The sequence below is a fragment of the Chamaea fasciata genome, unplaced genomic scaffold, assembly GCF_029207755.1.
Source record: "Chamaea fasciata isolate MVZ Bird 193981 ecotype frontalis unplaced genomic scaffold, bChaFas1.0.hap1 SCAF_19, whole genome shotgun sequence".
NCBI lineage: Eukaryota > Metazoa > Chordata > Aves > Passeriformes > Sylviidae > Chamaea > Chamaea fasciata.
This window is the reverse complement of record NW_027094104.1, coordinates 7,984,173-8,090,717: the sequence shown is the minus strand read 5'-3', so window position 1 is coordinate 8,090,717 and position 106,545 is coordinate 7,984,173. Positions and strand designations below refer to the sequence as shown.

The 106,545-nt window shown below is 49.1% G+C and overlaps 5 protein-coding genes across 11 annotated transcripts; 3 read left to right on the top strand and 2 right to left on the bottom strand.

Moving 5' to 3' along the window:
* Positions 1–24,275: 24,275 nt before the first annotated feature.
* MFSD11 (major facilitator superfamily domain containing 11) lies at positions 24,276–39,000 on the bottom strand. The gene is made up of 14 exons (XM_066200389.1): positions 38,812–39,000; positions 38,431–38,606; positions 36,914–36,969; positions 35,826–35,933; positions 35,331–35,410; positions 35,136–35,232; positions 33,376–33,434; positions 31,205–31,346; positions 30,348–30,388; positions 29,523–29,588; positions 27,491–27,616; positions 26,453–26,627; positions 25,323–25,458; positions 24,276–24,823 (listed from the first exon to the last, which is right to left on the bottom strand). Exons 2-14 carry the CDS (start codon positions 38,524–38,526, stop codon positions 24,656–24,658), a joined length of 1,350 nt encoding a protein of 449 aa, XP_066056486.1. The 5' UTR covers positions 38,527–38,606; positions 38,812–39,000; the 3' UTR covers positions 24,276–24,655.
* A 2,910-nt stretch (positions 39,001–41,910) lies between these two features.
* Positions 41,911–45,643, top strand: SRSF2 (serine and arginine rich splicing factor 2). Of its 4 annotated transcripts, none has more exons than XM_066200733.1 (4): positions 41,911–42,050; positions 42,186–42,594; positions 43,141–43,451; positions 43,805–45,643. In XM_066200733.1, the coding sequence occupies exons 2-3, from the start codon at positions 42,233–42,235 to the stop codon at positions 43,442–43,444; spliced, it is 666 nt and encodes a 221-aa protein (XP_066056830.1). In that variant the 5' UTR covers positions 41,911–42,050; positions 42,186–42,232; the 3' UTR covers positions 43,445–43,451; positions 43,805–45,643. The 4 variants fall into 4 exon arrangements, 2 of the variants coding, with proteins under 2 accessions (XP_066056830.1, XP_066056831.1); XR_010723473.1 differs by having other exon boundaries at positions 41,912–42,050; positions 43,141–43,908; positions 44,564–45,643; XR_010723474.1 differs by having other exon boundaries at positions 41,912–42,050; positions 43,141–44,673; positions 45,203–45,643.
* A 922-nt stretch (positions 45,644–46,565) lies between these two features.
* On the bottom strand, positions 46,566–48,403 carry METTL23 (methyltransferase 23, arginine). Of its 2 annotated transcripts, none has more exons than XM_066200732.1 (5): positions 47,977–48,403; positions 47,875–47,897; positions 47,480–47,717; positions 47,059–47,143; positions 46,566–46,767 (listed from the first exon to the last, which is right to left on the bottom strand). In XM_066200732.1, the coding sequence occupies exons 3-5, from the start codon at positions 47,598–47,600 to the stop codon at positions 46,566–46,568; spliced, it is 408 nt and encodes a 135-aa protein (XP_066056829.1). In that variant the 5' UTR covers positions 47,601–47,717; positions 47,875–47,897; positions 47,977–48,403. The 2 variants fall into 2 exon arrangements, with proteins under 2 accessions (XP_066056829.1, XP_066056828.1); XM_066200731.1 differs by having other exon boundaries at positions 47,793–47,897; positions 47,977–48,129.
* Positions 48,404–48,489: 86 nt separating this feature from the next.
* Positions 48,490–62,789, top strand: JMJD6 (jumonji domain containing 6, arginine demethylase and lysine hydroxylase). The gene is made up of 7 exons (XM_066200730.1): positions 48,490–48,821; positions 49,573–49,961; positions 52,818–53,104; positions 54,348–54,483; positions 54,601–54,739; positions 55,379–55,506; positions 57,134–62,789. The coding sequence occupies exons 1-7, from the start codon at positions 48,693–48,695 to the stop codon at positions 57,168–57,170; spliced, it is 1,245 nt and encodes a 414-aa protein (XP_066056827.1). The 5' UTR covers positions 48,490–48,692; the 3' UTR covers positions 57,171–62,789.
* A 6,276-nt stretch (positions 62,790–69,065) lies between these two features.
* On the top strand, positions 69,066–97,315 carry MXRA7 (matrix remodeling associated 7). 3 transcript variants are annotated; one of them, XM_066200261.1, is made up of 6 exons: positions 69,066–69,680; positions 76,495–76,590; positions 78,663–78,723; positions 82,493–82,592; positions 84,677–84,757; positions 91,524–93,218. In XM_066200261.1, the coding sequence occupies exons 1-5, from the start codon at positions 69,183–69,185 to the stop codon at positions 84,708–84,710; spliced, it is 789 nt and encodes a 262-aa protein (XP_066056358.1). In that variant the 5' UTR covers positions 69,066–69,182; the 3' UTR covers positions 84,711–84,757; positions 91,524–93,218. The 3 variants fall into 3 exon arrangements, with proteins under 3 accessions (XP_066056358.1, XP_066056356.1, XP_066056357.1); XM_066200259.1 differs by lacking the exons at positions 84,677–84,757; positions 91,524–93,218 and adding an exon at positions 96,235–97,315 and having other exon boundaries at positions 69,067–69,680; XM_066200260.1 differs by lacking the exon at positions 84,677–84,757 and having other exon boundaries at positions 69,071–69,680.
* Positions 97,316–106,545: the final 9,230 nt, after the last annotated feature.

Below are 106,545 nucleotides of genomic sequence, written 5' to 3'. Positions count from 1 at the left end.
GCGGCTCCCAATTCCCACCAGAATCAGCTGTGAAGGATCCATCCCCCCAGGGATGGGAATGTGGCATTCCCCACCCCCCCAGGGCCCTCATCCCTGAGGAGAAGTGCTGCAGCAGCCAGTCCTTTCCCTGTGCTGCTGCTGCTTGAAACAAAAGCTTAATTAACTACCAGCTCGCTGTCTGTTTAGAGGGATAAATCTAAAATCCAAGGATGGTAATAAAGCAGTGAATTATCTTCTTCGGCAGCTGAGAAGCCATAGCCCCAAAAATCAATATGCTGAAGTTATACTGCACACACACACACAGATTTGTTTGTTATTCTGAATTCTGCAGCAACAGGGAATGGAGAGAACCAACTCAGCAGCCAGCTGGCCCCAAAGAAACCAGTTTTGCACCAGTTAGAGCCCCTGCCCACCCAAAGGTAGACATGGAGCATCTCCAGGGCAGGCTTCAGGCTGCCCCTCCACAGCTCTGCCTGTAGCTGGGGCTGGGCCAAAGTTCCAACTCTGACGCCAGAGCAACCTCTGGGAGATGGGACTCACCCTGCACCACTGGCCCAGTGTCCTGGTTTAGGGCAAATTTGGGAGGAGACCTCTGAATGGGGTCCCTGTAGAAAGCAAATTCAAGCAGCCCCTCTCTCGACCTGTTTGGGAGACATAAACCTCCTTCGAGAGAAGTGGAAAAAACTGTTTATTTAACAAGCAAAGTACTCACAAACATGGAAAATTATTAATATGAAACAATAAAACCTCTCGCTGTTCTGAAGAGACGGCAAATTCAGAAAGTCCTCATCGTGGGTGTGGCTGGGCTGGCTCAGTCTCTTATCAGTCCCTCCTGTGCTGGAAAACGCTGTCCTGGGCCCTGGTGGGCCACAGGTGTGAGCTCCTGGTCTTTTTCTGGGTTTTCCCAGAGCAGGGACAATCAGTTCCAAGAAAAAGAAAAGCCGCAGCCTGTGGAACTTCTCTGCCTCCGCCAGCTAAAAACTAACTGAAAGCACAGGAGATCTCTGTCCCGCTGTCTGTCCGTGCTGCAGACAGCACAGTCCACGAGGAGGAATGTGGAGGACTGAGTGCAGTTTCTGCAAACAAACCCCAACCAGTCCTAAACATGCAGAACTTAATACCCAGCATGAACAGAGCAGACAACTGGGGATACAGGCATCATAAAGTCACCCTATAGGACACCCAGCAAAAGACCTTGGGAATTTTCAACTGATCCCTGGTAACTGTGCAACCCCGAGTCCCAGAGCTCCCTAACCAGCCATGGCTGCACAGAACATCATGGTTCGGGTCACCACAACTGCAGGAAAGGCGTTATAAATGCAGGGGGGCTGTAACCCACCAGAAATAAAGCTTAAAATACTTTTCCTGCAAAGGTCACAGACACACACTCATCACTGCTCAGCTGGGGCCACCTCCAGAGAGGCCACAGTGACAGGATTTATCGGGGCTTTTGGTGAGCGGTGCCCATCTGCTGGGGCTCCAAAAGCATGCCAGGACCCTCCAGAGACTCCCCACTCCAGCCCAGGACCCTCCTTCAGTGCTTTCCAAAGCCTGGGGGTTGGATCTGCCCGTGTTTCATCTTGGAGCCTCCTCTCCAGCCTCAAGCTACCGGGTCTTCATGGAAAAATAATGATCCCAGAGGGGAAGAATCACAGCAAACTGTGGAGCTGTAATGTGCTATGACAAGCCACTTCCTTAAGTTCTCCCGGCGCACAGTCTTGCCCTTGAGATAAGAGCGATAATTTGATTGCAGGAGCTGCAATGCCCAAATGCTTTGGGCATAAGGATCACTTAGTCACCGTCACTTCTCTGCTCCCCCCGCCCCAGGCGACATTGCTGGGGACAGGGAGCTCCTTTATTGACATGAAACAACTCTGCTTCACCACTGGCTCAGCCCCAATTGCTGCATTCACACCTCTGCCCATCTCTGTACCAACAAGGCAGAAAGGCTCTGACCTCCTGTGCCACTGAGCATCACCAGCCAGGGGCAGCAAAACCCCCAAATTTGCCCCTCTGTTGGTGTTTGGAGAGAACGCTGGGCAAAGAGCAGGGAGGGGATGGCAGTGTCCTAAAGCCACCTTGGGCATCCCCACGCATGGGATGCTCAGGAGCTCCCCGAGACTGCTGAAAGGGACCAAGAGGAACCAGCAAAGATCCAGGGGACAGGTGGCCTTGCTGCTGCCAGAGCAGTAAATGCGGGTGCTGAAGATTCATGCACCAGCTTAAAGCCCCTTCGACTGTAGCCAGCAGGAAAATGCAACATTTCCCTTCAACACTTGAAATCCAGAAACACTGCTCGGGTAACAGGCAGCAGTGGGAGGGCACCTGGCACTGCCCTGGGGGGATTTACCAATCACGAGGGTCCCAGAATTTGTTTTCTGGTCCATGAGGCTGCTCTCTGTTCCCCAGGGCTGTTCTCTGGGGCAGTTCTCCAGTTCACAGGGCTGTTCTCTGACCCCTGGGACTGTTCTCTGGTCCCTGGAGCTGTTCTCGATGTTTTCTGGTCCCCGGGGATGTTCTCTGGTCCCCAGAGCTGTTCTCTGGAGCTGCTCTCTGGTCTCTGACTCTGTTTTCGGTCCCTGGAGCTGTTCACTGGGGCTGTTCTCCGTTCCCTGGAGCTATCTGTACGGCTGAGGTCTCAGTGGGGTGCAAGGTACCACCAGGCAGACACTGATCTCTGTCCCCTCCTTCCCTGGGACAGCAGCTGGGATCCCAACGGTGACGTTCAGCACTTCTGCACTGCCTGAAGGCAGAGCCAGCAGCACCCCCAAGGGCAGACCCGGCTCCCTCAGCCCACTGGGGAGCAGGAGGAGCATCCCAGCCCTTGGATCCCCGGGGATGCTGCAGCCCCCAGCGCTGGCAGCACAGCCCAGGACACGTCCCGTGTCCCGCCTGGCTCAGGCACCTGCTGGAGGTGCACAGCCAGGTCAGGTGTAAAACGCAGGATTCTCCAGCTCCCGTCAGCACAGGGCTGTCAGCACTGCCTTGCACAGGGAATTTGGGAAGCTCCTGCTCCTCCAGCCTGTCAGCACTGTGAATCCTTCACTTCCATTAGCTGCTAATTCACTAATTCAGAAGAGGAAAATAATCGAAGCACCGATCACTCCTCAGCTCCCAACAGGATTATCTGTTCTGAGAGCAGCGGGGAAGCTGAATTTCCCTTTCTCTTCCTGCTTAAATAAACTCACGCATTTTTTCTCACTATGTTAATTAAACCCAGCAACGACCCCGGCTTCACCGAGAAGCAAACACAAAAGGCGAAAGGAAAACCTGAACCAGCTTTATCGGTCAGGAAGGGCTCCTGGCTCCCCGGCTGCAAAGGGAGATGCTCAGAGGAAACACGAGCAGCAATTAAAAATTAAAGAGAGAGGAAGATGTGTGCGGCAGAGAAGGGAGGTGCATTTGGATCGCTGCAGTGCATTAAGGGGCAGCTCCTGACCCCCCCGGGAACACAATTCCCTCCCTGGGCGGCTCTGCCCAGCTCCATCCAGGCAGGGAAGAGGCAACAAAGAAGGGACCGAGCCCAGGGTGAAGGAGAGCAGCAGGGCAGGGTGGGAAATGCTGAACCACTGCTCCCGAAGGGGAGAGAGCGTCCTTCCTCCCTTTGGGTGAGGTTATTTGAGGCTAAACGCCCCAGAGAGCCCTCACCGGGAAGAGGACCAGCAAAAAAAGTCAGGGAAAGAGTCAGCCCCGAGGGCTGGATGTGTCCCTTTGCCGGGAAGACTTCTCAGAGCTGCCAGTTCAGGTTTGCCTCCCCCCGTGCCTGTCACACTCAGCTGAGCACATTTCCCAGCCCGGTGCGGTCCCAGGAGGACGATACATTGCTCAGCCATTGGATTAGCATCGAAAGGACAAGGAAAATCCTCTGGAGGAGCCTCCCAGGCTTGTTAGCACGTTATCCTGAGCTCCTGCAGCAAGTGCTGCCTCCCTGGCCCGGGAGAGTCCGTAAGCCCCAGCCATCCTAGAGGACGAGGATGGATTGTATCCCCTGCGGGACAAGCCCTCTGACCCGGCGGCACCACCATGCACAGTGTGGAGACGAGTTGGAGCTCAAGGTGAAAAGTGCTTCACGCAGGGCTGGGAAGAACAGAGGATTTAAACCACCCCCAACAGGCTCCTGCATCCACAAGGACTGACCCAGCCACCCAGGGCTCACATCAACACCCCAAAATGAGCCCTGCAAGGGGCTGGGGAGTGCCAGAGCTGGGAGTCACTGCAGGGAGCAGCGGGGTGCTGGAGCAGGAGGAAGGTTTAGCCAAATTAACAGGGACAAGATGTATCAAGCTTCGGCTGTAATTAAAATCAAGTCAGGGGTGAGAAGAGCAAGAGCTCTCCAGCCTTTTAATGACTGTGGGAGGGTCGAGGCTGCTGCACAGCACTCACAGCCCTCCCTGGCAGGGTCTGTGAGCAGTTTGTGTCTCTGCCCCGCGGGCAGGGTGTCCCTGAGCCCGGCAGCCACAGCCCAAGCCCCCAGAGGGGCGCTGAGGGTGGCCCACCCCATCCCTTGGGGCCCATCAGAGGGGACAGAAGCGCCGTTGTCCCTCAGGCGAACCCTGCTCCTGTTGGCTCGCAAGTCCAATCCTACAGCCGGGCAGTGGAGTGGTGCCCAGCTGGTGGAGCAGATACAGGACCTGGGCACAGGAGGGTTTTGTTCCCAGGATCCTGGGAGCCTCCAGCACCTTCCTCACCCTGCCAGCCCCATTCAGAAGGTGGTGGCAGCTCCAGGCACAGCCCCAGGAGCTGGTGGTGCTGGGCGTTAGTTGGGGATGGAGCTACTGGGGGCTGAGGAGGAGACACCAGCCCGCAGAGCTCTCCAGCTCAAGGCAACTCTCTTGGGTGCCCGCCGGCCCCAGCTGTGTTAAAAGTTGCTGTATCAGGAGGCTGAAAGTGGGAGAAGTCTCGTTCTGCAGCCCCATCTCTGCCAAAAGGCTTCAAAATTAACCCAGGAAATCCTAAACTTGTCCTGAAGTATTCAAATCCATGATGAAACAAATGGAAAGCCCCCAGCTGTGGGCTGGGATCGTGCAATTAGACTGGTAGAAAATAAACCTCTGAAGCCCTCAGACATTCAAACCTGAGGGACTACATGAAGAAAAATGTTCGCTTTTCACATACAATAAGTGGAAATAATTTTAGATTTTTATTATTATTATTTTAGAAAGGAAATAAGCATATTTCAATCCAGTCAAGAGTGAAATTGACTTTAACAACAAAGCAATTTCTATTAGTGGAGACAGAGGGGAAAAAATACGGATGAATAGGAAACTCACAAAAAAATGTGTCAGACAATGGTGGAATTAGGAATTAAGAGACTTTGCTTTACTGCTGATAATATAAGCACATAATGATCTACCTCATCCCTAATGTGCTCCCTTCCTGTAACAGCACTGTAAAATCACAACAGTGGAAAAGATTGGGGTTTAATTCTGCCTTCCATCCAGCAGGGGAAGGAAAGGGGTGCTGTGCTTTGCATTAGCCCCATTAGGGCTGGTCCCTTCTCCTACAGAGCTTCCCATCCCATTCCTCTTCACCTTCTCCACTCACTGCTGGAGCTTTTGGGGACAGGCAGCATCCAGCTGTCCCCTGTCCCTCCTCCCATCCCCAGTCACACAGACACACCACAGGTTCCCTCCCAAGGTGTCGCTGCTCCTCATCTTGAATCATCTCCATTGCCAAAGATCCAGGTCCTTTGGTTAAAAATCTTAAGTTTGAATAGTCTTAAGCATCAAATCTTAAAGCAATTATGCTGCCCTAAATCTTTATTGGCTTTAAAGATTAACTTCTCAACTCCAACAAGGCAGCTCCACTTGTTTCTGCTCAGCAGGATCACAATTTGAATATGGAGACAAAGGAATATTGATCACTCTCTATTATTGCTAAATGGAATTTTTTGGTGCCTCTTTCCTTCATTTTTGTTTCTTTTCCATAGTTCTCCTCCTCCAGACAAGCCAGTGAAGGTGAACTGCTGCAGGAGCTGAGGCTGGAGCTGCCAGGTGCTCTGTCACAAAGGCAGGGAGGAATGCAAAACTCAATTTCCAGCAAGTCCTGTTCCCTTTGAAATCAATTAGGCGGCTCCCGAAGCCTGGGTTGAAAAGAGACGGACGGAGGCAATCAAGGGGAGCAGCACTTGAGTAAAAGAACAGGAAAAGCACAGAGCAGTTCCCTAAAATGCTGCTGATCCATCAGCTAAGAGGGTCTGTGAAGGATTGGAGCAGCTGGTTTTGTACCAACCCTCCTGCCCAGGGCATGGCTGGGACACATGGCCAAAGCCCCCCCAGTGCCGTGGGAGAGCTGGGACACAGCACCTGGTGGGTTTTCCCTGGGCTTGGATCCAGCCCGGGCTTAGGGACCCAGATGTGGCCATTAGGGACAAGACCTCATCCCCAAAGGGCATTTGGGCCCATCATGGGGAGGTTCCACTCCTTCAGGCTCAGCGTCCTCCACAACAGGCATCCAGAAAGTGGCACCACAAGGAGCACACAGTGTGGCATTTGTGTGACCCAGAGGAGCCCTGGCAGGGGGAAAAGCCAACAGAGAACAGCCAGTTCCAAAGGGAAGGATGGTTTAAGGTTTTCCCCTCTCCGTTTCCTTGCTCAGGGGGGAAGAGCACACTGCTGGCAGAGCTTGTTCCCACATTTACCCACATCAAAGCTCCCTCAGAGCCTCTATCTTCTGAATTTCTGAAAGGAAGAGGAGAAAATCAGGATCAGCAAACAGAGGGGCAGTGTGAGCTGCACTTGGTCTTAAAGGAATTGATAAGTCTCCTTCACACCAGTAAATAACCAGACTTTCCTCCTTGCCCAGAGGTGGGAGCACCCCCTCTCCAAACACCTGCAATAAGACACTTGCAATTACTGCTTTGTCTCCTGGAAACTAGTAAATAATTCAAACAACCCTGCCTTTTCTTTTTTTTCCCCTTTTGTTTTTCATTTTAATTAATCCACATAGAATTTTGTCCTCCAAACACAATCACAGCAGCCCAGGAACAGCCAGCAGAGGATCTCATTACGCAGCTTCCCAGCCAGATCCTGCAGCCATTATTAATAGAGACTTCACCGAGCCAGGAATTAATAAACCCTGATGGCAAGGGGGGAGGGAAGCACTCCTGGAGCACATCAGCCTCTCCACCTCGTCCCTGGGATGGCTGGTTAGAGGTGCCAGGGGGCTGCCATGCTTTAGGGACAGCCAAATCGTGCCTCCTGCAGCCGAGTGCCACCATCCTGTGTCAGTGCCGGTGGCACAGGAGGAGATGCCGGGTTCAGACCAAGTGAGGGAGTCAGGAAAGCTGGCTCAGCACACACAGGTCACTGCACAGCCTGGTGTGCAGCCACTGGCAGAGTCCAAGGGTGTGTTTTCACGGAGCTGTGCTGATCCTGCCTGTCTCTGCTCGCACCAGGAGCAGCCGCATGCCTGCAGCGCTGCCGCAGCACCAGGAACTGCCCCAGCTGGGGGTGGTTTATGGAGTGCAGACACACAGGGCCCTCCAAGTCCCTGCCCCGGGAGGAGGGAGCAGGATTGTGATTGGGAGCACCTCAGTGCAGGGTAAAACCCTGTGTGCAGCTGGTTTTGGGGGTGTGGATCCTGCCCCAATGCTCAAAACCACATGGTTCCTGTATTCATGAGTGTCCTGTGGTGAGCATCCATCCATCCATCCATCCATCCATCCATCCATCCATCCATCCATCCATCCATCCATCCAACCATCCATCCATCCATCCATCATCTGCTCTGGTTGACCCCTCAGGAAGAAGAAAACACCTCCTCCTTGGAGAACCCCCTGTTCCAGTGGGGCTTTCCTGACACAAGGCAGTCTGGATGGGACAACGCTGGCTGCAGGCAGGGACACAAGGGACACCCTTCTCCTGCAGGAAAATGCCAGCGTTACCTGGAGTAACTCGCCCAGGGACCAGGCCCAGCCACGGCAGGCTGGCACCACACCCTTGTTATGCCCTGCTTTTCCCTATCTGGATTTTTCTCTCCTCTCCTCGTCCCCCAGCCCCGGGAAGCGCCGTGCGGGCCGTGCAGGCTGCAGGAGGGTGTGATTCGCTTCAGCTCCACAGCTCCTCTGCCTTGATCAGCTGCACTTAGATAAACAGCAGTACATCAATAAGCAGCTCTAATTAGAAGTGTTAATAGCGCTGGGAGCTGGGGGAAAGCACATGGAGGCAGGAGGGAGAGCAGTTGGCAATCTGAGGAGAGCAAGGGGAGGAGCTGGGAGACTTGGGATGCTCAGGACTTTCCCTTTCTGCCTCGGGGGGAGGGCTTGGCACACACCCCGCAGGTGGGACAATCAAGCTCCAGGAGCCCCCATGAAATTGCCAGGGAAATATCCCCCGTCCTGATTATCTTGAATAATTTATGCAGATGCTTTCATGCATTCATATTTTATGGAAGTCTTGCAAAGCCAGGGGTATTAGCAACAATTTGCTCCCTTCTGGAAATCTCCGTCAGTGAGGGGTGCTGGGAGCTGGAGTGGACATGACACCTCAGGGACCTCAGCTCCCCGTGACACTGGGGACAGGGCATGGAGCTGATGAGGGCAGCTGCATTCCCAAGGCCGGGTTGTGCCCCTCCATCCCAGCATCCATCCCCCAGTACATCCTGGGGACAGCCACCTGGGGGCAGAGGGGACAGGGGACACTGGCACAGCTGCACTGCTCCCACCGCGACCCCACTCCTGCACCCACCAGCACACAGCCCTCGCCAGCCCTGATTGCCCAGAGCAAAGAGGCTCTGTGGCCCCATGGAGGGACTTTGGAAAGGGCCAGTTCCCACAGCACCATTCCCTGTGCCCAGGAAACTGCCACACAGTGATGCTGAGCAGGACAAACGGGCAGGAGCTGCACCCAGGGCCCCTCTGTCCCCTGATGGGTGGGATACAGACCCCAGTTTCCTCTGGGCTGCCAGTACCTGATGTTGGGCTGGGCATTCCTGCCAGCTCCAGCACTTCCAGTGCTTTTCCCCCAGCTGTCTCCCTGGAAACTGGAAGCAGGAAAGGGCATCACTTCCCTTTAGGAAAGGTGGGTGGACAAGCTGTGCAGCAATTCCTTCCAGGAAGGAGGGTGGATGAAAGGCTGTGGGTCCTCTGCTGCCCAGCTCCAGACATGTCAGACAGGATCTTTCCTTCCCAGGGATCCTCCAGGCTGTGGAGGGGCACAAGCCATTCCCACACCTTCCCAGTGCTCCACATCTCCACCCGCTTTGGGGTCAGGAAGGATCAGTGCCTGGATTCAAGCCCACAAGAGGGGCTGACAGTCACTGCAGGAAAAGCAAAGGACTTTGTGGAGAGTCAACAGAGCAGGAGGAAGAAGGAACAGGTGGTGGATAGGGAGGAGGAGAACAGATGGGAGTAAGGGGGAAATTTGAGGAAACCAAGAAGTGCTCAGAGCATGCTGGAGGAGGATGTGGCCTCAGGGGAGCCTTCCAGGACCCAGCAGAGCAGAAAGCCAATGATACTAAAGCAAAGACACTGGATATTTTCATTCCCTGCAGCTCCTGCTCCTCAGAGGAGAGCGAGGATGTCTGAAACACAGGCAGAAATTCAACCAGAGGCACTTCAGTCTGCTTGTTCAGCCTGTAAAACATTGGGGAGCAGAGCAGGGACATGCTCAGAGGGGACAGAAAGGACTGGCACGTGTCCCCCAGCCAGCCCCTGTGTCACACACCCCCCACACTCTGGTTCTGCTGTTTGCTTTCCCTTCAGGAACACCCCAGGAAGTCTTTGCTCAAGCCCAGCTGCCTCTGCCTGCAGCAACTCCCATCTATCTCAATTAGAGAACCTTCCTCAGAAATGGAGCGGAGGCCTCAGCTGCTGTGGGCAGAGCAGGGGGACGCAGACAAACAGCCCCGGCCACGCTCAGGGCAGCTCCGAGCCCCATCCATCACACTCCGACCACGGGCACGTCCAGCCTCCCCACGCCGGGCTGGGCACCAGCAGCACCCCGGCACCAGCAGCATCTCCCAGCCCAGGGAAGGAGCAGGCTGTGGATCCAAAGGCAAGCAGGAGCCTGGGGGCTCACCCCGGGCCCGGTTTCCTCCAGAAGCTCGCATCAAGCGCAGAGCACTGGTGATTTATTAGGAGAGCTCCTCCTAGGAGCAGCTGTGAGGCTGCAGAACAGTCTCCTGCTGCACCACGGAGCAGCACAGGGAGATTTGGGGGGCAAAAGCTGCTGGTTTAACTCCGGGTGTTCAGCACAGGGTCACCCTCAGGACTTGTAGCAGGAGGCTACAAGCCCTGCTGGCAGCAAGTTGAGAAACAGGAGGTGGGGAGACCACAGCTCACCTCCAAACCCACAAATGAGCATCTCTATTTAATCTTTTCCAGGGAAATGGCGTCTCCCGTTTTTGTCTGGAGCAGCCAATCAAACCCAAGGAGTTGCATCCAACTGTGAGGGGAAAAAGGAAATCCAGGTCTATTAAAAATTATGAAAGACACCTTGACAGTGTCCCTTTAATGTAATTAAAAACCTATTTAAAGGCACGCCAAATGTTTACTAATTAAACAACCACTTCATTCTGTAGCCATAATGAAAAAAGTAATTGGGATACTATGAGCAAATCCCAGGTTTTTAAAGAAATAATTACTTTATAGAAAATTAGTTACTAAATTAAACCATTCTTTACCTGCTGTTACTTTGGCTCTTTTTCTCATTTTTGTGCAGCCGAATCCTGAAATTACCTGGGACAGATTTTTATCCTGGATAATGAATATTTCAAAGGACACAGGAAAAAAGAGGAAGAGTTGGAAATGCTAGCAGGAGCCCGAGTGTCGGCATGGGGCTGGTGGACAAAGCACGGCTTGGTTGGCACAAACTGAAACGTGCCCTCGTGTCTGCACACCCGGCGCTCTGCTGACAGATCTCCATCCCACCACCCCTCTGCTGCCCCAGCACTGCCACCGAGGCAAACCAGGGCCACCAGCTCGGGTACAAACATGGGCCAGCCCCCTGAGCCCAACTGCTGTGCTGTGCAGGGAGTGAACCAGCCCCTGAAGGGAGACGGGTGGTGTTTGCCGTCCTTGGAGATGTCTAAAATCCAACTGGAATAGTCCTGGGACACCTGCTGGCGGTGGCCTGGCTCGAGCAGGGGGTTGGACCAGACACACCCAGAGGACCTTTCCAGCCTCAGCCCCTCTGGGGTTCTGCGATGTTGTCTTGGGTTCAATGCAAGATGAATTCTACTCCCATCTGCTGAAACTGGTCGGGGAGGTGTTTATTTTCTTTCTCTTCTATGACCCATTCCTCATGGCTCCCGGGGCAGGTGCCTTCTGTTCATGGCCCAGCTGTTAAACCAGGTGGGGCAGTGTTCTTTATCCCTTCCAGGACCCATCCTCCCTCCAGGGGATATCTGCTGTTCATGGGCCATCGAGGCTCACTGCAGGGCTGATACAATCCCATCATCCCATGGGGAGAGGCCCCACCCAGGGGGAGGAGCCCAGCATTCCTGCCTGGATAAAACCTGGCATTCAGAACAGCAGCACAGCCTGTGTGCACTGGATTCCCAGAGGAACATGGACTCATCTCAGCACCACTGGAGCCTTCTACAGGATCATCTCTGCTCCAACAGAGCCACATCTGGCACTGCAGGAGGACTGGATTGGACTGACACCAACACCCCGACCAACAGGGGGTCAGGTCATGTTCTGACTCTGTCAGTGTTTTCTTTTTCGTTTGCTGCTTTTTTTGTACTACTGCATTTTTATTTTTAATATTCCATGTAAAGAACTGTTATTCCTATTCCCATATCTTCACCTGAAAGCCCCTTAATTTCAAAATTATAATCATTCAGAGGGAGGGAGTTTACATTCTCCATTCCAAGGGAAGCTCTGGCTTTTTCCCTGGCAGACACCTGTATTTCCAAACAAAAACAGATGTCCAGCCTAAGGAGCAGGAGGTGTAGGACCACACCACAGCCCTGCCTGCAAACCTGGGCTCCACGCTCAGGTGCCATCAGGTCACATCTTTGTGCCTTCCTTGCAAAGAAGGGTCCCCAGCTTAGATCACAGATTCCCCCGAGGCAGGACTGTCCCCATGGTGACCATCTACAGACCTGACACACATCCTGAGGTTTCCCAGATGCTGCCAGTGCTCCACTGTGAACAGGCCTGAGGTCAATGTCCAAGGATAGACTGGATGGGATTCTGTACAACCTGGTCTGGTGGAGGTGTCCCTGCCCTGGCAGGAATGAGATCTTTAAGATCCCTTCCAACCCAAATCATTCTGTGATTCAGAGGCAGGGGGAGGAAAACCAAGCACTCCCACCTGTGTCCTGAATAAACATCCATCACAAGAGGTTCTTTCTGTCTCCTCCTCCTCCTGCAGACTCTCTCCAACGCAATCCTGGCCAAGACAAGGCCCTCATTTGCACACTGGAGCACACAGCACTAAATTTAACGTGGCTCCATGAACCACCCGGCTCTTGTTTCCCAGCCAAGGTGTGCTTGCCTCAGCCTGTCAGCTTTACCTGCCTCTTCCTGAGGGCAGGCACAGGCTCTGAGCACGAGCCCACTAATCTGAGATGACGCCAGGCTGAATCCAGGGAGAGGCACACGGTGACCAAACATCTGTGCAGGAGGCAGCGGGGGCTGGCTCCCAGTTGTGGGACTGCAGGAGCCTGGGATAGCAGATGGAGAGTCTGATTGCATTTGCTGATAATGGATTAAGAGGCTTTTCTTGGATCTCCACTTTCTCCTGGTTAGCCAGGTCCTTGAGGGGCTCTGCAGGGAGGTGTTTCAAGAGATTTATGAACAAGATGAAGTGCAATGCCAGAAAAAGCTACTCCCTGAAAAATGCACTTTCCCTCTCGTGTGCACAGGCTGAAACCCACCCCATGTGAAAGCGCTCAGCATCCTTCTTCCTCCAGCAGATCTGCTCCTTCCCTCCCAGCTGGTGTTTCACCCCAGCAATGGGAAAATGCTGCTGTCCTTCCTCAGCCACCCAACAGCCTCCAAAACGTCCTTATGTGCCAACAACAGCATATATAAGCACCTTAAAAGCAAGGAAAAAGAACCTGTGGGGAGGTGCAGCTTGTCCCCAGGACCCCCAGCACTGTCACAGCCTTTCCCCAGGGCCAAACTCCTCTTGGCTGCTCTGGCAACGGGGCACAGGCTCCCAGCTCTTCACGGGGCTGGAGAGGAGACAGTAACTCCAAAGGTGTCTGTGTAAGGGGTTAAGATTGGGTTTAACACCCCCAGGGAGGCGTTGGGGAGCTGGGTCTGACTGGCAGGGCAGCCTTTGGCACAGCTTCTGGAGAGGAACTGACAGCCTCCAAAAGTAACTGAGAGCTTCCAGCAGCATCACCTGCTCCCAGCTGTCCATCGGGGTACAGACACACAGTCCCCTCCTGGGTGCAAAGCAGATTATTTGGGCTGCTTGGAGCCAGGGGTCACATCTGGAAGCCCTACCTGGCCCCCCGTGTATCCATCTGCAGCCTAAAGCCTGGCTGTTGCTGCAGGGATTGCTCCCAGCCCAGGGAAGGTACTGAAACTGAAGGTACATGTTGCTGGCCAGCAAGTCTGAGTAATCCATTTTAACCTGTTTTCCCTTGAATCCTCCAAGCACTGATCCACCTCACGCTGCCCCAGACATGGGCTGTTTTACCAACAATCCCACCCTGCAGGTGAGGAAGCCCAAACCTGTCCTAAGGCACCTAAGGCCAGCAAACGAGCCAGGATTGGAAATCCAAAGCTCAGATCACCAGACTGACTCACCTGGACCACACATGGACACAACCATGATAAGGTGACACTGCTGAACCTTTGAGACAGAGCTGACCACAGCTCCCTGCCAAGCAGGAGCTCCAGGGGAAGGAAAGGTGAGGAAAAAAGAGATAAAGTGAATGGGGAGGCAGACAAGAGGCAAGGAAAATAAAGGAGAGAGAGACAGAGCAAGGCAGGTGAGCACAGAGGTACAGGAACAGAAGCCTCCTGGTGCATCGTCATGCTTCTCTACCGGTGAAATAAATCAGCTTTTTCTGAGAGGAAGGATACAGAGCACACCATCACCATGTGTGGGAGCCTGACAGCACCTCAGAACCCATGTTCAAGGAGAGCTGAGACATTCACCAAGTGCTAGGTCAGATCAGAGCAGCTGTGCTGCCTTTTAGCAGCTCCCTGAGAATTAACCCCTTGTCTTGTAACCTTACCTCCCCTGAGGAGTGGTGTTGGACTGTCAGGTCTCTGAATGCCATTGCAGAACCCCAGCACAGGGAGGAGTCACACCAGGCTGCACAGGAGCTCTTCCTGCGTCTGCTGTCAGACCCAAGGATGAAAAATGAATTGGGCGACTAAGCCACAATTCATCTGAGCTGGCTGAGGGCTGCCTCTGCAGCCCAGATCCAGGCACAGGCACCACTTAGCCTGGCCAATTTCCTGTGCTGATACTTCACCCCAGACCCCGGCAGGACAGAGTCATTAATTACGGAGGCTGGAATTGTCTTTCCTGTAGATAAGGGGGAACCAAATGCAGGTCAGGAGCTGTACGTGCCCAACAGGGGAATGAACTCTGCCAGCAAGTGCTGCTGAAGCCAGCAGTGCATGGAGGACACGAGTGCTGCCTGCTCAGCCAGCCCAGCCACGGGTCTGGCTTGGGTGGAATACAATTCCTTGGGGACCAGAGACGCTGCCTCGCTCAGGATTTAACTGCCAGGAGTAGCCAGTGAGAAGAGGCTTCCCTGCTCCCCCCAGGCTCCTTGGGGCTGCTGATCCCCACCCACTCAGCTGCAGGTGCTTTGCTAAGGAGGTCAGGAGCTCCCAGGAGCTCTGTGCCCATGGTCAGTCAGCAGCCACAGGGACAGGACCGACTGCCACCGTGCAGCTGTGACATCCCCACGCAGGGCAGGGAGCTGGGACCTCACCTCCTGCATCCCAGCCCCTGTACCTCCCTTGCTCCTGGGCTGGCTGTGCCATCACACTGGGAGGGTCGAAGAGATACAGAGGTCACACACAACAACCCCAGCCAGGCTTCTGATGACTCACTTAAATACAAAAATAGCACAAAGTGCCTCCTGTTCCACCCAACATCCTCAGAGGTTAATGCTTAAGAGACTCACCTTCCTGAACCAGCAGCACGAAGCTGCCACACCATAAAGAGAGGAAATTTCCAGGATGAGCCTCATCCTCAAATGCCCAGTCAGACCAGTATTGTGCCCACTAAGCCCCTTCCAGCAAAGCCACAACATCTCCCCATCCTGTTCTTTCATTTTTCCTCTCCAAACACGTCCTCCACAGCTGGGAGGATTTGCTCCTAAATCCAGTCCTTCCCTGCAGACAACAGGTCAGCCCCACAGCTCTTCCACCTCCTCCCTTGGTTTTCCGCCCGAACTGACCCCAAATCCAGGACCTGCAGTCTCCACCACCATTCAGACAGGGACAGCAGCTCCTGCTGGCTCTTAGCTGGAGGAAGGAGTTACCTTCACACACCTGGGTGCTGCTGCAGCTGCATTTGCTGGTTTGCTCCTCACAGGGGCTCCCCCCAGCAGCAATTCCTGGTCTGTGCCCTGTCACAGCGGAACAGGACTGTTCACACCTAGTGCCTAAAGCAAATAACATCACTTCGTTCCTTTCCTTTTGCTCTGTACAAAACACACCAGAGAGGACTCAACTACAAACTAAACCCATCTTCCATCTCTGCTGTGCCACACCAAACAACTTATAATGAAGAACAATTTTAATTATTGACACAGAGGTAACTTCAGAAACACCACCAGAGCAGCTCGTATTTGGGAGCTACAAATCATCCCGTCCCGGGCACTTCAGGAGGATGCAAGACACCCTTTGCACACACACAGGACAATCTGCCTTCCCTCAAGCCTCTCCCTGGTTTCCAGTACTGAGGAATTGGCTCACATCCCTCAGCACAAGGTCTAAGAGCCCTTCTGCTATTTCTGTGGTCATTAATTACGACAACTGGGTCTCTATCAGGGTTTTACAAGCTGGAAGGTACAACAGCTAATTGACCTTGTGCTCTTGGTCCCCACAACCTCTCAGCTGAGGCACAGCTCTGCCAAAAGACTTGCTGGAGAGAAGGAAGGGGGAGAGAGGAAAAAAAAATATTAAGAAAGACAGAAAATCATCTTGGCTCCCAGCCCAAACCTTTCTCTTTTTAAGATGCATTTCAAGAATCTGCTGGCTGGTACCCTCCCCGAGTTACAAGGGAGGCTGCTTGTCAAGAGCTGACCTGAGCTGGATTTAATTTGGAGCCAGTTGGAACGAGATCCAAAGGGCACCTTGGGGAGGCAGAGGATGGGAACAGCCACCACACGAGCAGAGAGCACCCTCTGCAGCCACAGCCTGACCTGCAGTGGGCTCCGGGTTTGGGTTGGAGAGCCCCGGGCTGTTCACAGCTCCAAGCAGCTCCCAGGACAGCGGCGCTGACTGGGGATTTACAAACTGCATTTGCTGGGAGCAACCAGCTGCTAATCCAGCTCCTCCTCTGTCTGTTGCCTTAGGCACAACCACTGCCTTTCTGCTTCAAAATTCTCCCGTTCTGCAATATTTATTTCCCGCATGAAGTTGTTTTTGGAGGGGAAGGAATGTATTAATAGAGGAAAAACAAAGCAAATACTCTCCAGCAGTACTTCCCAGTAGAAAATATTGACCAGTTTCCACATCTAAGTATTATCAATATCTTAAGCCTTTAATTCCACCAGAAACAAAACAAGTTCATTTGAGAGTTTCAGTCAATGACTTGGGAACATTATCATTCTTGCTAAATGTAGCCCCTCAGGAAAATATTGACCATCAAACTGCACTTTCAGCTGTTTAAAACTACCCACGGCATTCTCACTCCTTTATTCCACAGCCTGAGCACCTGCCACCTTACGGCTTCATCACCAGCTGAAAAGAAGTTTAATTTTTAATGGAGCAACATGACCTTTCTTTCCCCTCCAAATGAAGTGACACGTGTTCACACAGAGGAAAACCAAACCACACCACGACACGCTGCGAGTTCAAAAGGCAGTGAAGACACAGAGAGCTCTTTCTGTGCTCTGCACGGGGCTGGCTCACGGGTTCATCCTCACAGACAAGCAGAGCCCAAGCTTTGCTGATCCCTCAGTGTTGCTACCTATCAACACATCATCATTTCAAAACTCCTGGTTGCCTGAATATGAAGAAATAATCCTCTTGTTTTCCTCCCACATATTTTAGCACTCCCCTCTGCTTCCCACCTGGCTCGTTACCAACCTCTCCTGACCACATGTTGTTACAGCCTTCGGCTCCCTCACAAACTGAAATCTTTGGCTTTGATCCTGCAGTGGATCCAGACTCACAGTGGGGATGAGCTGGCGTTGGAAAGCCAAGGAAGACCATGTATATATTTTCTCCCCCCACAGTTCAGACTGGGGTGTGTAAAACTGCCCACTTTATGCCCTCAGAACCCTTTCACCAGCCCAGTCACCAAGCAAAACCTCCCCTGTCTGGTGAAAGAAAAAGCTCATGGTGGGTAAAAAATGGGTCTGGTTGTCCATGGCCTTGTGACAGCCTCAGGAATGCATCCATCAGCCTGGAGTTCCATCCACAGCAGACCCACCCCTGGTTAACCAGGCAGGTTGAGCTGCCCAACACCTGAGGCAGTGCCACCGCCAGCGAGGGCACAGGCTCAGGGTACCCAAACAAGCACCTTCACCACCAGCATTACAAACACACCAGGATGTCCCTCGGCACAAAGATGTTTTATCCAGGAAAGAAGAAGTCTTGACCATGAACTTTCCAGCCTAGAAGCAATTGAAGCCATCCTCCCCTCACAATCCACCCCCCCAGGTGATTTGTTTGCTGCACAACATCACAAACATTTCTACCAGCTAGCAAACTTCAAATCCAATTGCTTTCTGCATGAAGTGAAGCCCAGCATGCATAATGCCCTCTCCTTGCCTTGGAGTCATTTTCCCTCCCGTGCCTGTGGAACTGGGAGCGTGGGCAGGCGCCGTCCCACGCTGATCCCGCTCAACGCCCGGGGGTGCTCAGCCCTGTGCCTGCCCCTCCGTGCCAAGGGCAGCGCTTCGTGTCTCACTGACACGTCTGAGAATCAGCAGAATTAAGCTCTTGTGAAGTGAAATTATTATAATTATTCATAAATGTCATCAAGATGTGCCTGTGATCGCTGCTCTCTCTCTCTCTCACTTTGCAGCGGGGTGAGGGTGGCAGATGAATGCAAGCGCTGGAACACTCATTTTTCAGGCTCAGTCGTGTCCTATTTTCTCCAGGACTTCCAATTACAGCACAAGTGCCTGTTGAATCCCAGCCCTGCAGGGAGGAAGAGCAACCACTTCCATGGCTGGGTGACCTACACACAGAGAAAACACTGAAATTCAGTTCAGCACCAGCTGAACGTGTTGGGTTTGCCCTGTGTCGAGCTGAGCGCAGGAATAGACCACGGCAGCCACTTGTATCCTTTACAGATACTTCACAGGGAAAGGTATAATGGGAACAAAGGCAGTTTAAAAAGTTTGGCCTGCAAATTTCAGACGAGCATTTGGAGAAATTCCAGTGAGGGAAAAGGCTGAGCACTCCCTGCTGTCCTCCACCTGCACTTTCCTCCATCAGTCACTCACTGGGAACAGAGCAGGGACACTCCAGCAGCTTCTGATTCTCTCCACGGCCTCTGCTTTCAGCCCCCCAACACTCAGCTCAGAGGTATTCCAAATGAGGAAATGCCTCCTCAGCACCATCACTCAGCTCTGGAGCCGTGAAGCAAATGCTCTGTCAGTCACAATTTTGTGAGCACAAAACAAATGATGATATATGGTAGCAAAGCTCCTTTCAACAGCTGATTACACAGATAGTAACTTGTTTGCTTTTAGGTGTTTTAGGGGTTTTTTTACACAGATTAATAATCATAAACTCAGCGGGTCAGGCATTACCAAAAGATGAGTGGCTCTGACAAAAAGCACTGCATTTAGAAAGGATGCTTAATTGAAGCTAATTTCACTAAGTGACCTTAAATAGCAATTTCCTTTTCATATGACAGAATGACTAATTTTTTTTTTTCATTTAAGGCACAAACCTTGTATTTTTTTCCTCCCTTCATGAATAACTTTGAAGTGCAAACTCCTGAATGTCCTTTTATCCAAGACTCAAAGGGCTGTGCACAGCAAAAGTTAACCTGCAAGGTTCTTTTCTATTTGTTCACATAAAAGATTGTACAGTCAGGTACTGAATACAGATTCTTTTCCTCAGAAATCAGAATGCCAAGGCCATCCAAAGATCACACTGGTGAAAGCACAGTGGATTTTGGCCCATCTGCAAATTACTGAATCTCGAGGGAAAACTGCAGCAGGCAGAATTCATCTGTACTGGCCTCCTCCTTGTTACCCTGAGCATCTTCACCTCTGCAACTGAATTATTTCATGTATTATCCAGCCAAATGAGAGGCAGCAGAGCTGTTCCCTGCTGCTCCCTCCATTCCCCTCAGTTGCAGATGGAGCCTCCACTGAATCCTGACTTTTAGCCTGGACAAAGCCCTCCACAGCCACATCTAAATTTAGATAAACAGGACACAAGCACTCCACGATTCTGATTGATTTTCTGGAGTCTTTCAGACAAGACCACTTGCGTTAAAAGGAAAGTAACTGAAATCGTGGGAAAGGACACTGGAAAAGGAAGCAAATAAACAAAAAAAAAAGCCCCCAAACGACATTTAGACACTTCTCTCAACAGCATCGGTTTCCTTAAGATGGGCTCTCAAACAGGACAAGGGAACAGGCTAAGGCTGAAGCAGCCACTGATTTCCCTGAGACACTTCACTGGTGTCTAAACCAGAATGAAGCATTTCCAAAGGACTACTTAGCCCTAAACCAAACACTTCCATTTCCCTAAGGCGGCTCTCACAAAGCACTTCCAAGTCCCATCGGTTCAGACTGTGACTCCCTCTCCTAAAACAGTGACAAGAGCAATCCCGACAATTTAACGAGCCTGTTAACAGAAACAATGTGTGTAATTCGCTTTTATTTGCATGGCTGTGACCATGAAAGGAAGAGTCGGTACACTCACTTGAAATCAGCGTTTCCATTAGGGATAATCATTGAGTGAGCCTGCTCTCAATTACCACCAATTCCAACCCAAGGACACCTTTTAGAGGTAAAAAAGTGTCCATGGTTTAGACTTCTGCAGTGTCAAAATGTAAATAAAAGAGAAAGGAGAGCTTGGAGGAAGACTCTCAACAGCTGAGATAACCAATTTAACAGAGGCAGTACGAACTAAACAGAAATCTCAATTTCCAATGCACAAATTCAAGTGAATTCATGTGCCCACTGAGACTAATTCTCACTTCCAGATTTGCTCTTTATTGCATTTGAAGGATGTTTTCCCCACTCGTATTGGCGCTTCTCCGTGCTTCTACTAACACCACCTCTGAAAATAAATTTATCAAGGCACCATTCTGAATTTCACATGAAAATCACAACAGTCTCAATCTTGCTTTTGAACCAGCATGGTCGTATCAGAAGGGCAAGATCCCTGTAAAGCAGCAAACTTCCCAGTTCAGCTCCATCTCTAAATTATCCTGTCTTTTTTCTGCCTGCATGTTAGACAGGGATCAAGGAAAACATGGTATTAACTGCTGCTGCCATTCAATTAACGTTTGGTGGTCTACAAGGAAAACAGAGGTGTGGATAAAGCCTTCAAACATGTGTTTCACCAGGAAAATGAATGGTTGTGATTGTAAGGTCGTGCCTTGACTAACACACTTGCACAGTTTGGGTCCAAGGTGGGTGTTGTGGCTCCTGGCATTGCATTTCCTATTTACACTGACAGCAAACCACTAATGTTTGCCCTGAAATACAGAATTTAGTTCACACAGCCCTCTGTGCATTAATTACTGGCACTAAGGTTGGAGTCCAGGGAACCACATTCCTCAGCTGAAGTAAACCTGTGGAATTCAAAGAAGGTCCAGAGGAACTTTGTCTGCTTTACTGAACTTATGGCCTTCTGCACTTAAATGATGTTTCCATAAAGTCACAGCAAACCCCACCAGGAAGTTCTCTCTCCAGTGTATTTTAAAATGGTCACAAACATTCGAAGAACTTACCAGCACAAGATTTCTTGTTTTTCACAACAGCACCATAGGAGGGTTTCTGCTAAGATAGGGACCTTGGTTAAGGATTTCTGGGGGTTCTGGTTGTTTGGGATTTTTTTTTAATATCCCTGAAGAGTTTAGAGGTACCTACAGAAAATTTGGATTTTTTTTTTAATGTTTTTATAAATGGTTCTCTTCCTTATCCCAACTAATACCTTGTACCTAAACAAACTAACAAACAGAAGTAAAACCACATCATTGATTAGGAAGGAAGTCCACAGTTGTAGAAATTCTCAGTCCATGCATTCATGTATCAAAATGAAAACCAACTGGCAAGACAAGATACAGATATGTTTATATGAGCTTCATTAAAGACTAAATTGTAGCAGCTTATTTGGCACTCAGCTGTCATGAAAAGCAGTTTTCATTTCCTGTTTAGCATTTGTTTGAAAAACTTGAGGATGTGATATGTCAAAATATTAAACCTTAGTAATACCCTCAAAGAAGAAGGGGAAAAAATGAAAGAGGATTTTTTAATAAACCAAAGCAACTTCATGTATAATTTTGCTTATAAATATGAAATCTCTAATATAAAACAAACCCACAGATAAAGCAAAAGCCTTTTTTTTTTCAAACCTCTCTTAATTTAACCGTGAGCTCCCAATTCAGATTACATGAAATTGTCCAAAGGTCACTGAGGTGAAATGAAGGGGATGGTTGGTAAATGCTGATTAACAAATTAAGAGATGGAATCATAAATGGATGTCACTGTCCTTTATCTTGCTACACCAAAACTTTCAACCAAATGAACAACTGTGTACACTGGAGAGGATTTTTCACCTCTTGGCAAATCAAAGAAATAAGAACAAGTGAAAAGCAATCATATGTCATCAGCAGCCTGAATAACTCAGGCCTCTCTCTTCAGATCAAATGTCAAAAGCAATACTTACACATTTAATAGTAAAAAAGAATAGCTACCCATGATCCAGCTTAAAGATTTCTTGCAAAACTTGTCACAGCACAATAATACTTCCCTTTAATGACCCTATAAATAGTTCTGAGCACCCTTCTAAGATTATCTGATACTGAGTCAGACAAGAACAGAGAAAAAGAAAAAAAAGCAAAGCATCAGATTCACAGAGGTAGTGAAAACCCACAAGTCCTTGTTCATTAGTATCCCTCTGAGTTGGTTTCAAAATGCTTTTTGAAGCTACATGAACTTAGCACTTTGAATTTCTAATAAAATAGTTCATATAATTCTTATATGGCAAACGTACATCACAGAAGTGCATCATTAAAAGGGATCAATTTAAAAAGCAACCTCATGAGAGCCATAACCTACTTACAATTAAATTACATTGTTTAAAAAGCACTTAAAAGTTACTCATCTCCACAAGACCCAAGAATCTTTTTTTTCCCCAAACGCACTGTAAGAAAAAACTGCTCCTTGTGAACTTTCAAGTGTTTCTGCTCTCATTAATGTGATGGGGAAAACAGGGCCCCAAAAGGGTTTGGAGGAAAAAAAAATACAGTAATTCCCTATCTGGAAAAAAAAAAAAAAAAAGCTCTTTATCCCTTTTGGTACTCTGGAGAAAATACAAATGTGTAGCAACAAGAGAATTTTAAACACTGGCAGCGTCCTTTAATCCACACCTTTGTAGTGCTCAGTATATAAAAATCGTAGGCTTCAAATTGCAGGATAACAGGAGTGGGTGAGAGAGGCTTTGCAGCACTGCTGGTCCCATTAATCACATATTGATTGAACACTGAATGCTTTTTCAGGCTGCCTGACAAATTGGAATGGCTCTGGTAACCCCTCACTCAAATACATGTTCTGCCTCATTCTCTTTTACATCATTCATTAAATCTCCTGGGAATGCACACAAGCCTCCCTCTCCTGGTTGTCCTCACAGATTTCTCAGCTTGCTGGATGTTCAGGTGCCCTCTGATCCCCCTATTAACACCTTGCTGATCTCACAGCAAAAAACCTGCCTTGAATTTAAAAATCCCTTTCTCTATCGCTGTAAAAAGATCCCACTCGACTCTCTGGCTGTGCACAACGAGGGATGTGCTCCACGGGGGTTGTGACAGTCGCTCCTGGAGAGCGAAAGTGACAGCAAATGTCACAGGAGACGCCACCCTCCCTCTCCAGGGTTAACCCTGGGAGTTCCTACACGGTTACAACACGTGGGAGCTACTGACACGTAACCACTCGAGTCTTTTTTGACTTGTCTTTAAAGACAAGACATTAACGTTCTGACTGGGCATAAAAGAAGGTTGGTGAACAGTGCTCTTCTAAAAATAGCTCCAGAGAGTGTCTAAAAACACCTCAGCAGTGTTCCCTGCCTGCTCTCTGCCCACCAGACAAACACAACTGCAAGTACTTCAGAGTTTATGTAGGCAGATAAAGTTAAGGTGAGCTGCAGTCACTACCTGTTACATCATCTGTAACAGTTCTGGATTAAAATTTAGTTACTATGCCAGGAATAGTAACTAAATATGCTTTCCTATTTGGTGGAGTAAGATTACAGTTCAATTTTCCCAAAATAGATGGAATAAAACAACTTAGGACGAGTGTTTCAGGTTATGCAGTAGAATAAACACTGCAATATTATTCTGACACTTCACATTCTGAGACTATTTATATTTTTAAAAGTTGTCTTAGTGCTCCCATCACAGATTTTCATCATTTTATGATGAAAATGCCATTGAACTCAAAAGAACTATTTGGGATTCTGGGAGGGAAGCCGTGGATTATGGTCCTTCATAAAGCACTACCCTGAGGAAGGTTCAGCACCTTTCCCAACACACTTCAATTCTGAGATGCTGAGCCAGAAGCTGTTTTCCACCATCAATATTTCACAGGCCTTGGGATCCCATCTTTAAGATGGCCAAAGGTGATTTCTTCAAATTCTTGTCAAATCTATCATGTCACACTATAACCTGATTGACTTCCTTACAAAAAGATTAGAAACACCAAACCCAAAAATGCCTAAAACAGAAAAAACCCCAACCAACCAAAAAAAACCCCATGGATCTGACAACTCAAGCACATGAAATAGATTAATAAACAAATGGTTGGGAAACAAGGAGCTGAGGGACACAGAATAAGGCAACATTTCTCCCAGAAATACTTCCTCACATCTCATTGTTGAAAAATTCAATGCCAAATTGATTTCTCAGCTGTGCAGACACGATCTGCAATATAATCTACCTTATAAAAATATCACTCATTCAATACAGGAATTCAAATGTCTGCAGAACTAGAATATAGGAAAAATAATTTAAGCGACAAAAACCCCCAAACTAATTCTGTAGTGCATGGTAGAGTGAAATTAGGCAATTACATTCTGAAAGGGACATCTCAGAAGAGAACTGTTCGATACATGGGTCCCTACATTTCCTTCCATCACCAATACCAGATTTTTAACAACACAACCCCACGCTCAGTTGATCAAAGCAAGGAAAAAAAATCCTCTAAATGTGGCAATTTTTTTTTTCCTCCTGTTTCACATTCAGTTGGACTGAAGTAGCAGCTTCCTCCGCCTCAACTTCTGCATCAACTTGACCTCTTTGACCTTTTCACACCTCCCAAAAACCGTGCCTGTGCTGTTCCTCCCGGCAGAGCAGGCCTGGCACAGGGATCAGATGCTGCTGTAGTCTGAGCCACGGGCAGCCAGGGCTGCTGCTGCTCCCCACTCCACGGTGAAGAATGTGATTGTCCCAAAGAAACCCACGAGCACCATGATCAGCAGCTGCCACTGCAGCAGGAAGTAGTTGCTGTAGAAATAGGCGACTGCAGCACAGATGGACTGACAGGAAAAACCAAAAGTGAGAAGATTATCAGTGGAGATTTCCAGGCTGGTGCTGCTACAGAAGGATTATCAAACTGACATAGACACAGTTTAATATGAGGCTCTCAGAATGCTTTTGTAGTAGACAGAGAATCTTAAGGCTTCATTATACCTCAACATATGTCTCGGCGTGTCCCGCAACAGATTTAGTTTTTACTTGTTATTTAAACAGCATTCAACTGTAGAAAATTAACACCAAACTCCAAAGTGCTTGTAGCATTGCAAGCTGGTATTTCAAACTGGTAAAATCACTGATATTTCAAACCACTTGGTCTAGAAACAAAGCTTTAAGATCATAGCCCAGGAAACTGTTTCCAGCTTCACAAAACCGTTTTACACCAAAATTCAGGATGAACTAATTTGCAGAAACATTCTTCTCAGCTCATTAAAAAGACCAACCCAGTATTTCTGTTATATCCAAACAATCCCACTTCCAAAAGGCTGTGTTAGGCAATACCTGAACAAACTTAAAGATGGCAAAGGCAGGAGCACTGTCCTCTGAATACAGGAATCCCAAAATACTGAGGAGCTGGGTGTTGAAGCAGCTGTCCCCCAGCCCCAGCAGGAAGCTACAAAGCATGGCCACCTCCTTGCTGAAGGAGAAAGCAATTCCAGTTTAAAAGCCATTCATTCAAACAGCTCACACATCTATAAACTGTTTCTGGCAGACTTATTTGGAAACTGAGAATGGAAGAAAGCTATCACACTTTTATTTTCCCTAGAAAAGAACTGGGAATGCCTGACTTGGCAAAAGGAGTCATTTCATCAGTTTGAATGCCAAGACTTCTGTAACTGTTACCTGAAGTCAATTCTACACTGAATTAGAATCACTAAAATAACTCATTTTAGTGCTTGGAGCCATGAAACCCACACAGCAGTGATTAAAAGCTGAGACACATGGTGAGTTCACAAAATCTGCAGGAATGTTAGAGAAATACCAGTTTCATTTGACAGAAAAATACTCCAGCTAAGACCAGTCACCTGCACAGGCACAAATGCTTAGAATTGCAAGTTAACAGCTGTGTCTGCAAAACTGACAGTACGAGATTTTCACACAAATTGGTTAAAATACAGCCCAAAAGGAAGTTGCAAAGATGAGATAAGAAAGCTTTCTGTATTCTTCCCCCAAACACTGAGTGCTGTAAGGGACAGGCTGCAGTCAGACCAAGTGGAATTTGACAAATAGCACTGGAAGACTTTGGAAACCAGTGCACCAGGGCAAGGCTGGTGCTCCCTGATGTAAAACTGAGCCCAAGACTGTTTTAAAATAAACTGAATTCTTAGCAGCTACTACAATAGATGCTGGTCTTGCTATTGTGCTACATGTCAGAAACATCAGTTGTCAAGTGACACAACTGCTATTATTCATCCCCAGGCTTTTTGTTCTTATGCCATTCAAGTTCCTAAATTGGGTGCAGACTGGTGGAATATCTACCTCTGATAAAAACAGAATTCCTGAAAGCTTTTTCTAGGGAGTTAGTCACTACACAGAAAAAAAAAAATTCAAGAAATTTTCTGTAGAGAAACAAGCTCTTTATGCACATCCTGAGTTACAGCAGCCAAAGGCAAAAAAAAAATTCCACATACCTTGGAACCATATAAGCAACTTGATCTGTTCCTTCCATAGGAGCAATGGGGGCATCATTTGGCATGTTGAAAAAAATTAAATAAAAGGCTATGAAGTGGACAAGGATGCCCAGCATCACCACTGGGTTCCTGCCAGAGCGATTCTTCTTGCTCAGCAAGCCAAAAAGTCCTCCCCCTGCAGGAGCAGAAAAGAAAGAATTGAATCAGAAGTGAAGATTTAAATACTGACAATTTAAATTATAAACATTCCCATGTTGGATAACAAAGACTGACTGACAAGCAAAGAGCCCCAAGGAGTTTGTCAGGGAAATGGGGCAGGAGATTGATCAGATGGCTGCTGATGAACATATTTCACCTTTTGGCAAGTATTTAACCAGCAGCCAGTCTCCTTCAGTATTGCAACAGCACTAAGTGAAAATGGACAGGCTTGTGCTCAGCTCTTAATTGGAAAACCTTGCAATTCAATGGATCTGAGCTGCTAATGAACATTGGTATTTTGTTAAACACCTCAGTACTTGAGTCTACAGAAAAAAAGAAGTATTTATTTAATGAATATTACCTGTATCCAAATTTATTCAAATATCACATCTCATTTAACACAAGCAAACTTTTTAAAGAAAGAAATCCTTAGTGTAAGCATTTATTCAAAAATTTAAAAATTATATCACTCAAGAAGTAATAAAAATGCAAACATACTACTATTTCAAAATAGCATTTAAAATAGCAAAATGGTGTCAATTCCCTAATAACAGTGTTTCTCACATTTGAAATCTGTGTATTGCTCCACATTAATCCAAAGAGAATGCAGAGCATTAGAACTGGTCTACATCCACTTTCACAGTGTAAGGTATAATTCACACTGTAGTAAGGAACCACAGTGCCAATTATATTTCTGTTTCATTTTGTGTTCACATAATGATTGCTGGGAGCTCAAAGCACACTATTGAGTTAAACACAAAAAAAATAACCCAAACAATTTTGAATTACTACATCACCCTAATCCTTTTTGTTGTCAAAAGGCAGCAAATTCAGACTCACCCAAGATTTCTCCAACACCAATAAAAATACCAGAGAGACCAATCAGGCTTTTCTCTTCACTGCCAAACCTATTCACAGCACCAATGCACGTTCCATACACTCCAGAAAAGAATGTCAACACCAAACCTTGGAAGGAAACCAAACAGAACTGATAGATGCACTCTCATAAAAATCAGGAGAAAATCTTTATGTCTAAAAGCTCTTTTCCTCTCAGGTATCTTTCAAATCATGTATTTAAATGAGACGTGGGTAATAAAAGCAAAGAGGGAATTTTAAACTATGTAATTATTATATCAGGTGCAGTGCTGCTACTCTTGACCCAACACCTTTATACAGTTTACATTTCTACTTCTCAAAAAATTTGGAATTTTATCAAATGAAAAATGCCACATGAAATAACACAAAGCAACTGAAGAAATAAAGCACAATTTCATTTAAGGATCCCCCCTCCCTTCAAGTTATGGCACTCCTAAAAGTCCCTGCAGCCCCAAATACCAATAAGGAGCTAAGAATGCTAAAATGAACTTTTTTAGTTCATACATTTAGTTCATACATTCATTTTAGTTCATACATTAAATTCATAATGAATTCAAGCTGAGAAAGAACAACTGCTATTTGTTTTAAATCCTTTTTTTTTTCCATTACCATTAGTGTGAGGAAAGGTGACACAGCTGACCCAGCTAATGTGACCATGAGCAACCACTAGTATAAAAATACCAAGTCAATAAAAAAGTGTATTTAAAACAACGCAAAATGTTATTCCTAAGCAGAGAAAAACAGCTTAAAATAAAACTTTCTAATTTATATCCTTTGCTTTTTGGCTACAGCCAAACACTGGCACAGCACACCCTGCCCTGCCTGGATGAACTGCATGGCTTCAAAAACAGGGGTGCACTTGGAGCATCTTAACCTGATCAGTGATTCTGGAATAAAAGCCCTTCTTGGCCTTAGGGAATTTTCTGTTTCCCTTCAGAAAGTAGCAACACCAACCCAGATCCAGAAGATGGCAGTAGATATTTTTTTCCCCAGTCTGGACTGATTTTTTTTTTTAATGCCACCTGTAAACCAAAATTTCAGGATATTCAGGCAAAACCTGACTGACTCCCTTCCCTTGTTATCTTGCTCCACATTCCCCTCCTCTGAGGAATTCATGTGAGTTAATCTGGGTTAACACAACACTGGAGATGCTCTGAAGTAATTTGTAACTCAGATTAGTGGCTGGAGCAACCCAACCCCAGAGCTACTCCTGCTATTTCTCTACCAGGAGCTGCTGTAAACTGCAACGTTTATATTTTGTTCACAGCTAACTTTTTCTTTTCATATAACAATAATTCTTCCTAATGGTGACTCAGAGCTTAGGTTCTGAAAGTGCATCTATTTTATAAAAAAAAATAATTTGATCATGAACAAAACTACAAGTGAAGCCAAATAAGGAGCAAGAAACCCACCAAAAAACAACTCAAGGGTTTTATTGGGGGTTTTTTTTGGTGGACGAATCACTTATATGGCAAAACTACATTTTTATTTTACAACTCATACATTGGTCCAAAGATGGCAGACTAAGTTTAATGAAAAGCTGCTAAAGAGAGTGAGAACTCTTGCCATAGCAAATCCTATTGATAAAAGCAGTTGAAAATGACAAGCTGATCCCCAGTAGGACCAAGACTAAAATGAAGAGCATTAGGAATCTCCCATGCCTTAATGAAGGTGTGATTTACAATGTTCCTTTAATTCAAATGCAATACAACTGCATTAAACAATCTCCAAACTCTTGATGGCGGAATATCAAATCCCATAAAAGCCAGCTCTGTAAATTTTGCCTCTCACTTTGGGACCCAGAACTTTACTGAATCAGCACCTGCAGATTTGGATGCACCCCTCCTCCTGTACAGAAACACTCCCCAGGACACAGAAACATCACAAGTAACCCAAAATTAATTAAAATATCCAAATAATGTTTGCAGGGATATGGGTCAAAATCCCAAACAATGCCCTGGCACTGATCAATGGTGAAACTCTGCTGGTTTCATACCTGTGTAGGCTGTGGTAACACTGAGAAGCAGCATCTCTTTGGTGAAGCTCAGTGTAATTGATTTCTCTGTAAAGAAATAATAAAGAAAATTAATAAAACTTCTGAGAACACTAAGATAATCTACACTTACTTTTGCTCTTTGCTTAAAGCAGAAATTGGTTATTATACAAAAAGTGCATTAAAGTTTTATTTATTGTTTATTACAGCAGGGTGCTAAATAATCCAACCCCAACCTGCCCTCTAGAAATGTGCCATCCAGAAATTATATTGTGTAAGAAATGCAGTGGGGGAAATATTAAGGAGGAGAGACACAGTTTCCAATTATCAGACAATTTTCTGCTTGCCGTATTTTTGTACTCTAAATTCATGGCAACTGTCTCCTGAAAGGATAAACAGATTTTCAGTGAAGATCCCCACATCCTCACAACAAACTTAACAGTCTCAGGCAGTACACATCAAGCTTCAAAGGGAACTGCAGATGCTTCAGTTCTAAATCGTTAACTGGTATCAATCAACTGGTGACAAAATCAAACAACCTGTGACTTCTTTTTATCTTCATATGTTTGTTGGTTTTTATTTTTCAATCTCACTGCCTTTCCCAAGTAGTAACCTGCTCCTTTTGTGCTCATCTGTACAAGGACGCTGTTGTAAAGCAGTTTGGATCTGAAATCACATCAAAGGAGGAACACACCAAGTCTCTCCTGGACTGCTCAAGTTGCGTGATTAAAGTGGTTTGTACATGATCACATCATCAGCACAAACACAATGAGCTGGCAAGGAGATGCCAGGTTTTGCTGAAGCAACTCTTACTGAAATTGTACTTACTGAAGGCAGCCACTGCTCTCATCATTTTGTTCCGTGCAGACCTGGGTAAACAAATGACTTGGTCAAAATGGAAGAGAATAACCACACTTAATTGCTGTGCTGGAAGGCATCTTCATTTTTCAAACCTTCTGTACATTTTAGAGCCCTGCACTATGTACTGGAATATGCCAATGTATTTTTTTAAGTTTCTGAGATCTAAAGTAACCACAAAATCTATTTGCTGCCTGCACTAGTGAATGCTTGCTTAACAGAATCTTTCTTTTGAACATTTTTAGCTTTCAGTATTTTTTCCACAGGCACGCTCACAGATGTTTTTCTAACATTTTCATTGTTCTTTAAATAAAGCAAAAATATTCAAGCTGATGCCTCAGGCAAAACTGCACTGAATCTGTGTAACTGTGCATTTCTAATGTATTTATCAGGGTGGCATATATATTTAGAGAAGATAGGAAAAACATGTTCCAGTTTGTAAAACAACCTATAAAAAAGGAGTATTTTCTGTTTATTCCAGCCTTTCAAATGGGCTGATGAGGGTAAGATAAAACACAGAAGTGTGTAATAATAATCAGGGGAGAAGAGGAGAAGGGTATCTTTTGCAAGGCACTTGCTTACCAAAGGAAAAACTTCATGTGCAGTACTGAACTTCACCCCTGAGAATATGCCATATCAAGAACATTATTTCTCATATATTTTCACTATTAAAATGCAGACACTTTTCTGTTAAATCTGTGAATCCTCCAGGTTGTTGATAACATTCATGTTTTAGAAACGAGGAGAAGTGAATGTGCAATGTTCCTCTTCGGAGCAGCAGCACAAACAAGGAGATGTGACAATATGTTATTGCCATCAACACTTACGAGCTCTCCCCCAGGATTTCATTAGTGGAATCATCATCCCCTGGAGCTTTTGTGTCCTCTTGTTTCCTAATCAGAAAGAACAGAACTGTGCCCACAAGACTGATAACAGTCAGAGCAATGAAGACAGTTCTGCGATCGCTCTCTGTGGAAAAACAAACAAGAGCCATAACCAGATGTGCAGGAGATATCCAAACCAATCCAGCTACCTTCAAACAACTAACACAGACACGCTACAGTGTTTAACACACACTAATTTTCTAGCTTACCTTCCACATGGAGCTGCTGGCAAACTCCTGTCTCAGTTTTATGGTGCTAACAAAATATCGGCAAATTAAAGAGGTTCCTCACATTCTCTGCCATGCAAAGGCTATGACCGAGGAGCAGCCAATTAAAGGAAGTGCATAAATTATTAGCAGGAGAAATTACATCTTTGAAGACTTACATAATTCAGAGTGGACATAAACTGCCCCAAACCCCTTCAGATTTCTAAGAGAATCTCTCGACCAGCATCAGAACCATGAGCACCATGACATCATGAACTGTAGGCTGGGAAACTACAAAGGCATTAAAGCCACCAAAACCTCAGTAACTGCCACAGCAGCTGGAGGGGGAAACTCTGCTAAACAAGTTGGTTACTACAGCAGAGCACAGACACATCTAACACAAAAGCCACTCCCATTTACCAGTATTAAGCAGGGGAAAAAGCCAGTAACAGCAAACAGTTGTGACTGAACTAATGCATGGCCCTGAAGACACTACTTGTGTTTGTATTTACTTCCCCCTTCGCTCAACAGCAAAGGCAAACTTGTCCTAAAAATAACTTGTGTATCATCACAGAACCAAAAAGAGAAGGTGTGCTTCACAGCTTGAAATGCCTGTGCTATTTTTATATAGGTAGTAAAATAAGATTTGATTTTGAAATGCTGTTAGGGTTTGATATAAAATTTGCTAATAAAGAGGGATCTCAAGACACTTAAAATGGAGGGAAATGTAACAGCAGAACTGCCTCACAGTTAATTGCTCTATTCCGTGGTTAGCAGAGCAGTGAAGTTTGGAATGCACAGAATTTGAGACCCCCACCAGGTTCAAAGTGTTTCCAATATTACCAATAACACTTAAACCTTTGTGTTACAGGTGAGGGAATGCAGAAAATGACCTTTAAACTTAGCCAGTGTTTCATTACCAAACCTGTATCTGCGGAGAACCTGAAAAGATGGAGCTAACAGAAACAAGAAGTGAATTGTTCTTTCTGTTCTGTTATTTCTGAAGCCTGATAATTATCATTTAAAAGTCAACATCTCATTCCTGATTGACTAGAGCAGAATTAAATCATCTCTTAAAGGTTAAAAGAATTGACCACTCCAGTAGATATTCAACATTAGCACTAAACAAGGAAAATTATCAGTAATTATAGAACAGGAAAATCAACTTACCTATTTACAGAACACTGACTTCCCAGCAGCATTCTTTTTTTGTTATTAAAATATATTTTCACCACTTTTCTTAGTGAATCCCCCACACACACTTTGCCTGGCTTAAACAGTTGACAGAAATCTTTGCTTTAAAAACAGAATCTCGACACTGTCTAGCTCAAGAACGATAATAAAGTCTACTGTTCTCCAGTTCCTGCTCTTTGCCAGTCTAGCACAACATCAAATGGAAAAAAATACAGCATTACTAACAATCCCATCAGGAAGTTCATCTCTTAAACTTACGCCAAGAAAGGAAGAGAGTTCTTTCTCCACTCTCCCAGCAGTGCTGCCCCATCTGAGCCTCTGCCTCCTACACTGCTTTGTGCCAGCACAACTAGTGCGGACATGAAGTAAACTGGGATGGTTTTCCTTTATTTTCCTTTATTTCATAGCTTTATCAATCTCCAAGATGATTTAGAAGAACACTCCATACCAGGAGCTTATTTTGGAAGGGGAGAGTGTGCATAATATTCAAATAGGTGTATTTTTGGCACAAATGTGTCTGTACAGGGAAAATCCCAGAGTAGCTATTGTGGAAAATCTCCAAGAAGAGATTATCTACAATAAATTGGAAGGGAAAAAAAACAACCTAAAAGTCTGCTTTTGTATAAGTTTCCTGCCACTTTGGAGTTTATTATTTCATCTGTTAATTCATGCTACTATATTTAAAGGTTGGCCATATAAACAAGCAGTACCCACCTGATATGTGAGTTTTTCCTTGCCAAGCAAAGTATATATACAGATTTCCAAAAATCAAGCTGCAAACAAAAAGAACAAAGGTCAACAATACGTTCTATGAAAAAATTAGGGTTGTAGCACCACAGTAGTACAATTCTATACAAAAAAAAAAAAAAAATCCCAAGGCTGTGCAATTGTGAAAGAAATAAAGACATGCGTCACTTTCCATGTCAGCTGCTTCTATATAAAACTCAAACAAATTTTTAAGGGTTCTGCCCCAAAATGCTGGCTATTCATTTTCATCAATCAAGACACAAGGTGGTGGCAAAAGTGAGGAAATCTGCATCTAAGTTGCTTCTAATTTTGGAATGGTATAGGTTAGAAAGCTGACATATTTCTGGAGGTGATTTTGTAATACTTCCTTTGCAGGGTCATGTGTCTAGTCTGAAGTATTGCTTCAACTCAAGGAAATTCTGTGTCCTTAACTACCATTTCTCAAAATATACTCATTCTAAATGAATGATTTAAAACAGCTTTAGAGACAATTTTCCTCTTATTAACCCATGCTTCTTACTCACTGTGAAACACACAGTCAGCTGGGTTTGTGGAAATTGCTACTCTGATAACATACTAAGGGGTTAATTCTGGAACTGGAAACTTTAGAAACATAAGCATGCCCCTGCTGCAGGCTGATGTTCTCCCATCCCCACAGCAGCATTAGCAATGCAGGCTCAGCACCCTCAGCATTTCTGCAATTCACTCCCCTGGTTATCTCCCAGATATATGTTCTGGTAGAATATTCAGAACTGCTGCATTACAGGTGGTAACAGGATCTCTCTTCAGGAACCATTTGTGCACCTGTCTCCCGTGAATTTGTTTGATTCCTTTTCAGTCCTGCTCACACCATCCAACTCTACACACTCCCATGGCTGCAAGCTCCAAAAGTTTAAGCACCCCCTGTACAAAGCACTTTATCTGTTCCAAACCAGTCCTCCTCAACTCCCATCCAGTGACCCCAGTTCCAGCACAGCAGCATTTGGTGAGCAAAAGTTCTACACTGAGCTCCCCTGATGCCCTCATTTTGGGTAACACATTGGTTTAATCCTCCTCAGCTGCTGTTCCTCCACAGGAAAGAGTCCCAACCTTTTCAGTCTCTCTTCAAGCCATCAGCTCTATCTTCTTGCACATTTTCATCATTTTCCTCTACATCCTAATTGCATTTCACTCTCAGGAGAGGCATTAACTATCTCTGCACAAAACACTTAACAGCCGCAACACAGCCTTCACTGCCTTGTTCTCACTGCCCTTCTTGATGCTGAGCCTTTTGTTAGGTTTTTTTTCCAGTCGAGTAGCACTCAGAGTTTAATATCAGAGAGCCATCAAAAACAAGATTTCTTTTCTGCCTTCTGACTGCCAGGTCCAATTTCAGTGCCTTCACCTTGGCAGCAAGAACCAGCTCCTCCCTCAACAAAGGACACAAATTGGCACAGCCCTGTACAACCAACAAGATTGCTGTTACATCCCTCAAATGCTCCCCTAACAGAAATGTATCTTTTTTAGCAGCTCAAGAGCTGAGATTGCAATATTCAACTTACTTTTATTCCCTGTTCTCTAATGCACAACACCAATAAAAATATTGTTTCCATCTCTCCTTCCAACTGACTGCAAGGCTCCAGGAGAGTATTTTTCGATGCAGTCTCCCACTTATAAAAAGATGTAAAAAGCAGAATGTGTACACAACAACAACGACAACAACAAAAAAATTAACAAATAAAGCTTACCTGCACTGTAGGAGTGCCCAAAATATTCCACTGTTCCTCCCAATGGTGTTTTCATCAGAATTTTCAGTCAAGCAATTTCCCTGGGCCGTCCAGAGGACTGAAACAAACAGAATATATTGCTCAGGAAATAAAAATATTTAAAAGGTACATTCAAATCTCATAAAAAACAGTCAGCAGAGTAAGAACAATGCTTACCAGCAGCTGCAATGCCAATAAGCACAGAGGCAGTGTAGAAAGCCCATGTAGCTGGTTGGATAAAGACTGCAATGTATAGGCTAGAACAGAACACATCAGTTCATTGAATACCAGCCTAAAGTGGACAATGCTCTTTAACAATCAGATACCTCACTTAGGTGCTTTTAAATCAGCTACTCTCTCCTAAGAGATGTTGAAAAACGGGTTGTATGTGAAAAATCTTTTCACCCTTCTAAGCACATAGAAATTTTTTTATATGGTTTTTAATCTGAGATCATAACCTCAATTCCACAGGCAGCAAAGTCTGGAAATGATGTGGAAAAAATGTGTTGATTCCAGTAGGCTGAAGTACTCTGCAGTTACACAACTACAGTATCTCTATGAGAGGCTTTTCTTAGCCAGGACAATTTCATGCATGGCACAGGAGCCTGAGATGTGAAAAAATTAAAGAAATATTTCTAAGGAAGCAGTCAAAACCTCAAAATTAATACTCACCTATAAAACACACCACTAACAACCATGGAGAACTGAGGTCCCACTACTGCAACCAGTGAAGGTGATATAAGATTTGAGGCAGACAATACTCCATAAATAATGGACATGCTACAAAAATAAAAAACAAAAGACAATTAAATACTTAAAATAAAATATAGGCTATCATTGCAACTGATTTAAGAGTCATCACTGGATTTCAAAATATCCACTTAAGTGTATACACAACTTAACAGCAAAACTTTGATGGTCAAACATTTCCCTACCTTCTTCTGTTCCCTTCACCCATGGCACTCCACGTGGGAATACAGGAGTGTGCAGTATTCCCTGGATTGCTGAGTAGAGTCCCAAACTATTGCAGGCAGTGACATCTTGTAATTTACAGCATGCATCTGTCAAACTGCCTGAACAGCAGTTATTGTATTTTGTACCCTGTACATCTCGAGGAGGATGTTCTAGAACCTCATTTATCTGTCAGTGAGGTTTTCATCTTCTGCCAAATACACCACAGAAATTTTACAGACATATTTTGTGCCAGTGGCATTTTTAGACCCTTCAAAGGTGCAATCTGATTTTCCTACATGACAGATTATTTTGGCATGCAAAAGGTCCCTGATCATGCCTGGCGAGTTTGACTCTGCCAGTGCAACCAAGAGAATGGCTTTTTGTGGCTTTGCTTGTCTTTCTGACTGCTCCTTTCACATTTATGTTTTATTTCCTGAGAGCTGATCCACACCACCTGTCCTACACAAACACAGTGTACAAAGGCAAACAACCAAGGGCCTGAGTAAGCAGTTTTATTTATTTATAAACTTCCACCTTCTTTGCCTCCTAAAGTAAAATGCTGAGAATGTGATGATAGAGGTTTTTCTCCCCACAAAGAAAACATGCAAACCAGATATGTAGTTCAACTGGAAATAATTCAGGGCAGAACTGTGAGAAGAAGCCTGTTTTAAACTGCTTTAAGTGTGTCAATAAATTGTGAAGTCAGCAGAACACTGCAATCCCTTGAGAGTGTCCCTCTACTGGATGAAACTGTAACTAAGTTCACCCTGCAAGGAGCAAAGTAAGAAGAAAATCCGTGTAATTACCTCGTGTAGCCACTGCCATGAAAGTCTGTGTTGTTTAGGTTCGTGATAACAGTTTGCTGTGAGGGGAAGATCATACATTGTAATGTGTTAGAATCTATCTTGTATTTTGAGAACACCTGCATTGGCTTGAAGTCAGTATCAAACATTAGAATTATTCATTAATAGACACTACAAAGTACTTAAAAGAATTTAAAATGTTAATTACAACTCACACCACCTCCACAACAAAGATGCAGGAGATACTTGGCAGGGAAACATCTACGTTTGAAGAAGAAATTAGTACTTTATTATTAAACCATGATTTCACAAGAGACCTAAAATACTTCACAGAAGTTTTGTTTCACTTACACCCCTCTTATGTAGATAGATATGACTATCTTAATTTTAAAAGTGGGAAAAAAGAAGTTTCCAAATAATCTTAACTTGACCTAACTATGAATCTCTGATAAGAGTTTCCATTCCGTTCAGCTTCCTGTTATTTCCCTGTTCCATTTTTTCCCCTTGAATCAGCTTTAGTGATCATGAGACCATGTAGTTAGCTGGACTGGCGGGTAGATCTGATTGAAAGTCACTTGTAGAGACTTTTATGACAATGAATTACATGATTACAAGATCACAAAGTCCAATTCAGTGAGGTGCTGAATTCATTGCAGAATTTCTGAGATCGCTGGACCGCACTTAAGAGCTCACAGAAAGTATCACACTGCACTAGGACTTACAAACACTACCTAAAGTAGTTATTTCTATAAAGCAGCGAAGGACATTGAGCCGTCTGAGCCCAGCAAGGATCCTTCTTGCATGCAAGAAAAGAGCTGTAAGACCTGTGGGCTCAAGGGGATGTTGAAATCTAACTGCCCTGCAGGAACAGAACGAATAGTACTGAAAGCAGCTCAGGAAGTTAAAGGGCTAAACCTGGCAGTAGCAGCAGTCTAAAAATTTAAATAGTAACAGTAAATTTGGATTATGCTGTGCTCAATTTTTGCTCTGCAAAGAGATACTGAATAGCAGCAAATAACTCCTTCAGCTGGAAGGTGACTTGGCAGTTTAGCAACTCTAGAAATCTATTTGTCAAGTGTTATCCTCATACTCCCCCTCAATATCTAGTTCGTTATATTATGAAAATCTAGTTAATAATAGCATGGTGAATAATAACTTAGGCAAATATTTTGAAAGGGAGTATACAGAATATAGACTATGCAAGGTTCAGTGTCATTCAGCTATCCAACATTGCAAGTGTCAAAGCAGACACTGTTTTAAAGTTCAAGCATTTTATAAGATTAATCTTCTACTTTCTAAGCAGTCAGGCTCAGTTTTAGATGTAGCTATGCTATCTTAAAGAATCTGCTGAATTATTTGGTTAAACACATTAATCTACTTAAAACTAAACCAAAAGAAGATAAATGTCAAAGTATCTTGACTTAGAAAATCCCAAATAAAACAACATTAGAGCAGACAAAAGACAAGCCAGGATAAATAACTGAGATAGAAATGTGGCACGTTTAGAAAGTCACACCTACCGCGATATTGCCACAGGATTGGAAAGCAGTGAATATAAACATAAATGAGACTCCCAAAATAATGATGTTGAAAAGCTTTTTTCCTTCCGAAGACATTTTGTGTGTTCTTCCCAAGTCCTCCGCTTCAGTCTGGAAAAACTCTTCTTTCTTTTAAAAGTTTCCTCTTAATCTCTCTGCTAAAAAAAAAAATAGAAAAAAGGCAAAAAGAATAAAAGAAAGCAAGCTTCAAAAATAATGATTACTTAGGGCTACTTATCAGCTGCTAGAAAATATCAATTAATCAAGATTCCTGGTCACCCCTTTTAAATAATGTGCAACAAAATCGGTACCTTGGGAAAAAAAAGGAATGGTACAAAAGGTAAAGCCTAAGATTCCCTGTACCTGTTCCCATGAAGTTACCAGGGCTGACTGCAGTGTGTTACTTCATGACATCCCTTTCTCCCGAAGGAGCAGCTTTCCCAATGCCGAGCAGGTTAATCGCCTCCGCTTCTTGTCATGGTCGAAATCAGAATTGCGCTCCCCGGCCTCTCTCAATCACCTGACGAAGGAAAGATGAGCCACCCGCACATCTCCATGCACTGCACAGGAAATAAGGAACAGTTCAACGTCTCGATCAGCTGACCCAGCCCCGAGAGCCCTTGTGCACTATGGGAAATGCAGTTTTATCGAGGCAACCTTTTCCTGTCTGAAGCGGTGAAAATCTCCCAGTCCTTAAAATAAAGTTATTTGTATCGGTTTTTGAAAATTGTAGTTTCTAGCCACTAAATAACACCTGGCAAGATTTAAAAAACAAAACACCCAGACATACAAAAACCCCGCTCACAAACCAAAAAATAAAAACCGCCACACAACTACAGAATCATGGAATCACAGAGTGGTTTTGATTGAAAGGGACCTTAAGCCCATCTCATCCCACCCCTGTCATGGGCAAGGGACATCTTCCAGTAGACCAGGTTGCTCCAAGCTTCCTCCAACCTGGCCTTGAACACCTCCAGGGATGGAAGTGATACCATTAATCTTCTACTTCACAGTATTTCTAAATAATTTCTAAATTAATCGAGCCATGAAGATCTCTGTTAAAACATCAGCAAAACTGAGAGAGGATCAGACAATGACTAAATGGCAGCTTTTTCCTGTTACCATCCTTTGTTCTGTTGGGCCTCTGGGACTGGAGAATTCAACTAAATCAGTTCTACTTTAATGTTGGCAAAAAGGGCAGAGAAGGAAATGCAGAACTGATTGAAGTAAATGACAAATCACCACCTTTTACCTCTGCTGTCTACAGTAAAGGGTTTAAAGAAACAGATCTCAAAGGGAGAAAAGGATATTAGCCCAGGAGTTCAAAGGGCTCGTTGAGAGGGTTTAAATTGAATCTGAAGTGGGATAAGGTTTGCTTGATGAACATGATCACCTTCTATGATGAAACAACTGCATGGATGGATGAGGAGAGGGCAGCGGATAGTGTCCATCTTCACTCCAGCAAGGTTTTTGACACTGCGTTTCACAACACCCTCCTGGGGAAACTCAGGATGTGCAGGTGGGACGAGTGGGCAGTGAGGTGATTGAGAACCGGCCGAATGGAAAATCCCAGTCCCAATCAGTGGCACTGGGTCTGTTTGGAGGCCTCTCACTGGTGTCCCCCAGGGTGGTTTAACTTCCTCATCAATGACTTGGATGAGGGGTCGATGCCTCCTCAGCAAGTTCGTTGGTGACACAAAGCTGGTGGGGGCGGCCGGTAGCCCAGAGTGCTGTGAGCCCTTCAGAGGGACCTGGACAGGCCGGGGAGAAGGGCAGAGAGGAATTGTCTGAAGTTCAGCAAAGGCAAGTGCCGGGTCCTTCACTGAGGAGGAGCAACCCCAGGCACCAGCACAGGCTGGGACTGACCGGCTGGAAATCAAAAAAACACCAAAGTGAGGGGTCTTAACACAAGAAAAGCTCTCTTCTTACTTTTTAATATTATTAATTTGTAGTAGCAGAATTTTAAGATCCTCTAGGAACAGTGTGCCGTTCACATCTCCTCTGACTAGTGCCAGTACGAGCTCATATCCTGCAGGAAACTGGGCTGGTGGGCTGGAACAATTCCTTTGGCAACAGCAGCAACGTGTGTTGAAATGAATGAAACCTGGAGGAAGGGGCATAGGAAACTTCCTCTGTCATTTCAGGGGAATCACTGTAAAGATAAACTTCAAATTTCTCCTTTGAAAAAGGGTTTCAGCAGATGAAACACTGAGGGTTTTTTAATCAAAATTCTCTGGTGGAAAAAATAGAACAAACATGAAGCAGCACAAAATGTCAAACCAGTATCAGTTTATTTGATTTCTGAAGTCATTTGTAGCAGGAAACAAACTGTTGCTTCTAGATTTGTATCCATGCTTATTTTTATACTTCTTCAGTGAAAAAAAAAAAAAGTTAAACACAACTATAGTAAAACCAAGAATTTAAAACCAAGAATTTAAATTCGAATACTGATTTTTTTTTTTTTTCATATCGATATTGCCATTGGATTAAACAGATCAGTAGAAAACAGTCTAATTTCAATTCTTTTTTAAACACAATGTTATGGAACAGCTGCATAGAAACTTTTAACACTGTTTTGAGATGAGAACCAGGTATTGCAGTTCAGGAGTTTGGGCATTTTATTAGTGCCTGAGGTGACGGAGCGACAACTTTTGGGGTGGAAGAGCAGCTTTCACGGAATTCTCTTAGGCTCTGAGAAGTTGCTTGTCACCCTTACACAGCACGAACTTGCACAGGGGGCCGGTGTGAGGATGATTTTAGTATTTCCTCGCTCAGCTCTCCCAGGCACCGAGGAGCCGGCGGGGGCCGCCTGGGCTGCGGCGCGGATCCATCGCGGCACGTCCAGAGCCGGCGGGGCCGAGGCGGCGTCCCCGGGCACCGCTGCCCGCAGGGATGAAGGAGAGCCCGCTCCGGGCTGCCCGGCCCCTCACAGCCGCCACAGGCACACAGCGGAGCGCGGGCAGGAAAGGCAGGGAGGTCTCACAGCGGCTGCTCCGGGAGGACCGGTCTGGCAGAACCCGGGCCGAGCGCCGGTCCCCTCACGGCTCCCCCCTCCACGGCCGCCATTTTAAACCGCGCCCGCCCGCCCGCGCCACAAGCGAGTCACTTCACCATCGCTTTTATTTCCGCGCGGCGGGGGTTTGTCGCCCCTCTCCCTCCCCCACACGCACTGCTCTGCCCTCGTTTCTTTTTTTTTTTTTTTTTTTTTTTTAAATTGCTATTGCTAATGTTTGGGGGTTTTTTTTACGGTTTTCAACACACATTGTTCAAAAATTTCCCTGCCTCCTCCGAGCTCTTCCGGGTCACGGCGGCGACGTTTTAACAGCCACTTTCCAACCGCGGGACGAATTATTAATTTAGAGGGGGATTCCCCGCGCTCCCCCCGGCACCACCTCGGGGCAAAGTAGGAAAAAGGGATCGGGGGTCGTTCCCGCGGCGCCGCGGGCGGGGCGGTGCCGCATTCCCTTCCGGGGCGCCGGCGGCCATTTTGTGGCGTTAAGCCGCGCGCGCGGGCGGTTCCCCCTCATTTCCTCGTCGCGGCGGGACGGGGCGGCTGCTCCTGGCGCTTTCCTCCGGCCTCGGGCCGCCCCTCGGAGCCTGAGGTGGGTGCTGCTCCCTGCGGACCCCGCGGCTTTCCCCTATCCGCTGTAGCTCTCCTCCGTTTTGGACTTGCCCTGCGGTGTGAGGCGCGTCGCCCTCAGGGCCGCGCCGGCTGCTGACTCCCTTCAACCCCTCAGGTTTATTCTCTTCGGCCGCCGCCGCCCCTCAGGGGCTCCTGCCCGCCATGAGCTACGGCCGCCCGCCGCCCGATGTGGAGGGCATGACGTCCCTCAAGGTGGACAACCTGACCTACCGCACCTCCCCGGACACTCTCCGGAGGGTCTTTGAGAAGTACGGCCGCGTGGGCGACGTTTACATCCCCCGGGACCGCTACACTAAGGAGAGCCGCGGCTTCGCTTTCGTGCGCTTCCACGACAAGCGGGACGCGGAGGACGCGATGGACGCGATGGACGGGGCGGTGCTGGACGGCCGGGAGCTCCGCGTGCAGATGGCCCGCTACGGCCGCCCGCCCGACTCGCACCACAGCCGCCGCGGGCCGCCGCCCCGCCGGTACAGCAGCAGCGGCTACGGCCGCCGCAGCCGCAGGTGAGCGCCGCGGAACGGGCAGCGGAGTTTGGGCAGTGAATGAGATGATCCTGAGCTGTGCGCCTGTGCAGTGGGACCCGTTTGTTTTCGTGTTGGTTGCCTAGAGAGGTAGCGAGGTGTCCGTCAGTGAACAGAATTGAGCCATGTGCTTTAGGCCCACCCTGCTTAAGCAGGGAGGTTGGACCAAATGACCGACTGTTGCCCCTTCCAACCGGACCGATTCTGGCATTCTGTGTTCTTTTCCCAGTGAGTTTCGCGGCGGGGCTGGGAAGAGGAGGGGGGGATCTACTAGAGGCTTAATTGCAAAGGCGCGTGTGTTCCCTCGGAGTTGGAAGGGTTTCGCCCTATAGTAGATTTAGCCCCCGGCCACTCACTCTGAACAATGGCGCCCTCGGAACGCTCATTTTCTTGCCCACGTGCGTCCTGTTCCGCCTTCCCTGTCCCGCAGCACTCGCTCCAGTCCGTGCGTCACTCGTGAGCAACTTTTAACGCGCCTTTTTTTTTTCCTTTTTTTTTATTTCCCCCCCCCTTCCTGGTGTGTTTTAGCCCTAGAAGACGCCGTCGCAGCCGATCTAGAAGCAGGAGCCGCTCTAGGTCCCGCAGTCGGTCCCGCTACAGTCGATCCAAATCCCGGTCTCGCACACGCTCTCGGTCTCGCTCCACCTCCAAGTCCAGGTCTGCCAGGAGATCCAAGTCAAAGTCCTCATCTGTCTCCAGATCCCGGTCCAGGTCAAGATCCCGGTCTAGATCTAGAAGCCCTCCCCCTGCCTCAAAGAGGGAATCCAACTCTAGATCCAGGTCTAAGAGCCCTCCCAAGTCTCCGGAAGAAGAAGGAGCTGTATCTTCCTAGGAACATGGTAATGTACCTCGGGATCAGCACAGGATGCATGTTAATTTGTTAGAGCACTTAGGTGGGGTGTTGGGTAGTTCTTGGAACATTAATAGCCTGAACCAAGTGAATCCTAGTGGGGCACATTGTTAGTTGTTGGTTTTGGTTTTTTTTTTCTTGAGCAGTGGTTTTTTGGTTATTGGTTTAGGGAAATAATTACTGAAGGGTTTTCTACAGAGATTTTTTTTTTTAAACAGAGAAAATGTTTTATTGCAAGATTAATGCCTTGGTTTTAATAAAATATTGTATGAGACGCAACCTATGATGAAAATGACTATTTCTTACTGTATTTATCCAACATCTGCATTTTCCCCTTTAAAGCTGCGGTCTCCTGTTTGCTAAAAGAATATTGGCCAGTATTGCAGATTTTAACTGATTTGGCTGATCCTCCAGGGACCAGTTTCTGTGGGCGTGTGTTGGAGCAGGTTTGTCTTACGCTGTTAAAGATACACTATCCTTTTAGAACGGAAGATCGGTTCAGTGGCCATTGTACTGACTGGAGGTAATAACTGTCCTAGAAAAGGTGGCAAATTCCTTGCAAGGAGAAAACCACGGAAACTTAGTTTTTCCTCAAGTGGACATCTTGAAGAGGCATCTAAGGATACACCGGGTGGGGAAAGGATAGTGTGTCTTTAACCCTTCAAACTGTTTGGTCCTATTTTTTTAAAAGGAAAGGGCCTGAGCTAGCTCTGGAGTTAGGTAATTGTAGCAAAATTAGTCACATTTTCGGTTTTGAATGCTAATTAGAGCTTAGTTAAGTATTTATGAAAAAGTATTAGTTTTGTAACTTTATAGAGCTCTGAATAATTGAGTGGTGAACAGGCTGAATTGAAGTTAATGGCGGCTTGATCTACAGCCTGGTGCTTATTCTACTTTGTAACTAAATATTTTGACCAAACCTTACATTTGGCCTCTGAAGTGAAGCAACACACACTGGGGGGAGGTGGAACACTGTGGAAACTCTTTAAAACTTAAATAGGCAAAGCCAGTTGAAACACAACTAGAAGTATCACTGAAGTCATCCACACCCAAAATAAACAAGGTAGAAACCCAGCTGAACTTTTCTCTCTTCAAACCTAGATGCTTCAGCTAAATGAGAACCCAGATAAAGGACGCCTTTGGGGGGAAAGGATCGCTTGAGTCTTCAGCCCGTTGGAGAGACCCTGGCCGTGCAACCAGCTGTTGAAAAGGTTATTTTGTAACATTTTGTCTAACTTTTTACTTGTTTAAGTTGCGCCTCAAGTGGCAGATTTTACATTTTATGTGCCATTTTGTTGCTGTTATTCAAATTTCTTGTAATTTAGTGAAGTGAACGACTACCGATTTCATTATTGGCTTGGATATTTGAGGTAAAACTTCATTTTTGTTTATACAGTGCTGACTTCTATTGGAAATTAAAATCGATGGTAACTTGCTGCCTCCAGTTTCATACTGAGGAATCATGCAGCCATTATATGCTGATAGCTAACTGTCAAAAAGTTCTCTCAATTTTATCTTGATTCCTTAAATAAGATTCCACAAAACTTCAACAACTTGAAACTTACTGTAAATGCTTTTCTTTAAGGAAAAAAAAAAAAAAAGAAAGAATAACTTTGACTTAAAATAGCCTCTTCAAATTTCAAATTGGTAGAAATCTTTTCAGGTGACAGTTGATATTTGCAAGGATTGTTTTACCAGACTCAATTCTAATCTCTTCTCTTATGTATTTTTGTGCACTAGGCGCAGTTGTGTAGCAGTTGAGTAATGCTGGTTAGCTGTTAAGGTGGCGTGTTGCAGTGCAGAGTGCTTGGCTGTTTCCTGTTGTCTCCTGATTGCTCCTGTGTAACGATGCCTTGTCGTGCAGAAACAAATGGCTGTCCAGTTAATTAAAATGCCTGACAACTGCACTTCCAGTCACCCGGGCCTTGCGTAAAAAAAATGGAGCATACAGTGAGCACATCTAGCTGATGATATACACACCTTATTTTTTCCAGAATGGTAAAACTTACCAACCTACATATATGAACTTACATATGAGAATTGTAATGTTAAGCAAAGAAATGGTTCATTCCTTTGTAAGTACTGATTGGTGTATCTTTTGCTTAAGACATTCTGTACTATACCCACTGTCTCTGTAGTTCATATTAAACATTTTTTCTGTGTTAACTTTTCTCAACTTAATGTCTTGGGTCAGCTTATTTTTAGCTTGAAAAGATTTCTGCAATTATGCTGTCAATGTTTAACTTCTATATAGTAACTGAATGCATTCTACTGCTTATAAATTTTATCCACTGGGGTTGCTTTTAAATTACTGTGGGCAAACTTTAAGTAGTATTGTTACTAACCCAGTGTTGTGTGGCAAGTGGTAACATACACCAGGCCACAAACACAGAACCAGCCAGGGCCTGGGATGGTGTTGTGGGAGGTCCAAAGTGAGCAGTACTAATAATTGCATTGCTGTGTGCTTGCCCTGGCTCACCAGGCTGCTGCTTGACAGGGGCTGATCTTTACAGTGATGATTTCTCTTGATTTGGTACCAAATGACTTGTAACTTCAAACATCTTGTGTCAAGGGTTATTGTAATGCCTTGTTTTATCTTATGCATGTATGTTAAATGGGAATGGAAACATCTGAACACTGGCAGTATGGCTTTGTTGAGGATTAAAAGTACTTTTCTACAAACTGAGGAGTTTGTATGTTCCAGGTTAGCACAGTCTCCATACGCTCATGTACCAACAGGATGGCTTTTGTATGTGGATCTTTGGGAAGTATTCTCAGTCCTGGGAAAGGGATCTTATGGGGATGTGTTTTATTTTAAGCGTGCAGTTACCTTTTCATAGTTGAAGTTGTGGATTTAGGTTGGATCTTGTGGGTTTCCAGGTTAAACTCTGTTGTGTAGTGGCTCAGATGATGGATTTGAGGCTCTGAACTATTTCACGGACATGGGGGAGGAACACAAATTTCTCAAAAGCCATAGCTGGAAAACCAAACAGCTTTATTTTTACAATGCATGTTTTAAGAATTGCTGCTTCCCCAAAATATCCATGAGGTTTGTAACCAGGACTGTTCTCTGCAGCTCTGTGCTGCAGTGAACAGCTGAGTATCACCTTGTACTGCAATATAAAGTGGAATAAACTGAAGTGCCCTCTGACTGTGCTAGTGAGATGATCATCATTTCAATTGTGTGTCTTCCTGGCAGAGAGGAGCTGGCCAAGTGCTCTTTGTCTGCCCCAAAGGAATGCAAGGGAATGTGGATGCTCTTCAGGTTCCATTTGTAGAGCAGAGCCTCGATAGACCAGTCAGCACTGAGGGGAGGAAAGGAGTGAAAATCTAACCCCGGGTTATCACTGCTACAATAACTCCAGCAGGCTGTCACCAAACTAGTACAACACAGCTGGGTTTGTAACAGTCTTCTGCTTAACAGCAAATTGGTGGTTCTTGGATTATTTTCAGATTTTGTTACCTCCAGGGTTTACTGGGCAAACAGCAGCTTGACTCACAGCAAGAGCTTTTCTGAGTCAGAGTGGTGGTGCCACAGAGAAGTTAATGCTCATTCACAGCTGGGACAGAAGCTAAGATTTGAGTTAAAAATTTACCTTCGGACTTGGTAAGTTGTCCAGAATTGAGCCTGTGGGTTCTTCTCCAACAAGAAGTAAATTGTAGTTAAAATATCCTCGAAGTCTGTGTAGTTGGGGGAGATAAAGCAGTTTGGGTTAGTCTCTGGATTGCAGGTGTGGATAAATCTGCCTGGTTCTATGAAATGGTAGTTACAAATCAATGCAAGCCCAGCGTATCTGTATGAGAGACCCAAGCATGGCATGAAGGGACTTAGTTATTTAATTTATCTTCTATTCCCACACCCTCAGCTGCATTTATGACAGCTCTAAACTAGAATTACCCCAGAGTAACAAGGTCAGTAGCACAGTGTCACCTGACCTATTGACACTGTTCCCAGCACTACTTGGACACAGACTCCTCGCAGTTATAAACCAAAGATACCTAAGAGCCTTAACGTACCTTTGGGGTCAAAAAAGACATCTGAGCCTAAAATAATGTCTATGGGAGCAAGAGAGAGCAGCTCTGGTGACAGGCGGCCCCAGGTGAGACCGAGGACGGGCACGTGGGGCAGGCGGTTCATGAGGCAGCTGCTGCGGCACCTCTGCAGGCACTGGGGCAGCTCCTCGCTGTCCGACAGGATCACCTGGGCACCGCACTTGGCGGCCACCACGCCGGGGAGACTCACACCGGCCCCGATCTGAAACCACAGCGTGTTGGTGGAGACCGCGGGCGGAGCCTGACCCGCGGGTCACGGGCGGGGAGCGGGCGGTACCTCCAGCACTCGCTTGCCGGGCAGGCTCCGCCTGTGCGCCCACAGGTACTGGGCCAGGACCACGGCGCAGGGCCACACGTACATGCCGTACTGCGAGTCCAGCACCTGCAAGACACGGGGCGAGGCTCTGTGCCGGGGTCCCGGGAGCTCCCGCTACTCCCGGTGTCCCGGCCGCCCCCGGTACCTCGGGCACGCGCACGGCCAGCGCCGCCGGGCCCTCCTCGAACCGGTACCACCGCGCGCGCTGCCGCCGCTCCGCCATGGGCCAATCGCGGGCCGACACGTGTTGGCGCCGGGTCGCGCCGGCCAATCGGCACCTCCTCCCGGCGTGACGTCACGCGGAGCGCCGCCGCGGGCGCTGATGGCGATGAGCCGCTCGTCCAGCCACCGCCTCCCCCGGGGGCCGCGGTTAAACCGGGCCGCTCCCACCCGCGCCGCTGCCCCGGCAGGGCGGGGCGGGCGCCTCGGCGGGCCGCTTCCCGGAGAATGGAGGAAACCGGGTGACACGCGGTCGGCCTGCCACTGTCAGGAGAGCAGCAAGCGCGGAGCGCGGGCCCGCCGCGGGAAGGGCAGCGGCGGCGGTGGGTTCCCGGGGCGGCCGCGGGATTGCGCGGCCAAGGGCGCTCGGCGCCCGCGCTACCTCCGTGCCGCCCGCGCTGCCCTTCCTCAACATGGCGGCGTGGGGGCGCCGCTTCCCCAGCCTCGGCCAATCAGCGCCGAGGCGTGGCGGAAGCCGGGGCGCAGCCGGCCAATGGGAGCGCGGCGAGGGCGGGGCCGCGGCGACAGCGGCGGCACGGGGTGAAATTTCTGGAAGGTGCGGCCGGAGCGGGGCCGGGATCAGGATCGGGATCGGGGTCAGGCCGGGGGCGGCGGGCGGTGACGGCCCCCAGCGCCGCCGCCATGAATCACAAGAGCAAGAAGCGGATCCGTGAGGCGAAGCGCAGCGCCCGGCCCGAGCTGAAAGACTCGCTGGACTGGACCCGTCACAACTACTGCGAGACCTTCCCCCTCAGCCCCACCGCCTGCAAGGTGCGTCGGGCGGAGGGGAACGCGGGGCGTGAGGAATGAAAGGGTGGGAATGGGGAATGGAGAGGGGATGAAATTGGGAACGGAGGGGCGCGCGACTGTCTGAGCGAGTCCTGCGGGGAATAGGGAAGAGACCTGAGGGGAATCGGGGGGGGGGGGGGGGGGGGGCTGAGGGAAGTGGGGTAGGGACACGACTTTGGGGAGCCCTGAGGGGACAGAGATGGAGGAGGCGACTGAGGGGATTGGGAATGCCGGAGGTGAAGGGGGAGCTGCGGGACGTCTGATGGGAAATGGGATGGGGCCCTGTCTGAGGTTGCCTCAGAGCTGGCGGCAGGGAGAGGTTTGGTGAGGGAGAGGACTTTTCTCCCTCCACGTGGCGAGGCGTGTGGGAAGGTCAGGGCCCGCCGGGATGGAACGGGCTCCCGCAGAATTCCCAGGAGCGCTTCCCGGGTCCCGAGGGAGTGAAATGCTGCAGGGGATGTGGCAGCCGAAAGGGCAGGGTGGCCTCTCCTCCCGGGAGAGTGCGGAGCAGTGCCAAAGGCTCCGGGCAGCGGGTGTCACCGATGTGTGCAGGGAGCGGGCCAGGAGAAATGGGGCTGCAGCCTCGAGGAGCTTAAAATAACACAGAGGCAGCTCCGTACCCTCGTGGTGTGTGGAGCAGAGGATATGTGTTAAGCTCCCCCACAGGCGAGCACAGTCCTAGGACGTCAGTCTGTCCTGATATCTGTCCTGCTTTCCTCCCTTGGTTTCACAGGATAATGTGGAGAGGGCAGATGCACTGCAGTTAACAGTGGAGGAGTTTGTGGAGCGTTATGAAAAGCCTTACAAGCCCGTGGTGTTGCTGAACGCTCAGGTGGGCTGGTCTGCCCAGGAGAAGTGGACACTGGAGCGGCTGAAACGCAAGTACAGGAACCAGAAGTTCAAATGTGGGGAGGACAATGACGGTTACTCTGTGAAGATGAAGATGAAATACTACATAGAGTACATGGAAACTACACGTGATGACAGCCCCCTCTACATCTTTGACAGCAGCTATGGAGAGCATCCCAAGCGAAGGAAACTCCTGGAGGACTACAAGGTCCCCAAATTCTTCACTGATGATCTCTTTCAGTATGCAGGGGAGAAACGGCGGCCACCTTACAGGTAGAGTGACAGCAAGGCAAAACTGGGTATTTTCCAGCTCATTGGTTGTTCCTAAATACCTGGGGTTGTCTCACATGAAAAAGGGATATTTTTACATCATCTCTGAAACGAGCGTCCATCTGTAATCCTGTGGGAGAGAAGATTTGTATCATAATTTCTCCTTCTGCCAGCAGTGTTGCTACGGATTTATGGCATATGGTTTTGGGGTATTTTTATTAAGTCAGTTTCAATCACTTCTTAGATTTTTCAAAAATTACGTAGATACTGAGAGCTGTGCAGATCAGTTTCTTGCTGTGTGTGCCTTCTGGTGTTCAAATTTTAAATACCTCAGGAACAGCTCCTGGGTTTTGCACCAGTGGCTTATGTACAGTGTGGAATTTTGTTTAATTATGAGTCCCTCCTTTTAAGGTAAAGATCTTAAGCTAGATTAGGATCTAATGTAGGCACTAGTTCTTAGCTCCCCTTCAGATGGTTTTGAGGGAGAACCATATTTCACATCTACGTGGTCTTTTCAACCTTTTATTTTTGCTTCAGCTTGGAAGAGGGCGAAATGACATTTCATTCATAAATTCAAGTGCAGCAACCTTGTATTTGGGTTTCTAGATAAAAAAAGCCATTTTTATCTATGTTGCTATGACATTTCAGAGCAGTGTGAGCCCTTAAGTTGAACCCTCCCAAATAATTAAGGTCTTTATAGCACCATTATAATTGTCAGACAATGCCTGTTGCCCTTTGAGTGACATGAGTCTGTGATGTGGTTTATTTAAATTAGATTGAGCAAGAGTTCATCAGTAATGACACTTCCCTCTGCACCCTCTCGTGTGTCTGTAGTCAAGTTGTGCTTTTGCAGGAGTGAAGCAAGAACCTGATTCCATCTGAGATCACTGAAGGAGGTGTTTTTACAGTGCTTTTCATAATTCTCTTCTAAGAACATAAAACGCTGTGGTCAAACATAAAACAGGTGTAGTAGAAACTGAATACATTCAATGAACTAGAGATCATTAACCCAAGTTAGAGGTAAATGAGAGAATCTGGTTGTGACTCATTTATTTTGCTGTCTGTGTCCCCCACGCCCTCCCCACCTACAGGCACATGCTGAGCTCCTTGCTCATGATCTTGGTATCCAACTTCTTGTCTTTTGTTTTGGAAAATGTGGGCATTTTTCAGGCTGTTGAGGTTTTTTTGAGGGCTGAGTGATGCACGAGAGCACAGTAATGTCTCCTGGAGTTGAAAGGTTCATCTCAGTACAGGAATGAGTGTGCAGTACTTCTAGAGCATAATTGAAAATGTGACAGGAAGTGGTGCTGGTTATATGAGGAGGATACAACCTGTACAGGTCGATCTGTGGATTGAGAGGGGTGTGGTAGTGTGTAGACCTTAAAAGAAGAATTGGATCTGTTCAGGTCATTTTTGTTGGCATTGTTCCTCTTTGAAATAAAGACAACAATTTTTGGAAGCCATTTACTGAGGCAGTTATTTTAATCGGGGGAGGGGGGCTGGGGTTTATTTTCAGATTAAATTTAGGAGTTGTGAAATTTTTAATGGTAAATTTAATGTCTTGGGGAAAACTGTTTTGTTCTTTGGAAGTTAAGTATTTGAAAGAAGGTGCTGGTAAATGACAGTGTTGCTAAATAAGGATTTTAAAACCTTCTGTGTGTGTGTAGATTCAGGTTATTGTCAGAAAAAGGGTTTTGAACAGTGCATCTGTCTGTGCCAGACAGATCTTCACATGTATGATTTCTTCATGAAAGCCTTGACTGTTCTACCTGTAGTTGAATCAGCTTTCTAAGGCTAATATGAATCTAAATATTGAATTGGCATTAGAAATGGCAAGCACCTGCTTATTTACAGCTCCTTTGTGAAGCCGGAAAAAACCAGCATGATAATCAAACTTTAGTGTCCTACAATTGACGCTGGCAAATGATCCTTCAAAAGCAGCTTGATTTACACCTGCACTGGAAAGGGGAGATGGAGAACTTGCTGTATTTTCTGAACCTTTGCATTCCTCTTGCTGGGCATCTCATGGCTGTCACCACACCATGGAGGGATTGTCTTGGTGCTTTAGTTTCTGCACTCTCTGCTGCCAGTTAAACAATTAATGTCATTTTTTCCTCTTGATGCCTGGTATGAAGTCACCTCACACTGCTTTTTTTTGGTGTGGTTGGTCTTACTGCTCTGTTCCAGGGGAAATGAGCAGTTGAAGGTGCTGCTGCAGTTAAACATGTACAGTAAATAAAGTTCTCCACTGGGAGAAATAAACCTTGTAAATGGGCAGTGGGAATATAAACCTCAAATCCTGAATGGTCACTGGAGAATAAGCTCCATGTAGTTAAGTGTTGGAATGAAAAACCTCTTGTGAATGAACAGAAGGAGCAGAGAGAGGCCAGGGTTGCATAACTTGCTCTGTTCCTTGTTGTTGCCTTTTGTTCCTCTTTGTTCTGCAGTTCTGAGCTGTTTGAGCAGCAAATTTTAGAAAACCATAGGAGAATCCCCCTGTCTAGGAAGAGTTCCAGCACAGGCTGTCGGGATTTAATCATGCTCATAAACTTTGAAATCACCTTTTTATTGAAGAACTGTTTAAAAAAAATACAGCTATGACATATAAAAAGTCATCTTCACTAATTATCCCACAGTCATTCCTGTCCCAATTCATATTGGATTTTAGGTTAAACTCCTGTTACATCCTTTTACAGTAGTGTGAACTTAACAAAATCAATAATTTAAATGAAGGAACTGTAGTTACTTTAGTTTCTAACTGAATGTGCAATGAGCTGCTGTAATTCTCTGTCTGACATGAGGAAAGGGAACTACCTGCCTGCTCTGTGACTAAAGCACTTTTCTTTCCCCTCCATGCAGATGGTTTGTGATGGGCCCACCTCGTTCTGGAACAGGAATTCACATCGATCCCTTGGGAACTAGTGCCTGGAATGCCTTAGTCCAGGGCCATAAGCGTTGGTGCCTGTTCCCAACCAGCACTCCCAGGGAGCTGATCAAAGTGACACGGGAGGAGGGAGGGAACCAGCAGGACGAGGCCATCACCTGGTTCAATGTCATCTACCCTCGGACACAGCTTCCCACCTGGCCCCCCGAGTTCAAACCCCTGGAAGTCTTACAGAAACCAGGAGAGACAGTCTTTGTGCCAGGTATGTGCAGATCTCTCCAGGAAGGAAATCCGAGAGAAAAAAAAAGCATATTTGTAACATTCCTGAAGGGAACATTTCAGCTTTCCTATATGGCCCATTTCTTACAAAGCAAACTGAGCTCGTTTTGAGACTATTCAGTTACTTCCTGAATGTCACAAAATGTGTATGACCTATAGCATAGGGTTGCATGTGATATAGATGGCAAAATAAGTGGGATTTAAATTGCAGGATCACAGGAATGTAATGTGAACTAAACTGCGGTAATAGAAAGCTGTCAGAGCATAAAATAATAAAGGGGGTTGAGCCCCAGTAACTCTTAGACAAAAATGTTTGAGTTTATACACGCTGGTGCAAATTCATGGCTGAATTTTGCATATGAATTTTTCTTTGCTGTGGGAAATGAACTACTTAAAAGCACTGACACCTTCCACCCACTGCTCTGTGGTTATGCTTCATCTTGCATTTAAAATCAAAAGCTAAATAAAGCTTTGCTAAAGATGCCATTCCCTCTGAGTGACTGCACACTGTGTGCCCATTGTAAGTGGGGGGTGAGGTGAGTTCAGCACCGGATTCTAACCTCTGAATCTTGCATCATTTTTGTGCAGCACAGCCCATAGTTTCTGTCCACATTGCTTGTCTGTAACATCCAGCTGACTTGGTGTGTGAAGGGTGCCTTGTGATTGTCTTGGCACTTATTAGTGACTCCTGGGTGTACCTTCTGTTAAGAGTTTGTAGCTGTCGGGTTCCATTAAACTGTTCCCTCAGTCTTTTCTGAGCCTCTAAGTGGGTTGTAAGAGCTCCACTACTTTTATCCCGTGTGGAGAAACAATTTTGCATCTATTTTTAAATGAAAGGTTAGTCTGTAGTCATAAGAACCTTGCAAAATCAGCGTGGAAAGTCCTCTCCAGCTGAAGAGAAAGGGCTCTGTGCAGCCTGGGTTACAATGGCTGTCGCTGTTAAGTAAACCGTCAGCAGCCAGCGTGGTGCTGTCAGGTCACGTCTTCAGCCCTGTGTGTGTGAGCTGCGAAATTTGCTCAGAGTGTGGAGCTGCCTTCTGTAACAAGAACCTGTCAGGCACTGGGTGAAAGCTGAAATAAGAGAGGAAGGATGTTGTGTTGGAAAACTCATCTAGGTTTGGAGATAAGGTGCAGTTCCACCTGCACTGTGGGAAAAGTGTTCTTGGCTGTCCTTGAACTTGCTCTCTGCCATGCAGCCACCAATGGTCACTGGTGTTGTGTTTTAGGTGGCTGGTGGCACGTAGTCCTCAATCTTGACACAACTATTGCCATCACACAAAACTTTGCCAGCTGTACCAACTTCCCAGTGGTGTGGCACAAGACAGTAAGAGGGAGACCTAAATTGTCACGGAAATGGTACAGGTAAGAGATTTAGTAGCTTTCTTTGTATATTCTCCGTTGGAAACAAAACCTAAAAGTATTCATTAATGTGCAGTGTAACAATTCAAAGGCTAACCCTGAAATTTCAACTGTATTTAGGATCCTAAAGCAGGAACATCCTGAATTGGCAGCCTTGGCTGATTCAGTTGACCTGCAGGAATCTACTGGTATTGCTTCTGACAGTTCTAGTGATTCTTCCAGTTCATCAAGTTCCAGCTCGTCGGACTCAGATTCAGAGGTAATGCTTTTTAAGGCAATAGGTGATCCATATTCTGCAATTACATTGTTTTTCTATACCTGATCATGTGCCTTCATCCTTATATTCATGCCCTATGGAATAAATTAATAGAAAGCAGCCAAACCAATCTACATGGTGGAGGAGCCTGTGATCTTAGCAGGTTCTGTTTGCTGAAGCTTCTCTTCACATTGCTAAATGGATTAATTCTGTTTGTTCCATATCTGTATTATATAGGAATCTGTCACTCATTTAGCTTGTGGAAAATGGCTGCAAAATGAATGTTCTAAAAATTGGGAGAGGGAAAAAAAATCCAAAACAGGTCAATTACAACATGGGACTCTTCTTGACACCTAAATCCTTCAGAAGCCAGAGTCTTCTCTCAGAAGATGAGGTGCTTCTAGGGACCAAAAGACACACATTTATTGTCTTGCCTCAAGTCAGCTTCAGCCAGTGATGAAATCCAAGAATGTTTCTGTTCCTGATTTTTAAACACTTAATTTGAAATTTCCTTGATGTGTCTAGTCTAAAACAGCACATTCTTTGAGCTCAGGGCTGCTGAGTAGCTCTTGTGGTGAGTTGCACAGCACAGGCCGTTCATGAGATTCCTCTGAATTGTGGTTTCACCTTTCCATCCCACAGTGTGACTCTGGCTCCGAGACAGAGGGGATGATGCACCGCAGGAAAAAGCGGAGGACGTGCGGAATGATGGGGAACGGGGACACAACTTCCCAGGACGACTGCGTGAGCAAAGAGCGCAGCTCCTCCAGGTGACCCCAGGGCAGCTCTTGGTTTTAAACAAGCACAGGACAATACAAAGCTGGCACACTTCAGATAGGGCATTCCTCAGCAGAGAGGGATGGAGGGCAAAGGATTCCTTTTCCTTCCGTAAAGCAGTTAACCAGTGGTATCTTCCCTCCATTAATTATTTTAATTGTTCCAAGCAGAAAACTAAGATTATTGATGTTTTTAAAAAAAATCAGGGGTTTTATTTAATAAACAGTCTTATTACTTTTCCTAGTTGTCTCTTTTAATAGATGAAAGGATTTGATTTTTTTCTTTGTTTAATGGGAGAGGTGGGATGTTTTAACTGCTCTTTAGAGAGCACAAATGAAGAGTGAACAGTTAAAAATGAGGAATGATCAGGCAGCACTCAGGTTTCAATGTCTTGTTCAAACAGAAAACCTTCAAGTAGTTGTATGGTTTCTCTTACTGCTGCCTGGACTATTTCAATTTGTTCCACTGCTTTATCTGTTAGAGGCAAAATTCATCCTAAATTCCAGATGTCTGTGTTTACGTTTAAAATAAACAAATACCTAAATATCAAGCAAGTTTCAGTCAGTGTGGAAGGAGGCAACATTATATTGCAAAATCAAGGATAGATATGCTTAGGGCAAAGTTGCTGAGGAAAGCAGTTCTCTGGACAGGCCAGGTTAAAAACAGTAGAACACTGGGAATCTGGGAGAATACTGCAGGGAAGAACTTAAACATTCTTTGTTAAATGAAGCATTTTTCTCATATAGCAGAGGCTTGCCAAAATTCTTAAGCAAATTCCTTGCAGCTTGGTTAACCAGTGCTGCTGGATTGGCTGCCTGCCTGCATTAAGAGTGCTGGCCAGCTCTTGAGCTCTTGGATGCTCCAGGTTTGGCATGGATGCAAGTGCTGTGGTGGCTTGGTGTGTGGCTTGCTTAAGGTGTGCAGCAGTAGTTTACCTGAGGAAGCCCATATTCCAGCATGATTCCAGCCTGACTTCCCAGTGTGGGGACTGCCTGAAGACCTGTGTGCTTCTGTAGATTGCTTTCTCGTTTCCAGCAGTTGCTCATAACTGAATGTAATTGAATTACAAGTACAGAGCATCATTAAAAGTTGGGGACAACTGTACTGACTGCTTATTTTGCCCTGGAAGTTTCCACAATTTGCTTGTTATGACATTGTCAAATCCCATTTTGGCAGCCACTGTGACTTCAGGCAGGGAATGAGCAGCCGGAAAGAACAAACTTTAGTGCAGACCCTGGTTTAAAAAGAAAGCTGTAAAAATGCAGATCACAATGCAGATCTGTTCTTCTGAAAAAGCCTTGCATTTTTAAATTATTTGCCATTCAAATTTTGAAGATAACACCCTAAATATTAAAAATCTGCACTTTGCCTTTCACATTTGCTTTCTGGGTTTCACTGTTCTTCCTCCTGTGTATTGATTGTTTCACTCTCTGAGGGTGGTGGGTGTTCTCTTCCAGCTGTGTGATGGCTTAGCTGCTAGAAACGCTTCCAGAGATGAAATCTTAACCCTGCTTGTACAATGCTGGGGGAAAGATAAGCCTGAGATTGAATCTGCATGCTGGGATCTTGTGCCCTGATACAAGGGGAATGCTCAAAGGCAGTTGTACCTTCTTTTGACAGGATTAGGGAATCTTGTGGAGGCCGCAGCTATCCCTGAGGGATAACACCACCTGCCCAGAGGCAGCTGCCCATCGAAACTCCGTTAGCAGCCAGCCAGCTCTGTTCTACCCCCTTCTGCTTCTGTTTCTCACACTCCTTAAGTTTTTGTCACTCTTCCTCGATCCAGACATCTTTGTTACTGTGCTGTCCAAGATTGGCTCCTGAATAACCAGCAGGGGAATGCCCTGACCGCGTCCTTTGTGCAATGCTTTGTCCCCTCTGCGCCCCGGGTGAGTGCACTATAACCCAGCTCTGGGTAAGGACATGCCAAGTATTTAATGGGTCACGGAACTGGCAAGGGAAGACAACGGTCGGTTTTTAAAGAACTCTTTTTAAAACCAGCAGGTAAATGTAAAAACCTGCCTTGCTTTGACACTGTCATATGTTTACATGTCCTGTACACTTGAGGAAAGGAACACCAGCCCTTTTGGCCTGGGGGAACGTCCGGTGGATCTCACACTAGAATTTCAGGAAGAACAAGGAAGAAATGAGCCTCTGCAAGAACTGAGCTGTGGAAAATGAGTCCTTGGATCTTACCCTGCTGTCAGGGCTGGCGCTTCCAAGTGTGTGTCTCATAAAATCCTGGAATACGGGCACTTGGAAAGAACCCACCGGGATCATCGAGTTCAACTCCTTGCCCTGCACAGAAACCGAGAGCATTGTCCAAACACTTCATGAACTCACACAGGCTCAGTGCTGTGACCATTGCCTTGGGGAGCCTGTTCCAGTGCCCAGCCACCCTCTGGGTGAAAAACATTTTCATGATATCCGACCTAAACCTGCCCTCACTCAGCTCCAGCCATTTCCTTGAGTCCTGTCACTGGTCACAAGAGTGAAGAGATTGGTACCTGCCTCTCTGCTGTCCCTTACGAGGATGCTGAAGACCCAAATGAGGTGTGACCTCAGTCTCCTCCAGGCTGAACAGACCAAGTGACCTCAGCCACTCCTCATACAGCTTCCCCTCCAGACCCTTCACCATCCTCATGGCCTCCTTTGGACGCTCTCCAATGGCTTAATGTCTGTTAGATGCTGTGGTTCCCAAAACTGCCCCCAGCACTGAAGGTGAGGCCGCCTCAGTGCAGAGCAGAGCAGGACAATCCCCTCCCTTGCCTGGCTGGCAATGCTGGGCCTGATGCCCCCAGGACGTGGTTTGCCCTCTGGCCTCCAGGGCACTGCTGACTCAGATCCAACTTGCCACCATCCAGGGGCCCCAGGTCCCTTTCCACAGCTCTGCTCTCCATCCTCTCGTTCCCCACTCTGTCCACACAACCAGGAGTGCCCGCGCCCCAGTGCAGAATCCTCTTATTTATTGAGCCTTCTCTACCCTCGAGGGAGTTGACAGCTCCTTCCAATTTAGTGTTGTTGGCAAACTTAATATTCCTTCCAGTCATGCGTCCACGTCATTAATGAGGATGTTGAAGAGCACGGGGATGTGGATAGAGCCCCGCAGCGCTCCAGTAGTGACCAGTGCCAGCCTGGTGTCGCCCCAGTCACTGTCACCCTTTGTGTCCAACCTGTGAGCCAGTTGCTCACCCATCCATGTAACACGATTAACCAGCTGTGGGCAGGACAGTTTGTCCAGAAGGTCACTGGGAGAGACAAAATCCAAAGCTTTGCCGAAGTCCAAAAGGTGACATCTCCTGGCTTTCCCAGATCAGCCAGGTGGGTCACCTTGTCACAGAAAGAGATCAGATTCAACAAGCAGGACTTTCCCTTCATGAAGCTGTGCTGGCTATGACTGATGCCTGCATTGTCCTCCAGGTGTTTTTCAATACTTCCCAGAATCATCTCTTCCATGATTTGGCCGGGCACTGAAGTGAGACTGACAGGCCTGTGGTTTCCAGGGTCCTCCTTCTTGTTCTTTTAAATTGGGACATTTGCCAGCTTCAGTCAGCTGGAACTCCTCCGGATTCCCAAGACTGCTCAAAAATCAAGCAGTTTTGTAATGACAGCAGCAGCATCCTGAGGATTCTTAGATGAATCCCATGAGGCCCCGTGGATTTGTAGGCATCCATCTGGAGCAGCAGATCTGCAGCTTGGGGGTCGACTGGGAGTTGAACATTCTCACAGTCACAGTCCTCCAGCTCAGGGGACTGAGAGCCCCTTGGTCCATCATCTGTGCTGGAGACCAGAGGCAAAGAAACATTAAACACCCCTGCCATGTCCCTGTTTGTGAGGTGACCATCCTCATCCTGGAATGAGACAGTGTTATTTCTAATTTGCCTTTTGCCCTTAATGTATTTGAAAAAACTCTATTTTATTTCCCCCATGGTTCTGGCCGGTTTCATCTCCACTTGAGCTTTGGCCACATGGATTTTTTCCCTACAGTGGCAGCAGCATTTCTGTATTCTTCCCATATCACCAGACCTTGCTTCTGCTGGGCAAACACCTTCCTTTTTATCTAACTTCTGCGAGAAGATCCCTGTTCAGCCAAGGATGGGAAGGTGGTGTGAATGCCCCAAGCACTGAAGCAACTTAAGCAGAGGTGCCCACCAACCTGAAGCATCTTTTGTGTCTGAATCTGCGTGCTCCATGCACACACCTGAGGTGCAACACCTGAACCAGCAACAGTCCATCTACTTCCACTCTGTGTCTGTCAAGGTGACAGGTAACTAAGCTGCACTAGCACCTTGTGATGGGAAGCTCGATGGAGCAGGAGAATCCTGGAGTCTCTTGCACAGCAAAAACTGGAGGGGAAAAAGTCAGCATTTGCCAATAATGCCATCCTTCAGGTGCAGGTGTGGTGTTTAGCACAAAGCTGCTGCTGACAAAGTCTCCCTCTGGCACGATCACATTTGCTGGGCTTGAAACACCAAACGGTTCTGGGGCCATGGGCTCGCTCAGGCCAGTGCAGCTGACATCTCTAAATGGCTTTTCTTTGAGGTTCCGCATTTCTGAAAGTTGCAGTGCCAATTTTAAAGGACCGAGGAGGGGGACGTGTTGTTGTTTTATGCTTTTTAAAAATGCAATGTGTTGCTTAAGTCTGTGTAGATGCATTTGTATTATGCCAGGTAAAGCTCTTGTCCCCGAGGGATCTTTTGGAGCTGCTGGTTTGTTATATTAGCAGGGGCTTGTGCTGGTGGTGTCTCTGTGTGGCTGAAGGTGCTGCCAGGAAATCTGAACTTCCCATGGGCTGCTTCAGTGGGTGCTCTTCTGAGCCCTAGGAGGTGGGTATAGAACTCACTTCAGCCGTTCTTTGGGAGAGGAAACTTGTCAGCAGAAGTGCTGTACATGTAGTGAACACACAGCAAGGCCCAGGCACTGATGAAAGAGCAAATTAAAGAGAGATTAAAGCCTCAACTGTGACTTTCTTAAACGTGTTGGGTTTGGTGGAACCTGGATTGTTGCTTTTCTGGGTTCTCTGATCCGTTTTTTACCTTGTCTATTCCTTATTTAAACACTCCTGGGCCATATCCTTTTGTACAAAGGAACCCTAAATATGTTTGTTGGGATCTCTGTTTTTTGACTCTTTTGTGCCAGTCAGTTTGTGTAAGAGCAGTGTGGTGGTGGGGAAATGGAGAGAGGGAAGGTTTATTGATACATTCTTTAGCTGTCCAGACTCCCGAATTTCCTGTGATGAATAACCAGGCATAAGCAAGCACACTTGATCTGTAGCCACTGCGGATTCTTCCACGACATCACTTAAAACATCCTCCAACTTCTCCAGCTCCTGGCATTTGTGGCCAAGGCTGAACAGCCTGGGAGCCTGCGCAGTCCGTGTGTGTCCTGTCAGAGCAGGCTGCAGCTGCTGCCTTTTGGAAGAATGTGGGGCTTGGAGAGGCAAAGGCTCACAGGACTCAGTTCTGTCACGGTGAGGGGAGTCCTTGGAGAGCTGTCCCTGCCCTCTCTGATGGCTGGGCAGCACCTCAGTGAGATGCAGCTGCATTTGGCACATGTGGTTCAGTTTGCACAGTCTTAAAATCTAATGTGAAAGCCTGATTGCTGTGCTGGGAAAGCCACGCCTCTGCCTCCAGAAGCACTGTGGGAAGATCCAGTGTGCAGAACATTCTTCTACACCTGTGAACTCTTCCATGGTGTGAAATAAAGCAATTCCAGGTGAAGCCTGTGTTGGTGTGACACCCCTCACAGAAAAGCAGTGTGTTTACAACAGGCTGCAGACATCATGATACCAGGAACCCTCTCCTGACTGCTCCACAGGGCACTTCCTGCTGTGAAACAGTGTCTGTGCAGGCTACCTGGGAATCAGGACTCTGGGATCTCCAGTTCTTCCACTTCTGGCTTTTGCCTCAGCCGCTTTGGTGAGTCTTTGAGCAGTGAGGAGAATCCCTACCTCGCAGGGCTGTTGTGAGGCTGAACTGTAATTGCTGTGTGAGATGCTTTGAAGCCATCCACCCACAAAAAGTGTTTCATTCATCCTGAGCAACCTGAGACTTTCGAGCCCGGTGGGAGCTTTTTGTAGCAGAAAACATTGGGGATGTTGTTCAACACTCTTGGCCACGTGGTGGTCTGTGGTGGCCCTTCCTGTGTGGTATATAAATTGTAGCAGAACAAGACTTTCTGTTTTCACCAGGGTTGAACTGTTGCTGTTCCATGGTCTGCTCCAAAGAGGAGGTCCTGCTAGAGCAGGATCTGTTTTTAAATAGGACCAGATGCAATTCTCCCATCAAGGGAGTCAGCTTCACTGGCCTTACAGGAATGGGGGGAGCTGGTGCTTCCCAGGCCCTCATTTCAGGCTGGGTGAGTGAGGAGCAGTTAAAAACTGCTGCTCCCTTTGTGCCTCGCTCTGTGCTTGAGGGAAGCTGGCTGGGGAGAGTGGGCTCTGTGCTCTCATTTCTCCAGGCTTGTACTTCTTCTCTGGGGACATCCTTGTCTCTTGTTCCAGCCCTGCTGCTTTTGTCCTCTGGAGGCCCTGGATGCAGCTGGTCCAGCACGCTGTGGGCCCCTTGAGCCCCAGAGCAGCAGCACAGCTTTGCCTCACCTCCCTGAGGCTTTGGGGGCTGCCCTGTTCCCCAGGGATGGGCAGAGAGCCTCCGGCTGGGTGTCACTGTCACAATCCTGCCTGCTCTGGGAAAGGTGATGGGATTTGGGAGCTCTGGCTGTGCTTTAGGGGCCAGTGACAGACAGAGGCTGTGAGAGTTCAGGAGGAAACGACCCAACACTCCATCAGAACCACAAATGTGGACGAGAGGCACCAGTCCCAGCGCCTTCTCCCTGCACAAGTGCTGTGGGAGCAGGTGAGGCCGAGGAGCCTCTGACAGACCTTCCTCCCCTTTCCAGCTCCTGTGTGCTGGCTCCAGTTTGTCTCCTCAGTTACATCAAACCTCTCTAAATGCTTCAAGGAAAGACAGCACCCTCTTTCATAGTTAACTTCTACTCTCCTCCCTAAGTCCCCAGGAACTGTGGGCTGGGAAGCCAGACTGTTGGCTGAATCCAGTCTGAAATGCCTGTGTGGGCACATTGTAACGGGAGGTTTTTGGCATCCCCCTTGTAAAGGGGGGGAAAGAAAGTGTTACCCTTTTGTGTGACAGTCCCACTGTCAGCTCCAAGCCCTGCCACTGCCCTTAGCTGCTTTTATCACCAATCCAGCAGAGCTGGTTGTTTTGTTTGGATGATTGTGGTTTTGCTTTTTATTTTAAATAAAATCAATTATTTTGCATTATCCTGTCACTTTTTTTTTTTTTTTTTCATACTGTGATCTGAAAAAACCTTACAGGTGTGCACCTCTGTTTCCCAAAGTGCTAAATGTGTCAGGAACAACTCTGGGGGGTGCTTGAGGGTTTGCCCATCTGTGCTGGGGTGTGGTTTGGGAGCTGCTGGTGTTGCACTGGCTTTGGGAGGTGAGTTTTGTTGGTAGGTTTGTTACCAGACTGCCCCAGCTGCTCTTTGGCCCTGCCCAGTCTGTCACAAAAGGTTTCTGTGTCGTGTTTCTGGTGCCACCTCGCACTGGTGACAGGGGTTTCATCTTCCAGCTGTCATGTGCTGCTTTGGGAAGGCCACCATGGTAATCAGAGGGATGGAGCACTTCTCCCATGAAGAATGGCTGAGAGGAATGGGATTGTTCTGCCTGGAGATGAGAAGCCTCCAGGGGGATCTAACTGTAGCTTTCTGCTCCCTGGAGGGAACCTGCAAGAAAACTGGAGAGAGACATTTTACAGGGGCCTGGAGTGACATGACAAAGGGGAATGGCTTCAAACTGACAGGAAGTAGGTTTAGCTTGGATATTAGGATGAAATTCTTCCCTGTGAGGGTGGTGGGGCCCTGGCACAGGGTGCCCAGAGCAGCTGTGGCTGCCCCTGGATCCCTGGAAGTGTTCAAAGCCAGGCTGGATGGGGCTTGGAGCAGCCTGGGATCATGGAAGGTGTCCCTGCCAATGGCAGGGGTGGAACAAGATGAGCTTTAAGGTCCCTGCCAAGCCAACCCATTCTGTGATTCCATGATTCTGAATATGCCCCACAGTACAGTCTTTGGAAGGGCTGCACTCCAAGCAGAGGGGTTTGGGGCAGAGCTGTGAGGTGAACAAGGACTGGGAAGGTGGGAAAACTTATATATTTTGTCAGTGAGCATAGTTGAAAACAGTACCTGTAGGTAAATAAGCTGGAACAGAGTGTGAGACAGCAGCCCTGAGGCTTTTGAAATATTTATAGCAATATGTTGTAAAATGAAACACCTGGAAGAGTAAATGGCTTTGTGGCAGCAGACAGGCAATTCACTCATTTCCACATAAACCTCTGTCCTCCCCTTCCCAGACACTGCTGGAAACATTCTTCTTCTTTAATGTCACCTATAAAGCCATTTCTTTTTCTCCTTTCCAGTTGCCCTCCAGCAGCTCTCTCCGTGCCCAGCTCACCTCCCCTGCTCCATGCACAATTAGCAGATGAGCCCCTCCTCTCCTTGTGGATGATCCGGGTGTGTCTGTGCCTGGCATTTAACAAGCCCCAATTCCAGAAAATGCTGTGAGTTAATGGTGCCTGAAAACTGTTAACAGCCACTGTGGAAATGCTTTTATAACTGTTGTCTCTTGCTTTTCAGTCTGGAGAGGCAATTTAGGTGCTTCAAGACAGCCTCACCATTCCTCATTTGCAGGTATTGGTGATACCTCCTGCAGTCCCTCTGTGGCCCTTGCAGTCAGGACTTGATTCATTTTTATTCCTGTTGATTTATCTACACATCTTCCTTTTCGTGACAGTTGCAGTCATTTCAATGAGGAGGATGACACACTGATATTTTAATTTCTGCTGGGGAGCCTGTGCTGCACCTTTGCCAATGTTCCAGCTCCCTCCTTTTCTCCAGTCTGATGCAGAAGCAAATAACTCCTGCTTTTTCTTTTGTTGCAGTTGAAAAGCAAGTCATGGAGCAGGGCTGTGTCCCTCCTGCAGTGCCAGTCATGAGGGCACGGAGCAGCTGCATGTTTTAAAACTGGTTTGGGGTTGAATGAACAGGCTTGCAGCACATTTTTTTTTCCTTCAAGGCACATAAAAACTCCTCTGTGGGGCTTCACCTCCTCTGGTTCTGGAGAAGTGTGGATCAAGGCAGGTAGAGCTGGTGGGGAGTGTGTTCAGAGGGAAATAATCATTCCATGTCCCTTGTGGTCTGAGACCTGGTGGCTCCCACCTGTGTGTGATGCCTGTGTCCGTGTGTGTCCTGTCCTTCAGCAGAGGGGCCTGGAACTGGGGCTGCCACTGGAACAAATCCCTGCAGCCTGCCCGGAGCAGGAGGAGGAGCAGGGCAGCTGGAGCAGCAGCCACGTCCTGCCTGTCCCAGCTGTGCTGACAGGGAGAGGTGGACCAGGGCTGCAGGGGATTTCCAGAATTGCTGTTCTGCTGCAGCACTGCCTTGTTTAGACCCAAGGCTGTGTCATTTCTCGGCTGTTCACTGCAGCTGGGGCTGGAATGGCTGCCAGTATCCAGGAGCTTTTGGAATATCAGCTTGGATCAGTGTGCTGTCAAAGGCAAGGCCCATTGTACTGGTTTAAGTCTTTGAAGACCCTCAACAGGAACTCAGAGCCTGCCCTGGGTCAGGGCTTAGATTGTAAAATTAATTAAGTTGTTGGAAGAGCTGTATGGGTGAGAGCAGACGTCTCACAAGCAGAGGGGGTAGTGACAGGAGCTTAGGGAGAAGGTCTAGAAACAAATACTTCCAGGAGAGCTCTTGGATTGGATCATTTCTTTTGCTGGAAGCATGGTACATCCATCCCCACCCCTGGGCTGAGCTCTGCCATTTGTGGATTGAACCCAAATATCCCTGAGCCAGCACACAGCCAGATGTCAAAAGGCAAATGAGAAGCCAGCAAGGTAGGGGAGTGACCTCCAAGCCTGAAGAACAGCAAGTACAGGACTGTTTCTTGGGATAGCTTCTCATTTCTGGCATCAAGACACAGAGGGCTGTGTTCTTTGCAAGGAAAAAGTGGCATCCATGACTGGGAGAGTGACTGGGGCGTGCAGAAATAATCCGAGTTTGTAGCAGTTGTAAGACTGGTCTGTGCTCAAACTTTATGTGAGGGGAAAATGGGTTCTGGGAGGATCTGGGAATATAAAATCCTGTCTTTTCCCCTTGAAAACCGGCATGCATCTGTGAACCTCACTGCACAGGGGCTTGTGGAGCTACACTGGGGTTATGGCTGGGATGCAGAGGCGGGTGCTGGAGCTCAGTGGCCTCCTTGCCTTGGGTGGGAGGTAAGCAGAGGACCTTGGAACAGCACCTGCCTGTACAGCTCACAGGCTGCCGAACACTGAGAACGTGTGGTGTGTTAGATCAGAACTTTTTTGTGCCTGTCGAAGGCTCTCCCGATGGTCCCACACCCCATTCCTGCATCCCGGGAGCGCTGCCACCGGCACTGGCGGGGGCAGCAGGAGCCAACCCGGCTCTGTCCCTCCCGCAGGCAGATTTGCAGCGCAGCATTTTCCGTGCCGGGGCTGTTTCCCGGAGCAGTTGTCACCGCGGCTGTCCTGAATCCCCCTTTGTTGGCAAAGCTCTTCAGCTGCTGCCGCCCTTGGCTCCCCCGCCGGGGCCCGGAGCTGGCGGGTTTGTGAAAGCGGCTTCTGTGCGGGGCCGGGGCTCTGGGGACCGTACCCGGCCAGGCACTCCCGCCCGGGGCTCCTGGGGACCACTCCCTGCCCGCCCGCAGCTCTCGGGGACCGTTCCCGGCCATCCCTTACCCGTCCCGGGATCTTGGGGTTTAAACCCTGCTCTGGGGACTGTCCCCAGCCATCCGCTGCTCTCCCGGGCGCTGCAGGGCTGTTCTCCTCCCGAGAGAGGGCAGCGCACTGCAGCTGCTGCTGCCCCGCTCCGGGCTCAGCCCAGGCCCGGGCTGGGGCTTGGGTGCCGTGCCCAGGCGATCCCCTTCCCGAGCCCCCCTGCCAGCAGACTCCGAGCTCGTCTCTCCTGGGGCTGGCGGGCAGCCCCAGGGCGGAGATCCCTGGCTGGGAGCCTGCCTGGCTGACCCGGTGTGTGAATCCATCCCCTCCCATCCCGCAGCGTGCGTGATGAAACCAGAGGCATCAATCGTGCCTTGTAAGTTGATAAGAGAGCCCCAGAGACACTTCTGTTCCTCTCAGTGGGAGCTCTGGCCAGGGACCAGGCCGAGTTTACTCCATCAGTTCCCTCTGGAGAGCCATGGAGGGGATAAGTCGGCATCACACGGGACCTGCTGAGCCCAAATTCTGCTTGGGGGATCGTCCCCATGAGATCACATTCTGCAGGAGCTCTCGCCCCAAGTCTGGACATGGGGAGCTGAGCTCTGTTGCTGATCCTGTTACCTCGTTACTGCAGGAGTCTGGCTCAGTTAGAGTGGCTCCTCTGGCAGATGTGGCCTTGCTGCTCCTGGCTGTTGCTCTCAAGACCAGGAATGTTGTTTTTCACAGACATCCAAACCCTGCAGCTCTCACAACTCCTGTGAGTGCCACAGGTTCCAGCAACCTGAGAGGGAATCACTGCAGGTCCAGAGTCAGGGGCTGCTGCTACTGAGCATCTCTGAAGGAATCTGTTGTTTCCCTTGTCAGGGATTCCAGCCTCAGGAGAAGCTGTCAAGACCAGCTTCTATTATTTTAAGGCAGTGATAAATCCTGCTTGGGAGGTTGCTGGCTGAAGTGCTCTGTCTGTCTCCATGCTGGGTTAATGCAAGCCACATGCTGCTGCATTCCTGAGCGGGCAAACATCCTCCAACACACTTCCAGCCCAGAGCCGTGGAAAATTTGTACTGCCAGGAGAAAGAGCAGGAGGTGTCCTGGGTGTTGGCTGTAATCAAGGGCACTGTGACAATTGGAAATGTGTGTAACACCAAAACACCCCATGACACCCTATTAGCAGCTCCCAGTGGCCAGTTTCTCTCAGTCTCACCCAGAATTCCTCCTTGTGCCCAAAACTGACAGTCCACGTGAGCACAGGAGCGAGGACCCAGACCCTGGATCTTCCCCACCCTGGTTCTGTCTCTGGCCAGGAGCAACTTCCAGGGCTCAGAGGAAGCCTCCGAAAGCAAGTGATGCACTCGACTCAGGATGATGCCTTCATGGCTACTGGGGTTAGGGCAAGTAAGGGGAAGAAGGGAGCAAATACACATCGAAAAAGCTGCTGAACCAAAGAGCTCTGTGACGCTGCCAATCTCCAGGCGATTTGGCTGAGCTCTAGAGCAGCTCTGAGGATCGGGACCCAGGAAATGCAAAGCTCTCCGGGAGAAGGGGAGATAAGTACCGTGGTTGATTGTTGCTAAGAATACAATTATCCATAGCTAACGATTGCCTGCCTGATAGGATTACCAATAATGACAAACGCAGTGAGGATCATGGCTTCACTTCCTTCCTCCCACCCGGAGGATTTAATCCCATCTTTGTTTGAGTTTTGTCTTTGGTCAGTCAATAAAAAAAACTCTGCTCCTGGTGGTATCTCCGGAGCCTTTGCCCTGGAGGAAACTTTCCAGGGTGCATTCCCATGTCTGCTCCCCTCGTATGCATCCTGCTCCGTGCTGGTTTCACCCTGGCAGCTGAGGCCTTCTGATTTCAGCCTGCTTTCTATAAGGTTGGCTAATCCTCCCAGCAGTCTCGAGAGGCAGGAAATCCTCAGTGGCAGAGTCCGGAGGGACCTGACAACTCCTTGGCCACTGCTTGCCAGTTTGTGATGGCTTTTGGACACATCCTGGATTTTGAGTCTCCTGTTTTTCAGACCTCCCAGCCGAAAAATGCTCGTGGGGAGGCTCTGGCAGCGCAGCTGCTCTCGGCACCAACTTTACCTGATGGGTATAACAGCAGTTTGTGCACTGATATCCCCTGCAGCTCCTGGGGAAGGTGGAGTGATGCTCTGGAGCTTGGCATGGATGTGCTGCCAGATGCTGCTCACCCAGGGGAGTCAGGCCAACCTTCCTGGCCCTGCCAGCCCCTCCGCTACCCAGCCAAGGGCTAACAAGGTGCAAATGTTCATTAAACACTGGCCCAGTGTGTCAGGGCTCACCAAGCCCTGTGCAGGGGGCATCCCGGGAGGCTGACACCTTCCCTTTGTTCGAATGGGATCCTTTAAGGAGTGACAGCACAAGAGAAAATGTCTCCTCAGGTTGCGCCCGGGGAGCTTTAGATTGGGTATTAGGAACAATTTCTTCACTGAAAGGGGTTATGATCTTAGAAGTCTTTTCCAATGTAAATGATTCCAGGATTTGACGATGCAAGCCACTGCCGAGCAGTCTGGGAATGACTTTATGGATATAAAGCAGTGTCTAATGAAAGATCCCGTTGTCCCAAGCTGGACTCTCGCATCAAGCAGAGCCGGGTTGCTCGCAGCCCAAGCCTTCCTCTCCCGGTCACCCCTTCCCAAATCCCACCCCTGGGTGCGGGTGGATGCGGGCGCGCATCCCCGGCGGGCGGGGAGCGGGGCCTGGCTCTGGCTGCCGGCTCGGAGGGGGAGGTGGGTGCCGGGGCCGGGGGGGCCGGGGCGGTGGGCAGGGCCGGCGGATGACGCCGGGTAAAGCCGGCCGAGAGCTGGCCCAGCCCCGCCGCCGGCCGAGCGCTGCCCGCGCACCCCCCGCGGCCGCGCAGTCGGGTCGGGCGGGCTCCGGCGGCAGGGCAGGATGGACCTGGCCGTGGACTTGTACCTGGCCGTCCCGCTGCTCTTCACCGTCCTGGCCCTCGTCCTCGCCTCCGTCTTCCTGAGGCTGCGGGGAGGCGGCGGCGAGCGGGCGGCGGAGGGGCCCCGGGAGCCCGCGGCGGAGCCGGCTCGGGAGGGCGGCCCCGGGGGCGAAGCGGCGGCAGCGGCCGCGGGGCCGGAGGACGAGGGGAGCCGGGTGCCGGTGGAGGAGGTCGGGGTGGGCGACGAGGAGAAGGAGGCGGTCGCCGAGCAGCGGGACGCGGCGGCGGAGCCGGGCCCCGCGGCCAAGCCCAGCCCCGCGGCGGCTGAGAGCATCCCCCGGCAGGCGCCCCAGGAGCCCCGGCAGCCGCCCCAGGAGCCCCGGCAGCCGCCCCAGGAGCCCCGGCAGCCGCCCCAGGAGCCCCGGCAGCCGCCCCAGGAGCCCCGGCAGCCGCCCCAGGAGCCCCGGCAGCCCGGGCACCGGGAGGATGCGGAGAGCAAGGTAAGGCCGGCTCCCCGAGGAGCCTCACCCGGGACCGCCGGGGTCCCCCAGCCTCCCCGCCGTGTCCCTTCTCCACCCCTCCGTCCCCGCGGGTGGCGGGGAGGGAGCAGCGCTCGGGGTTTTCTCCTGAAATAAGAGAGGTCCCGGCAAACCGCGTGTTTTGTCTTCGGCTGGGAGCAAGCCCGTTGTCCCCGAGGGAGGCAGCGTTTTGGGAGGGGTGTTTCTGGCTCCTTCCCTCCCCCGTTCCCCAAGGAATGCCCCTAAAAATAATCAAGAAAGTGAAGATTTAAGGGAAGAGGAGCGTGTGTCTCTCCTGTGTGCACATCTAACCCCTGGGAGTCTTCTCCTTTCCCCAAGAGCTTATCCAGGTGCCGGGGTATGTGCATGTGTTTATTCTTCCCGTCCGCATCCCTTTTCTGTGGGTTTCAAAAACTGTTCCGTGCGCTGTCCCTGCCTGCCCCAGGGAAGGAACCGCCCCACTCCTTCCCAGCCCCAGCAGGATGCTGGCCCCGAGCTCTGACCCCTGGCTGAACTGGGGGGGGCTGGGGGCAGCAGTGATGCCTATAAACACCCGGTAAATCCTCCTCCTCCACCGGATCTTGTTTAAAAATAAAAGGGTGGCTCAGTGTCCATGGCAAGGTCTTGTTCTGCTCTTGCCCAGCCTGGATGAGACCCGGTGACAACCTGAGGCACCTGAACTCCCTGCCTTGGTGGCTTTCTCCCATGTGGCCGCTTGTCCAAAGGCCGGGAAGGGAGCACTGGGGTGGGCCGGGAATGTGGGAGCGTCGCCGAGTGCCGGCAGCGTGTTTGGGCCGGGGCGCACAGGGCTGGGGCCCAGTCACCTCCTGCCTATTATTAGCAGCATTTGTAATCCTCAGCAACTGTCTCCAGGCTGCCGTTGACAGCCCTTGCCTTGGAAAGCATCTCCACTGACTCACCGGATAGCCTTGGGCAGGTCCCGGGGGCTTGCACACCCTGCTCTGTGCTGTCGTGCTCTGCAACACCCAGGGGTGACCTGCTCTCGGGCTCTACCTCCCTGTGCTCCTCAGCACGTCCCTTGGTGGTTTTTGAGCCCCGGAGCTCTCCCTGTCCCCTTCCTGGTGCCCCTTGCCCATGCATACAGCTCTCGAGCAGCCTCATCCCTTGTCCCAGCGTCCTGGAAACCACATCTGTTTCTCTGTCGTGTGATTTATCAGTGCCTGTGAGTGCCAGGATCTCTGGAGAGCTCCGGGGCCACCTTTTGCCAGCTGGGTCCTGGCTGGGCCAGCTCAGCACCGAAGTTGGCCACTCAGCTTGAGCTGCTCTCTGGTCAAGTGCAGCACCCATCAGGACAGATGGCCAGATCCAGGGCTGCCGGAGGCCACAGGTTCCTCTGCTGCTAGCTCACATCTTGGGAATGTTTTCCTCCCCTCTGGCTGCTCTTCAGCCCTGATGTCTTTGAACAAGCACTGCTGCAATTCTTGTTGCCTTCAGAGAAGGGCTCAGCTCCTTTATCCCCCTCGGCACAGGTGCAGTAACAGGGTTTTGTGTGCCTGGAATGACTCAAGAAACGGGGAGTTCTGTGTCCTCCAGAAGCCTGGATGGGCTCTATGGGATTGGGGCTCCTCACTGCCCTCAGCCCCTCTTACAGCAAAAGGATCACTGGAGCTGTGTAGGGTCCTGGCCAGCTTTTCCTGCTGGGAAATTGTTCCCTCACTGTGTGAGCAAGGCTGAACAAGTCACCCTGGGCCTGAGCAGCATCCCTTTGGGAAGGACAGGGACCAGGCACGTGTGATCTGGGGGGTGGTGGGGAGCAGTGGGAGGGGGAGTGATGCTTCTCACTGCTGAGTAAGTGTTTGGGAGCCGTGCCCCCGCGCATGATCCCGCAGCTGCCAGCGCTGCCTGGCCGGGCTGGGCGGCCCCGGGGCTGGGTGGCACGGCCGAGGGACCACGAGGGACTACGTGCACTTCCAGCAGGCGCCACACACGTGTGGCAGTGCCCAGCCTGCTGATCCAAGGGTTGGTCCTGTGGGCAGAGTGGGGGAGACCATCCACAGCTCTGCAGCACCTCCCTGGATTCCCTGGTTTGGCTCCCTACAAACATCCTCAAAGTTGCTTCATCCTTCCCCTCCTCCAGCACCACTAAGACCCAGCAGATATTACAGGCAGGGATGGGACGGGCCCTGGGCAGAGCACTGAGTGCTTTGCAGGTGGCTGATGGAATCATTCCCTTTCCAGCCTGTCTTGGCTCGGCCGAGGGCTGCGGTCCCCTGATGTGACTCAGCAGAGGAGGCTCCCAGACCCTGTCCGGCTGCTGGCTCCTGCAGCCTCAGGGCTTCTCAGTACATCAGCAGGCTGTGCTTGGCACTCGGAGAGCTTTCTTTCCTTATTTATTTTCTTTCCTTATTTATTTTCTTTCCTTATTTTCGTTCCCTCCTGTTTGCTTAGCACGCACAGTGCCAGGCTGGCTCGGATTGCCCGCAGCCATTAACCACTCGACCAAAATGCTGATGGATGAACCCGCCCAGGGAGAGCAGCCTCGGTGTGTTAATGATGGGCTGGAGCCGTGCATCCTGCTGCCTTCTCCTTCCCTGCTCCCTGCCTATGCAAACTGGGATCCGCTGGGGCAGCTGCGTGTCTCAGCCTCCCTCCTGCTTCCACCTCCTGCAAGGCTGGTAAAATCGCTAAAACTGAAGCCTCCTGCCCTTCTCTGCAGTGACCAGTTCATTGCAGCATCGCGCTCAGGGCTACAAAATGAACCAGTGGCAGAGCAGGGAAAGAAGCCCAGGAGTCCTTGTTTCCCTTAACTGCTTGTAGTTCCCCCTGTCTCTGCTGGCTCCCATCACTGAAAAAAAAAAACTTAATTAGTCTGTCGTTGTCTGTTCTCATCCCCATCCCCAGCTCGTTAATGGATGAGGCAGTGCTGTCAAAGCAATCCCCTAATGAAAAGCTGCTGGGTGGGAACGGCAGCGACGCTGGGGCTGTGGAGCGTGGTTCTTGTGAGAAACGGTCAGAAACTTCAATTCTCTAATGAGCCATTCTGTCCTGGAAGTGGCAGGTGGCAGGGACCGGGCAGGGTTTTCAGTGTTGGACCAGAGCCACTGCTGGGATGCTTTCCTGGCCAAAATATTCTGGAGATGGGGAGGGTGAGAGGGCAGTGCCAGGGCACAGCAGCCTGGCTGGTTTGCCAAGGGTTAATTGGAGCTGAGGGCTTCAAACAGAGCAGGAGCAAGTGGGTGACAGTGGGGAGAGGGGACACGCAAACCCTGCCTGAGCAGGGCAGCCTGTGGGGCTGTCACCTGGATAGCAGAGGCACAAAGGCTTCATCTGTCTCTTCTGCCAAGCTCGTGGTGCTTGTTCCCTGTTCCCTCCACCCCAATCTGTCCCTCCCCTGCGGGCTCCCTGTGCCTCTGGGCACAGCAGGCAGCACAAGGCACTCAACTCCCACCAGGAGCCCTCTTTATATTTAAAAAGTCATCATTTCCCCCTCTAATACCTCCTGCCTGCCCTCCCTGTGCTGGAGGGGAGAGGGTGCCTAATTAAGTCTGGCTGTAATTGGCAGCTGTTCAGGCTGTGTCTGCACTGCCAGCAGGCTGGGACAGGAGCTCCAGTGCCCCACAGTGCACTGGGGAGGGATGCGGTGATGTGCTACCCCCGTCACAGCCTTGGCAGCAGCATTGCCAGGGAATGCAGGGCTCCCCACCCAGATCCCTGACTGCTCAGATGTGCCCAGCTCTCACCCCGAGCACTCTGTGCCAGGGTCAAATGCCTCATCTCTTGCAGTGGCTGGAAACTGGGAAGTGAGACAGGACGTGTGTCACCCCCCAGGGAGCCTGTGCACGTGTCGTGCCCGCCTTGAGTCCCAGCCATGGGGCTAGTGTGGGGCACGGTGGCACTGGGGTCTGCGTTGTGTTCCCTACACGGGCTGAGGAGGTTGAGCTCCTGCCCAGGTCCCTGTGGGCTGGCTACAGCCTTGGGAGCTGTGCCAGAGCCAGAAAACTGCTGGAGCAGAGGCCACAAGGACTCTTTGCCTCCTGATGTGCCCACCTGTGGGAAGGGCTGCCAGGCGAGGGCCAGCTTTGGCTGCCACTGCTCCCAAGGATGGCATCCAGCTCACCTGGGCAGCAGAGGACGTCCTGGTGAGTGGTGTTGGCGTTCCAGAGGCTGGATGTGATCCTGGGGGAGCCACGCTGGGGTGTGATGGTGCCTGCAGGGATGGGTGCTGCTGAGCTGGGCTCCTCAGCCTGCTGTGGGACACACCAGTGCTCTCCTCACCAGCCCTGGCACTGCCTGATCCTCGTTAAGGGCTGGGTGGTCCCAGAGCTCCAGAAATGCTCTGCCTGCCCAGTGGCTTGTTCTTGCCCATAGCAGTGACAGGGGAAGGAGCAGGAGCAGATGCTCCTACACTCTGGGAGGCTCAGACATGCAAAACGCCATCTCCACATGAGGGACATCCTCTCCAGCACCCCAGAGCTGGCAGGACCATCACCAGGGCTGGAAAACTGCTCTTCTTGTGCAGCTGCTTCTCTGGCCAGCGGGAGGATGGAGAGCCCCTGTGGTGGGTGAAAGGGAGCTGCTGACAGAGCAGCTGCTTTGCTCTGCTAAACTCTGCCCAATATTATTATTATTTAGCCTTTTTTTAAAGGTTTCTTCCTTCCCCTTTTCTCTTGGCTTTTTCTCTTTCTGGCTGGCTCTCTCTGTCTGCTCTCTTTCCCTCTTGCAATGTCTTGCATCAGGCTTGGAGCAGAAAGTGCAGCCATAAATGGCAACACACAGGGCCCAGGAGTTTAATCCAAGATAATTTTCTCCTCTTGCTTTGCAGCCTGGGATCTTCTCTTTTCCTGAAGCTGGAGCAGGGAACTTACTTGTCCCCTGCCTGCCCATAAGTGCCAGGGCTGCCCCTGAAGAAAGGGTGAGGGACGCGCCACCCCCAAAGTCTCCTTTTTTCCTTTCTGAGAAAAAAGCCCATTGCTCGGAGGGGTTTGCACTGGGGATGGAGGAAGTGGGGAGGAAATGGCCAGAAATGAGCTGAAAACCAGATGATGCTGTAGTGGGAAGCCTGGCTCCCATCTCCCACAGGCTGGGAGAGGGTTCAGTGGTGGCAGAGCCTCGAGGGGCATTTTGAGGTCACGATGCCAAGCTCCCCTCTCTGAGCCATCCTCCCCTGGAGACTCAGGGCTGCCCGCGGTCAGTGCTGACTGTGTCCAAAATGCCCCTGAAGCCTTGTCCTCGCCCTGCTTTGGTCCAAACCCTGCTGCCACAGTCAGCCTCACGCGCGGGCGTCTCGCTCGTGGCCATGGAGCGAAAGGGCAGCAGCACATTTGGGATGATCCAACAAATGCTTCGGCTCCGCAGCCAGGAGCTGCCAACCGCCGAGGCAGATGGATCGCTGCCTTGTTATTTAAGGTGGATGACTTGCTGGATTTTAACCCTGCGCTTTCCAAGAGCCCCGGGCAAGCTGTGCCCAGGTATGATTCAGACGTCCCGGGGTACGGGATGTGCTGCGGCTGGGCTGGGTCCGCGCCGCCCGCAGGCAGGAGCGGGCAGGGAGCGTCCCCAGCCCTGCGTGGCCCCGGGGCCAGGCAGCTGCCGCCCAACGCGTCCCCTCGGCTCGGCAATGAGATCTTTGTTTGCCGCAGCAGCTGGTCGGAGCGGCCCGTGTTAAGTCTCCTCCAGATGCTCCCGGATAATGACATGCACCGCTCCCTGCAGGGCTGCTTCTCGCTTTTTTTTTTTTTTTTCTTTTTTTTTTTCCTCTGCAGGGAGGTTTGCATGGCCAGTGTGCACCGGAGAGGTGCTGATTTGTGGGCTGTTGGGCAGAGGACTAGGGTCCTTTCTTCTCCAGTTATTCCTTCCTCACTGCCAGCTGCTCCAAACTCTCCCTGCATTCTCCCTGGGCTGTGCTTCCTACAGACGAGCAGTCGCTGGGGTGCCATCGCGTCCTCTTTGCTGTCCAAGTCTCCCGGTGTTGTCCCAACGCCTCCCTCCTCCCTGCTTTGGCTGCAGGATGCCAGGACAGCAGCACCCACTGGCCATGACAGGGCTGAGAGCTCTCAAATTCGGGGCTGCTCCAGGCAGAGAGGGCTCTCCCCTCCTCTCTGGCTCTCAGGGGCTGTAGGCACAGCCAGGCTCCAGGTGGGGCTTTGTCCTTGCTGGTATTTCCAGCCAGCCCAGAGGCTGCTCCCAGCCCTACGCTGGTATTTCACTGCAAGGCCAAGGGACACTGTGTCCCTGCCCACGCATCTCCTCCTCCACAGCCCTGCAGGCAGAGCCGGGAAACCTTCATCTCTGAAGGTTTTGGACAGGGAAGGCTGGCTCTGCACGGGGCTGAGAGGGCTGGGAAGCCCCAGCCCCAGGGTTGCAGGATGGGACGGGGAGGTTTCCAGGGGCTATTTGCTGTGATGGAGAAGGCAGCTGGCAGAGCATTAACAAACCGAGCATGTCCTCTCCCTTCCTGCTGCTCCTGAGCTGCTGCATCAGCATCCTGGGAAGCTGCCTGAACCCTGCCAGGAAACACGGGCCTGGTGCTGGCAGAGCCTGGCCCCCTCACTGATGGCTCCTTGCACTGCTCCCATCCCAGGGGCTGGGGCTGCCACAGAAATCAGCTCGTGAGCTCCAAACCCTGCCTGCAGGGCTGGGCACTGGAGGTCTCTGGTGCTCCTCACTCCGGCAGCCACGTCGTGGATCAAAGGCAGCACGGGCTCGGGCATGGGGCAAGGTGGGCTACTGGCCACATTCAGGGTTTGTCCCTGTGTGCTGAAGCTGCCAGGGCTGGTTGGTTGAGCACAGGGAGGGCTCGAGGGTGTTTGTGCTCAAAGCTTTTGCCCTTTTCCAGATACCACCACTGGGTGCCTCGCCTGGATCCAGCCTTGGGCACACAGGACAAGCAGAGGACACGAGTGGCCACGCAGCACTTTCCAGCCATGAAGAGGTGTGTGGGAGGGAGAGCCAGCCTGGGGAGGGCGGCACGGCACACAGTGTACCAGTGTCCCTGAATGGGTGGGTGGCAGTGGCCACTGGGGAGGGGGGCAAAGCTTGCCTGTTCTCCCCTGTTGGGGTTGGGTGGTCTCTTAATGACTTGGCCCATCTAAAACAGAAAGAAATCGTGTTCCAGCTGCAGGTTTGCTTCTTGGAGGTGGAGGGGGTGGGGGTCAGTGAGGCGGGTCCCTCTGAGACAGCAGGACCACAATGGCTGCGGGAGGGCAGCCCCAGGAAGGCACAGGGACAGAGGGACGGGGATGTAGAGGCTGGGGCCATAGCAGGGGAGGAAGGGAGATGCTGGCATCTGCCTCCAAGCCATCCGAGCAGAAAAGCGTTGTGCTGTAGGGAGCTCCTGGCTGCCACAAGCAGGGGTTCCCAGATGGCCCCAGCACGCTGCTGTTGCCCCTGCCTGTCATCCCTGCCTGTTCCCTCTCTGCTCCAGTCAAGTGTCTCTTCCTCTGTGTCGGAGCAGATCTATTTTCCTTCCTTGGAGGTTTGCCACCCAAATTTCCTGCTCGTTCTCATTGTTAAATGCTCAGTTCCTTATGCCCAGGCAAGGAAGAGGCTAAAATCTCCCTCCTTGTGTCTGCTGCTGCAGGGTTGGGTCTCCCAGGGGATGTCCCAGCTCACAGGGAGAGATGGATATGATGGGGACCTGCTGCCCCGGGCCTGTGGCCGAGCCACCAGAGCTGAGTGTCCCCTCCCTGAGGCCACTCCTTTGGGTACCTCCCCAGCCATCCTCAGGGGAAGTCCGGTTGTCCAGTGGGAAGTGCCCATGTTTGGAAGTGTGGCCCAAAATAGCCATTGCTGCAGGGGGTGGGGGTCTGGGTGGCATCTCCTTCTGGGGAACAGAGTGGCCAGAGGAAGCCAAGGGGCTGTGAACAATGCACATTCCTCCCCCATGACAAATGAACTCCAGTTCTGGGCCGGGGCTGAGCTCCAAAGCTCTGCACTGCAAAGGTAGCACTCCACTCTGTGCATGGTCCTTCTTGGCTCAGCATCGTTCCCCTTGGGCCTCCTTCACCCCAGCTTTTCTCATGTGTCCCTTAATAATGAGGGGCTTGGCAGCCTCCCTCCATGCTCCTCCTCTCTGCTGGGTGCTTTGCCTTTTTGCCAGCCCATGGGATGCACGGGGCCAGGAGGCTGCAGGAGGACACCCCAGGGTGCTGGTGACCCCTGGGCTTGGCTCACAGGGGTTTGCAGCTGGAGCACAGGGCTGTGCAGGAGGGAATCCCTCATGCAGGCTCTCTGCCACGTGTACTTGTCTTATCTCCAGAGCTGGAGTGCTCCCTTCTCTCCCTGCTTGGAGTTTCTGCACAGGACAAGGAATCTGGGCTTTATGAAGTTTGTTGTTCCTTGTAGAAAGGAACGCCCAAACTTCCAAAATTGCTTTGCCTTTAAAAAAACCCCAAAATATGCTGTTACTGCTCCCACCTGTGCTCCAGACACCAGCTGTGGATGGCTCCTGGAGGGGTCCCAGCACAAACCCCCAGTGCTGCCTTTGACCCCTGGGCCCAACTGGTGAATGCCCCCGTGCTTCAGAGCAGCTGCTTGGCCCATGGCTGCAAGGTGGCTTTGGCTGGGGATCCACCATTTCCTAGTTCCAGGACAGTCTGCCCAAGCCTGGCCTGGGGGCACACAGAAGCCCCTGAGGCTCTTGGCTCAGTCCCCTGCGTGTCCCTGGGCAGGAGGCGTGGCAGGGGTGCAGCTGGGAGGAAGGTGCTCAGGCACAAGGCTCTTATTAAAAACCTTAATATCTCTTCAGTTATGGGGAGGCACTTGCATTTCACAGCCTTTGGGTGGGCCAGATCACCGTGACTGGGCAGCAAGAGGAAAGCAGACTAATAAACCTCACTCATTAGCGAGCATCCTTTTGTCCTGTTCCTTGGAGGAAGCAGGGAAGGGGTGCCCAGCCCTCTCACTGGAGCTCCGGGCTCTGCATCCCAGCCCTGCCCCAACCAAACATGGGTTATTCAGCACAGCACCTTCTCCTCACGGCTGTTCTGTTTTTAACCCCTCCAGGAGGAAGAGGTGGACTCAGAAAATGAGAAGCTGGTGGTGAGAGAGCCGGAGGATGAGGATGGTGAGTGCAAAGCAAGCCAGAAAGAACTCTGCAGGGAGATTATGGACAGGTCTGGGGCCCTGAGTGCCTGGGGATGGTCTCCTTCCTCCAGGAAATTCCTACCCCTTCCCCAGATGCCCTTGGGCTGTTTGCCATGGGGTAGCTTTGTGATGCAGCTGCTTCAAAAGCTCCTTGCAGCATCCAGGACAATCTCCAGGAGCTTTAGTTAGAGCCACGTTTAACTGATTAGCCAATTAGTTGACTGGAAAATGATTAATTGACTAATTGGGGTGACAACTGCTGCACTCCTAAGAAAATGAAACAGATGGTGCCGAGTGGAATGTGTGTCTGAAGGGGACTGTGCTCTCCTGAGCAGCCCTGGAGGTGCTGGGATGTCCCCAGGAGTCCTGGCGTGGGGTGGCTGGGGCAGCAGGAGGCCTCGGGGTGTTCTCCCTGCCCTGCCCCACTTTCTGCCTGGCTGTTTGAAGGTGCTGTGTGGCAATCCCCCGGCTCAGGAGGATTATGCCTAATGCCACAGAGAATCAGATTTTAATCCTGGTGCCATTCCTGCAAGGCGGGGCAAGAGCCTTTGGAGAGGGGGTTCCCAAAATACACTCGTTCCACCCCGTTAGGCTTCCTCAGAGCACAGGGGGCTGGGGATGTCACCATGGAGGGCTGTGGGAGGTCTGGTTTGAGGATTGATGGTCTTATCCTGCCAAACAGATGCTCTGGCAGTGTCTGGTTCTGTGGGCTCAGCTCTGTTTCAGAGTGCTCTGGCATCACAGGGCATCGCTCCAAATTGGCTGCTGCTTCGGACTGGGAGAAGGTGATGGCCCCTGGCTGTGAGTCCACTGTGTCCTCCCTAAGCACCTCCTGCAGGCAGCCCCTGGCTCCTCTCCTGAATTTTTCACACCATTTCTGAAATATTTCCTAATGGGGCTGGGCAAAGCAATGGCCCGGGCTGCTGAGGAGACAGTGGGATGCAGCTGGGAACACCAGCAGTGCCCTGGGATCAGCCCTGCTCCTCCTTCACTGTCCTGGCCCCACTCACCCCACGAGCACAGATTCCCCATGGGCATGTGGGGATCCTGCAGGCATCTGTCACCAGCCTGGGATGCTGCCCTGTGACCAAAACCACCAGAGCAGCTTTCCCTCCACTTCAGGCAGGGAGCTGGCAGGGATAACACGTGGATCATGCCAGAGCAAGCATGTTCAGGGGAGAGGTGCTCTCTTGGGGCTGCTCTCTCTCTGCCAGCTCAGGGTCACAGCACTGGCAACGCAAGGGCAGAGAGATGAAAGACAAATGTTTTCTTTAATACCAACTCATGGAGGCTCTCAGTAAGTAGGTCACCTCCTATTCCTGAAGTGTTTTCCCTGTCTACATGAAAACCCAGCCTCCCTTTTTCTGTGTGTTTCCTGAAGTTTGTTTTCAATCTGCAAAGAAAGTTCCTGAGCTCAAAAAACAGCCAGAGGTTTCCAAAGCCACACACTGTCTCCTTTTTTTAATCACACCATGTGGGCAGGGAGATGGGCACCTTCCTTGCCTCCTTCCCCCCTTATAATTTTCTGGTGAGGTGGCAACTAAACAGCTCTTTTTGGGCCAGTCTGAATCCCAAATCTCACTTGATTTGGCAGAAAACCCACTTGAGGGAAACAATTGTCCTTGAAATCAGTCAGGCTTTACAAAGGTAATGAACAGCTCCTGCTCTGCACCAGCATAAGGAACAGGATGTTACACCCTCTTTTTAATTTTTTTTTCTCTCTCCTAATATCTCCCAAAGCAGCAGCCAGCTGAATTTTCTTTCCATGCACTTTTATGGTCACCCAAATTGCTGATAAGCTGCAGCATTACCACTTGTTTCCAGCTGGCCAGGTTTGTTTGTTTGCCACGGGGAGGGTTTCCCACCAAGGGAAGTGGAATATGGTCAAGCTGACTGTTTAGGGCTGCAAACCAGAGCTCTGGGCTGCTTGTGTTCAGACATTTGTATCGAAGCTGGATGAAGGGTTTGCATCCCTTGGGAGCCCCGATGGCATTTAGGGATTAGAGGAACACTCCAGGTCAGTAATTGAGCAGTAACCCACCTGGGAAGCTCCCCAAGATCAGGAGATGTAAAGAAGTGAGGAAATGTGGGCATTAGCAGGGGGGAGGTCTCTGTGAAATTCCCATCCCACTCCCATTGCTCCAGGCACGGTCACTCCAGTGAAGCCTTGCACTCCTTGTTTCTGACATCTCTGGTTTCCCCACCTACAAAATCAGGCTCTGACTTGCTTTTTACAAGGGAGTCCCCAAGGTCTGGCAGCAGCTGAACGTGGGCATGAATGTGGGTTGGAGAAATGTCAAAATCAAGGTATTGGACAGAAGAAGAAAAATCCTTAAGGGCAGTATTGATTGGAAAATAGAGGGAAGCTGGTGCTGAATCCTGCCTGTGAGGAAGGCGAGGGAGGGGCTGCGAGGGGTTTTTTCACTTGGTTGGGTGAGGAGGAGAGACAATCATGAATATGGCCACAGTAGCAGTGGAAGGGGCTTCCTGCATTCCTGGGGACAGAGGATGTGTCCATGTGTTGTGCACAAGTCGGGGCTTTCTCTCCTGCCAGGGGAGTTTCACCCCTTTAGGGGTCCTGCTGGTGCTGCTTGGTGTCATCCTGGATACTGGTTTGTGGATAATGTGCAATTTTTCAGGGCCATGCAGATAATGAAGTAACATCTTTTTGTGCACCCCTTGGAAGCATCCCCAGGGCTCTGGGGGTCGGGGGAAGCAGCAGATGTTTCTGGGAATGTGGAAGCAGCAGTGCTGGATGGTTGGACGTGAAGCAGCCAAGTCCTGCAGTCCTTGGGAGATAAAGGCTCTCAGATAAGCAGCCCATGGATAACCCACAGCAGCAGCTCCTCCTGGGCTGCCTTTTGGATTGACCTCCCCTCCTGTTGTTTTCTCCCATCTGTAGGAAGATAAAGCATGGGAGAGGTTTTTAAAAGCAAATAGCGCTCGAACAAAATCCGATTGGAAAGGGATCGGCTTTGGCTCAGAGTCTGAGCTTTGGTGCTCTAATTAGCACAGGGCTGAGGCTGGCGAGCCGGGTGGGAGAGCACCCAGGAGAAGGAGATGTTGGTTTCCTCTTCAGGGCTGGTGACAGAGGGACTTGGACCCAGCTGTGTTGGTGCTCCCGGGGCTGCCTTGGCTCAGTGCTGTTTGCAGCCCTGGGATTTGCCGTGGGGCAACTTCTTTTCATAGGCTTTGTCAAGGGCTGCAGGAGAGCTGCAGGCCTGTGTGGCCTGGGACAGCTCTGCTTGTGGCACCATCCATGAGCCCCAAGCCTGGGAAAGGGCCCCTGGCTGAGGGGAGGGAGGGAGGGAGAAGGAATGCAGGTCTGGAGAGGGGAAGCGGAAAATGCTGTGAGTTAATCAGGGCAGGATTAGCATGTCTTGATAAGCCAAGATGGGCCTGCAAAGCTTTGAATCCAGGGAGAACAATGGCATATGGTTCCTGTGCTGTGGGATTTACTTGGATCTGCTTCCAGCAGGCTGCTCGCTCACAGCAGTCCTCGCTGTTTCCAGTGCTGGCCGCTGCCAGGCTCCTGCCATCCTCTGGCCAGCAGCACCTGGGCTCTCCTCTGGGATCCACACTGCCTCCCTGACAGTGCTCAGGCTTTCTGGAGATTGCAGCTGACTCAGGAAATGTGCTGGGGCGGCCAGAGCACCCCAAATGCTCTGGCCACTGCTGTGGGTTGTGCCTCTCGAGAGGTTTCTGGTTCACAGATCTCTTGCTCTTTTTTTTCTTTCTCCCCTCTCCAGCTGCAGATGAGACATTTTCTTTTAAATACAGTCCTGGAAAGCTAAGGGGAAACCAGTACAAGTCAATGATGTCCAAAGAAGAACTAGAGGAAGAACAAAGGTAAGTTGAGCTTCTTTTTTCTTCTTGCCCAAGCCCACCTGGCTGACAGGCCCTTGGAGCAAGCTGGGTGTGCTCAGACCTCTCTCTCCCCACACTGCCCGCAGTGTCTCATTGCTCTGGAGTTCCAGACCTCTCCCATCCAGGAAGATATGAGAACAAATAAAGTCACACTGATTGAGGAGATGGAGGCACTGTGCCCCTAATTACCTCTGGATGCTTAGACCAAATTTTCCAGCTGATGCAGCTGGTGTATTTGCCCTGATCCCATTAGTTCTGTGCTGATCTTGGCTGATCTGCCTGATCTTTGGTTACTGCCCCTCCCTTGGCCCTGTGCATGGTGTCCCAACCAAGGACATGGGCACAGCTCAAAAACACTGAGGCAAAGTGAGGGAGCGTGAGGTTCTAGAGCTCACTGAGATGGGGCTGACACTGGAAGTGCCCATCCCCAGGGCTGTCTCCTCAGCTGGACGTGGTGGGGATTCACCAAGTGGTGGGCCTGGTGGAGATGGAGAATTGTCCATCTTGCACTTTTTGCTGAGGTATGCCCCTGAGCCCTGCATGAAGAAAGGTGGAACCTGTCCTGTCACTTCAAACAAACTTTCTGGCTCGAGATTCCCCAGCCTATACAAGGAATAACCCCAGAGCTGAGGGCTCTGCTGCAGGCTGCTCCATTGCAGGTGTCTGCAGCTCACACCCTTCCCTGAGAGTGAACTCCAAGGAACTGATTTCCCAGTGGTGGCTCAACAAGCCTGGGGGATGGTATTCTCTCCATTGCTGTCCCAAGGGTTGTGGGACCCAATTCTCCTCCCAGAGGTTTGCAGGGAGTGATTTAGGGGTATCTGTCACCCCTTGCCTGACAAATCGTGGTCTAAGTACCACCACAGCTGGCCTGGTGGAAAGAACCAAGCAGAAACTTGGGCGCAGCAAGGAAGGCAGGGATGGGAGGATCACACCTCTCCCCTGGCTCAGGCATCTCCTGCTGGCAAACCTTGCCTTGAGGCTCTTGGGCAGCATCTTTGTGATGCCACCAGCTGGGCTGGCTGAGGTCTATCTGTGTGAGGTGAGCAGGGCACTGTGGTAGGCAGAGTAAATCCAGAGACCTGCCCTGCTCTGGGGTCAGCCACAGAAACGAGCTCCAGTTTCCTCTGGCACGGGGTTGATTCTGCATTGATGGCATCAGGAAAAAACGTTTGCTTTCTTCTTTTCCATGTATCCTTGTTGTGCCTGAAGCCCCCACCCTGTAAACTGCTGAGCAGGGCTGTGAGTGTCACTGTATTTTTCACCTGGGGAGGGTGGTGGGGGATGAACCGAGTGAATCTCAGGGACACCCCTGGGGCTAGATGGGATTTGCTTTTCAGGATCCTGCTAAACACCAATGCAAAAATCTACCTGCAGCTGGCAAATTCAAACCCTTTGCAATCAGTGCTCGAGTTTTCAGGGCCAGGAGTCCTGCAGGGCCTTGGGCTGGTTCCTGTGTGGCAAAAAATGCCCTTGTTGTCAGCTGGGGACACTGAGAGGACGTTGCCTAATGTGGGGTGAGGGTTTTGTACTCAGGACTGTAGAACATGCTCCAGGGGGTGATGGACCTGTCCTGGGCACATGGCACCGCTCAGGCACCGCTGCTCTTGTCTGGAGCAGTCCCAGGGCAGGACAGTGCACCCAGAACTGATGGACAGTGCCTGGGCTTCGTGTCCCTTGGAGGTTCTCAGCAGCCTTCCCCACTGAGGGCCACTGGCAGACATGTTTTTCCTACTGCTCCTTTATTTTCTTCTCTTCCGTATTTGTGTTGTTCATTTCTTTAAGGCAGCTTTGTGAATTTTTTTTTTTTTTTTGTCTCGCTTTGTTGCTGGCTTACTTTTCCCCCCCTCAAATCTTCACTGCGGCATCAGCAGCTTTTCATTGCAGGCCTCGCAGGTGGTGCAAGGGGGCAGGGCTGCTGCCAGGTAAGCTGGGTGAGCTGAGCACAGCGGCTCAGCCTTGTCCTGCATCCTTCTCCTTGCCCTTCCACCCCTCTCCCCCTTTCCATGCACCCCGACCGTGCTGCTGACCTGCTGTGACCCGGGTTTGCCACCTTTATGTTGCAGGATTGAGCTGACCTCTGATCTCACATCTCTGTAGCAAGTACCTTAGGTCCTCGGCCACAAACATTCTTGCAAATCTTTTTGGTAAGGACACGCTGTTGCTTAGAGGTAGTGGTACCACCGATAACACCTGCTCGTGTCTTGGGTTATTTTTGCTGTTGGGTTATTTTCCAGGGGAGGGGCTGTTTTGAGCTGCAGTTGGTTGCCTGTCCCACCTCCCTCCCCACCTGCCTCCCCTTCCCTCCTCATAACAGATTAATGAGTCCACTCCCCTCTGCCTCCATCTCACTTTCCATGAGCACTCCAGGGCGAATGGGGGCTCTCACGTTTGGATGCTCACCTCTTCCATCTTGGATGCCTGAAGCTGGACATCCCACAGCCACTTCTTTGCACTGTTTTGGGAAACTGGGGCTGCTGCAGAGTGGGTGGTTAGTCCTAAGGCGTGTTATCAAAACTGAGACAGGTTTAGTGTTTGCTTTTAGCTCTCCAGTCACTCCTCCAGCTTTCCCATGGACCAACAGGTTCCCATGTGAAGCAGCTGGTAAGCAACATCCCAAAAATGCAAGTTTGTCCTCAGAGGCTACTTGTTGTGTAGTTCACAAGTTTGAATTTTGGGACTCCTTTATTTTGGAGATGCCATTGAAAATATTCCTCCTGTTCCAGGAGGAGCTGTAGGACTTCAGACAGGAGAGTACAGGCGTGCAATAGATCAGGTTATTTAAGCAAAAAAACCCACTTCTGTTCTAACCTGCATCCCTGCAGAAGCTGTGGTTGTCCTGCCTACAATTCTCTAGAGTCTTGTGGCTTCCAACTGGTGCTAAATCTGGACCAAAAGGGGAAGGAATGTGACCTCTACTAAGTGATGCAACTTCCTGCTTCTGGTGACTTCAGCCTTAAGAATTAGAGTGCTCAGTGAAGGAGGAGAACAGTAAATCCTGTTGGCAAATACATCTGTTGGGGTGGTGGCTGTGCTTGATCACACCTGGTGGGTCACCAGTCCTTCTGGAACAGAAGCACGTAGCCTTTGCCCCCCTGGGGGAGAAAAACAGTCTGGGCAGGAAGGGGAAGAGTGCAGGGGAAGGATGCAGCCCTTGGTCCAGCCAGCACAGCTTATTCCCAAATCCTTGTCTTCTGCACCTGAGGCTTTTGGCCATCTGTTGCCAGCTGTAGCTGCCACGGTGCAAAGCTGCAGCTCAGGAAATGTGAGCTGTGGTGATGCAGCTGCCCCTGCTCAGACAGGGCTGAGGTGTGTGGCTGTGAGACACAGACAGGCTGCATGAGAGGTGTTGCTGTCCTGGCTGGGCAGCTCCTGTGGAGGAGGGAGGAAGAGCTCCCCAGCGTGCCTGCACTCATGGATGGCTTGGAGTGGTCTCTGCCAGATCCTCTTCAAACCTCCCTTAAGGCTGAAAGATGTTAGTGGGGATTTTTTTTCTGTTAGAAATTACTATGCTCGGGACTCTGCTGAGTGTTGACAGCTGCAGCAAGGCTCCACTCCTAAGAAAAGAGCACACCATAGGAGAAATGGCCCTCTTGGGGCTCTGCTTTCAGTTCTCTCTTTCCATGAGGCAAAACAGGTCCCAGCCAAGCCTTGGTTGACCTCAGTGCTGTTAAAGCGTTGAGCTGTCTGTGCTCTCTCGTCATTCTTGGCTAGGTGTGCTGGTGGAAGAAAGGAGAGCAGATCCCACCTGACAGGCTCTAGAAAGGTCTCTCCTCTCTGTCCTCTGTCTGGGATTGAGGAAGAGGTGGGGGTGAAGAGACAGATGCTGCCCCATGGCAGACCCATAGATCAGGGTCTGATGACTGGCACCAAACTGCTCTTGGCAGGGGAACTCCTGGATGGAGCAGGAGATCCCCCAGACCACTGTCAACCTCTGGAAGAGTGCAGGAAAAACAGGGATCTATAATAGCTGTCCAGTTTCCCTGGCTATTGGGCTCAGTTCCCACAGCCAGGTGACCCTTTCAAGGAGCAAAATCTCCTCCTATCTCTCAGTCCTCTCCTTTCACCTCCTGGCCAGCCACAGATGGGTTGAGGTGACACTGTTTGAATATAGACTGGGTTTAAGCCTAGGGCTCAACTGCAAATTGGAATTCATGCAAGCGGAATTGGATGGCTGTAAATATCAAGCTCAGCCCTTCTCTTAGTGGTAATTTAGCAATGGAAACCTGCCTCCTCCTCAGCTGGGTTCAGAGTGCCTCCTGGTTATGGGGCACTGAAAGAAACTGGGCTTGGAGCCTGGAATTTCAGCCAGGCAGGGTAGACCTTGGTTCTAGGGAGCATCAGAGGGCAGAGACCTTTCCCTGCTCTGCAAGGCGTCCTGAATGAAAGTGGGATGCAGCTGTGGCTTGAGGGACAACGGTGCTGAAGACTGAATTTTGAATGAGACAATGCTGGTGATGACAGCTCTGGAGCACACAAGGGCAGGAAGCAGCTGCAGGAGTTTAATGACTGTGTTGACAGACCTTGACCTATTTCAAACATCTCCACTAGCAGCCATCCAAAAATAGGTGGGTGGACAGGGCTAGGGGAGGTTGCATTTTGGAAGAGCTGTCCATTGGCATCTGTCCCTGTTCACCCCCTGCATTGCCATCACATAACCCTGGCCTGCCTGCTCGCTCCCCTCTCTGTACAGCATGGGAACTGGGCCTCCTTCTCCTCCCTCTCTTTTGCTAACCTTCCCCCCACCTAGTGGCTTTGCTGTCCTGTCCTGTCCTGTCCTGTCCAGCATGGTGCTTCTTTTGGATGAGGGAAGCTGGTAAGTTTGGGCTTTTGGTGGTGGCGGTGGGGTTTTTATTTGTTTGCTTCTCATCTTCTGCAGCACGATAGTCGTCCTGGGCTGGGCTGAGGGAGGAGGAGTAGCAGCAAAAGGTGCAGAGCCCAGGGCCATGGCACTCTGCAGGGCAGGGTGGCCACTGCTTTACTGCAGCCACCAGCCACGGGGATGGCACCAGCCATGGGCAAGGTTGCTTTCAGCTGCTAAATACCCAGGGCATGAGGTGTGTTTGCTCCCCACCCACCTCTTGCAGTAAAGGGCACTGTATCTTTGGGGATCCCTGCTGAGCTTCCCCTCGTGCTCCCTCTGTAGGTGCCCAACTACACTTGGATGAGGAGGAAGTCTGCTGGTGGCCTGGTGCTGTTCCCTGCCTCCATATCCCCTGGGAAAACGTCCTCTGCCCTAAGAGATGTCAGTGGACTGGAGCCCTGGCCCTAATTATAGTCATGATTGAGTCATGAATCCCCAAAAGCTTTAAAAACAGAGCAACTCAGGATGCCTCCCTCAGAAAGCCAGGGAAGGGGAGGCCAGGAAGCCCCTTCCCATCTCCTCCTCTCCCATCCCAGAGAGGAAACCCTTGCAAACTCCCCTATAGCCTTTGCAGGGTGTGAGTCTGTGACCCTGCCTTGGCATGAGATTTTAGTTCAGACAGCAACTCTGCTTGAGCTCCTGGGGTTTTCTTTTTTTGGCTCAGGTCCTGAATTGTCCTGGCTTGTGGCTGCTTCTCTGTCTCCCTCACCCAGCGCTCATGATTTGTCTTCATCTGCTTCTGCTTAACCTTGTGCAGCATGGGCAGCTGGCTGTTCTCTGCCTGCTAACTCCCTGGGAGCCTTGCTCTACCTGTCCTGGGCTCCCCTGCAGCTGGGAGAGGCCCAGGGATGCAGGGAATTGGGATATCTCATCAGGCTGGAGCAAACTGGTGTTCAGTGAGCTGGAGAACAAACATTGAGTGATGGAGAAAAGCACAGCCTGGCCTGTCTGTGGCTTTTCCCACCGCTGTGGTGTTGGCTGGGGTGGTCAGGAGTGTTGCAAGGGAATGGGCACACGACTGATGGATGAGCTGGTCAGGAGCCCAAGCCACCTTCCTGGCTGTGCTCTGGCCTTTTCAGCTGTTGCTGCTCTGGCTGGGAAATGTGGGAAGCTTCTGCCTCAAAACAGTTGTGGGCAAGGTCTTCTGGGGGTGATACAGCCCCTGATCCCACTGACTCCTCACCAGCCCCTGTCCTAAAGCCAATGAGGGTTGTGCTCCCTGGTCATGCTGGTTCTGGCAGCCTCGAGGCACAGCAGATATTTCCCAAAGCCCAGTGCACCTTTCAACTTCTCTGTCCCAGCGGAGGAATTTCAGATTTGTGTTGATGAAGCTCCTTTTGGTACCTTTCACTCAATCCCTTTTCTCTTTTCTAAGCACTGTCTCCCTGTTCTGCACTTAAGTCCTCTCTGTATTTTGCTAATTGGCTGAAGCAACGGGCTCACACTTTTGGGATCACCATGAAAGCTTAGATTTAGGGTGTCATTCCTCATATTCTTCCTGCAGTACCTCAAGACTGGGTTAGTCACCACCAGAAATGAGATGGTAAAGAAATGGGGACAGTGGTGATGGGACCATCCCCAGCAGTGAGATGGGAGGGAACTTATTGGGAAGATCTCGACCACCCATTGCCAGGTCTCCCCAGCACTAGGGGCTTTTATTCCCTGCTCCTCATCCTCAAGGTTCAATCCTAGTTTGGAGTGAGAAGAGTCTGGAGCCAGGTTGCTGTCCACCTTCCTTGCCAGGATTTCAGAGCAGAGGACTGATGGTCCTGACAAGGTCCTGAGCCAGTGAAAAGAGCTGGGAATGCTCTGTGCTTCTGAAAATCATCTTTTTGAGATGATTCATCTCTTTGAAACTATTCCTGAAAAGGGCACAAGTAGTAACCAGACATGGTAACAGCTGGATGCTCTGGGCTCTCCTTAGAGTGAGTCAGGACTCCTTTGGAAAGCTGAAGTCTGTGAGTGGGCTATAGATTTCCTGACTGTTGTGGATTTTTGCACACATGAGAGATAGATGCACATGGGAATGCCCCCAGTAACCCCTGGTTTTCAGGGCTGAGGTGCAGTCTTCTCTCAAAAGCAAGAAGCCTTGTATCAGTGCTGTGGGTGAGCTGGAGTGAAGGGAGTGCTCCTGAGGCCACCAGAAGGACAGGTAGTCTCCATGCTTCTTTGAGATCTTCAGTCCCCGAGCTGCCCTCATATTCCAGGACCTGCATTTTTCTGGGCTCTTTGTTCTCCAGCTTTTCCTTGCACAGAACCATGTCCAGCTGACAAATCACACGATTCAGTGACTCGGCCATTGGCTTGGGCAAGAACAAAGATACCTGGATAATCTTTATCTGAAGAAAGGATACAGCTTCTGGCAAAAGATGACCCTAACCTGGTTTGATTGATGAGCTGCTGGGGGCAAGCATGCTGATGTAAGGAGAGTGGAAAGGAGGGAAAGAGCCAAGGATAAGCACTGGCTCAAATCTCTGGGCCTCCATTCCAAGCTAATTAAGACTTTCAGGTTCTATGGCTGAAATGCCAGAGCTTCTCAGCCTTAGGGGTCATATGGCCCCAACGTCCCAGAGAGGGACTCCCTCATGCTCTTTAGTCCAATTCCCCTCACAGCTCGCTCCAGGACCAGAAAAAGGTATCCCTTTTGTGCAGGTGGGAATTTCTGGCTCTGATGTACACCCTCCATTAGAGTCATGCTGGTTTCGAGATCTCTCCCCAGCTGTCAGCCTGGCCCTGTGGAGATGAGTATGCCTGTGAGGGACTCATCCACCCTCTGTGACATCCCCCATCCCTCCCCACTCCAACTGTGGAACGCTGGAGGGGACCTCCCCTCCTGGGCCCCCATGGCAACGAGCTTATGCCCTCACACGTGAAATCTGATTAGGCTTGTGTGACTTGAGTGGGATGATCCGCTCCTCAGCACCGCGAATCCCGCAGAGCGATTATCCACTCCGGAAAATTTCCTTTCTTTGTCCTAATGGGACGGCCACTGAGCCTCAGCAACGTTGCTCCAGTAACCCCAGCCCCATCTCCCATCCGGGATCCGGGTCACCGGCTGTGCTCAGAAGGCTGCTGGAGAAGGCAAGATTTTGTAGAAGACCGAGGAAGAAATGAGGCTGTTTCTCACTCTCACACCATGGCTGGCAGGAGGAGGGGATATCCAAATGTGGCTCAGATGTGTGGACCGTGAATTGAATCCAGGAGGAATAGGCTGGGGTGTGTCTGTATGTGTTTGTAGGGTAGGTGATGTGTGTTGTAGCTTCCCCCTACCGCAGTGCAGGTCTCTGTGTCTGTGGGCAGCTGTCCAGCCTCTGTCGGGTGTTTCCTGATGTGGATGGCTCACCCATGAGAGATGCTGGGGCAGTAGGGGCAGAATGTCTGGAAGATTTCAGCTGAGAACAAGGGACCATGTTTTTTAGAGCCTGGCTCTGCTAAGAAGATGTGCAGGGAGTGCCTGGATGTCCCCACACATTAAACACATCTCTCTTTCCCTGGGACACTGGGAGAGCTTCCCACCAAAAGGAGGGACCTGCAGGGAGTCTGGGGATTTTACCTCCTTCCCTCGAACAGAATCTGTAGAAAGATTGAGAAAGGTCGAGCAGTTCATTGCCCTGTGAAATCAGCCCTTGTTCCTGGCTCATCTGGCTACAGGTGGGAAGAGGAATCTGGGCTGGCCAAGGGTACCAGCTGCCCCAGGAGGCTCTGCACAGGACAGTGAGGCAGTAACCCCTGAAGTTAACTAGTTTGGCTTCTCCAGTTCTTATTAGTAGTCAGAAGGGCTGTAACTTAGCTTGGTGCCAGACAAGAGGATTTGCACTTCCGATTGGGTTTCGACCATCCTGCTGCAGTTGATGAAGCAAAGTCCTTCTTACAGGCATGAGGTTTGGAAACAGCAGCTTGTCCTGCCCTGAGGGGGAAGAAGCTGCCTTGCCTTCCCCCCAACACACACACACACCGAGGGCTCTCCCTGCTCATTTATGTGAATAATAATGAACCAGCCTGAGGGGTGAAATGACTGAAATGATTTCTCTCCCTGTTTCTCTTTGCAGACCTGAAGACTATATGAAGTTGTCCCTAGCCTCCTCCTAAAGGCATCCCTTGGCATCATTAAAGGCTTGAGAGAAATACCAAAACCAACCAAACACACCCATAAGAGAAATCCATAAACCCTCAAAACTTGGGATTCCCTCTTGGTCTGAAGTTGAGTTCTTCAAAAACTCCCGTCAAGTTTGAGGATATCCTGTTGTGTGGCTCCACGGACGGGGGCTGGGCCCAAGCAGTGACTTGAGTTGTGTTTGGGGGACTGGGAAGATCTTCCTCCCTCTCCCCAAACAGAACCCAAAGTGAACACTAAATATGCAACGAGTCTATTAGTTGTGTTTGCTACATATATTAGACCATGAAATCCATGTTGTTCCTTTTCTGGGGTGAGCAAACCATAGCTCTGCTCTCAGACCAGCTGGGACCTTGTACCAGAATCTCAAGTTGTTTTGTCCTGGGGCCAAACTCCTCTTTATTGCTGGGGGGTGGTGGTAACTGCCTGTGATTTCCAATGTTGTCCAAAGCTGCTTCACTCCGAGGGGTGGAGGGACAAAGTGAGGTCCATGTGAGGGATGGCAGACGATGGCTGGGCTGACTCAAATCTTGCTTCTGTAGTTATTTTAGCAGAGAGCTGACCCTGTAGGTAGACAGGAGACTCAAGAAGTGACAAAGTTTGATAGTTTAGCTGTTCCACTTGTGGTGGAGAGACCACACTTTGGCTGCTGTTATTATCTGCATCCTCACTTTTCCCTACTCCAGTTCCCAAGAGGAGAGACCCAAGGAGGCAGTTATGGCATCGGGGGTTCCTTCTGGCTCAGGATGAGATAGTGGAGGTCCTGGGAGAGACACACTCCCCATTCCTCTGCCTGCTTGCTGTTCCAGTGCCCTCTTCTCTTGTTGGTCCATGGGAGCCAGAGCTCAGCATTGCCCCTCTGCTCTGTCACACAGAGCAGATGAATTTGGCTGGTCACATACTCGGTTTTAAATCAAACCCAGCTGGTTTTTGAGAGAGAGAAGAGGGTCCAAGTCGTTTAGTGATGTTGTAGAAACACCAGGCTGGGTGGGGATGTGTCCTCCAAAGCTTCTCTGTCACTGCCTCTTGGCTAACACTGCAAACATATCAGGAACCCAACAGGCTGCTTTTTTTCTCCCCTTTTAATTCCTATGCAGACAATACTTGAAACCTTGTACACAGTTGTCCTTTCCAGCGCCTGGGGTTGGCAAATTCTTTATAAACTGGCTCGTTTAAAGAACAGCAGGAGGCTTCAGCTTTAGAAGAGGCTGGGCTGCCCCTTCCCAGCCGACAACTGCAAGCGTGTTCAGTGGTTTGCATATGAATTCAGGCACATCTGGACCCTCTGCTTCAACATCCCGCTGGTACAGCCGCTGTCTCCCCTCGGTGCTGGCTGGCTGACTGTGTCCCAAGCACCCAACTATGCAAAGAATGCCTTATATCCGTTGTGTTTGAGTTACATGGCAATATGTACATCCAGCAAAGTCGGTAGTTAAGTCCAGATTTTTGCTAGTGGCAGCAAGTCAAACTCTTTTCTTCAACTCAAATGGCTGTCTGGGTATTTTTTACTTTTGTTTGTTTTTGTTTGTTTTGTATCTGATGGTGGCTCTTATACAAAGGACTGTAATTCTAGTGGCTTGAATCTGTAAAAATTGCCTTCGTTTGGTCCAATAAACCTTTGAATAGTTTATTTGGTTTGTGCTTGTTCTCCCTACCTCCAGCAACTTGTAACCTCTTCCTCAATAGATTTGTGTTGAAAATCTGGATTTTAGGTTAGAGGTACATTCTGGCCTCCGATGACTTTTATCCCATAAATGATTACATTCCCATGAATGATCAGAGGGAAAATCAGGGATATTCCCCTATTTCTGCTGAAGCAATGCAGTGTTGCAGCAAGATCCTGGTCTTCCTTGGCTGCAGAGCAATTAACAACATTCCCAAAGCAGAGCTCTGCCCAGGATTTCAGCTGCTGTGGACACTTGTGGTGCTTAGCAGTTCCTAAACCCCAGATCTCTAACATACCTATGGCTCACTGCCCCAAACCTCCAGCTAACTGAAAAAGTCTGGGACTGAAATGTCTAAAAAGAGCCTAAGGGAGCTAAGTATGCAAATATAATTGCCTATGACGAAGAATTAGGCTGCTTTGAAAATCCTTAATTAATCTATTTTGTTAGCAATAAGTAAAATCCTGTTTGATATCCTGAATCCAAGTAGTTTTGAGGACAGCATTTATGAGAAGAGAGCATGATTTTATTTACGAATGGGGTATGTTTGATCTGAACTCATCCAAAAAAATACCCCAAACCCAGCTGAAGCACTACAAGGTTGTTTCGCACGGTTGCCTCTGATAGGAGAAACTCCTCTTCAAAGACAGTTTCATGTTTGTGGTGCCTTACTCTTCCTTCCTAGGCTCTTTTCTCTCTTTATCTTTGTTTTGCTGTCCCTTTCTAGTAGATTATGTAGTGCAAAGAAGTAACAGCAGTAACAGCTCATTTTTCTATTTTCCAAACGCACAGTTGTGATATTTAAAGTTGAGGGGAGAGCCAAAATGCATCGATGTTGTGCTTCAAAAAAAGAGAGTGAATATTGTCTGTGATCCTGATTTTGGAGACAAGGAAATGGGCCTTTGAGAGGTTTCAGCAGTGCTGATGTCTGTGAAATAAGGAGTGAGGGATGCAGACCTGTGTGAGTACTCCCATCTGGGATACACTGCAGACACAGGAGGCCGAGCTGCGTATTGAATTTCTCCACACCAGACTGGCAACGTGCCCTCTGGTGCCCAGCGGTGATCTAAAATAAAATATTGATCACTGATGACCCTGCTTCCCTCCCTGCTGTCTGGAAAGGGCAGTTGGATGCTCTTCCTGTGACCACAAAACATTACAGAAGAGACAGACAAATCCAGGCTTCCATAAGCAAGAGACCCCACATCATTATCAGGGTATGTTTGGCTGTAGGACAATTGCATTTTAATTGCAATAGAAAAGAACTGGCAAATGAGCCTGCTTTAACCAGGATCTGCTTTTTTCCTGCCCTGTTTGCTTCAGCAGTGCTGAGAGGACAGGCTGCTGTTCCTGCTCCTGCTGGGGCTTAGCCCAGGAGAGGGGAAAATGCAAAGCAGGAGCTCAGGAGCAGGGGAAGAAGGTTCCTCTGCTCATTCTCGGCTGTCTTCCTCTGATCTTGTTTGTGGTGTGGTGGCTGCTGGTGCCTTGATGATCTCCTTTCTTTCAAGCAAAGATTGTGCCCTGGTTTTTCCTGTCAATAGTTATTACTGCCCCTCCTGTTACTGGAACAGCTGATAGCTCGTCCACATAGGCCTTGCAGGAAGACTACCCCAGGTTATCCAGTGGCGTGCATTTAAATGGATTAATTGAATGGTTTAAAGTCCTGTGTGGGAAGCTGGTTGTGGCAGGAAAGAGGACTCTTGACAACATGACCACGTGGGAGTAAAAGCCAGATTCTCTGCTTATAGCCCACAGGAGGTCTAAGGGCGCTGAACAAGTGGGAGGAGCTGGGATTGTGGCAGGTCTGTGCTCTGAGCTGTCACTGAGTTCTGGCCTCACACTCATGCAGGGACAAAATGAGCCCTGAAGTAACAGGAACTACATCTGACTTGTTAGAGCCATAAAGCACCACATCCCCATTAGCTCTTTTCATCTCCCACAGGAGAGTCAGGAATGAGATGTGCTAGGCAATAGGGCAGCCTGATCCCAATCAGGTAGGAGTCTGGCAGTGGGAACATTCCATCCCTCAGCCAGCCCTGTCTGGAGCCACGTGCACATTCATCTTGCCCCAAAAGGGAATTTTGTACAGTTGAATCGGTTCATGAGCTACCTGCAAACAAATGGCATTCCTGTGCTGCCCACCCTCCTGCATCCCTCAGTGATGAGCAGTATAAGTCCTCCTATAAATAAAGCCCTCTCTCAGATACCAATCTTCATGGGGTGCACCATGGTTAACTGATTCAGGGTAGGGAAAAATCAAGATGTCTTCTGTTAGGGGGAGAACGGTGTTAATAATCTACTATGGGACTGCCTGGGGATTAAAAATCTGAGCTGGGTGGTCCACTGGTCAGCTTCTGCCTACACAGTGACCACCTCACTGCTGGGCTGGTTACCTGGGTCCATCTCACCACTGGACACTGGCATACAAACTCAAATCAAAGCAAATTCCTATCTGTGATCTTATCTTCCAGTGGCTGATTAAAGTGATGTCCACACTGGGAGGAAGTCTGCTCTCTAGTTTTAAGTTAGGATATGCATTTAAAATTTAATAGCTACTCCTGAATTACTCTGTATCTACATCCTCTCATTACAGAAGGAAAGCACACTGGGCTGTTGAATCTTAATCCAGGTTCATTATGGAGTCTGCTAAGTTGGGACATGTTGGTTTTATAAAATTCCACATGCCGAGTTATCTTGAAAGTTTGAGCATAGATAAGCCCTAAGGAACTCCAAAGCCAATGCAGAAGCAGGCTGGTTTATCTCCACGTTTAAGGAGTTGCAGAGAGACATGCAGGATGGTGGGATAGATGGGAAGGGGGAGGAAAGAGAACCAGAGGTTATCTCTGCCTTATCTCACAGGGACAGACTTCCTGCAGCCAGTAAGGTTTGTACAGTGGCCTGCCTTTGGCTCTGTGTTTCATTTGTCAGTGGTGTTCTTGCTCCTGGACCGGCTATTCCTACTTCTCCTTTTCTTCTCGACAGGGTTCAGAGAGAGCAGCTGGCTGCCATCTTCAGACTGATGAAGGAAAAAAGTGACACGTTTGGAGAGATGTCTGAAGGAGACATGAAGGAGCAGCTCAGACTGTACGATATATAACCCTGCAGCCAGGGGAGGCTGTGCCCAAAAGCCATCTCAGCCCTTGTTCTGCAGGACACTGGAGGCTGTAGTGCTTTAAAAGTATCTCAGTAGTTATTTTGCAGTCCCAGTTTGTTTTGCGAACACATATAGGCCTGTGATATGTATTTCAAAAGACTTGTAATTCCTCAGCCTTTTAATATTTTTTCTTTGCAGAGCTATCATCTCGTACAGCGATTTTTTTACCTCTTTCTGGCTGGGTCATATGTCTCAGTCCTACAAAGCAGTTAAACTCGCAACTTTTTTTCTGGCTATGCTTTATGCAAATGAACTTTCAAACCTAATCTTTCTCAATTTGACATCTGAAGGAAGCCAAAGATGATAGGTGCAAAATGGATTAAAATAATAGAATAACTCAGGTTGAAGGGTCCTGTAGTCTAACCTCCTGCTAAAAGCAGCATCAGTTGTGAGACCAAGGTGGGTTACTCAGGGTTTTATCCTGTTGGGTCTTGAAAAGCTCCGCAGATGGAGACTGCACAGCCTCTCTTTCAGGGAGGCTTCCAACCCTACAGTTAGACAACAAACAGCCAAAAGCAAGGCATCAGTGCTCTGATCAGGGGCATGTTGCCCCTCATCTCCCTGCAAGGAACACTTCATCCTCCTTCATGATGGGTTTTGAAACCAATCCAGGCTGGTTCTGGCTGACCTCATTGAGATCATCCTCGTGCCTGAGGAAGCAGCAGCAAACTCCAACCTGGAAACACAAACACCTCCTCGCCTCCTGACACCGGTGAAAGGACCACAGAAAAGCTGCTGGGTTTATCACAAGGATGGTAGTGTCCACCACAGATCCTGCTCTTCTCGTGCAAAATTATGTGGGAAACTACATAATTAGGGAATCTCTGTGATTTTATCAAGTATTTTGAACAGCCTTGATCAACCCTTGGTGGTTTGAATAGAGTAAATCAATGAGCATTCCTAATTATACCTAAATGTCTTCTGGTGTGATTATCTCTCCTATGAAATCCTGTTAAATACTTCCTTATCAGGAAGGATTTTCTTGGTTTTAGTAACTGCTCACAAAGGGAGGCAACATTTTCTGACCCAGTTTTAGGGAATGATCACTTAAAAAATTAGTTTTGCTTTATTCTGTGTAATCCTCTTCAGGCTGAGAAACCTAATATCTCGTTATCTGGTCACTGTCTCCTAGTACAGTGTGTTCTGTAACATCAGACACTTAGACTTTTAACAATCATTTTATCTTCTAATTGTTTTCACATAGGTCAAGGCATATTTATAATGAGATTAAGCTGGTTTTATTACCAATCATTACTTAAATTTAATGTCTGAAAATTACCTCTTCTTATTCAACATGAATGAATTAAGTCAAAAAACTAGTCTCATCATGTGAAATATTACGCTGGCTCGTTTCCTTTGTCAAGCAGTGCAAAGGGAGAAATGGAGAAAATTTGTATATGGGGCTTGTCCCTGTCTCAAAACTCTTTGTGAAAGCAAGCAAAGGAGAGATAAGGTGTAGTTGATTTTTAGTCTTTGTCCTGCAGGCTTCACAGTTTATTCCCAAAATACTTTTACAATTCTTACATTACTGTTGGGTCTTCTCTGAATAGGAACATTTCTGGGGCAGAAAAAAAAAATCCTCAAACCTTTCAGCTTCAGAGTATGCCAGCAATGATAACACTGTACAAGGGACAGCAGCTGGAATGAAACCTGTCCTGTCCATCTCCAAGCATCGTCACCAAAATGTTCAGATGCTGCTGACAACAGGACAGTGGGGAAAAACCTGGTGTTTACTAGGCTCAAATTTACGAAAGAAATGAAGATAAATAAAAAAGCCTCCGCCCAAGATATGAAACGAAGGGGTGTCAAGATGCAAACCCTTGGGCACCTCTCATGAGGGGATGGTGGTACTGGGGGTCCCCATGACAGGATTTTGGCAATGAGGGGTCCTCACAAGGGGACAGCCACACTGGGGGAAAAACAAAAACCCTCCAACAACACTTTTAAATTAGAGAGTCGAGGCGTTACATTATGATCTGGCCGGGATGTTGTCCTGGCCAGGATGTACCACAGAAATCATCTCATTCACACACAGGCCGGGTGTGCAGAGCGTATCCTTCCGTGACACGCGGCTTTTACTAGATTTTTCAGATCTTTTATACAGTCAAAACTGATAGAAACTAATCGGGGCAGTGTTCATTGGTGCCAACCTGTGCAGTTCTTAGCAGCTGGTCTCCGATTGGATCTGGATTTCTTCTCTTCTGATGTGAACTAGATCTTCATTCTTTGATTTTCTTATCAGTCTTTCTTACCACCACTGCCACAGGCACAGTCTGGGGTCGATGTACGTGGACGGCCGCTGATGGCCGTTTATTTTTTGGGCTACTCCCAGTCTGTAGATATGTTGAGTTCATCAGGCCCCACCTGGTGGAACAACGCCCTGGAAAGAAACTTAAAATACGTTTTTCCCGGGGCGAAGGCAAACAAAACCCCTTGACTAAAGTTATACAAAAAAAAATTTCAAACTAGTATGTTTTCCAACAGTACTGGGGGGCACGGTGCAGTGCCTTGACAGGATACTGGCACTGCGGGGTCCCCGTGAGGGGACAGCGCTACTGAGGGCTCCCCGCGGCCCCGCGCTGCCATGGCAACAAGTGACGACCGCCATTAGACTGACATGTCCCCATCGGGCTCCCGTACCCCACCGCCTCGGGGGCGGGGCTGGCTGGAGACGCGCCGGGACGGCCGTTACTGGCAGCGCGCGTGCGCGACGCTGACGTTGCGCGCTGCGTATGACGTCATGCGCTACGTATGACGCCACTCACGGCGATGGCGGCGCTGAGCGCCCTGTGGAGGGTTTGGGGACTCCCTGAGGGCTCCGAGCTTCGGAGCTCTCTAATCCCGCGCACAGAGTCTGCCGGAGAAGGGCCGCGTTGTTCGTCCTGCGCACAGCGCACGAGGGGAGGTTTCCACAAATCCAACCGCCCACCGGGTGAAAAGTCGCCTCTTTTATATAGTAAAATTGGCATGAATCCGCCGGTGTTGAGCGTGGAACACGGAAGTTCTTTTGTTCACTAGGCAACTTCCGTTGTCGAAATTGTTTGATGACATCAGTTAGATTTACAAGACGTGAGAAGATTCAGCCTGTGGACGGATAATCCAACTTGAATTAATCAGGGAGACTCAGTTTATTGTCCGCAGGGTGTTAGGTGGGGGTGTCCACGAATGGAGCACACCAAAGGACAAAAAGTCACCTCTTCTATGCAGTAGATTGTTTAAATGAGCTTTTTGCATGGGTTGCTTCGGGAATTGGTGAACCTTGTGCTCTGTGATGGGTCTGCAGGTGTTTCCCCTCTGGAGCTGGTGTCACTTCAGGGAGTTGGGCTTGTCCCAGCACATCCCTGCTGTTAAAACTCTCTGCAAGAGAAGAGGTGGGTTTGCACTGTCCTTTTCTTGGAAAAAAACGAGAATTGTTATAGATGGGAAACAGTGTGGCCTCCCCCACACACCATGAACCCTCTGCTTTTTGCATCTACGAGGTTTTTTACCACCTTGTGTTGCCTCCTGTGCTATTCAGGGGCATTCTGGGATTTTTTTTTCAAGCTATGTCAAATATTTTGAATAAATTCCTCAGGGGTATTTCTCAGAATAACCAAAGGCAAAATTCTTCACTAATACCTGCCAGAGGAGAGCAAGCAGAAGTTTCCAGGCCAGGTTTGGAGTTAGAACACTAAAAAACACTCCACTCCTTCCTTCCTGCCTCACCCTTCCAGTCCCTCATGTCTCTTAAACACTGTTGCCAGGCAGGGAATTAATTTTAAACAGTCAGGATTTATCCCCATAAGAACAAAGGAACAAAGTTCAAAAGTCATGTGGGTAACAATCCATTTTAGATGATAAAATTTCCCCCTGGAAGGTGAAATAAATCGGTCTGAAATTTGTTGTACCTGGTGCCTGTGGGGAATTTGGGCAGATATCAAGCAATGAGTGTGGCCACAAGCAGCTCCTGTTTTAAGAGAGCAGCTTCACCTTTACTGCCTTTGCTTTTGTTGGTGAATCACATTTTTTCTCTGGAAGTTTCCTGCCCAACATAACCTCAGAGGTGGTGAAAAATGTGCAGTTGTGCCCTCTACCTTATGGTTGTGGCAGCTGAGTGGTATTTTGGTTTTTTAATTCTTTCTCCATAATATGACTGAAGTTTTTCTCACAAAAATGAGTGTTTGTGGGGATTGTCACATGTCCTAGGAGTCATCTTTCTTGTGAGTCCTGTCTAAATATCAAATGAAGCAGCAGCAGATGGTAAGAATTCTTAAAGATGGGGAGAGAGTGCCAGTGCCATGGGTTTGAATCTGACTTTGTGCTAGGACAGGGATAGAGGAAAACATGGAAGGCCCTGCTTTGTTTTGTTGTTTCTTTTTATTTTTTTTTTTTTTAACTTTGAATAGATCCTGTTCTGCTCATCCAGTCACTGGAGCCCAGCCAACACTTCTGGAGTAGCTGTAACACCTTTTTTTTTTTTTTTTTTTTTTTGACCTAAAGGGGAAATTCTCCTGTCTGAAATACTTTCTTAATTCCCAAAGTAGGTCAGGAATGCAGCCATTGAGGTTTGTGAGTCACGGTGTGCTCAGCTGTTGGGAATGCTCCCGTTTGTCAACTGCTAAATTGCGCTGGGAACAATAAACACAAAGTGGGAAGTATTTCATCGTTTGTTTCATCTTAATTTGTCTCGAAGGGAGGGGATAATTGATTTTGTTTTCCATGAGGAGCTGGTGCCAAACCTGCCGTGGGGATTGTGACTTTTCAGGCGTTGAAGCGAGTCGTTAGCGATGCTGCCGCGGGGAGAGATGAGCCAGCCAGCCGACATCACCCCGGGGAAGCACAAACAGCCTCAGCACATCTCCAAAATCGGCAGCGGGGCTGCAGGGAGGCCGCGAGCCCCGGGGACTCACCGCGCCACCGCTGTGCCTGTGATAAATCAAGGTGCAGGATGATGAGCCCTTCCAGCGCCGTCAGTTTTTCCTCCCCTGCGCTGGTGAGGAGATCGCAGCCCCGCAGGAAGGAGAGAGCTGCTGCTGCCTGGCAGTGGAAAGTGCGGCTCTCTCTGGAGATCTTTGTTACTGCCCTCCTGCAAGGGCTCGCGCTTGCTTACCCAAGGGTAACTGGAACGCAGCCCTGCAGTGCTCCCAGTTGCGATAAAGCGCGTATCCTGCAAATGTGGGGAAAGGGAACGTGGTGGGAGAGGCAGAGCTAGCGGTGTTTCTCCTCTGGATGGTGCTGTTGTGTTGTACAAACAGCAGGGAGCTCCGACTGAACATTTCAGGTGCTGTTTGCTCCGCGCAGGGTTAAGGATGTGCTCAGTCCTTTTCTATTCGCAAATCTCTCACAAATCCTGCCAGTTGTGATCCACACGTTGCCCAGCATTCCTGAGACTGGCTAACCTTAGCTAATGACTACTGATAAGAAAACTCATCTTTTCTGAGCAATTCCTCCTGCTCAGGACCAGGAGGTTTTTTCAGCATCTTATTTAAGACTTCCCTCGAGTTTTTAAGAGTTAAGCTCTGTTTCACCCATGGAATGAGTATTTGTTGGCTCAAGGGAGTGCACTGAGTTGGCCTGGAGTCACGAGGGGGGAAAAAAAGTTTATTTTCAGTCTTGATTAAACTTCCCTGTGGGGGAAGAGAAGGCACATACCTCTGAGGAAGCCGGCGTTCCAGAGGCCAGGACTCTGCTGTTTGAATGTTGTTTGTCTTCATAGCTCCAGATAAGATCTGAAATAGGTATTTCCTACTGTAATGTGTATGACCTTTTTCTAATGGTCTTGGAACTTTATTGTTTTGTTTTATAACTCTTGTCATAAAGATATAACTGCAATCCTTACAGGAGGAGAGGACGTTGTGGATCATTGCCTCTGTCATTTGTCTTTCTTGTCAGCGCTGTTAGAACCCTTTTATCAGAGAGAAAGCCAGCAGCCTGTGTGGTGTAAGATACTGTTTTGCAACTGCCTGTGACTCAGTTCTACTCCTGATAATTGATGGAGGTAGAAATTAACTCAAAATGCTTTTTTTTTAATGGAAATGGGAGGGTGGTAAAGGAGTGGTGGAAGTGTTTAGCTTGTAGCAAGCAAGGAAAGTCTCACTGGCTCAGTAACTCTCCTGAAAGGTGGTGCTTTGACTTCATAGTGCCTTCCAGCATCAGAGAGCTGGCTGGCAGCTTCTTTCTTTGCAGATACCCAAACTGTGGTAGCAGAGCATTGCAGAGAAAGCTGCAGCCTGCTGGCAGTAGCTGTTTCTGACGAGCACTGCAAGTCCATGGGGTACAGGTAGAACCCCCTGTGTGACAGCTCAGAGCTGTGTGTGGTGTCCCTGGCCAGGCTTGCAGCAGCTGTGTGAGCTAAGCAAGAGCTGGTGTCCAGGATGTGTGCAGGGTGTGCCTGAGCAGAGACTGGCTGCTCCCAGCATGGGGGAAAGCAGAGCTCAGCAGAGGGAGTGTCTGACTCTGAGATGCCAGCGGTTCAGACGTGAAGCAAGTCCTGACTTCAGATGAATAACAGCATCAGATTCATGCTTTAAATCCTCACCTTACTGTAACCTGTTTGAACACAGTGGTGGTTCCCCACTGAAGCACAGGATCTTTTTAATGGCACCTGTCACCCTGAATTCCCTTTAGCTGCCACTGTTTATGTGGAGCGTGTCCTTTTGTGTCAGCAAGGACCACTGAAAAATCCAGCTGTTTAACTTTGAAGGAGAAACAGCCCAGCAGCTAAAGGAGATGACCATGACCTTTGGTGGGAGGAGACAGTGAAGATGGGACTGGAGGGATAAACCAGGTGGCCTGGGGAAACAGATTTTCAAGGAGATGGAATGACTGATGGCTCAGGCTTCTCCCAGCATCTGACTCTTTACTAAAAGTTAGAGCTAAAATGGAAGAGTTAGAGTTTCTGGATACTTCCAAGATGTGGTCAAAATGGCTGGGAGGGAGACTCACACCTGCTGATTTCTGAACTTTCTGTTTGTTTTGGCTTTTTGTCAGAAGCTCTCCTCTCTGTGTGCTTACGTACCTCAGTTTTGAAGGGTCTGACCAGATATTGTCTGTTCCTCTTTCATGCTCTTTGCTCTTGTTTGTTTTTCCACTGTGATGTGAAGCCCGTGGATGAGTTACAAAGGGTGTTATCTGCATGGCAGCAGTAGAAACACCAGCAGAAACCAAATGGAGAAAATAGAAACCCCAGCTTCCCTCTGTACAAACTACACTGAAATTTTCACACCCACACACTTAAATCAACTTTATAGTGGTGAAGTTTGATTTTTGGCATGAGCAAGAAAACTTCTATTTCAGGCAGCATGACATGAAAATTTTAGGTTGGGTTTGCCAGTTCTTTCTCCTCTGTGGGCTGTGTTTTTGTCCTGCAGTAAAGGATTCCTGTGCCTCATCTGCTGTCCTTGTGGCAGGAAAGAGCTGGATGACCTTAGTGAAGAAGGGGACTGCCGCTGTGTCTGAACCCAGTGACCTTGAGATAGGAACAGAGGCATTCTGAAAACTTGTTTTTAGGGGGAAGGTTATCTTCTACCTATTTTCAAGCTGCCCGTGAGCAGCCAAGAGTCTTGGGCCTCATTTTTTGTGTGTAGACCATGACAGTTTCAACAGCCCTACAGTGGCACTGTTAAATTGGCAGTGCTGTGAGTGGGTTGATGGGATGGTTCCCTGAATTTCCTGAGGAAATGGCACTCTGTCCTACATACTTCCTTTGCTTTCTAAACTCTGCTGGCAGCACAGCTGATGTAGGCTCCTCAGGGAAGTGGTCACAGCCCCAAGGCTGACAGAGCTCAAGCAGTGTTTGGACAACAATTTCAGGCACAGGGTGGGATTTCTGGAGCTGTACTGTGCAGGGCCAGGAGTTGCACTTGATGATCCTTGTGGGTTGTGTTGGGTTTGCATGGCCAGATTTTGGTAGCAGGGTGGCTACAGGGTTGGCTTCTGTGAGAAGCTGCCAGAAGTTTCTTCCAGGTCCAGCAAAGCCAACTCCATCTGGCTCCAGGGTGGACCTGCCACTGTCCAGTGCCAACCAATCAGTGATGGCAGTATCACTCTGTGATAACGTATTTAAGAAGGAATAAAAAAATTATTGCACAGAGGTAATTGCACTCAGAGAAGAGAGGGATCAGAATATGTGAGAGGAACAAGCCTGCAGACTGCAAGGTCAGTGGAGAACTAGGGGGAGGACATGCTTCAGGCACCTGAGTGAGGTTCCCCTGCAGCCTGTGGTGCAGAGCGTGGTGAAGCAGCTGTGCCCCTGCAGCCCATGGAGGTTCATGTGGGTGCAGAGATCCACCTGCAGCACCTGCAGGAGCCCACAGAGGAGCAGGGAGATGCCTGAAAGAAGGCTGTCAACTCCTGGGAATCCTGAGCTGGAGCAGAGTCCGGGCAGGGAGCTGTGGAGAGAAGAGCCCATGCATGTGACATGTGGAGGATCCACACTAGAGCAGCCTGTTTGTAAAATGTTTGAGTGCCCAGGCAAAGAAGGTGTTGGACCTGCATCCAGTACCTGCTTCTTTATGTAGGTGTCCAGATGCAGTGCTATCTTGGATGCTCCCTCCATTCCCATACTGCTTCATAACAAAAGTCTGTCTTTGCCAGCCAGCCAGCCAGCTCCTCCTATGGCCTTTTGTGGCAAATAGTTTCTTCCGAAAGGGTGGATTATCCTTGTTTGTACATGGATGTACTGCACCCAGGAGTGATCTCCATCGTGCATGGCAGTTTGGTGATATTTGTACTGACAAGCCCGGGATGGTGGGGCTGATGTCCCCGCTCACCTTTCTGCAGCAGGAAATGAGGCAGAGAGCCTCAAAATGCTGTGAGCTTTATCCTGCTCTCTGCACTCATAGCAGCTGACTCAGCTGAGGAAAAGTGATTGTTGCAATGTCTGTGGGGGCACAGATGTGCAGACCTTTTGGGGTTGGGATCTGGGAGCCCAGGACTCAGCCACTGTGATGTTGTGAGGTAGGAGAGCATGTGGTGATGGTAGTGGCAGGGTTCTGTCCCAGCAACCTTGGGGTCATCAGCAAGGTGGCATTATCCAAGACCCCTTGTACAAACCTTCTTTCTTTAAACAACCCTACCAGAGGACTGGAGAGCTTTTTCTTTCTTTGTGAGTGCAAAATAGGCCAAAATTATCCACATGTACCTACTTTTGGACAAAAAGTTGGCTGGACTGCTGAGTGTCCACAGTCACTTACCATGTTTATTTGCAGTCATGTTTAGGTGCATGTAGGAAGGGATGTAAGGATGATCTGCTCATCTCTTCTCCAGGTATGAATTCCACTTGCCAGTTGCAGTGTTTAAACACAATTTGATCCCCTTGGCCCTGCTCCACGTCAAACCAGGTTAATAAAACTGGTGACCAAGTGTCTGCAGGCATGAATGTGTCTCAGTTTGGCCTACAGGAAGCCCTGGCAGTGCTGGTGACCACCAAGTCCTTTGTAATGAAGCATGCACTGATCAATGGAGCTGCAGGCTTCTGCTTTACTTGAAGTTGTAAGGCCAGACCTTACAAATTTTGGTATTAGTAGAAGCATAAGTCTGGCTTGAATACAGTATTGTACAGGGAACAGTAAACAACTCAAGGAAGTGGCCTTCTAGGAAAACTGACCTTCAATTCAGCTGCAATCCCTAGACAAGAAATTGTTTCACAGGATAACACAAAACCCAAATACTGACCACGTGACAAGACAGGAAGTTTTTATTCCTGGATGGATTAGATAGCAAACCACGTGAAATTCTACAAGTAAGATGCCACCTATTTATCTTCAAAGAGGAAGAGACAGATGTGCATTTTGTAGATGTGTGGTAAAGCTAATTCTCAAATCAAATTGTATATGAACTTCCACCAATCAAACAGTGCAGTTATTTTAATGTGTTTGTAGGTTACTTGACATATCAAGTATTTGTTAGATTGTTTTCCTTAGATTGGTCTCCTGAACAATGTTGAAAGATTTTGGCGGTGGCAAAATAAATAACCCACCTTTGACTTGTGGGCTGCAGGAGCCTGGTGGCTTCAGCCGTCAGGGCTCTGAGGATGTGGTGGAGCCACAGAAGATAAAAGCTGACAGATAAAGCTGAAAGCAAAAAGATATCTGTGTAGTTTTGGGAAAAGGCAGAACTGTTGGCACCATCCTGGTTAAATTCTGATGTGATTAACTGCC

Excerpts from the sequence above, each read along its gene's own strand:
- MFSD11 (XM_066200389.1), bottom strand. The coding sequence starts at position 38,526 with ATGTCTTCGGAAGGAAAAAAGCTTTTCAACATCATTATTTTGGGAGTC. Across the intron at positions 36,970-38,430 it reads AATCCTGTGGCAATATCGCG|CAAACTGTTATCACGAACCT; the intron begins GTAGGTGTGACT and ends TTCCCCTCACAG. Across the intron at positions 30,389-31,204 it reads GAAATCCTGGGGGAGAGCTC|GTCTGCACGGAACAAAATGA; the intron begins GTAAGTGTTGAT and ends TTGTTTACCCAG.
- SRSF2 (XM_066200733.1), top strand. The coding sequence starts at position 42,233 with ATGAGCTACGGCCGCCCGCCGCCCGATGTGGAGGGCATGACGTCCCTC. Across the intron at positions 42,595-43,140 it reads TACGGCCGCCGCAGCCGCAG|CCCTAGAAGACGCCGTCGCA; the intron begins GTGAGCGCCGCG and ends GGTGTGTTTTAG.
- METTL23 (XM_066200731.1), bottom strand. The coding sequence starts at position 48,054 with ATGGCGGAGCGGCGGCAGCGCGCGCGGTGGTACCGGTTCGAGGAGGGC. Across the intron at positions 47,898-47,976 it reads TGGCCGTGCGCGTGCCCGAG|GTGCTGGACTCGCAGTACGG; the intron begins GTACCGGGGGCG and ends CGTGTCTTGCAG. Across the intron at positions 46,768-47,058 it reads ACAACTTACCAAGTCCGAAG|TGCTGACTGGTCTATCGAGG; the intron begins GTAAATTTTTAA and ends TCCTCCCCTCAG.
- JMJD6 (XM_066200730.1), top strand. The coding sequence starts at position 48,693 with ATGAATCACAAGAGCAAGAAGCGGATCCGTGAGGCGAAGCGCAGCGCC. Across the intron at positions 53,105-54,347 it reads AGAGACAGTCTTTGTGCCAG|GTGGCTGGTGGCACGTAGTC; the intron begins GTATGTGCAGAT and ends GTTGTGTTTTAG. Across the intron at positions 54,740-55,378 it reads CGTCGGACTCAGATTCAGAG|TGTGACTCTGGCTCCGAGAC; the intron begins GTAATGCTTTTT and ends TCCATCCCACAG.
- MXRA7 (XM_066200259.1), top strand. The coding sequence starts at position 69,183 with ATGGACCTGGCCGTGGACTTGTACCTGGCCGTCCCGCTGCTCTTCACC. Across the intron at positions 69,681-76,494 it reads GGGAGGATGCGGAGAGCAAG|ATACCACCACTGGGTGCCTC; the intron begins GTAAGGCCGGCT and ends GCCCTTTTCCAG. Across the intron at positions 82,593-96,234 it reads GAACTAGAGGAAGAACAAAG|GGTTCAGAGAGAGCAGCTGG; the intron begins GTAAGTTGAGCT and ends TCTTCTCGACAG.